Source organism: Apostichopus japonicus, chromosome 15, assembly GCF_037975245.1.
Source record: "Apostichopus japonicus isolate 1M-3 chromosome 15, ASM3797524v1, whole genome shotgun sequence".
Classification (NCBI taxonomy): Eukaryota; Metazoa; Echinodermata; class Holothuroidea; order Aspidochirotida; family Stichopodidae; genus Apostichopus; species Apostichopus japonicus.
The window spans coordinates 29,035,091-29,153,698 of record NC_092575.1 but is presented as its reverse complement, the minus strand read 5'-3'; the positions used below and the strand labels follow the sequence as shown (position 1 = coordinate 29,153,698).

At 38.5% G+C, this 118,608-nt stretch overlaps 4 protein-coding genes and 1 long non-coding RNA gene across 8 annotated transcripts; 1 reads left to right on the top strand and 4 right to left on the bottom strand.

The window, feature by feature from the left end:
• The first annotated feature begins 5,071 nt into the window (after positions 1 to 5,071).
• On the top strand, positions 5,072 to 63,963 carry LOC139981003 (argininosuccinate lyase-like). 2 transcript variants are annotated; one of them, XM_071993095.1, is made up of 14 exons: positions 5,072 to 5,232; positions 11,020 to 11,217; positions 32,410 to 32,550; positions 35,530 to 35,627; positions 36,320 to 36,359; positions 40,291 to 40,328; positions 41,781 to 41,858; positions 43,099 to 43,151; positions 44,396 to 44,573; positions 46,617 to 46,701; positions 49,596 to 49,698; positions 51,885 to 52,006; positions 54,195 to 54,301; positions 63,172 to 63,958. In XM_071993095.1, the coding sequence occupies exons 1-14, from the start codon at positions 5,218 to 5,220 to the stop codon at positions 63,308 to 63,310; spliced, it is 1,395 nt and encodes a 464-aa protein (XP_071849196.1). In that variant the 5' UTR covers positions 5,072 to 5,217; the 3' UTR covers positions 63,311 to 63,958. The 2 variants fall into 2 exon arrangements, with proteins under 2 accessions (XP_071849196.1, XP_071849197.1); XM_071993096.1 differs by lacking the exon at positions 11,020 to 11,217 and having other exon boundaries at positions 5,080 to 5,232; positions 63,172 to 63,963.
• On the bottom strand, positions 17,911 to 32,392 carry LOC139981014 (uncharacterized). The gene is made up of 3 exons (XR_011797762.1): positions 28,875 to 32,392; positions 25,335 to 27,428; positions 17,911 to 21,351 (listed from the first exon to the last, which is right to left on the bottom strand). It is a non-coding gene; the product is annotated as an uncharacterized lncRNA (long non-coding RNA).
• Positions 63,964 to 70,760: 6,797 nt separating the features above from the next.
• Positions 70,761 to 104,211, bottom strand: LOC139981431 (zinc finger CCHC domain-containing protein 8-like). The gene is made up of 13 exons (XM_071993802.1): positions 104,020 to 104,211; positions 98,944 to 98,986; positions 98,296 to 98,367; positions 91,769 to 91,868; positions 90,699 to 90,844; positions 89,544 to 89,612; positions 87,292 to 87,349; positions 86,804 to 86,940; positions 85,080 to 85,225; positions 79,739 to 79,849; positions 77,929 to 78,086; positions 76,985 to 77,198; positions 70,761 to 73,381 (listed from the first exon to the last, which is right to left on the bottom strand). The coding sequence occupies exons 1-13, from the start codon at positions 104,174 to 104,176 to the stop codon at positions 72,588 to 72,590; spliced, it is 2,205 nt and encodes a 734-aa protein (XP_071849903.1). The 5' UTR covers positions 104,177 to 104,211; the 3' UTR covers positions 70,761 to 72,587.
• Positions 73,391 to 76,974, bottom strand: LOC139981006 (uncharacterized). Its single transcript, XM_071993102.1, has 3 exons — positions 76,092 to 76,974; positions 75,601 to 75,897; positions 73,391 to 75,503 (listed from the first exon to the last, which is right to left on the bottom strand). The coding sequence occupies exons 1-3, from the start codon at positions 76,888 to 76,890 to the stop codon at positions 75,250 to 75,252; spliced, it is 1,350 nt and encodes a 449-aa protein (XP_071849203.1). The 5' UTR covers positions 76,891 to 76,974; the 3' UTR covers positions 73,391 to 75,249.
• A 3,054-nt stretch (positions 104,212 to 107,265) lies between the features above and the next one.
• Positions 107,266 to 118,295, bottom strand: LOC139981148 (uncharacterized). Of its 3 annotated transcripts, XR_011797792.1 has the most exons (3): positions 118,140 to 118,295; positions 111,577 to 117,479; positions 109,344 to 109,487 (listed from the first exon to the last, which is right to left on the bottom strand). XR_011797792.1 is itself a non-coding variant. In XM_071993340.1 (2 exons), the coding sequence occupies exon 2, from the start codon at positions 109,483 to 109,485 to the stop codon at positions 108,559 to 108,561; it is 927 nt and encodes a 308-aa protein (XP_071849441.1). In that variant the 5' UTR covers positions 109,486 to 109,487; positions 111,577 to 112,291; the 3' UTR covers positions 107,266 to 108,558. The 3 variants fall into 3 exon arrangements, 1 of the variants encoding a protein (XP_071849441.1); XM_071993340.1 differs by lacking the exon at positions 118,140 to 118,295 and having other exon boundaries at positions 107,266 to 109,487; positions 111,577 to 112,291; XR_011797791.1 differs by having other exon boundaries at positions 111,577 to 118,275.
• Positions 118,296 to 118,608: the final 313 nt, after the last annotated feature.

Sequence of the window (118,608 nt, the reverse complement as noted above, 5' to 3'; positions counted from 1 at the left end):
TGGAACCGGGGGGGGGGGGGGCTGGGGGCGCCACCCCCAGTGAAAAATATGGGGGGCGGAAGTATCATTCCCCACCCCCGCTTCGCAAGTCAGAAAACCCCCTTTTCATTTCCAAATGACTCATTTGGAGCACCAAATTGCATCTAAGGGCAGGTGAAAATGCAAAATTACTTGCAAAATGGAGTGGGTGTTGAAGTGTGCTATATTGCACCAAATTGCATCTGAGGCCACCTGGATATGCAAACAATTTCCAAAGGGGGACACCCCCTCCCCTTAGACCCCTCCCCAGGCCGGCAATCAGTCTTCAGCCCCCCCCCCCCCCCACTCAAAAGTACCTTCCTACGCGACTGAATCACATTCATTAAAGTACACCTTTCCTGAGTGGTTATGTATTTGTTACTCGTTCAAGTTCATTTTCTGATAGGTCGTTATCTGAGGGGCAGGAATGTAGTATCTTTAAACCTAACATATACGAATAAACCAGCAGCATATGATATAAAGCTCTCTCCGAATCCTCCTTGATCCTGGATCATCCGAAGCCTAAAGAAAGGTTCTCCAGGAGAGAACAGGGAGGGGACCCCCAAGAGCCAAAAATTCGACTGACGTCATTCTTCCCAACTCAGGTGGTATGTTACCAGATCTATTAGCATTTTTGTCAAGGTTACTCAACGCAGAAGGGTGTGTCATCCAGGTATATTCAAGTCACTATAGTGACCTTGGGTGTTATTTTTGCGACCCATAGCAGATGTACGTGTACTGGTTTTAATCTTTCAACAGAATCTGGACACCCTACCCAACTTTCAGTACCCTAGCCCGTAGCGGTCTCGGACGGTGGTTTCCGTCAAAGGCTTCATTTTCATGTTATAGGTGTAGAGAAAGAGCTCTTCCTATTTGACAGAGTTAAGGTACTAGATCCATAGAAATGAAATGCCGGGAATGGCACTTCGCTTTCCTTTCCTCTCACTAGGCCGGTTAGGGCTAGGGATAAACCTGTTTTGACTCTGCTAGCAATTTTGCAGCACAGTGATACATACCTAAATAACGAACTAATCTGATGTCATCTCTCTACATGTAACATTATATATGGAGATATAGCATATCGTAACATAACATAACTTTACAGGTTAAAGGGCCACGAAAGGCACAAGCCCCATGGTAAGCCAAACCACAGAAAACCCCAGCACAGGAATACACACAATGACGGATATATTAACTTTACCCCACATCAGAAATGTGAGGAAGTGTGTGAGTGAGCAAAAAATGTCAAAGGTCGATTGAAATCACAGGTCATTTGGGCTGGTAAATTGTCCGAAAATTGTGTCGGGATCTTCTCCTTGACCGTTGAACTTGTGCGCAAAAGTGTATCTCGAACTTGAACACTATATAAGTAGGCCTACGTCCGTTCAAGTTCACACTATACTGTGTGAATAAATGGCATACACTGATCTACACTAACTGGATAGGCTGCGCGTACGGTGATTGTATAGCGAGCCGTGAAGTCACCGGAAGTTGTTCAGCGGCCATGTTGGGATATTCAAAACATCACCGCGCATATGACAACGACACGTCCATATATTACTATATGTATGTACTAGGGCATTACTTACATGTATGTCACTGTGGGAACCAACCTGTAAAAAGCTGAGGAATATGAAGATTTTAACTGAAATTGTGGAGAAATGCTAAATAAAATTGCTGTTGCAGCAAAGATATAACTGTGCATATGAACTATAACTAGTTGTCTGTCTGCATTTACTTAAAAAAAAACAAAAAAAAACTGAATACATGTACAAAAATAATGACCTGTAGACGGGTTCTAGGACAAAATCCCCCCAAGCCAAAATCCCCCCAGGACAAAATCCCCCTGGCCAAAATCCCTCAAAGCCAAAATCCCCCCATGACAAAATCCCCCTGGACAAGATCCCCCCCCCCCCGACAATATCCCTGTGACCCATACAAAGCCTGCCTGCAACAACCAGGGATGGCCCAGGTGTGACAGTCAAGGCATGGGTCATTGCACTGGTCAAGGCACCGGTCAGGGGACTGGTCAGGGTACCATTCAGGGTACCAGTGAGGTTACTGGCGAGTGTAACTATGAGGGCTCCTGTTAGGGTACCGGTCAAGGTACTGTTCATGTGACCGGTCAAGGTACTTGTTAAAGTACTGGTCATTGTACCAATACTAGTAAGAGTACCTGTCAGGGTACGTGTCAGGGTGCCTTTCAGTATACCAGTTGGGATACTGGTCGGGGTACCGGTCGAGGTACGGGTTGAGGTACCGGCCAGGGTACGGGCCGGGGTACTGGTCGGGGTACTGGTCAGGGAGCCATTGAGAGTACCAGTGGGGTACCACTGAGAGTACCAGTGGGGGTGCCGGTGGGGGGTACCGGTGGGTGTAACTGTCAGGCTAATTATTAGGGTACCGGTTGCGGTATGGTCGGGGTTCTGGTCTGGGTACTGGTCCAGGAACCACTGAGAGTACCAGTGGGGGTACCGGTGGGGGTAACTGGTGGTGGTACCGGATGACGGTACCAGATGACGGTACCGGGGACCGGGGATGCCAGGGGGACCGGGGACACAGGGGGACCGGGATGACGCATTTTTGTAGAGAATTGATGGGATTTTTTATAGCATGGGCGGATTTTGTCCGGGGGATTTTGGCTCGGGGGGATTTTGTCCGAGGGGATTTTGTCCTTGGGGATTATGTCCAGGGGATGATTGTGTTAATTCCATATCCCCAAACTGGACACTAAGGTTTCCTGAAAGGAATTCCACATCTGGACACTGCCTTAAGACCCTGGCCTCCTGCAAAAACCCTACGTGACAAGTTTTTCCTGAGAACACATGGAATTTTTCCCTCCTAATTTTTTTTTATTTATCATGGAACTCGCGTTTTTAGTTCCTAGATGGAATTAACTCAATTTTTGTAACCCTGCGAGCCACCTCTCCAATACTAGATACCGATACATGTAGTTTGTTGCATGGATGGTGTAGCCTCGTCCAGTTATGAAATTCTTCCCCCCAATTTGTGAATTTAGAAGAAATGCTTAACGTTTTTCTTGAAATTAAAAGACCCTAACCATGGAGGAAGGGATGCCCTCAAGTTCCTAGTCCGATGTATCCCATAGACTTTGTATTGCATTGCAGTTGCAGCGTCTGTCTCTGTACAGACGACCCATTCCATATCTTTTCCTGCACGGAAAATAGGCATATTTACTATTTTAGTCTGGCATAACACATATTTCTTAGGGGTTCAAATGTTCAACTTCACTTCCTTGATCAATAAGGATTGTTTCTGCGACATTCACTTCCTTTCCCAGTTCCTTGGCCTCTCTTCGCATCACCTTCTCGGCCACCGACCGACATAGCAACGTACAGTATTGCACTGTATGTGCGCGCGGTGATGTTTTGAATATCCCAACATGGCCGCTGAGTCGGTTACATCTCTATGTTCCGACGTCTCTATGTTCCGACGTCTCTATGTTCCGACAAATTTTTTCGGACCCATTGTTTTGTGACCCAATTTTTTTCGGAACCCATTCTTTTTGGATCAAATTTTTTCGGACCCATTTTTTTTCGGGCCCATATCTTTTGGACCAAATTTTTTTTGGACCAAATTTTTTGAGACCAAAATGTTTTCGGACCCAATTTTTTTCTGGCCCAATTTTTGTTCACCCAAATTTTTTTTGTGGACCCAATTTTTTTTGGACCTAATTTTTGTGGACCAATTTGTGGGGACCCATTTTTTCGGACTTAATTTTTTGGGACCTAATTAGGGGTCAGGGAAAACATTGGTCAGAAATCATGTTGGTCCAAAAGTTGGGTCCCAACAAAATTTGGGTCCGAAAAATTTTGGTCCAAAATAATTGGGGTCCCAAAAAACATTGGTCAGAAAAAAAATTGGTCCGAAAACATGTTGGTAAAAATTTTGCACCCAAAAATATGGGTCCCAAAAAAGTTTGGTCCAAAAAAATGGGGTCCGAAAAAAATTGGGTCACTAAAGAATGGGCTCAGAAAAAAATTGGGTCCCAAAAAAATGGGGTCCGAAAAAACTTGTCACAAAAGAATGGGGTCAGAAAAAAATTGGGTCCCAAAAAAATGGGGTCCGAAAAAAATGGGGTCACAAATGGGGTCCGAATAAAATTTGGTCAAAAAAATTTAGAGTCCAAACAGTTTGTCGGAACATAGAGACGTCGGAACATAGAGACGTCGGAACATAGAGACGTCGGAACATAGAGACGTCACCGCTGAGTCACTTCCGGCTGCTTCACACACGGAGCCGCGCGGCCTATCCAGTTAGTGTAGATCAGTGATGGCATACCATTTAGCAAGCTTAGGATGTCAAGATATGTTTTGAAGGAGATGAGATCTGCAACTCCATGGAAAGGTTGCCCTCTAATTAAGAGTGAAACAATAGTTTTACTCTGTGGAATATATCTCAGAGTCCTAGTAGGTTCAAGGTGAAGAGTCTCTCGGAAACAGCAGAGTATTTCTGAGACTTCTCTGTCTTTGAAATGTGCCTGCTCGCAATTGGTAAGGTATATAAATGAAGTTGATGAAACATTCTACTGCAGTATGAATGCTAACGGGAGAAAATTTAAATGATGACGAGAATGACGATAACGATGACGATCATATTGACCAGCCGCCCCTTGTACGTGGTAGTCGGCTTCAACGATCAACGATCCCATTTCGTACTTCTTTCAAAAAAATTTATGGGCTCCTCCAAAGACGCATTTGTACATATTTTTATATTTTTTATTAGAAAATGGATTCAATGTAGAAAGATCTATGTAGTGTTTGGTGGTTAGGTTGTAGTTGTAATTTACCGAAAAAGATCCATCTTCGGTCGGCTCTTCCTCTATTACATGTCTATTGCAACTTGCCAGCGTTTTCTTCTTCATAAATTGAACTACTTCCATTTCTATGGTTTTACCCACTGATCTGTTAGTGTACAAATCAGTGCTTTTAACAGACGATTAATGGATTCCTTCCTCATGTACATCCAGAGCCAATATACGGCTCTGTGTACATCTAGTTCCACTGATCTGTCACTTCTTTCCTGGTGTTGATCTTTGCTAAAGGTAGAAAAAACTGTTATGCTGGGCTTATTTGATTAGCGTCGGCACATAACCGATTTTTTATTTTGCCCTTTTTGCGTTCCATACACTGGAAGAATCACTACACTATCACGAACAATATACAGCAGCTTTTCAAGATGTCGCAGATGGAGGTGAGATATTTTTCAGTCCAACTTTCACTGCAGACAGATGCCGCGTTAAAAATAGGCCTGGTTAAACTACTAAGACTCACCTGAACACCTTACATTATTTCACTAGCCTACCAGTACATACCAATGCTGGCATTACATTTACTGTAGCCTAAGTTACTAAATTGCATCAGATGACCTGGTGCCAACCACTGATCTACAGTACACAGTGGTGCCAACCGAAAGCCAGGTTCATGAAGTTTCGGTACACAAATTTGTAAGGCTAAGTGAGTGGTACCTGTTCAGTTTTATAGTAATATGAATAATGATATCAAATTTGATGATAAATTAATGGACAAGGGTTTGGTTAACGTTTAATAACAATGGGGTCAGGGCATTCCTGTTTAAACATTCCAAAGTAGTGCTCAGTTAGTCCGCAGCGGCTGGAAAATTGCCTTTGTGAGGTCATACTTCATGAGGTCATACAGCAAAAAATACTCATTTAGGGCATTAAATACTAATGTCTAATGAGCTAGAAATGATGATTTTCGGGAGCTGTTATATCAATGCTTAGGCATAAATATATTATCTGAACTATCAAAAATGGTTAAGAAACACTAGAATTTCATTTTGTTAATGAAGAAACGAAATAAATGTAAACAGTTAATTTCAGGCAATTTTCCATCAACCTAAATGAAGTTTTTCAATGCTTCATGCTTCAGGCACTGCAATAAACTAGAAACTGATTAAAACCATTTGGTTTTCACATCAAATTTAAGAAAATGTTGTCATTTATCTAAGTATTGGTATCAGTCTTATACCAAAAGAACCCGTCAATGAGTCAGGCCCAAGGCATTTCCACCACAAATTCATTTAGGAGGTGTTACTAAACTTAGCACTGTCTGTAGTGTAAGCCAGTACAACCTACAGTATAGTCCATACGTGGTCATGAATGCAAAATTTTACCACGTACTCTATGTGTGCGATAAAAGTTGTGTAGCCTAAGTCTATATAGTATAGAACCTTGACTGCACGTACAGTAGTCCGTGCTTCATTGGGTTTGCCTAATATATGTTTCTCTTCCATCACCAGGATCTTTACAATACGTTTCTCTTATATAGCACCAGCATGTTTACAATATGTTTCTCTGATATCACCAGGATCTTTTCAATATATGTTTCTCTTATATAGCACCAGGATGTTTACAATATGTTTCTCTGATATCACCAGGATCTTTACAATATGTTTCTCTTATATAGCACCAGGATGTTTACAATATGTTTCTCTGATATCACCAGGATCTTTACAATATATGTTTCTCTTATATAGCACCAGGATGTTTACAATATGTTTCTCTTCCATCATCAGGATCTTTGCAATATATGTTTCTCTTATATAGCACCAGGATCTTAACAATATATGTTTCTCTTATATAGCACCAGGATCTTTACAATATATGTTTCTCTCATATAGCACCAGAATCTTTACAATGTTTCTCTTATATAGCACCAGGATCTTTACAATACGTTTCTCTTATATAGCACCAGGATCTTTACAATGTTTCTCTTATATAGCACCAGGATCTTTACAATGTTTCTCTTATATAGCACCAGGATCTTTACAATATGTTTCTCTTATATAGCACCAGGATCTTTACAATGTTTCTCTTATATAGCACCAGGATCTTTACAATATATGTTTCTCTTATATAGCACCAGGATCTTTACAATATATGTTTCTCTCATATAGCACCAGGATCTTTACAATGTTTCTCTTATATAGCACCAGGATCTTTACAATATGTTTCTCTTATATAGCACCAGGATCTTTACAATGTTTCTCTTATATAGCACCAGGATCTTTACAATATGTTTCTCTTATATAGCACCAGGATCTTTACAATGTTTCTCTTATATAGCACCAGGATCTTTACAATATATGTTTCTCTCATATAGCACCATGATCTTTACAATGTTTCTCTTATATAGCACCAGGATCTTTACAATATATGTTTCTCTTATATATCACCAGGATCTTTACAATATGTTTCTCTTATATACACCAGGATCTTTACAATGTTTCTCTTATATAGCACCAGGATCTTTACAATGTTTCTCTTATATAGCACCAGGATCTTTACAATATATGTTTCTCTCATATAGCACCATGATCTTTACAATGTTTCTCTTATATAGCACCAGGATCTTTACAATATATGTTTCTCTTATATAGCACCAGGATCTTTACAATATATGTTTCTCTCATATAGCACCAGGATCTTAACAATATATGTTTCTCTTATATAGCACCAGGATGTTTACAATATGTTTCTCTTATATAGCACCAGGATCTTTACAATATATGTTTCTCTGATATCACCAGGATCTTTACAATATATTTTTCTCTTATATAGCACCAGGATCTTTACAATATATGTTTCTCTTATATAGCACCAGGATGTTTACAATATATGTTTCTCTGATATCACCAGGATCTTTACAATATGTTTCTCTTATATACACCAGGATCTTTACAATATGTTTCTCTGATATCACCAGAATCTTTACAATAAATGTTTCTCTTATATAGCACCAGGATGTTTACAATATGTTTCTCTGATATCACCAGGATGTTTACAATATGTTTCTCGTATATTAGTCAAAATATATTTTTACTTAGACTTATCCTTTATAACATATGCAATATCAATTTCTCATATTTCACTTATCAGCAAAAAAAGGTATAAAATGTGGACTTTGAATCTTTACCAGAATATGCAGCCATACTGTAAGTTACTTCAGGGGCGTCAATCGGATAAGAAACTTGGGGGGGGACCTAATCGTTTGAGTATTCCGGCCGTAAGAACTATCAAATTTATCAGAGCGCCACCATCGGTTGGCTCACAGAGTACCAAGAAAATTTCAGATTTCAATACCTGCCAGATTGCTGGAGATGGCAGTTCCCATGCTGGATAGCGGCCATCTTGTTGCATGATTTCGGGAGAAAATTACAAATTCGTCACTCAGGAAATCTGCAATAAAGTTCATGTGGCCTTCATTTTTGGTGGATTATTTCTTTTATTAGTGATGCCAATTGACATGAACATTAGAACCCAGGGCAAGGTGACAAATGATGCGGCGAACTGGAACCCCAGCCCCATTTTGCCCTACTGTATGTTTTAGGATAGAATACCACTCATATGTTCGGACCCATGACAACTAACAATTTGTGAATAAATTTACTTCGAAATGGGCACATTTAATTGCACCAAGGAATGACCCCAGGGCCTCAGATATATTAGGCCTATAGTAACGATGTCCCAAAATGTCCCCGGACATATACTGTAGGCGAGGGAAAATATCAGCCCCGACTGCATGTGAGTTTCTCGACTTGGCATACTGGGGGTCATACCACAAAATGGTGCATTTCCTCATACGCCAAGTACTAATTAAAGAACTAACTAATTAGGCACAGTCCACATCCGAGTTTGAATAGTCAGCTTAGTGCAAATTTGGCCAAAAGTCATCATACACCAGCATGTTAAACCACCAATGACTTGTAATGCCACCCGTGACACACTTCCAATGGGACTGTGCTAGTTTAAATGTTTTGCTAGGTCTACGAGAATACATTTCTATGAAATTTGAAACAAGGATGGCAAGACAAACCACTTTAATTATATTTTCAGGACCTCACACATGCGCATGTATTGTCAGACTTAGAATAGGTCCCATGGGAGGGGTGGCTAGTGATGAAGGCATCAAAATAAATCAGTGGTTGTTCGTTGGAGTCCTCACGCAAGTTACCTCAGTTGCTAGGTGGATCTGCATCTGGTAATCGGATGAATTCTGGTCGGAGCGTACTGTGTAAGGTCCACTGTGTACCCAGTGTTCTCACTGGGTTCTCACTCCAGTATCACTTATCAACAAGTTAACATGGGATGCGCTGCCATGGAATATGCTCCCTATTTTATTTCCCCAACTTTAGGGAATGGGCACCGTCTTTGAAACACCATCTACAACTAAACAACAAATATGTACAGGCTTTGGCTGCAGCTATAAAGTGCTATCTCTTATGATAATGACGGAGCGCAGTAGTTTTCTACTGGAATCGCCTGAAGATGCGGCCTCTGTAATCCGAGGAACTAAAAAACTTCTCTGCTAACTCCTCAGGCTTCAATTTGGCTAGAGGCTCGCGGTGAATATGGCACACCATCACATGGTTCAGCCTATGTTGAGTCATGGTGCTCCGTAGCCATGTCTCCAAATGCCTCAAAGCACTAAAAGATCTCTCGGCTTCCGTGGAACTGGCAGGGAAGACTAGGAGCAAATAAGAGAGCTTTGACTTCACCAAACATAGCCTGTACCGTTGGATTCATCCACTTGAATATTTGTCAATACCCTTCAACCGACTATGACTGGAACTGGCCTCGAAAGAAAGGCAGACTAAGGAGCTTTGCAGAGCTCTGTTAAATTTTTTTTAGGCATTGGTTGATTGGCAGAGCAGCCAGCAATCCGAGAATGCAACTGACAGATGAAGACACACTTCATCATTCTTGTGGCTCTGGATGCTACGTTGGTGCCGAACGCATCTGATGCTGTACCTAATGCGTCTATGACATCTTTGTAATTGTCCAGAAAGGCTCTAATAGAAGCTGAGCGCGTTAGCCACCGGGTTGGACAGATGGGTTAAGGGTTAGAGTCCCGCTCTTGTAAGGACTCCATAAATAACATTATAAAAACCTTTCTCGAAGACCTTTCTTTAATGTACTGAAATGCATTGTTTTCGCTAAAGTCTCTCAGACGGTCTGGGCTTACAATATGACCTACGATTATGAGGGACTGAATGTTCGGGGAACAAGTATGCTACTGTACTTAGAAAGCAGACCGATTCGACATAGCTCATGTTTCATGCTGTTTGTTGTTACAGTCGCGTCGAATAACACAATACCTATTCAGTACCCGCAAAACACCTAAGAATTCAAGGCCTATTTTCAAGAATCTTACAGGTAACAACAGATAATACTTAAAAACTACCTACCTTTCTAATATCATATTCTGTGGTCGTACTGGTTGTGATAATGTGGTCACACGGTCATTTACAGGTTGCAACACTCAAAAGTTCCCTTTTTCGTGGTTCTTCAAAAAGAGAGCATACTTCTTGCACTAGTTGTAGGCGCTGGCTCTGCAAAGTTATCCGCACACAGCCTGAGGTTTCAATCTCAATTTCACTCGATGCGACAAACAGACAAAGTTGCAGGTCTACCGATGTGAAAAATCTTGGTCACTTTTCATAGAACTGAACTTGTAATGTATTCGATGATATTAAACCTGCTTTGTGTTAGCCCTAGCCAAATAGAGCCACGACACTACTCTTTTTCCAAATGTGTGGGGGGACAATTAATAGTGTGTCCCCCCACCCATCGAAATGTGGGGGACGTGTCCCCTGTCCCCGCAGGATTGACGCCCATGAGTTACGTACATACTGCACTACAGCATGTGCTATCATTACTGAAACCAACCATTTAACTTTAACATTTAACTTTTTTGCCACATGTATGTGTTTCAAGTACTCATTAATCATACTGAGGCAAAAGCATACTCGGTTTATCATGTATACTATGCAAACTATCCTCTCAGTTTTGTACAAGGAACAGTTTCCTAATTAGAGGGCAAATACATTCAACCTAGAACCTACACTTTGCTGTTTTGGTTGGCCATCTGAATTGTACAACATGTCTATAAATTTACTTGAGATGAATATTGATCTAACTTTAAATTTGGTTCCTTTTGATTTCTTGTTATGATTCAGAAATCAGGAAAATTGTGGGGTGGCCGATTTTCTGGAGCTACTGATCCTTTGATGGAGAAGTTCAATGCTTCTATATCTTTTGATAAACGTATGTGGAGAGCCGATTTGGAAGGCAGTAAAGCATACTCCAAAGCTTTGCATAGAGTTGGTATCCTAGCCACATGTGAAATGCACTCAATCTTGGAGGGTCTGGACAAGGTAAGGAATCAAAGGTACAATATGTCTGCAGGGCAAATTTTACAGGACTTAAATTGTGGTTGTCCCTCGGACAACCATGTTTTAATTTTTGGTTGTCATAACAGTAAAGTTGGTTGTCCAAAATATATAGAAAAGATGTGTACAGTAAGTAGGATTGGTGAATAGAGCAACAGCTCTGGGCCAGTATTTTCTTCTTTAAGGGATCATATGCATACCATTATATTTGTTTATTTCAGTATCTTCAAATTGATGGTGGGTGAAACCAACTAATCATTTTAACTATATTTGGAGATATTTAGTTACAATGCAATCTGAATAAGATGGCAAGAACTAGTCGTCCACCTGACAAAGTCCAGATATGGTTGTCTTGGATTCACCATTAAGAAGTTGCCCTGGTATGTATATGTAAGTGAAGAATCATGTAGTGGTTTGGAAAGCTCTGAATTTCTTCTTTTATGAATACTGGTTCCTGTGTACAAAAAGTGCTAGATCTATTCATCTTTGTGATTGTAATAGCAATTTCACCATTTAACCGTTTGCTGTGTGATACCACATGACTTATTTTTATCAAAATAACTAGTTTTGCACCAGCTTTTGCACCTTTAGGTAGTAACTGGGAGTACCTGACCACAAGAGTCTGAAATCTTCCATTATGTTTGTCCGCAAGTCATAAAGAGCAACACTCGCGGATAAGAGCAATCAAGGTGCAGTTAACTGCAGTACACTACTGTATGTATTGTACAATATACAGTATGTAACTTGCATCATGGTTTCAAGTTTGGGAGCAAAATAGAGAGATTTTAATCTTGAAAGCAAATGTAATGGATTAAAATATTTTATTCCTCCATTTTGGTTCCATGCTGGAAGCAAAGGAACCTACAGTATGCAGTCAGGTTGGCATGTTTGTGTTAGAGAGAGGTAGAGAATGGATGCATGAGACAGCTGAGTATATTATAGCCTGTTGTTGCACACAACTTGTTCTCTCTACAAGAGTATAACAGAGACTGAGGGAAAACTCAAAACTGTACCCAGTACATATACAGAAAACAAGATTACTGAAAGGTAACACGCACTAACAACACAACTTGATTAACCAAACAATAGTCTGAAGCAGAGCTGTAACAAAAGACACTTAAAGAGGTTATGAAATGAAAATTTTCATGTCTTGGAATTAATACAACACCACCCATGCACAACTTTCCGTAAATACGGCTTCAAACGCCAGAAATTCTCTGTCAAAGTATCCCCTAGAGACCTCTTGAGCTGCCACTCGTAAAAAAAAAAGCAAAGCTGCCCACTGCAGTTCCCTGACGTCATCAAAGGAACCATTTCAGCCAAAGCCGACTCCCCGCTGTTTACCGATACTGCGTTATACAGTTTACTACATGTAACCACAACACTCTTCTCATCAATTGTCTTCTCCCGAATCTTCCGATCCCGAGGAAATAGGACTTCACCTCTCAGGACATTCGTAAGCTTTGACGAAAATTATTTTCTTGAGGAAGAAGAGGAGGAAATAGTTTTGAGGGTGATGAAGATAATATCGGTGTTTTTCCCTATCAATTGAGCCCCTTGCAGAAGAATTGTAAAACGATCCCGATGGCCGAGATCGCCAAGCAGAATGGTTGGACGACCATGAACCGAAACTGGTTGGTTGAGCATAAACAAAACCACCGTTATTAAGACCTTCATATGATTTAAATTATCTGTCGATGAATGTCGATGATCCTGCTACTTAACTTTGTAGCGAAGCTTCTAGAATTTTGTATCTTACAGTGCAAGGAAAATGTGACATTCTGTACAGTGCAACCCTATAGTAGAAATGGTAACATCGCACTAGACCTAACTAATAGACATTGTATAACAGGCTAGCCCGTGTAATTGTATCATCAAACTGTTATGAAAAATCACAACACAACGCCAGATTTACCACAAAAAGAACTTGCAGATCTAGTAGTGATTGTTCTAAAACCAACTGGCTTTAAGTTTTGTGCAAAACTAACCAAACAAAAATCGTCATTTGCTGTATCAAGGAGGCCTAGGCTATGGTCATAACAAGTAATTTGGCAACAGTAAAGGCCTACAGGCACTCGTAACGGTGTGTATGTGTAGTGTTTTGAGCGAGTCGTGTTCAAATTCTGCGATTTCTGTCATCCGTTGGAAAAGCGTGCAATAGAAATCCGTCTTTACTTGTGGTGGAGCAACCTACTTGTGGTGGAGCAACCTGATACCACATATCGGCTCGGCATATTTAACAGTAACAAGATAAATTTACGTAAAAACAAAACTCCAAACACCAAATCTCAATTACTACGGAGAGCTGCAATAGTGTAATGTTGTGTGTTCTCCGACGGGAATGTAAACATAGCGTCTCGGAAGTGAGCTGAGTTCCTCGACTGACGTCACGCCGCATTACCGTAAATACAACAATTTTTCGAAAGTTTTAATTACCCTCAAATTTTTTATCGTTTATTCCTCGAGGATGCAAGCTTCATTTGACACAAATTGGGTATCATTGGAAAGCTATGAGTATACAGAATACGATGATAAAGAATTTTTTATCCATTCATAACCTCTTTAACTGATCCACAAACTACATTCCTTCTTACTATATAACACTTTCCTCTGTGAGTAGAGCCAGCCAGCCGACTCATGGTTCTTGGCCTTAGATGTAGTATTGTAATTGGCCAGATGATGAAAATGAACACAACATAATTCCAGAGAGGTGATTGTACATTTAACACAGATATTGAAAAGAAAACTTCTTACAGTAAGGTTGAGTGTGTTGTACTGGATGTGTTGTACAAACTTGAGGCTACATGGCCCTGAATCCTACCATCAAGAATGTTTCTTCCAACAGCAACTAGAGTAGACTGTCCTGTCCCTCCCTGGTAATGCCTTTTATATAAATCCCTTAACAATACATGGAAATACCAGATGTATACAAATGATAAACTTTATCCTACAACTTAGCTCAACATAATACACAAGTACTACAGTGCATTCCTACCATCCCCAAACAATTGTACTCCTTTACAGAGATGAATGTGATCACATGAGTATCCCTAGAAAATATCACATGTATTACTGTACTGTACATCACAATCCCAGGATAAGCCTGATACCACATGCCTATCCACAGGAGCAGCCTCAAAAGCCATAATCTGCCAACAATTACAACTGGTCTAATTAATGCAAGGAGAGATAATCCCTATATAATTCCAAAGAGGTTTAACTACTGCTATGGTTCCACACAGACCTCTCATAGCTCCACAACTTTACAGTAACAGCTTTACAATATATATATAGAGCTCGTCCATTTGGCTAAGATCATGTGTAGTATCTGTTCCCTTTCGAGGGGAATGGTGATGCACACCCGACGATGATTACACAGTGTAATGTTATTGAATATGCATTCATATGTACGTGTGCAAACGATGCACTACGTTATATAATCTGCACCTGTATGCTAATGAGCTGTGTATTTGCATATTGATATATAAGTTAAAGCATGCCGTCTGCTTGTCCTTGTTCACCCTATCTCTCCATCTGTCAACAAGTAACCTTGGACATGTCGTCCTATATATCTGTCCTGTACAGCATGATGTAACGCAATAAACGATAACATGTTATTTGTTAATACTCTACGTCGACTGTGTTCTGCTTGATTGTTTGAAAGAACTCATATACCTAAACAAGGAAACATGACACACAGTCACAGGCCTGATGCAAGGGGACTGGGGCTGAGAGCGGATCAGTCGTTCGGTAGTTTGGTTTTTTGTGCCCAGGTTCTTTCCTGGGTGACTTTTGCTTAAAAAGTATAATAGAACTAGGAACTTACTGTAAAGGTTTAACAGAAAGTGAGACAATTATCAACAGTTTTCGTTTGGGTCTGTTTGCGGCTGTGACACTTGTTGGGTCAGCGATAACTCAACAACTGAATGATGGATATTTGTCACACATGTTAGTTAGATGTATTTAGTGAAAAGATGTGACCTATCTCTGTTGGTGCTGACTTTATGAATTCATATTAAAGAGGTCATGAGGATGAATTCATATTAAAGAGGTTATGGGGATGAATTCATATCAAAGAGGTTATGGGGATGAATTCATATTAAAGCGGTTATTGGGTCAAATGTGAGACCAGGCAAGTGGTGACCCTTGTAATCTAGCCTTTCTGGGAAATCTAGCCTTTCTGGGAATATCTCTAAATGTTTGTAATGGTAACAAGCTCCCCTCAGCAACTGTGTCCACTTTTGCTCTCAACTTACATTGATTTGTTGTATTTGGCATCTCAATATTAAGGTTAACTACCACTTCAGCTCTACCAGTCTTGTGATCAATTCTGTCAATTAGGCTGTAAACTGTCATTGGTAGCTGGGCTAACTTGTGCAGAATTTTGGGATACTTGATTTACGCATTTACTATCCTTTTGATCATTGTTTCCTCCGGTAGTGTAACTCCTATGGGCTCGGACAGTGCTGAGCCAGGGGCCCAGACCAAAAGGGGGCTCCCACTAAACTGATGCACAGGAAAAGGGTACCTCTTAGGATAGGGAGGGCCCGTTTTTACTGGGAAAGAAAAACTGTTGCAAGACTGAGTGTTGTTTCCAACTCATGAATACAACTTGTGAGATGTATTCAAAAGTCAAATTCCTCAATCCTCATTCCATGGTATATAGTTACAAAGAATTTTTATAGCTATGTTGATAGTATTGTTCTGTCATTTCTCTTGATGCATTTTAGCATTAAAACATATTTGTCAGCTGGAAACAATGTGTAAATGCTGAATGGTAATTCAAATGTTCTAAACCAAGACCCTCTGCATTGATCCTGCATAAATCCTTAGACATTGGACCCATGGGCGTCCGCAGGGAGGGGCAAACGGACCCATAATGCATTACTGAAAATATTGAAAGTCAAAATCCTAAGACATGAGATCTCAAACTAAAATATGTAAATGCAACTTGAACGCTCGAGAAGTGTCTTTTCAGACCATTTAGGAGTGTTGGTATAACGTGGTACGCTCCGCGCCAACTGATGGCGGTGCTCCGCTTACATAGTATCAAGTAATGTGTTACACCTACATGACCTACTCATTCCCCCACCCCCTTGTGAACATTTCTGCTGACGCCCTTACTTGGACCTCCTGATAGGGGCCCCTTTTAGCCAGGGGCCGGGGCCCCCAGGCCCATCGTTACACCACTGGTTTCCTTGTGAATCCCTTTGGTCTAAAAAGTCTCCTGGATTTTGACCTTGATCTCTGCTTATGTTTGTTTTAACAGTATGATTGGGTTTGCCACATGCTCTACAAGTGGTACCATGGGCAGGACACTGTCGCTACGCCTACTGTATGGTGCAACCCACATTTTCCACACTTTCATGATTTGGCCCTGTTATGGTTGCCTCATATGTGTGGGCTATGTCTATGGCCCCATCTAAGGTTAGGGGCTTTGTCTATGGCCCCATCTAAGGTTAGGGGACTATGTCTATGGCCCCATCTAAGGTTAGGGAGCTATGTCTATGGCCCCATCTAAGGTTAGGGGGCTATGTCTATGGCTCCATCTAAGGTTAGTGTAATGTCCTTTGCTAGGAGAATGTCTTGCACAAGTTTGTGCTTTGTCCCTATGATCAGTTGTTCTATCACTTTCTCATTTAATATATCAGTTGAGTATTTACATTTCTTGGCCTGAATTTTGCATTGGGTGATAAAATCATCTGTTGACTCAGTTGATTGTTGCCTTTATCATTACAAATGACCAGTATCAATTCAGTCGGAAATTTGTTTTTGGTTCAAAATGTTTGGTAAATTTCTCAAACACTTTTTTGGGGCTTCCCTTTTGCTTCATCCTGGAGATCCCATGAATTGATAATTTGAATGCCACAAGAGAATGAATGTAACCTTTTCCTTTTCAGACATTGCCCCTAATGGGCCTGCAAAGATCAGTCCACAATAATGCTTAAAGGCACACTCTCAGCTAGGAAATTGCTTAAATCAAAAATCTTGTCTCAACGTATTCCCCGATTAAAAAATAAAACCAATGCTGCCCTCTTCTCACAGCGGCAACATATTCATTTCTTTAATATGGCATTCTCATCCTTAGCTTTAAACAGCATACGCAAATGGGTACCGTTACCGCGAAGGTATCAGAGTTCAGAGATTCTAATCTGCCTCTCAGTGTTGCGTAACCTATAGGCATACTGTGTAATTGTACTGTGCGCTATGCGAGTGACGCAATTTTTCGATTGGCTGTATGAACAGTGCATATTGTACTGCTGGGAAAACGCTATACCAGCTTATGAGCAGGTAGTTGTTATGGGAGGAGTCATATGGGCCGTATGATCTTGTGCTGCCTATTTTTGTTGGAGAAATTGCTGAAGAAATAAAATGCGAATAGTTTCGTCGTGTACATGTGACTGAATGTGTGCACATAATACAGACAGGATAATGAGCATGATGAACACAAAGAGATAGATGTAAGGGGATTAGTAGACAAGGGATGGAGAGAATGAAAGATAAAAACCAACAGGGGAGAGGAGAGGTAGGAGATAAACAGTGGAGGGACAAAGAGAGGATTGAGAGAAAGGGTAGGAATAAACTGGAGAAGGACAAAGACAAAAGTGTGAAGAAAAAAATGGGTGGAAAAAGCTATGAGAAGAGGAGTAATGGGGGGGGGGCCAGGGGAGGAGGGGGAATGAAGAAAAGTTAGTCATGTCCTTCCTGAATGTTGAGCCCATGAGGTTGAATGGTGCAAAGGCGTAGCATTCACAACCTCTCTCTGCTGATTCGCACTAGCTCAGGACGGCTACCTAAGGATTCAATCCCCTATAGAGACATGTCGTTAATGGTATGGTTGCATAGCTCCCAACTCTTGAGAAGGCAAATGCTGGTCCATGCCACGAATTGCCGTCCTGGGGGAGGGGTATATGGGGGGGTGTCTCCCTCCCCTTTTTGGAATCCTGGTGATGCCTACAAGGCCCTACATGTAAAATGGTGGCACCTAGAAAGGCTTTTGTCACCCAAAATTTTCTGAGAAATATGCATTTTTTTTTGTGTAACATCAATAAATTGAATAGTAGGTGATAATTGATTCTTACCTGTGGCATGAAAATGTTCGCTGCTCGCCCCAATGAAATGAAATATATATAGCCTAATTTGAGGTTCAAATGATGATGTAAAGGAGGTTTTATACTCTATTATGCTAAATGCTAAAGAAATGATGGTTGCTAAGTAAAAACTTGATGCAATTTTTTTATGTATACTTGTCAATTACAATGCAGGTTTTTGGGACGCTTGCGTGGGTCAGGGGGTTTGGGTGTTAGAATGCAGGTCCAACCTGCGAATTGCGGGTCAGTTGGGGCTCTGTGGTTGGGAAGGTTAAAGTGTTCTCCCAAAAAATCCAAAAGATGAATAACCTTCGGCACAGGGGTAAACTGGACTCCTCCAGCTGCCTTTACTTCATTTTACTGCATTACTACAAACATATGGTGGCTTCCACGCCAACTTTCGACCAGAGTATGCCGTATTGGCCCCAAATAAACCAGATATTCAAATATGGTTACCTTTGGTCAAAGTTTTGAAACTGGTTTATTACCACCTTCCAGGAAATTTACCTCACTGGGACATTCAGGCATCTTATGCTTTCAATTAGAATGCCTTAGAACATTTTGGAAAGTAAAGACCTCTAGGAACATATTAAATATTCTAGCAATTATAGCATGCTAAATTGGGGCCAATACTACATGGCCCACCTTGAAAATATCCTGTAACCTACTCTGGATAAACACTATCTAATATGGAAGAAATGCTTTGGTTAGAGTATGAATATGGTCACTTGAACATTAAGAAATGCAAGTTAAATAGTGGTAAGTTTTCCCTGCTCATGGTTATTGTAGTTGAACTCAATGTATAGAACTGTACAGATGCAATCAATGTGTTAAAAATAAAAACATGTTACAATACTGACTTACCTAACTTTAGAATTAGCAATACAAACAATAGTAGGGCCGTGTTCCAAATACGGAATGCAAGGACATATACCCAAATAAGGCTAGGAGACGCCATGCCTCCATTGTGGAACTTCTCCATGATTGCAGCTTTACATGCAAAAAAAACTTTGCCAAAACTTCAAAAGACCCTATAATGTCCCCTGCATTTCAAACATCTCCATCTGCCACTATCTCCATCTGCCACTGGGGTTATCATGAGAGCACTGAATGAACTGTTTTATCACTACTAGCTGCAAGTTCGAGTACCTCTTCAACACTCTATGACATCACAATATATGCTATGTTAAATTGATCTCACACAATACAAAATAGAGACAAGTTATTCTGTACCAACAATAAATAACCCAAGATAAATGTCACATTAGAACTACTGGTATGACTGAACAAACTACAGTAATTAACAGATCAGATATTGCTATCATGGAAAGCCAAATAGTGTACAATCAAGTATGTAGTGAAACCAATATTCAATCATTTAGTTAATTAATATGACACAGTTGTAACTTTGATGACATCAATTATGTAGTTTACTTACACTATGAATGAACATGCAAATCAGTGCTAAATACTACAGAAAGGAGAAGGATACATTACACACTGAATGCAACAATCAATGTTTGACACCATGAAGAAGATAAATTCTTATGATACATTGCACTAACTTAGTAACTTCATTTTACTGAGACACCATGTTTGTTGTTGTCTGTTATGGTACAGTTTGTTCAATTGTCTTGAAGCCTTGTGATATCTACATTCTGGATACTTGTTACTCCCATTGTCCACTCTTGTGTCCTTGATGTATGGTATTTAAATATAGTCAAGTGGGGTAAAAAAACAAAACAATTTACCTAAAGTTTGCTCTAAAAATTGATGATTAAGAGGTATTGTTTCGGTTCCAATGTTCAAGTGTGTGGAGTGGGATTCTTTTAGAGAAAATCTAATAAAAATAACTTTTTTGTAAATGGAAAGTGTCGTTTTTTGCGAAAAATGTTTTTTTTTTTTTACCCCCAAAATTTGCTTAATTCTAGGTAAAAAAAACAATGCCAGGGTAAAAAAAAAACAATGCTAGAAAACAGATATTTTCTACATGAATGTATCTTAAAATCATGTTTGCATATAATTACATCTAAGTATGAGCTACGACCTTTACATGACAAAGGAAAAAAATTGTGAAATTGTCTTAATTCGTAATTATGGATGGCTTGTGTCATATGTCATGCTCAGCCATATTCATACTGTACAGTGTGTATATGATGCTACACAAATGTGGTGTCATATAGTAGAAGCATTAGAGTTGAGCCAATTTCAGTTACTTCAGCCCAATTATTTAACATTTTTGACACATGACAGACATGAAAACTATTTGCCTAACCTCAAAAATCAGCATTATGGAAAAATGTATCCATTTGGGCAAAATAGGGAGTACATTGGAGCCGGAAAGTACTTGTTTTTTTTATCCCATTCGCATCATTTTTTGGGGGTAAAAAAAAACAAGGGCCCCCCATGAAGCATGAATGAAGTTGGAGTAATTCTACCATGGGGGAGTGTAATATCACTAACTGCTATGCTGTAACTGCTGGAATAATCTCCACATCATATAAGCTGGGTATGCAGGAGAAAGTTTCGAATATGTGGTACAAACTTCAAATTTCGCTATTTAAGCATTCGCTTGATTCGATGAAGCGGTGATTGGCAGCGAAGTGACATAGAGTTCCAGAAATTATATAATAATAAACTAGACATATAGGACTATCACCCAAAATAAATTGGAACTTTAGCTAAATATTCCCCTTCTATAAAAAGGGGTTGTTTTTTTTTACCCCAACTACCCCCTTGTTTTTTTTTACCCCAACTGACTATAAGCTGAGAAACTGCTTTGACATCAGCTATTTCAAAATTGTCCGTATCCATGTTAACAACGTTCACTATGCAAATCCATAGCTTTCACTGGAGAACAAGAAATATGACAATCATCTTACGTAAAGTAGAGAAGCACACATTTATTAATGAAACAATCCAAACACAAATACTTCCAGTTCCAACCCTTTTATCTGCTTGCAAAACATCCATCATGCCATAACTCTATGCTGTTCTGTACTGTTCCTCTAAAGGATGTTCTGTACATCTGTAATGTGAAATGAAAATGGAAAAAAGACATATTTATGGCATTGTGTGAGGACAGAAATGTCACAAAGATGTTCCTGTTCAAATGGTTTTTCCAAGATATGATTTATTTGATTTTAATTGCAAAAGAGACATTCAGGCTCATAGCCAATGAAGCGAACCGCGGATGGCGGGGGAAATTACCAGATTTAGGGTCCTACGCTTCGAACTCATAAGCGATCAATGAGGAGGCAAGAGTTTTCTTGCGTTGAAACAACGACTGACTTTTATTACAAACTCTATGAAATATGAAAATATACAAATGAAGAATACGTCATGACACATGACAATATAAAATGGCTTTGTATGATAAATGGCTTAAGGGTCTCTTTACTCTTATTTAACTATCTTAACTCGGGGAAAAACCTATACTCAACCTATGAAAAGTGCACAGATACAAATAAATACTCAATAATATCACCCTGCAATACGACATTGCACTTGTACAATACAGTATAAAAATGTATAAAGTGTATCAAGAATAATGTAAAATGAACATTATGAAATAAACTGCATAAATAATAATAAACGTTGCGAATTTTTTCCTCCGAATCCACAACCTCAAGAGACTTGGCACTCCATAGCTATCCATAAAGGCTAAGATTAGAAGGACAAGCTCTTGAGACAACTCTGTAGTGACAACAGTAAACAATATGTTCAAGATACAAAATATGAATACGTACACTCTTTACACTGCGAGCAGTACAATACTGAAATACAGGTACAATAAAATAATAATCAATACAACTCAACTGTCAATACAGTACAATACACTAAATAAACTTTCAATTACTTTCTGTATACTTCACGTGACTGTATATAAACTCTCTGTATATAAACTCAACCTAACCGATACTGTCACTCTACAGTATAAAGGTACACAATACTACTAGCACCCATGTGCTTAACGATACACAACCACTGATCTACACAGTGTACACAACGCACTAAAACCCATAAGATCAAGGTCCAAAACACAACCTAACATACGTACTCTGTACGGTGAAGTACAACCTAGCCAGAGGGGCAACAATTACAACTACGATTCAATTTAAATAATAAGGTTACGTACGGCAGTATAAAACAATAATAATATGTATGACTTAATCCCTTACTATACTGGAGTCAGCTCGCTCGCGGATAACAAGAATTCTCCACGCTCGCGGACATCAAGAAACTCCATCTCTCGCCAGCTCGCTATATACTATAGTAGGTCCGCCATCTTGGTAACCAGCGACTTCGAGCCAGAAGTCAAACCATCCAAAAACCTGAGGCATCCTGTCTCTGAGAAGGGTGACATCTCCTTCCTGACTCAAGATAGTAAAGATACAGGTAAATCTGGGCTATTGACGACCCAAGATTATGTGAAATATGACCAAAATATGAAAGGGATAACGAGGCGATGCCCCGGAGCTCTGCAGGGACGATGCTCGCCATACAACACCGTATCCAGAACTGAAGAAACACGTGTATACAACTAACGCTACAAACTGACTATTACGGCATATTACATAATACATGCAAATACTAAACGGGTGTACACAACAAAATTTCACTTCACTACAAGTTCCCCGCAATTAATGACATATGACCTCACTGTCATTAATGAAAACAAAATACAAGAAATTTTGTAAAACAGTAAAATACAATATGGGATAAACCTGAACAGTTCCCCGCTGTACCGGCAGTACAGAAACAACTACAAACATGAAAACAATGAATGAGAATGCAACAAAAAGTCAAGCCGTCATCCCACTTCTGACACCATTGAAGCGAACCGCGGATGGCGGGGGAAATTACCAGATTTAGGGTCCTACGCTTCGAACTCATAAGCGATCAATGAGGAGGCAAGAGTTTTCTTGCGTTGAAACAACGACTGACTTTTATTACAAACTCTATGAAATATGAAAATATACAAATGAAGAATACGTCATGACACATGACAATATAAAATGGCTTTGTATGATAAATGGCTTAAGGGTCTCTTTACTCTTATTTAACTATCTTAACTCGGGGAAAAACCTATACTCAACCTATGAAAAGTGCACAGATACAAATAAATACTCAATAATATCACCCTGCAATACGACATTGCACTTGTACAATACAGTATAAAAATGTATAAAGTGTATCAAGAATAATGTAAAATGAACATTATGAAATAAACTGCATAAATAATAATAAACGTTGCGAATTTTTTCCTCCGAATCCACAACCTCAAGAGACTTGGCACTCCATAGCTATCCATAAAGGCTAAGATTAGAAGGACAAGCTCTTGAGACAACTCTGTAGTGACAACAGTAAACAATATGTTCAAGATACAAAATATGAATACGTACACTCTTTACACTGCGAGCAGTACAATACTGAAATACAGGTACAATAAAATAATAATCAATACAACTCAACTGTCAATACAGTACAATACACTAAATAAACTTTCAATTACTTTCTGTATACTTCACGTGACTGTATATAAACTCTCTGTATATAAACTCAACCTAACCGATACTGTCACTCTACAGTATAAAGGTACACAATACTACTAGCACCCATGTGCTTAACGATACACAACCACTGATCTACACAGTGTACACAACGCACTAAAACCCATAAGATCAAGGTCCAAAACACAACCTAACATACGTACTCTGTACGGTGAAGTACAACCTAGCCAGAGGGGCAACAATTACAACTACGATTCAATTTAAATAATAAGGTTACGTACGGCAGTATAAAACAATAATAATATGTATGACTTAATCCCTTACTATACTGGAGTCAGCTCGCTCGCGGATAACAAGAATTCTCCACGCTCGCGGACATCAAGAAACTCCATCTCTCGCCAGCTCGCTATATACTATAGTAGGTCCGCCATCTTGGTAACCAGCGACTTCGAGCCAGAAGTCAAACCATCCAAAAACCTGAGGCATCCTGTCTCTGAGAAGGGTGACATCTCCTTCCTGACTCAAGATAGTAAAGATACAGGTAAATCTGGGCTATTGACGACCCAAGATTATGTGAAATATGACCAAAATATGAAAGGGATAACGAGGCGATGCCCCGGAGCTCTGCAGGGACGATGCTCGCCATACAACACCGTATCCAGAACTGAAGAAACACGTGTATACAACTAACGCTACAAACTGACTATTACGGCATATTACATAATACATGCAAATACTAAACGGGTGTACACAACAAAATTTCACTTCACTACACCAAGGTAACTGGGTTGGAGGCAGCATAAATGTTATGTTTGTTTATTCACTGAGATTGTAACTTGCACTCATTGTAATAACTAAAAATTATTGTTCAAATCTGGGTGAAAGTAGACCCCTTAATGATGCCCCTAACATGTTAAACTAGAAATATAGCTCACACTCAAAATTTGCCAAAAATTTCAATGTCTTTGCTGATATGAAACTATATGCACATGACAACCTGATCAGATGACAACTACAGTATAGGCAGTTAAGAGTAACTATCTTTAAGCAGTGCAAGTACTGTACTGTATGTACAAATGATGCCACATCATCATGAAACATAAAAAGAAAACATAAAAAGAAAAGAATAAATGTGCAATTTTTGAACACAAACTGCTTCAGACAGGTAGGTAGCACATTCTACAAGATTGGTAAATGTCTTTATTTTTCAGAGATAAGGAAAAATACTACAGGTACTGTTATCATTGACTTGTGGGGCTTGAACATTTTTGGGTCCCTCACATTTACAGACATCCAGTGGCTGTATTAGCACCATATTTAGCACTACATGTCTATGTCATTAATATAACATAATACAATAAATGAATAAATGTGTCCAATGTCCTAAATCTGGTTAGTCATGTACAGCCCTACAGTAGTAGACTGCAGACCTACAGTAGTTCAAATGTAGACTTATTTACAGCATGGAATGGTTACAGTATGTACATCAAAAAATTACCAGTCTCCACTGGGGTATAGCTGCTGGAGTGCATTGCTGCATCAGCCACTGTTGGGCATAGCCTTTTGTTGAGGAACTGGTGTTATCTTTTCTGGTTGATCAGTTTGGATACCAACCTCTAGAGTTTCTTAATTGGGCACACACCTTCAACTGAAAAAGACAAATAATACAGGGATGTGCAAAGTTAATAATATATCAGAATGCATACTTTACACATAGCAGGGAAGTGCTCATGAAAATTTGAGTGCCAGACAGATTGGGCAGTAGTGTGATCCACACCCTGGGAGAGGGATTTCATGGGTGGGGTATCTCCCCCCCCCCCCAAATGGACAAATTTTGCACATGAAGTATGCTTAGGTGGTGCTATATTCCTATTCTGTGCCATATATTCTCCCAGATTTTAGTTATGGTAAAACTTATTAAATTATCATCAAAAAATGCTGGGAGAAAAAGGTTAAATACAGTACTGTTTGTGCAGGGCGGCATTCAGAACAGCTGCCCAGTGTGAGCAAATCCCTGACATAGTGAATTATATAACTTCCAACATAAATTACTGAATACCACAGTTTGCCCTTCACTAAATAGTCAACAATTCAAATCAATTTTGCAAACACAGAACAGTAATTACACTACTAGTTACAGAACTTTGCTATTGGCAGCATAAATTCATCACATCTGCTTTATGATTTACAGTATGTATAGTGTCAACTCTGCAAGTATATATTCAAGAATGGTTGATTTACTAATCTAGTGCAAACCTAAACTAGTGATGTGCAACAATTTCTATGATATTTCTTATTTCTATGTTAGTAGTATACACCTGCAGTATTATAACTCATCTACTAATACCTTACATACACTAAATGTCATAACGTTTGAATGTTTGATGTTACAATGGCAATGTCCCAGTAGGCTTGCTCATACACTAATATGTCACCAAATATCATCATGTTCAGGGATGCATAATTGCTTTCAAAAATATAGCTAGGCTTGCTTATTTCCAAGACTAAAAATTACGGAATATTCTACAGGTGTGCCCTAAACAATGAAGTGTTTAAAAGATACTATAGAAACATGATATGGTATATTATGAGCACCACTCTAGTGCTCTCACAAATCAGTAGTATCATTTTCATTTTGTATAATTTTTAGAACTGCATGATCAGATTATGTGTAGAGCTATGAAGCCTATGATGTTGTTATATTTTGGTAAATGTCTTAAATTTCTATATTGATGATGAAATTATCAATTATTGTAAGACGGACTCATTGACCCCCCGGAATGGTGCGTCATGTCCGATGAAGCGCATATTTGGTGTGTTATTACAACTACAATATGTGCGTCAATGTGCCATGCATGGTGTATCCTTTAAATTAAATGTGATAAATTTTGTCGAACATAAAATGGTGGCATTCACAATTATTGGTGACATTGATTTGTTTATGTTGTCCTTGATTTTATGATTAAACAACGATGATAGCAAACTATCATGTTATGAATGCATAAATATGTGAACAATATCTACTATCCTTCACTAATTCAACAAAGGAGCCTGTAGAGCTAGTGTAGCTTCTTACTGAGAAGGTTTTTGAGTTTTGAATTAATTTGGAAAACTTAGTTATATCACTTTACACTACAGTTACCAGGAAAAGCTGCTACCGTTTTTTTTAAGTTACTTCTGCAAAGTTGGGAGTATTATAGGCAATACTCTAATTTGGGATAGAAAGAGTTTAAATTTATGCGTACATTTTTTCTTTGCAAGTGGAGAATCATCCACAGCTAAAGTGGCTATGTGGATTGACAAACAAGTGAAGCAAAGTAAATACCCAAGCCTATGCATATTAGACTTAAAAAAAAGTAAAAGAACCCAATGCCAGTAACTTAATTCATCTTGGAGTTGCTCAGCAGATTTGAGGTTATTTCACCACTTAAGAACCCATTCTCAGACAAAAAAAAAGACAAAATTTTCTTGTGGGGAGATCTCCCTACCAAATCCATGTTACACTAATGTAGGCTAAGTCGTATTCATATTTGCAGAGCTACCAAAATCATAAACCAAACACATGATACCGCAAACTTCCATACTGATCATGCTTAGTGTAAGAGTTGCGGGATATGGGGTTCTTGTCAGCAGCTAGCTGTACAACAAGATTATTGGGAATCCCCCTAGTGGTCACGATGTGTGAGGACAACTGACCACTGTATAACAAATACAACAGGCTAAAAACAAGAGTAAGACTGGCTGTTAGGTATAGAAAATAGTTATATTGCTCGGTCACACATGTGTGCAACATAAAGAATCTTGGGAAAGTACTCTTTACTGTTACACAATTATTAACAATGAAAACTAGAGATATTGATATAAACAACTAGGGGTGTCAAGTGGCCACAAGACTAATACATGTATGTGCACATTAATAAAAAAAAGAGATAGAGCTTATCTGGCGGGCGGGTCTGTATAGTCCAGCAGCACGGCACAGCAATGTAGTAGAATAACTGGTAGGCACGGTGATGCAAGGTTTAATAAATGATGAATGTCCGATAACAGGAAATTACGAAATAGAAGGTGAGTAGTAAGAGTTCCGTGAATATACTTGGACAGTGAAAATAGATAGGAGTGAGAGGTCCAGGAATACTCCAATAAAATATATATATCCAAAGAAATGTTCTTCCCAAGGAGAGCAGGTAAAGTCCAGGTAAAAGATAGGTAGAAGAGTAGGTGACGTCCACGTAAAAGAGTAGGTGAAGTCCAGGTAAAAGATATGTTAAAGAGTAGGTGAAGTCCCGGTAAAAGATAAGTTAAAGAGTAGGCGAAGTCCCGGTAAAAGATAAGTTAAAGAGTAGGCGACGTCCCAGTAAAAGATATGCAAATACAAAATGGCAACTAGCAGGACACAGCTCTCAGTTCCATATAATCCATTAAATAAACGATGGAATAATGTTCACAAACGTACAGCAAATCACTAATTAACAATTAAATCCTCCAGTAAAGTTATATTTATGTAGATATATATGTATTCTTTAAGCACAAGATAGACAGCTTCTCTAACTATTTATATATATGTATACTGTAGTGTACAGACTATGATATCAAGGGTGGCTAATATACAAACAGGCCCTGTTGACTGGCTGATAACCAAACTGCCTCTCCCTCCTAAAACACCTTGGAGGAAGCTCCTAAACCACAGGGTAACAACATGTGACCCTTTTAACACCTCTGATTGGCTATACACACCCTAGATACCAAGAGTAACACTTAGAACCAATCAGAGCTAAACATACAGACTAAATCTGCATACAAATGCTTACACTAAAACTGAAACAACCAAGACAAGGCATCCCTTATCTAAGAAAAGAAAGTAAGAAGAGAAGATGTTTACTAAAACCAGCAACTTGGCAGAACAAAGAAAGTACTGTTGCCACTGGCTCACTACTAATTATACAAGGGAAAATGAGCACAGGTTGTGGAAGAGTATAGGCATACCTATTACATAACCACTTGGAAGGAGAGAACAAGAAACAGAAATAGAGCTATTTACATTAGTAGGCGAATATAAGTAGAAAAGCATAAATAACACTTCATGAAATGTTCGGCCTAGGCTAGGCTACAGTTTGTACAGCAGCCTGCACTGCAGTAGCATGGACACTGCGGAGTTCGAACACCTAAGCTTTAGAACACTCCAAAACTATATCTCACAGTATAAATCACCTGAAACTATACTTGATATGGTTGGGTCATTTTGGAGAGAAAATAACTGTAGCTTCGTAGTTTTTCGTGCAATTGGCTCTTGCTGTAGGTTGTCTCATCGTGAAATCATGTATTTCTTAGGGGTGTCCAAACTTCGCAGTGTTCCAAACTTCGCAAAACTGACTAAACTACTTCTGTACTAGCCTATGTTTCTCGGTGTATGAGTTGCCTTAGTTTGTAGTACAAGTAGGCCTAGCTAGCATGATCTATTGAACAATATAACAAGGAAGCCTACGGTAGATCAAACACTTCGGCCGGAAAACAGTATGCAGTAGCCTAAATAGTAAATATATAACATTAGTCTTTAGCATAATTTACTGCCTACCTTCTCGTATGATCTGCCATGCCAGTAAATGCTCCGCGAAGGTAGCATTGGTCATTTTGTCGATCCCCGATCTCTGTTCCATTATATCGTTTTTGGAGACCCAGTCCACGTACGTAGCACCAGCTCAAGTACACTTTTCATTTCATGCCCGTTTTGTCGCTCATCGTTTTGGAATCGGGACCCACAATAAAGCAACCTGTGCCTTCCACCTCAACAGCGCGGCAACGCGGCCGTAATATACACGTTACGTGTGTTATGTTACCACTGCATGAAACTGTGCTATATATTACGTATATTTACATACAGGTTTTAAACTGTACACTGGCAGTATATTACAAATACCGTGTCACGTGAGTAACGGTGAATCGTCGAAACCTATGAAATTGGCCCGCCCTCTAAAAATTTCCTAGCTGAGAGTGTGCTTTTAAAATTTTGAAAAGCACTCGGAAGGTCACTGGATGCTCAATCCAGAAAAGGGTTTGCAATTTCTGTTAATTCCTCCATTTAAATAGATTTCCAACACCTACTTGCCCCAAAATAGTTTGACTAGCAATAATAAATGAATATAACGCAAGTAACCAAAAACCTTTGCTTCTGGCTATTGGTTGGCTTATGCTGGCCTCATGCAGCTAGTAGTAGAACTGCCTGTTTCTCTTCTCTAGAATATCTAGTTACTTGATACTTTTTAGGAAGAATTTGTGTGCTTACTGTCTTTTACATCAATGCTCTAATGTATAGAACACATAAATGTTAACACAAGATTAAACATTGAGATATGAAAATAGTAGGGCTTTTAAGCCAGTTTTTCGATATTTAATTACGTTAGGATATCATTTCTGAACCACTCAGTATTTTTTTCGCTTGTTTATCCTGGTTGTTGTTGTTCTAAGACATTCCTTTCCATAGGCTATGGAGTTTCCCTCTTGTTTATCTCAGCATAGAAATAGGTTCCAGCATCTGAGCGTTGTTTCTCCACGCAGCGTTTGCAGTGCAAGGAGTCAATGGCCTCCGCTAATAACAAAACTTCTCACCAACGGTAGAGACAGGCACTGTCTCAATGCAATGTACTCTGATTTAAGTTTCAGTGTCAGTAAAATGAAGCATTTATGTTCAGTCCTCATTGGGGACATACAGTAGATGGTATAAGGGCTCTCTTACATGGATTCCTTCGCATTGGAACAATATCCGAAAGGCCTTAAGACATTTTTTGTTTTCATTTTTGCACCCGGTGGTGTACAGTATGTACTTCGTAAATGTCCAATTATCACAATTGGGTGTGCAGTTACTGCCTCGACGCCCAGTCTAACTTAGAGAGCCAGTCAAGAGTTCTGTTAATTTTAGCAAATGTAGTTATGATGGACGAAGCTCTATCCCACCACTGCTACCATGTAATGTTATCGATCCACCCAAGATAGCCAAGAATTCAAATAAGATTAAACACTTCTTTTGTGGTACAGTGGATATGGTATCTTTATTTTATGATGTACTCTCTAGGAGGGCAAGGCCATAAGAGGAAGAGTAACAAAGGCAGAAGCCGCATATATGAACAACAGGTAAGTATCATATTACAGTGTATCAGTGTGCAGAGGGAGGTATATCTATTACAAGCACCAGCTGCAAGTAGGTTAATATCACACAACCCGGACTGACTGCAGTACATTAACTATACAGTACTTGGACATTACCATGCCAGCACATACTGAATGTAGAGCTGGGTAATACAGAAGGCTTTATATGTCACACTACTGTACTAGGCCTGCTTTACTTACTGTACATGAGCATGTTATCTGAACTGTCATGTTTGCTTGGCAGCAGTGCAGAACTGTACAGCATGGTACACAACATGCCAGCACATATTGCAGTACACATCACACAGAATGAATGACCTAATCAATCTGATCAATCTAATCATGAATGTATAGTTCCAGTATAATTTGCATACTGAACACAGTGCATTGTGTATATGACAAACTTGTGCATGCACCATTGAATATACTATAGTAAATACACTGGTTACATGATGACTTAATTGTTATTGTCACTTTACGCCTTCTTTGATTACTTCATTCACAGCTTCTTTGATTACTTCATTCACGCCTTCTTTGATTACTTCATTCACAGCTTTGAGCTCCTTAATCCCTTGCAAAGGAAAGGAAATAAATCACATCTTTTGATATGACATGTTGGAACAACTGTAATATATACTGGCTATAAACTTCACCCAACACCTGAAATAAATATTCTGCATAATTCAAACATTTGCCTTGGCCATATTGAAGTTAATCTTTTAAGCACTGGTTGTGAGCTAAAAAATTGTTCTGCCTTGTAATTGTCATTGTGTCATACATTTATTACAGAGTTCTACTCTATTGTGCCAGTGTGCCTACTGTAAAAATTGACTTGTTGTGCCTGGTTTTTGTGTAAAGAAAAACCTGGTGGTTTCATTAAAAGAGCTTTACTATTTAAAATGCTCCTTACAATATTAAACTGTAGCAATCTAGTCTATACTATCTGAACTATTTAGCTATTAAAGTAAGCAGTGGATTGTTGAAAAGAATATGAAATAATGTACATGTACAGTATGAAGAAAAATCAAGATAACCAGTGGGAATTGGCATGATAACATACTATCTCTTTAATTTGTAATAGCTGTAATACAATACTCTCAGATCAGTTTGTGGTTGAAGGCTCAACTTTTTGCAAAGTTGAAATCTTTGTTGTTTAAAAACATTAGCGTAACTATGAAGTGAGTATGAACATGGTTAAAATATTAAAACTAAGTAATTTTAGCACTTTGAATTAGAAGGAAATAGTTTACGTCTCTATGAATATCTAGTTTCAACCACCACTCCACTCAAAAAAGAATTCTTTCAATTACAGTCAAACCTGGCAAATGGGGATAATTTTGCTGAAAACTAAATGTTTGAGACCATTCCACAGGTTAATTCCTCTGAATCTCTTGATCTGGAAATAATGTATCTCTTTCCTCTCTGTCTGCTAGGTTTCTGAAGAGTGGATGAGTGGCACTTTTCAAATCCAAGCTGGGGACGAAGACATCCATACAGCCAACGAGAGACGACTGAAAGAAATCATTGGTACTGTAGCTGGGAAATTACACACTGGCCGAAGCAGAAATGACCAGGTAAATTAGCTGTATAGTCCCCAATGGATCACACCCTCACTCAAAGGAATTGTAGAGCTTTCCTAAACTTAAAACTTAAAAGAAGATTACATTACATGTACATCAAAGAGACCACCGATCGATATCAGATTCCTAGTTTTATGGGGAAAAAAGGTCCACAACATTCATATCAAGTTTTTTTCCTATTGAACTTGTGTAATTGGTGACTTACAGTAAGTTGGATTTGGATCAGAGCAAATTACATACCACACACAAATGATAGCACATAAACTTATCCGAAATTTGTTGTTTTTTAGCAAACAGGTTACCTGGGGCAGGAGGATCTAATGAAAATATTTTCTTTCCAAAACCTAGGTGGATATATATATTTGTTTCCAAATAGAAACAGGTTGGGTGAAAGAGATATTGTGGTTGACTATGATGTTGGAAATATTGTGTGGTGTATAACATTGCAGTGAATGGTTCCAGAAAGGAACAAGTCATGCCCAGATGGTATCTCCAAACTAGCTTAGTGGTTCAAAGGTCACTTGAGTGCAATAGCAGTTAACTCAACATTAAAAGATGTGATGATTCCATATGATACTAAGATTTACTAGCAATGTAGATTGACTTGTTACATTCCATTCTCTTTTATGAAGAATTTTTAAAAGTTCCCTGTTTGTATACAGTGGTATTTCGTCGAGGCTGACAACATGCGACGTTTTGTGACGAAACCCAATGCTTTCCGACAGTTTCACGTTTGACTCCTGAAAAAGCGTTGGGTAATCCCCTATAATCCCTGACGATACTGACCATTCACAAAGGATTTTATTGAATTTAGTTCCCTAAATGCTTCAAAAGCTTTAGTAATCCTGTCGCTTAAACTGAAATAAAAATAATAAATTAAAACTGTTAGCAAACTGCTTATCCACTATCTGAGAGCATGTGTAGGAGAATATGTAAAATTAAGTTGGCCTGACGTTTCGATACTAGCAGGATCTTCTTCAAAGGCTGAATGACAAGTAACAGTAACAGAAGGGGCAAAAACACGCACAGAATACAGACAGGTTAATGAGCATGGTGAACACAAAGAGATGGATGTAAGGGGATTAGTAGGCAAGGGATGGAGAGAAGAAAGAAATGAACCAACATGGGAAGATGAGAGGTAGGAGACAAACAGTGGAGGGACGAAGAGAGGATTAGGGAATGGGGTAGGGAATAAACTGGAGAAGGACAAAGACAGAAAGATGTGGAGAGAAAGGGTAGAAGAGAGCTATGAGAAGAGGAGTGATGGGGTGGGGGGAACAAGGGCAGAAGGAGGGGAGAGGGGGACAGAAGAAAACAGTCTGCTTTATAAACTAACAGGGATGTAAGTCTTCCGTATTTTTACGGAAATCCGGTTTTTTAAATTCCATTAAAGTTTCCACAAAATTGTACAAATATCAAAGACACAACGCGGCAAAAATGCCTGGCCCGTGGCAGCAAGCTGACTTCAATTTTCACTCATCGATCAACCAAAATGCCATTTCCTGTTACACATCGCATTGCAATGTACAACATTGTGCCATGTGAAGATCGTTGCATACGTGCGAACTGCAAATCGCCATAGCTCATTTGTGTCGTTGAAAAACCTTGCCTAATTCACATCTTCTTAACTGCTGATGCTCGACGTAAGTTTCGGAATTAAAGCTTGTGATATTTGTGAGCCGCGGAAATCTACGGGATACGCATATGATAGTTGATATTCGTGATCGCATTCAAATGTGAGACTGTTTTTTATTTCAGAGTTCGCTGCGACGTATTCGTAACTTTGGGCTAGCCTAACATAATGATAGTGTGTAAGTAGTCAGAACTAGGAGTAGGATGTGTTAGCACTAATACTTTTGAGCTAGCCTAACATAACGATAGTGTGTAAGTAGTCAGAGCTAGGAGTAGGATGTGTGAGGACAGCATTCACCCGGGGTCTCCGAATAGTTTTCCGTATTTTTTGGGGGGCTGCACTTACATCCCTGAAACTAAACAGACTGGAGAAAAATTAAGCCCAGTTAATTGGCAAGCTTTGAACACTCACTCCATGGGCTCCCTATTAACTCCCTATACAACAGTACAATGTACAACTGTTAATACAGTAGTAATTCTGACCAAAGACATGTCGTTCTCAAAACAGTCATTTGAAGGGTGTTGCTAATTTGGCTCATACTGTAGTTAGACTTGGAACGACCACTGTTCTACAAAGATAATTTACTTTCTCTCTTACCCGATGAACAGGAAGTTTGAAGTCAGCTGAACTTCAATGCTTTGACTGTATTGAACATGTTTAGCTATGTCTGTACAATAAACTACCATTGGTCAAACACAATAAACAGATTAGGCCATTGTATCACACTTTGGACAGTAGAAATATACGAATGAGCGTGGACATAAAATAGAAGCAACTTTCATAACCAACGTTAACCATCGCTTTCAGTACAAATGTTGTTAATGTAAACTATCTTGTGTTTTTTTTTTTGGAGGTGTGCTGGTACTGACAAGTACTGACTTAAAAGCGTTTGTACTACTACATTCACTCACTCCATGTTTATGGACATGTGTTCACTTTCAATCCACTCATATTTGACCCTCAGTGTGCTAATCAATGTACACAACAAGGTTTTAGTTTTAGTTTTATATAGGATGATAGAACATTTATAATGTGGAAGCTAGGATGTGAGTTCATGCTTTATTATAATCTGAGGTTTGTTCTTTTATTCTTCATTCCATTATGACACATGTTTTGGAGGTGTGACTTGTGTGAGAGATAACAGTGATCTTGCACATTTGCCAGATAGGAGGAGTACTCTTCCATGCCATGTTGGCCTATTCATCAGTTTTTTAGTATTGTAATTTCTTCACTCTTCTCATTAGAATTGACCTCTCAACATTTCTGCCTAGCATTTGTCACTTAAGTGTCCTCTCAAGTTCAAATATTTTGAACAGTTTAGCATTTTTGTTTTGCTTCAGAATGCCACTGATATCCGAATCTGGGTTCGAGAGTCCTTGAAGGAACTGCGAAAGCATGTTTTGGAATTTCTGCAGGTGACAGTCGACAGAGCAGAAAGGTAAATATTAAATAACTAATTTTAAATTGATATGTATTGAGTAACAATATGGGTAGAACATGAATGGTGTAGCTTTTATTTTAAGTTTCTATGGTAATTGAAGGAGAAAAATGTCAATATTCAGTACTGTTACTAGAGCCAAAAAGTATGAGTCCCAGGGACGTAAGTCCCAAGAAAGTTTGCGCCCCATGAAAAAAGCTTGCGACCCAATCGAACACCAATTGTGTTTATTTTATGACTTACTGTACTGGTGTAGTTGTAAACATGCAATCATATTAACTGCCTATACAGTGTGAATGTTCTACACAATATATAGGGCAGATGGCCCAGTGCCCAAGCTTTGCAGTTTACATGAGGCCACGCCCCTCTTTTCGCCAAAACTGCCCTGCAATTTCAATCAATTTCCACCGCCCAGCCCCTCTTTCATCCACCATTGCACTTCCCTACTTGCCAACTCTGTAGTAGCTCCATGCTTTGACTAGCGATTCCAACAACCATTCAAACATCCCCTACCTATAGTGTGCACTAATTCCAGAATGAAATCCTCAATATGATACAAGAGGATCTACCTAATCGTAACAGCACAGCAGGTTATTAATGGAGTTCATCATGATCTCTACTAATTAAAGATTTAGTGATTAGTGATAACTTTGCAATTGATGTTGGCTTCCCTTCCTTTATTTTGTTATTAGGGAGATTGATGTTCTGATGCCAGGCTATACACATATGCAGGTCAGTACCTCTTCATTCTGTTTCCACCTAAAGTTAACATGTTGTTGTGTTGATAATTTATGTGCTTCATTGGTGTATAGAGGCACCTGAGACCAGACCTAGAGCTGTTAAATCATGTTTAGTTATAATTACTTGCCACCAGTGATTGATCTGTTCACTCTTTCAAAGCTTCGTACTGCCTAAGTTCTTACAAACAGTTCTAGAAATTGGAATGAGAAGTAGAGCTTAAAATTCCACCACTCTTTTTTCTGATTTCTGCTTTAAATCCAAAAAATCTGATAAGAGAATAGCAAGTTATTTTGCTGCTTTCTCCTGAAACCAACTTAATCTGAAGGCCTCAGTTGATTTTATTACAGTAATTTTAACTATATTCAGAGGTATTTTTTGGCAACTACAAAAATGATAATGTGTAAAAGTAAGTGGGCCTGATTTTTTCAAACTTAGCAGGATCTGCTTCAGAGGCTAAATGACAAGTTAAGGAATACATTGATTTTTGTCCCAAAACACATTTGAAACACATCAAATTTTCATTTCTTATCTAAATATTTAGATATTGTATGAGCTTACATATTTAAAGATTCATTGAGTGAAAATCTCTGCACAAATATGCAACAACAAAATAAACTTTTATATATTTATACAGCAATATAATCCTATATATTCCCTAAGAGATGTCTTGAATTATCACCTCACCCTCCAGGACAAATGGTACGGTAACTTACCTTACCCTCCTTTCTACAATCCCATGGAAAATGTGACACAAACCTCTCTTCCCGTCTTTCCATTTCTAAACTTAGTAAAAATAGAGTTTCCCACAAAATTGAGGAGAACAATTTTTGGTTACTAGCCATATGGTAGGCAAGTAACCTATGCAGTCAAGTTGGCGTGTGTGTGTGTACATGTGATGCCCTAGCTTGTAAATATGATATCTCAAGATAGGTAACCTCTGCAGTTCTCATATGTGGAATGTTGCCCCCATTATTAGTATAAGACCCCTATTGTTTTGGGTGGAGGTCATTGGGGTCAGCAGAGGGGAAAAAATGTGAATATCTAAAAAATGCTGTATCTCTAGAACCTGGAAATCAGAGGAGTTTATATATAATTACTTGGCTCCTCGCTAACCTGTCTCCTCACAACCTTAGAATGAGAAGGCAGGTTGTGAGTAGACAGGTATGCTCATCACTTGTAAATATCTAAACCAGTAAGATGTATGATATGCATGGTTGAATTCATGTAAGGTCACCAGTCAAAACTTGATATCCTTGTAAACCCAGTATCTCCAGATAGGAAGCTTTATTGGCTCTCATATTTTGCATTTGGCTTGCTTCATTGTAATTTGTACAAGAACCTTATTGGTTTTGGTTGAAGTCAAATGTCCTTTAAGGGCATCATAGGTCAGACTCTAAAGCCTTATAAACAAAATATCCCAAGCTAGGTTACAAATAGCTCATATTTGGCATGTGTTTTCTTATAGTGAGTACTAGAACCCTATTATTTTGGGTGGAGGTCAAATGTCATTTTGGGTCATCAGAGGTCCAAATGTCAAAATACCAATAGTAATTAATCTTAAGAACCTTCAAAAGAGATGACAGTATATATGCATGGTAGATGTAATTGCTCCACCATTTGGTATCGGTGGAAAGGGTTGCAGATCTATTTCAAACCCTGTGATGGTCAGGTCTCAATATAGATGTGAAACCTATGCTGATATAACTGCCCCATATCTAATAGAACTTCCTTGCTGCTTTGGGTGGAGATCAAATGTCGGCTTAGGTACGTGCAGTATGAACTACTCTTTTGCTGCATATTTAAAGGCAAGTAACTGCTGAGAGGGGTTTCCCGCTGGTCTTTACTTCTGCTAGTGTTTCCCCACAGCTATGCTCAAACCCAAGTGGACTTTCCCTGGTAATCTAGGTTACTAGCATTGTTTTATCTGCCATGGTTCAACCCCTCCCTCCCCCCCCCCCCCTCATCTTCTGTGGCCATCAAACATGTTTTGTGGCTTGTTCAATCATAGAAGCCCATATCATGTCTACGAACTGCTTATTATTGTAGTGTGTGGTGCATAGGGGTCCATGTATCCAGTTGGAATCTTTGATTGTTGGCAGATTACCAAAAGATTTTTTAACATGACCAAGTTTCAAACTTGGCGTCCTCTGAAGGTGTTGCCTGTATCTAAAATTGCATTCCTTTGCTTTTCATATAAATAAAATTACCTTGTGAGCTATAGCCATGGTTTGATTGTTTTGTCTGAAAGAAGTGGGTGGGGCAGTGTGGGGGAAATATGGGACAGTGTGGGGAATGTGTATTTTATCATTTATTTATGAGACATCAGTGAGTGTAGTTTGAGTTAAAAGGCCAAGAAGCCCAGCAACACTAGCACCTGTGAAGTTAAATAGTATGCTAATTTACAGACAGTGGTAGGCATCAAGTAGACCTACTTATGATTGGTCTAGCCAATTATAATAGCTCATGTAATGTTAGGTGGCTGCCATATTACTGTGACATCCAGGTCAGCTTGTGAAAAGACTTCTAGCATACAAGTATACTGTATACACTACTGCAGAACTACCAATGCAGCCAATGAGCCCTGTCAGTGAAGCTAGCTTACCAATGCAGTGTATTTGCATTTGCACATAATTTCAGCTGTGGTAAACTGAATGCAGTGGTACTTGTGTATTAATTATAACACAGTTATCAACTTATCAACCAATATTTCAAGGCTTGTTACTTTAGTAAAGAAACTTTCACTGTACTAGTATAGGAATTGGTGGATGCAGGAACTTGGAAGGTATTATTTTATGCTGAAATGGTAGCAGTCAATATAGGTACTGTACAGTACTGTACAATAATACAGGGTGATTGGCAGAACTCTGCCACCTTTATGGAATAATATGATTATGTTCTCAGATGTTTATTGATAGTTATATCGATACCCGTGCCCTTGAACCTTCCTTATGCCACTGCGGCAGCTTCTTCCTACTTTGAAATTCATAATTCACCAGATTTCTTTCATTTGGTTCAAACTAGACAATTTTAATCCTTAAAGTTTATATTAACCATTGCATTTTTTTCCTGCATAGTATGCAAGGTCTGTAGTATGAACATTAAAGAGAAAAATATCAAAAGAAAGCCTGCTTAAGAAGCAATTCAGTACCGCCGGGTGTAATATCCACCGTTTTTTCTGACATAAAAAGACAATGTTACCTTTTTCCTATTTTGATTACAGTTAGACAAGAAATGTCAGGATTAACAGACACTTTCCAAGGCTTTCTGATTGCAGTTGTTATTGGTTTATGGTGAACTGAGTGATATAATCTCTTGCTAAAAAGAGGTTGATAAACCACATGTTGCGTTGGGAGTATCAGGTTGTTTTGGGAGGAAAATTGTCACAAACTGTCGAAGTGCAGACTTTTGTCAGAAATGTGGCAAAGTGTCATAAGTCGTCACCAAATATCCAGATGTTTCAGCTATGTCAAACTCGACGTGGTGGCAGTGTAATCTATAGAAAGACATCCAGACCTTTTGGCCTTAACTTGTTGAAGATGTACTGTATCATAAATTTGATGAATACAAATTTGGGTTGACTTGGGTGCTATGTTGTTAATGCAAAGCCCATGATTAATAATATTAACTATTAGGTCCAGATGGAGGATCCATCACCATCACTTTTGGCCTTTAAAGAATCATATTTAAGATGGAAACATCTTAAGAAGTTTTTTAGAACTTCAAATCAAGAACCAAATTGAATGCTCTTACAATATCTGAGCATTATTCACCTATACTGCATGACTGTAGCCAGATAATAAGGTTTAGCCATGATGCACCTGATTAATTATTCCATGGCTTTGCAAAATAGAACACAGTAATTGAGATGATAAATTCACATGTTCAAGATTATTTAGTTTCTAACCCTACTTATATTCAACAGAGAGCTCAGCCAATCAGATGGAGCCACTGGATATTAAGGTAAGTACAAGGATTCATTGAAAGTTTCGGTTAAGAGATTACCTGGAGAATAGGGTTATTCATTGTGTTTTGTCTGTATGTTTGTTTGTCACTACATACTTTACAAATTGCTGGATCCTCATGAGTTTTAGGTCACATCATGTCTCTGTGGTGACAGCTTAAACTTTGATGGAGATTCACAGGTATCTATGGTTCCTTCCTCTCATAGTATAGCAATACAATGGTAAGGATAACTTTGTTACCTGGAAGGTGCCAGTGGTTGTTAAAGTGATTATTAAGAACAGTGGGAATACAGTTCTTTGGATCATTTCATATCCTGAACAGTACCTGTGGCTCTTTTCCACTGTTTTTGGTGATTGTCGAGTACAGTGGGATTATCATGATCATTTCATATCCTGTAAGGTCCCTTTAATTTTATTCTGCAGTTGTTATAGGGATTGTAAAGAATAGTTGGAATACAGTTCTTAGGATCTTATCATATCTAGTAAGGCAACTGCAGTACCTTTCTGTATTTGTTATAGTGATTGTTAAGTCAGCCTATAGTAGGAATATGGTTCTTAGGATCTAATCATATCCAGTAAGGCAACTGTGGTACCTTTCTGTATTTGTTATAGTGATTGTTAAGTCAGCCTATAGTAGGAATATGGTTCTTAGGATCTTATCATATCTAGTAAGGCAACTGTAGTACCTTTCTGTATTTGTTATAGTGATTGTTAAGTCAGCCTATAGTAGGAATATGGTTCTTAGGATCTAATCATATCCAGTAAGGCAACTGTGGTACCTTTCTGTATTTGTTATAGTGATTGTTAAGTCAGCCTATAGTAGGAATATGGTCCTTAGGATCTTATCATATCCAGTAAGGCAACTGTAGTACCTTTCTGTATTTGTTATAGTGATTGTTAAGTCAGCCTATAGTAGGAATATGGTTCTTAGGATCTTATCATATCTAGTAAGGCAACTGTAGTACCTTTCTGTATTTGTTATAGTGATTGTTAAGTCAGCCTGTAGTAGGAATATTGTTCTTAGGATCTTATCATATCCAGTAAGGCAACTGTAGTACCTTTCTGTATTTGTTATATTGATTGTTAAGTCAGCCTATAGTAGGAATATGGTTCTTAGGATCTTTTGATATCCTGTAAGACACCTTTATTTCTTTTCCATTGTTTTTATGGTTATTGTTAGGTACAGTTGGAATACAGTCATAAGGATCATTCTACATCTTGTAAGGTACCTGTGGCACTTTTATACTGTTGTTATGGTGATTGATAATCACAGTGTGAGGACTGTTACTAGGATGATTTCATATCACCATAAGTATCACTTAGGGTGTGGTAATAGCTGCAGCACTTGTAAATATAGCAGTTTGCAATAAGTTAACTGAAAGAGTGCTCTCTCATGATTTTCTTATCCTTTCATTACTCAACTTGTTTTGCACTAATTTCTCACTTTCAGTCATTCTTGGCCTTTGCAAAGGGATTTACAAAAGTTGGATGAGTTATCGAAGAGAGTAAATGTGCTTCCTCTTGGCTGGTGAGGTTTTTATACACAAGATAATACATTCTAAGTGAGCAAAGTGCTTAAAGGTTAATGTGTATAGCTTCATGTTTTACTCATTGGTTTAGCTCTGATGATAATGAAAATAACTAATGAATGCATTTAAAGAAGTAGCTGTAGTTTTAATGTATTACATTCCAATGTTAGTGTATATTACCGTCCAATGTAAGTTATATTACCGTCCAATGTAAGTTATATTATGGTACAATTTGTAAGTGTATATTATGGCCCAATGTAAGTGTATATTATGGTCCAATGTAAGTGTATATTATGGTCCAATGTAAGTGTATATTATGGTCCAATGTAAGTGTATATTATGGGCCAATTATAAGTGTATACTACGGTCCAATATATGACGGTCCAATGCAAGTGTGTATTACCAATTTTAAGGTTCTGCAAGTAATGCTTATCAATGTTTACATACATCTTTGATAACATATGTGTCCCTTTCACAACTGCATTTATTACTATGAGACAAAACGACATGTGTTTATATGTCTTGCTTGTAAACATGTCACTATTGCATTGATTTACTATAAGACAAATGTTTGCCATGTGTTTATGACATATATCTAGTTTTTAAACATGTCACTGTAGCATTGATTTACTATAAGACAAATGTTTGCCATGTGTTTATGTCATATATCTAGATTGTAAACATGTCACTACCTTGGTTTAATATCATGCCTGGCATTTAGCTGTGTATTAGTTGAAAAAGGATGCTCATGGTGTACGTTCAATTGTGATTTACCTAGAAATTCACTTTGATTCTACAATCCTTAATAGACTGCACAAACTAGTACCCTGATGGGCTATTAAAGCATCTCTTGTCAGAGTTGTTCCCTACCGTACAATCACTGTGTTATCCCCAGATGTTAACCTTCTCATAAAGAATCAAAAAGTGAAGCTTAGAATGTACTACGGTATCAAATGAAGCATACACAACTTTGTTTTGTATATGCAGTATTAAATTTGGAAGGTACTACTTTGTTTACATGTTTCATTAGCTTGATTAGCTTGATATTTATGAGAGTGATTTTTCAACTACACATCAGAACCACCAAAGACAATAGACCATCAAGATAGGTATTAATGTAGTCAAGTATGGAATGGATTCAAGCTATTTGTTACTACCCCATGACCAATATAACATTATTCTGGTTTCATTGCATCAGTTGGTTATTTGTCACTTTTCCTTTTCCTTTCTCTCTCGCAGTGGGGCTTTGGCTGGCAATCCCTTTGCAATTGACCGAGAATTTCTTGCCAGAGGTACATCATGTCATAATATGTGGCAACAAACCTCTCAGATCAACACTTTATAGTTTCTGTGATAATAATTAAGATTGTCAGAAAACAATTGGTTTCACTAGAAATTGTTTTGTCTAATAGTTTTTCAGCTGCTTTGAATCTTTAACATGTTATGACTACAAAACATTTCTATAACCCATCCATTGCCTTGCTGTGTGGATGTGTACTGTACAAGCACAAACTATTAAAGACACCATGCAATTCATGTCAAAGGTGGCATAAAGGTGTGTATTGGATCATTTTAAAAATATTCAAAATTAGGCAAGTTTTAAAGCGCCACTGACTTGAAATTTTTGTAATGAAACTTTTTAGCACATCAGACAGTCTATGTAAAAAATTAGAATATATTCTTGGTTTTTCACCTTGATGACCTTTCTTCAATGTACTTGTTCTTTAAAAGTCTGCAATGTTTATGATTTATTGATCCAACCCTGTTCAACTTAAGGTTGATCTGAGAATAAACAAGATTATGATAATTCAGTGGAGCTTATGATTATTAGAACTCAAAGACCTTACAACAATTAGTTTTCAAACAGCTTTGATGAATATACAGTTAATTACAATATAATCGTATGGCCCTTGCACAAGGCGGCAAATGCATTATCGATTGGGAAATGGTAATAGAATTGGTATTCCTAATCAGAACTGTAAATTGATAACAAGGAAATTATTCTCAAAATTGCCACTTACCTGTTAACTAACATAGGTCAGTTCTTAGGTACTCATTCAATAGTTATGCAACTCCAAAGCCAACTGTTCCATACATGTAGACAACCAAATCTGAGCTATGTAATCCAATAAAATGTGTATGTTTCAAACTGGGTTGGTCTGCAAGGCACACATCTGTGATTGCCCTCAAAACTTATATGTAGTGATGTTTTCATGCCAGTGTTGTTTCTTGTTACATATGAAGAAAGTGTTGTAACATTCAACTATGTGTCTCCACACAATTACACCCTATCAGTGAAATGCACCTTTAGAGGAATGACTTATGAAGACATTCTTTCAGTGGTTCCAGAGTACTGTAAAAAGTAGCAAGTCCTGGACAAAAGGTCCAGGATTTGCTGAGGTAATCAAATATACAGTATTCAGCTGCATAAACCTGCAAACTCTTACCTGAATGACAGTAATTGTTAGTGAGATGTTCACCTGGCCTATAGTAATTATTAAGGTACTCACTGTTTGCATATTTCTTTTCTCTGTAGAGCTCCATTTTGACAGCGTTTCTCACAATTCTTTAGATGGTACGGCTGGAAGGGACTTTGTGGCTGAATTTCTCTTTTGGGCAACCTTAACAACTGTACACCTGAGTAAATTTGCTGAAGATTTGATAATATACAGTTCCAATGAATTTAACTTTGTGAGTCTTGCAGATGCATACAGGTATGAATCCTGCTGCTAGGATGTCTGCAATGCCAAGCTTTCTTAATTTACATTTACTGTCACACCATTCATTAAACATTGATGAAGTCACACTACCAGCTTTACATTCACTGTCACACCATTCATTAAACATTGATGAAGTCACACTACCAGCTATACATTCACTGTCACACCATTCATTAAACATTGATGAAGTCACACTACCAGCTTTACATTCACTGTCACACCATTCAGTAAACATTGATGAAGTCACACTACCAGCTTTACATTCACTGTCACACCATTCATTAAACATTGATGAAGTCGCACTACCAGCTATACATTCACTGTCACACTATCATTAAACATTGATGAAGTCACACTACCAGCTTTACATTCACTGTCACACCATTCATTGAGCTTTGATGAAGTCACACTACCAGCTTTACATTCACTGTCACACCATTCATTAAACATTGATGAAGTCACACTACCAGCTATACATTCACTGTCACACTATCATTAAACATTGATGAAGTCACACTACCAGCTTTACATTCACTGTCACACCATTCATTGAGCTTTGATGAAGTCACACTACCAGCTATACATTCACTGTCACACCATTCATTAAACATTGATGAAGTCACACTACCAGCTTAACATTCACTGTAACACCATTCATTAAACATTGATGAAGTCACACTACCAGCTTTACATTCACTGTCACACCATTCATTAAACATTGATGAAGTCGCACTACCAGCTATACATTCACTGTCACACCATTCATTATACATTGATGAAGTCACACTACCAGCTATACATTCACTGTCACACCATTCATTAAACATTGATGAAGTCACACTACCAGCTTAACATTCACTGTAACACCATTCATTAAGCATTGATGAAGTCACACTTCCAGCTCATACTGGGTAAGTTCTGTGATCATTTAACACCTATAGCATGTAAGGTCAAACTTGTCTAGTTTTGAAACCAAAAATAACAAAATCTGGTGAATGAGAAATTCAAGTTAGTTACCACAGCGTAAAGAACAGTTCATAAGCGCATGTGTACTTCATAGCAGCAACAACACACAAATTGAATTAAAACATACAGGCAACCTGTATCAAAGAACTATTTCCTGAACTTCCCCAAAGTTAAACATAAAATGATCAGAGTATTGTCTCTTCCATTCATTGTTTTAAGCATTGATTTTAATCAAGCTATACAAGATCAATGTTGTTTTAGCCTACCATTCTCATACATGTAGTTTCAGTCACCGAGTGAAAAGAAAATAAGGTCTTGCACATGAACAAAGAATTGACATTGGAGAAGCTCACCAAACTGACAATTCACACCGCATGACGTTTGAAAACATCAGAGAGTATAAATCAATTATACAAAATATTTGTCAGAGTTTTGCCAAATATCTCTGCTATTGTGCAGTACCTATAATATTTGCCACCATTCCAGAACAAAATCATCCCTTCCTTCATCCATCAATTCCTATACTAGTACAGTGAAAGGTTGTTTATTAGTAGCCAACCTTGAAATATAGATTAATAAGTTGATGACTTAGTTATGATACACAGAAATCTCCAAAGTACAGAACACCGCTGCTATCACAGACAGGGCTCATTGGCTGCATTGGTAGTTCTGCAGTAGTGTATACAGTATACTTGTATGCTAGAAGTCTTTTCACAAGCTGACCTGGATGTCACAGTAATATGGCAGCCACCTAACATTACATGACCTATTATAATTGGCTAGACCAATCATAAGTAGGTCTACTTGATGCCTACCACTGTCTGTAAGTTAGCATACTATTTAACTTCACAGGTGCTAGTGCTGCAGGGCTTCTTGGGGCTTTCGCAATTTGCAAAGCAGGTGGCTAAAAAGCATTCTTCCCACCCCACCCCCCCCCACCCCACCTGGTTAATAAATCTGTTAGTATTTTCCAACTTAACATGGAAACATCAGTGATTTAGGCAACTATTGGTAATCATCTTATATGTTTTACAAACCGCATCTCACTAATTTAACATTATTACTCAACAGTACAGGGAGCAGTTTGATGCCTCAGAAGAAAAATCCAGACAGTTTGGAGTTGGTGCGTGGAAAATGTGGCAGGGTGTTTGGCAGGGTAAGAATTTAATAAGGCAAGTGTATCATAAAAATAAAGGATGTACCCACATTAAATCTATGAAGTATATCAGACAATATGTCTATCTGACAGACTAGGTTTGCTATGTAGTTTGTCAGACTGCTTGTCCTATATCATACGATGGACTAAATCATCCCACCTGTTTGTCCTATGTGATATTAACAGACTTGCTGTCCTGTGTACAGTGTACATTACATAGTACACAGCATATATGTAGTCTTAAAAGTAAACTGCTGCAGTATCTTTTTGTTAATACACATGTGATATGAAACATGAATTTTCCATTGTGAAATGACAAGATGCATTTTACCACTTGACATGAAGACTAATTGTCACATGATATATGAAAGACTAATTGTCACATGTGGTATAAACGACTAAATTGTCACATGTGGTATAAACGACTAAATTGTCACATGTGGTATAAACGACTAAATTGTCACATGTGGTATAAACGACTAAATTGTCACATGTGGTATGAAATACTAAATTGTCACATGTGGTATAAACGACTAAATTGTCACATGTGGTATGAAATACTAAATTGTCACATGTGATAGGAAGACTAATTGTCACATGTGATATGAATGACTAATTGTCACATGTTATGTGAAGGACTAATTGTCACATACAGTATCATAGGAAAGACTAATTGTCATATGTTATATGAAAGAATAATTGTCACATGTTATGTGAAGGACTAATTGTCACATGTGATAGGAAGACTAATTGTCACATGTGATATGAATGACTAATTGTCACATGTTATGTGAAGGACTAATTGTCACATGTTATATGAATGACTTGTTGTCACATGTTATATGAAAGACTAATTGTCACATGTGGTATGAACGACTAAATTGTCACATGGGATAGGAAGACTAATTGTCACATGTGATATGAATGACTAATTGTCACAGGTTATATGTAATACTAATTGTCACATGATATATGAAAGACTTATTGTCACATGTGGTATGAACGACTAATTGTCACATGTGATATGAATGACTGCTTGCCCCATGTTATAGGAAAGACTAATTGTCACATGCTATATGAAAGACTAATTGTCCCGTGTGATATGCAAGACTAATTGTCACATGTGGTATGAAGGACTAATTGTCACATGTTATATGAAAGACTAATTGTCCCGTGTGATATGCAAGACTAATTATCACTTGTTATATGAAAGACTAATTGTCACATGTGATATGTAATACTAGTAGCTGTCAAGATCTATTAACAGACTAGGCTGATACAACAGAAGTTGTGCACATGACATACCACATGCAATCAACAGCATAAATGAAGTATTCAGTTGTTAGTAGCTGTCAAGATCTATTGACAGACTAGGCTGATACAACAGTAGTTGTGCACATGACATACCACATGCAATCAACAGCATAAATGTATTGAAATGTACAGTTGTTAGTAGCTGTCAAGATCTATTGACAGACTAGGCTGATACAACAGTAGTTGTGCACATGACATACCACATGCAATCAACAGCATAAATGTATTGAAATGTACAGTTGTTAGTAGCTGTCAAGATCTATTGACAGACTAGGCTGTTACAACAGTAGTTGTGCACATGACATACCACATGCAATCGACAGCATAAATGTATTGAAATATACAGTTGTTAGTAGCTGTCAAGATCTATTAACAGACTAGGCTGATACAGCAGTATTTGTGCACATGACATACCACATGCAATCAACAGCATAAATGAAGTATACAGTTGTTAGTAGCTGTCAAGATCTATTGACATACTAGGCTGATACAACAGTAGTTGTGCACATGACATACCACATGCAATCAACAGCATAAATGTATTGAAATGTACAGTTGTTAGTAGCTGTCAAGATCTATTGACAGACTAGGCTGATACAACAGTAGTTGTGCACGTGACATACCACATGCAATCAACAGCATAAATGAAGTATACAGTTGTTAGTAGCTGTCAAGATCTATTGACAGACTAGGCTGATACAACAGTAGTTGTGCACATGACATACCACATGCAATCAACAGCATAAATGAAGTATTCAGTTGTTAGTAGCTGTCAAGATCTATTGACATACTAGGCTGATACAACAGTAGTTGTGCACATGACATACCACATGCAATCAACAGCATAAATGAAGTAAACAGTTGTTAGTCTGTCAAGATCTATTGACAGACTAGGCTGATACAGCAGTATTTGTGCACATGACATACCACATGCAATCAACAGCATAAATGAAGTATACAGTTGTGAGTTGCTGTCAAGATCCACAACTGAAAGTCAGAATTCATTCATACTTGGTTTTAATGTGTTGGTAGATAGTGGGTACATGGTAATATATGTTCAAGTTGATATTTATATTATGCATTTTCTTTAGGGGGCGGCGTTAAGTTTATTTTCACTAAATTAGCTTGTAAACACGGTAACTGAACAACGACAAGTTGGATTGAAGTCATACTTGGTACATATATGCGCCATAGTGAGTAGAAGAGCCCTATTGATTTTGGTACTCATCACATATTAATGAAGTCACAGGGTCAAATGTAAACATTTTCAGAATTGAATCATACTTTGTGTGAAGGTGTTAGTAGTTAGCCGGTACATGATAATGTATGTTCAATGTGATATTATGCATATTTATTAGGGGGCAGGGCTTGAGATGATTTTTGCTAAAAATAGCTTGTAAACATGGTAAGTTAACATATTTAGTAGGTACATCCACAGCCAGCGAAAGATCCTTACTGATCAATTTAATCAACAATGACGAAAGCTTGGGATTATAATCTCAATTGGCAAGGAATCACAATAAGCCTACTTGCAATCTGGTTAAGCTATGTGAATAACTCAAAATAAAATTTTCTTACAGTGTTCTGGTTTCTTAATGACACTAAAGGGTCTACCAAGCACCTACAACAAAGACCTGCAGGAGGATAAGGAGGCACTCTTTGAAGCATATGACACTGTCTCTGGTAGGTAGTCATGGCAATAGGGAGGCACTCTTTGAAGTATATGACACTCTCACTAGTAGGTAGTCATGGCAATAGGGAGGCACTCTTTGAAGTATATGACACTGTCTCTGGTAGGTAGTCATGGCAATAGGGAGGCACTCTTTGAAGTATATGACACTCTCACTAGTAGGTAGTCATGGCAATAGGGAGGCACTCTTTGAAGTATATGACACTGTCTCTGGTAGGTAGTCATGGCAATAGGGAGGCACTCTTTGAAGTATATGACACTGTCTCTGGTATGTAGATATGGCAATAGGGAGGCACTCTTTGAAGCATATGACACTGTCTCTGGTAGGTAGTCATAGCAATAGGGAGGCACTCTTTGAAGTATATGACACTGTCTCTGGTATGTAGATATGGCAATAGGGAGGCACTCTTTGAAGTATATGACACTTCTCTGGTATGTAGATATGGCAATAGGGAGGCACTCTTTGAAGTATATGACACTCTCTGGTATGTAGATATGGCAATAGGGAGGCACTCTTTGAAGTATATGACACTCTCTGGTATGTAGATATGGCAATAAGGAGGCACTTTTTGAAGCATATGACACTCTCACTAGTAGGTAGTCATGGCAATAAGGAGGCACTTTTGAAGCATTTGACACTGTCTCTGGTAGGTAGTCATGGCAATAGGGCAGCACTCTTTGAAGTATATGACACTGTCACTTGTAGGTAGTCATGGCAATAGGGAGGCACTCTTTGAAGTATATGACACTGTCTCTGGTAGGTAGTCATAGCAATAGGGAGGCACTCTTTGAAGTATATGACACTGTCTCTGGTATGTAGATATGGCAATAGGGAGGCACTCTTTGAAGTATATGACACTTCTCTGGTATGTAGATATGGCAATAGGGAGGCACTCTTTGAAGTATATGACACTCTCTGGTATGTAGATATGGCAATAGGGAGGCACTCTTTGAAGTATATGACACTCTCTGGTATGTAGATATGGCAATAAGGAGGCACTTTTTGAAGCATATGACACTCTCACTAGTAGGTAGTCATGGCAATAAGGAGGCACTTTTGAAGCATTTGACACTGTCTCTGGTAGGTAGTCATGGCAATAGGGCAGCACTCTTTGAAGTATATGACACTGTCACTTGTAGGTAGTCATGGCAATAGGGAGGCACTCTTTGAAGTATATGACACTCTCACTAGTAGGTAGTCATGGCAATAAGGAGGCACTCTTTGAAGCAAATGACACCGTCTGGTAGGTAGTCATGGCAATAGAGAGGCACTTTTTGAAGCATATGACACTGTCTCTGGTACATAGTCATGGCAATAAGGAGGCACTCTTTGAAGCATTTGACACTGTCTCTGGTAGGTAGTCATGGCAATAGGGAGGCACTTTTGAAGCATTTGACACTGTCTCTGGTAGGTAGTCATGGCAATAGGGCAGCACTCTTTGAAGTAAATGACACTGTCACTTGTAGGTAGTCATGGCAATAGGGAGGCACTCTTTGAAGTATATGAGACTCTCACTAGTAGGTAGTCATGGCAATAAGGAGGCACTCTTTGAAGCAAATGACACTCTCTGGTATGTAGTGATGGCAATAGGGAGGCACTTTTTGAAGCATATGACACTGTCTCTGGTAGGTAGTCATGGCAATAAGGAGGCACTCTTTGAAGCATATGACACTGTCTCTGGTAGGTAGTCATGGCAATAGGGAGGCACTCTTTGAAGTATATGACACTCTCTGGTATGTAGCGATGGCAATAGGGAGGCACTCTTTGAAGTATATGACACTGTCACTAGTCAGTTTGTAGGTGACTGAATTCAATTGGATATATATTAAGTGGCTAAAGTTAATGGCAATGTGAGGCACTTTTTGAAGCAAAAGATGCCGTCTCTGGTTTGTAGGTGACTGATTTTGATTGGATATATATTTAAGTGCTAAAACATATCCGTAGGGTACTCACATGATTGATGCTCTTAAAGTCAATGACATAAAGTTTGATGTTTTCTGTGACTGATATATTAAAGTCTCTGAAAGTAATTCAATATCATGTATAGATATACGACATTAAAGGGGGTGAAAGGTTATTCTAAAGGTTTTCCATGAAGCTAGGCCACAGCACTAGAATCAAGTTAGAATTCAAACAAATGTATAGCTTACTTTCATCCTTATCTTATTATTGGATCAGATATGCTTCAAATCTCTGCTGGGGTCCTGGCAACATTGACTATCAATGCAGACAACATGAAGGCTGCCCTCAGTACTACGATGCTTGCTACAGATGTTGCATACTATCTTGTCAGAAAGGGAGTAAGTATTAACTCAGTGCTGTGTGATCTTTTGTGGGTGGACTAGCAAACTAATAGATTCAATTACATCTGCATGTACACAGTACTGCTAGCCTAGGACACTTACGTCATGTTAAAACTAACAGGATATCTGTTAGCTTAAAGGGAAAACTCCACACTTTCTCGAAACTCCCCACTTAATATCTTGTCTCTGTTGTGACATATGCCTAGCTAACTAAGCTTTTCATTATACAAAGCTTACTATCCAACAATTCGGATGAGAGAAAAATATTCACAGCCATAACAACTGAGTTGGAAATGACTAAAAAGAATAATTAGTTGGAAATGTTTAAGTTGGCCTCCTACAGATACAGCAGGTTGTGGCGAGGTCTCCAGACTGGATATAGCTGAGACCTGTAGAGCAAGTAGGTTGAGACAGGAACCTAGGCGAGGACTCCAGACTGGATATAGCTGAGACCTATAGAGCAAGCAGGTTGAGACAGAAACTTAGGTGAGGTCCCCAGACTGGATATAGCTGAGACCTGTAGAGCAAGTAGGCTGATGCAGGAACCTAGGCGAGGACTCCAGACTGGATATAGCTGAGACCTATAGAGCAAGCAGGTTGAGACAGAAACTTAGGTGAGGTCCCCAGACTGGATATAGCTGAGACCTGTAGAGCAAGTAGGCTGATGCAGGAACCTAGGCGAGGACTCCAGACTGGATATAGCTGAGACCTGTAAAGCAAGCAGGTTGAGACAGAAACCTAGGCGAGGACTCCAGACTGGATATGGCTTAGACCTATAGAGCAAGCAAGTTGAGACAGAAACCTAGGTGAGGTCCCCAGACTGGATATAGCTGAGACCTGTAGAGCAAGTAGGTTGAGACAGGAACCAAGGCAAGGACTCCAGACTGGATATAGCTTAGACCTATTGAGCAAGCAAGTTGAGACAGAAACCTAGGTGAGGTCCCCAAACTGGATATAGCTGAGACCTGTAGAGCAAGTAGGTTGAGACAGGAACCTAGGCGAGGGCTCCAGACTGGATATAGCTTAGACCTATAGAGCAAGTAGGCTGATGCAGGAACCTAGGCGAGGACTCCAGACTGGATATAGCTTAGACCTATAGAGCAAGCAGGCTGATGCAGGAACCTAGGCAAGGACTCCAGACTGGATATAGCTAAAACCTGTAGAGCAAGTAGGTTGAGACAGAAACGTAGGCGAGGACTCCAGACTGGATATAGCTGAGACCTGTAGAGCAAGTAGGTTCAGACAGGAACCTAGGCGAGGACTCCAGACTGGATATAGCTTAGACCTATAGAGCAAGCAGGTTGAGACAGAAACCTAGGTGAGGTCTCCAGACTGGATAGAGCTGAGACCTGTAGAGCAAGCAGGCTGATGCAGGAACCTAGACGAGGACTCCAGACTGGATATAGCTTAGACCTCTGAGCTACATGGGGTCAACAGGTTATCTCAAATGGCTCTTATCAGTTTGCACACTCTGAGTTCCATGGGGTCAACAGGTTATCTCAAATGGCTCTTATCAGTTTGCACACTCTGAGTTCCATGGGGTCAACAGGTTATCTCAAACGGTGAAAACATTTGCCATTTTCTCTGTGATTTTTACTAGATAAAATTTTTTGCTTAGGCAGTAGCTTTGTAAAACTATTTTACAGTGTGTAAACAATGTCATGTAACTCTCATTCATTAATAACAATTATTAAAGGGGTGGTTCGTAGCAGAGCTGATTTGCTAGCTGAAATTGGTAGAAGAAAATGTCCTTTTATTCATACATCTAATGGGTCTATATTTCACACAGGAAGACTTTTCTTTCTGGATATTTAAACATTTTGGAATAAAAAATTCTATAATGTTAAATCCTTACCAGTGAATTAAATGGTAGATGCCCCACAAGGGAGTGCTACAAATAAGAGATTTAAATCTCTGATCTTTCCTGGTTAACAAACTTGCACTACATTAGTCAGATAGTTATTCGGAATTTTGGGCAAATTGTATGACAATGAATCACAAAGCTGATTGTATTTCGGGTTGTCTATGATATCTTTCTTTCTTTTTTGTTCTTGCAGGCTTATTTCCTTCCTTGTTTTTTCTTTTTCTGTCCCTCTTCTTCGGTTTATTTTATTGTTATTTCATTCCTGCTGCTGTTGCTGGTTGTTATAGATGTTGTTTATCATAGGTTTCTTTTCTATTGTAGGTTCCTTTCAGGGATGCTCATGGTAAATCAGGGGAAGTAGTTGCTCTAGCAGAGAAAAAGAATTGCAAGATGCAAGAACTGACAATGCAAGATCTTAAGTCAATCCAGTAAGTAAAGTCAGCTGTTAAGAAGAAACAGCTGGTTGTAGCTAACTTTAATGTACAAATAGTAAGAAGAGTTAGCTGTAAAGAAAAAACATCTGGTTGTAGCTAACATGCGAATATAAAGTCAATCGAGTAAGTAGAGTCAGCTGTTAAGAAGAAACAGCTGGTCGAAGATGTAGAAATGTAAGTAGAGTCAGCTGTTAAGAAAAAACATCTGGTTGTAGCTAACTTAAACATACAAATATTAAGTCAATCCAGTAAGTAGAGTCAGCTGTTTAGAAGGAACAACTGGTTATTGCTAACTTTAACATACAAATATTAAGTCAATCCAGTAAGTAGGGTCAGCTGTTAAGAAGGAACAACTGGTTATAGCTAACTTTAACATACAAATATTAAGTCAATCCAGTAAGTAGAGTCAGCTGTTAAGAAGGAACAACTGGTTATAGCTGACTTTAACATACAAATATTAAGTCAATCCAGTAAGTAGGGTCAGCTGTTAAGAAGAAACAACTGGTTATAGCTGACTTTAACATACAAATATTAAGTCAATCCAGTAAGTAGGGTCAGCTGTTAAGAAGAAACAACTGGTTATTGCTAACTTTAACATACAAATATTAAGTCAATCCAGTAAGTAGGGTCAGCTGTTAAGAAGGAACAACTGGTTATAGCTAACTTTAACATACAAATATTAAGTCAATCCAGTAAGTAGAGTCAGCTGTTAAGAAGGAACAACTGGTTATAGCTAACTTTAACATACAAATATTAAGTCAATCCAGTAAGTAGGGTCAGCTGTTAAGAAGAAACAACTGGTTATAGCTGACTTTAACATACAAATATTAAGTCAATCCAGTAAGTAGGGTCAGCTGTTAAGGAGAAACAACTGGTTATAGCTGACTTTAACATACAAATATTAAGTCAATCCAGTAAGTAGGGTCAGCTGTTAAGAAGAAACAACTGGTTATAGCTGACTTTAACATACAAATATTAAGTCAATCCAGTAAGTAGGGTCAGCTGTTAAGAAGGAACAACTGGTTATAGCTGAGTTTAACATACAAATATTAAGTCAATCCAGTAAGTAGGGTCAGCTGTTAAGAAGAAACAACTGGTTATAGCTGACTTTAACATACAAATATTAAGTCAATCCAGTAAGTAGGGTCAGCTGTTAAGAAGAAACAACTGGTTATAGCTGACTTTAACATACAAATATTAAGTCAATCCAGTAAGTAGGGTCAGCTGTTAAGAAGGAACAACTGGTTATAGCTGACTTTAACATACAAATATTAAGTCAATCCAGTAAGTAGGGTCAGCTGTTAAGAAGAAACAACTGGTTATAGCTGACTTTAACATACAAATATTAAGTCAATCCAGTAAGTAGAGTCAGCTGTTAAGAAGAAACAACTGGTTATAGCTGACTTTAACATACAAATATTAAGTCAATCCAGTAAGTAGAGTCAGCTGTTAAGAAGAAACAACTGGTTATAGCTGACTTTAACATACAAATATTAAGTCAATCCAGTAAGTAGGGTCAGCTGTTAAGAAGAAACAACTGGTTATAGCTGACTTTAACATACAAATATTAAGTCAATCCAGTAAGTAGAGTCAGCTGTTAAAAAAAAAATGATTATAGCTTATAGCTTACTTTTTTTTACCTGTGTTGATAAATGGATAGTGCTACTTGGTTAAATTAGTCTCTTCATTGATGGTTACTTACCAATATAGATAAATGGATAGTGCTACTTGGTTACATTAGTTTCTTTATGGATGGTCATTTACCCATATAGATAAATGGATAGTGCTACTTGGTTAAATTAGTCTCTTCATTGATGGTTACTTACCAAGATAGATAAATGGATAGTGCTACTTGGTTACATTAGTTTCTTCATGGATGGTTAGTTACCCATATAGAAAAATGGATAGTGCTACTTGGTTAAATTAGTCTCTTCATTGATGGTTACTTACCAATATAGATAAATGGATAGTGCTACTTGGTTACATTAGTTTCTTCATGGATGATCATTTACCAATATAGATAAATTGATAGTGCTACTTGGTTACATTAGTTTCTTCATGGATGATCATTTACCCATATAGATAAATGGATAGTGCTACTTGGTTACAGTAGTTTCTTTATGGATGGTTATTTACCTGTGTAGATAAATGGATAGTGCTACTTGGTTACATTAGTTTCTTCATGGATGATCATTTACCCATATAGATAAATGGATAGTGCTGCTTGGTTACATTAGTTTCTTTATGGATGGTTATTTACCTGTGCAGATAAATGGATAGTGATACTTGGTTACATTAGTTTCTTAAAGGATGATCATTTACCTGTGTAGATAAATTGATAGTGCTACTTGGTTACATTAGTTTCTTCATGGATGATCATTTACCAATATAGATAAATTGATAGTGCTACTTGGTTACATTAGTTTCTTCATGGATGATCATTTACCCATGTAGATAAATTGATAGTGCTACTTGGTTACATTAGTTTCTTCATGGATGATCATTTACCCATGTAGATAAATGGATAGTGCTACTTGGTTACATTAGTTTCTTCATGGATGATCATTTACCCATATAGATAAATGGATAGTGCTACTTGGTTACATTAGTTTCTTTATGGATGGTTATTTACCTGTGCAGATAAATGGATAGTGATACTTGGTTACATTAGTTTCTTAAAGGATGATCATTTACTTGTGTAGATAAATTGATAGTGCTACTTGGTTACATTAGTTTCTTCATGGATGATCATTTACCAATATAGATAAATTTATAGTGCTACTTGGTTACATTAGTTTCTTCATGGATGATCATTTACCCATGTAGATAAATGGATAGTACTACTTGGTTACATTAGTTTCTTCATGGATGATCATTTACCAATATAGATAAATTGATAGTGCTACTTGGTTACATTAGTTTCTTCATGGATGATCATTTACCCATATAGATAAATGGATAGTGCTACTTGGTTACAGTAGTTTCTTTATGGATGGTTATTTACCTGTGTAGATAAATAGATAGTGCTACTTGGTTACATTAGTTTCTTCATGGATGATCATTTACCCATATAGATAAATGGATAGTGATACTTGGTTACATTAGTTTCTTCATGGATGATCATTTACCCATATAGATAAATGGATAGTGCTACTTGGTTACATTAGTTTCTTCATGGATGATCATTTACCAATATAGATAAATTGATAGTGCTACTTGGTTACATTAGTTTCTTCATGGATGATCATTTACCCATATAGATAAATGGATAGTGATACTTGGTTACATTAGTTTCTTCATGGATGATCATTTACCCATATAGATAAATGGATAGTGATACTTGGTTACATTAGTTTCTTTATGGATGATCATTTACCAATATAGATAAATTGATAGTGCTACTTGGTTACATTAGTTTCTTCATGGATGATCATTTACCCATATAGATAAATGGATAGTGATACTTGGTTACATTAGTTTCTTTATGGATGATCATTTACCAATATAGATAAATTGATGGTGCTACTTGGTTACATTAGTTTCTTCATGGATGATCATTTACCCATATAGATAAATGGATAGTGATACTTGGTTACATTAGTTTCTTCATGGATGATCATTTACCAATATAGATAAATTGATAGTGATACTTGGTTACAGTAGTTTCTTTATGGATGGTTACTTACCAATATAGATAAATGGATAGTGCTACTTGGTTACATTAGTTTCTTCATGAATGATCATTTACCCATATAGATAAATGGATAGTGATACTTGGTTACATTAGTTTCTTTATGGATGATCATTTACCAATATAGATAAATTGATAGTGCTACTTGGTTACATTAGTTTCTTCATGGATGATCATTTACCCATGTAGATAAGTGGATAGTGCTACTTGGTTACATTAGTTTCTTCATGGATGATCATTTACCAATATAGATAAATGGATAGTGCTACTTGGTTACATTAGTTTCTTCATGGATGATCATTTACCAATATAGATAAATGGATAGTGATACTTGGTTACATTAGTTTCTTCATGGATGATCATTTACCAATATAGATAAATGGATAGTGCTACTTGGTTACATTAGTTTCTTCATGGATGATCATTTACCAATATAGATAAATTGATAGTGCTACTTGGTTACATTAGTTTCTTCATGGATGATCATTTACCCATATAGATAAATGGATAGTGCTACTTGGTTACATTAGTTTCTTCATGGATGATCATTTACCAATATAGATAAATTGATAGTGCTACTTGGTTACATTAGTTTCTTCATGGATGATCATTTACCCATATAGATAAATGGATAGTGCTACTTGGTTACAGTAGTTTCTTTATGGATGGTTATTTACCTGTGTAGATAAATAGATAGTGCTACTTGGTTACATTAGTTTCTTCATGGATGATCATTTACCCATATAGATAAATGGATAGTGATACTTGGTTACATTAGTTTCTTCATGGATGATCATTTACCCATGTAGATAAATGGATAGTGCTACTTGGTTACATTAGTTTCTTCATGGATGATCATTTACCAATATAGATAAATGGATAGTGCTACTTGGTTACATTAGTTTCTTCATGGATGATCATTTACCAATATAGATAAATTGATAGTGCTACTTGGTTACAGTAGTTTCTTCATGGATGATCATTTACCCATATAGATAAATGGATAGTGCTACTTGGTTACATTAGTTTCTTAAAGGATGATCATTTACCCATATAGATAAATGGATAGTGCTACTTGGTTACATTAGTTTCTTCATGGATGATCATTTACCAATATAGATAAATGGATAGTGCTACTTGGTTACATTAGTTTCTTCATGGATGATCATTTACCAATATAGATAAATGGATAGTGCTACTTGGTTACATTAGTTTCTTCATGGATGATCATTTACCCATGTAGATAAATGGATAGTGCTACTTGGTTACATTAGTTTCTTCATGGATGATCATTTACCCATATTGATAAATGGATAGTGCTACTTGGTTACATTAGTTTCTTTATGGATGGTTATTTACCTGTGCAGATAAATGGATAGTGATACTTGGTTACATTAGTTTCTTAAAGGATGATCATTTACCTGTGTAGATAAATTGAAAGTGCAACTTGGTTACAGTAGTTTCTTCATGGATGATCATTTACCAATATAGATAAATGGATAGTGCTACTTGGTTACATTAGTTTCTTCATGGATGATCATTTACCCATATAGATAAATGGATAGTGCTACTTGGTTACATTAGTTTCTTCATGGATGATCATTTACCCATATAGATAAATGGATAGTGCTACTTTGTTACATTAGTTTCTTCATGGATGATCATTTACCAATATAGATAAATTGATAGTGCTACTTGGTTACATTAGTTTCTTTATGGATGGTTATTTACCAATATAGATAAATGGATAGTGCTACTTGGTTACATTAGTTTCTTTATGGATGGTTATTTACCTGTGCAGATAAAATGGATAGTGATACTTGGTTACATTAGTTTCTTAAAGGATGATCATTTACCAATATAGATAAATAGATAGTGCTACTTGGTTACATTAGTTTCTTCATGGATTTACCCATATAGATAAATGGATAGTGCTACTTGGTTACATTAGTTTCTTCATGGATGATCATTTTCCTGTGTAGATAAATGGATAGTGCTACTTGGTTACATTAGTTTCTTCATGGATGATCATTTACCCATATAGATAAATGGATAGTGCTACTTGGTTACAGTAGTTTCTTTATGGATGGTTATTTACCTGTGTAGATAAATAGATAGTGCTACTTGGTTACATTAGTTTCTTTATGGATGGTTATTTTAATACCAATATAGATAAATGGATAGTGATACTTGGTTACATTAGTTTCTTCATGGATGATCATTTACCCATATAGATAAATGGATAGTGCTACTTGGTTACATTAGTTTCTTTATGGATGGTTATTTACAAATATAGATAAATGGATAGTGCTACTTGGTTACATTAGTTTCTTCATGGATGATCATTTACCAATATAGATAAATTGATAGTGATACTTGGTTACAGTAGTTTCTTTATGGATGGTTATTTACAAATATAGATAAATGGATAGTGCTACTTGGTTACATTAGTTTCTTCATGGATGATCATTTACCAAGATAGATAAATGGATAGTGCTACTTGGTTACATTAGTTTCTTCATGGATGGTTATTTACCTGTGCAGATAAATGGATAGTGATACTTGGTTACATTAGTTTCTTAAAGGATGATCATTTACCTGTGTAGATAAATTGATAGTGCTACTTGGTTACATTAGTTTCTTCATGGATGATCATTTACCAATATAGATAAATTGATAGTGCTACTTGGTTACATTAGTTTCTTTATGGATGGTTATTTACAAATATAGATAAATGGATAGTGCTACTTGGTTACATTAGTTTCTTCATGGATGATCATTTACCAATATAGATAAATGGATAGTGCTACTTTGTTACAGTAGTTTCTTTATGGATGGTTATTTACCTGTGTAGATAAATAGATAGTGCTACTTGGTTACATGAGTTTCTTCATGGATTTACCCATATAGATAAATGGATAGTGCTACTTGGTTACATTTGTTTCTTCATGGATGATCATTTACCCATATAGATAAATGGATAGTGCTTCTTGGTTACAGTAGTTTCTTTATGGATGGTTATTTACCTGTGTAGATAAATAGATAGTGCTACTTGGTTACATTAGTTTCTTCATGGATTTACCCATATAGATAAATGGATAGTGCTACTTGGTTACATTTGTTTCTTCATGGATGATCATTTACCCATATAGATAAATGGATAGTGCTACTTGGTTACAGTAGTTTCTTTATGGATGGTTATTTACCTGTGTAGATAAATGGATAGTGCTACTTGGTTACATTAGTTTCTTCATGGATGATCATTTTCCTGTGTAGATAAATGGATAGTGCTACTTGGTTACATTAGTTTCTTCATGGATGATCATTTACCCATATAGATAAATGGATAGTGCTACTTGGTTACATTAGTTTCTTCATGGATGGTTATTTACCTGTGCAGATAAATGGATAGTGATACTTGGTTACATTTGTTTCTTCATGGATGATCATTTACCCATATAGATAAATGGATAGTGCTACTTTGTTACATTAGTTTCTTCATGGATGATCATTTACCCATATAGATAAATGGATAGTGATACTTGGTTACATTAGTTTCTTCATGGATGATCATTTACCAATATAGATAAATGGATAGTGCTACTTGGTTACATTAGTTTCTTTATGGATGGTTACTTACCAATATAGATAAATGGATAGTGCTACTTGGTTACATTAGTTTCTTCATGAATGATCATTTACCCATATAGATAAATGGATAGTGATACTTGGTTACATTAGTTTCTTTATGGATGGTTATTTACCAATATAGATAAATGGATAGTGCTACTTGGTTACATTAGTTTCTTCATGGATGATCATTTACCCATATAGATAAATGGATAGTGCTACTTAGTTACATTAGTTTCTTTATGGATGGTTACTTACCAATATAGATAAATGGATAGTGCTACTTGGTTACATTAGTTTCTTCATGAATGATCATTTACCCATATAGATAAATGGATAGTGATACTTGGTTACATTAGTTTCTTTATGGATGGTTATTTACCAATATAGATAAATAGATAGTGCTACTTGGTTACATTAGTTTCTTCATGGATTTACCCATATAGATAAATGGATAGTGATACTTGGTTACATTAGTTTCTTTATGGATGGTTATTTACCAATATAGATAAATGGATAGTGCTACTTGGTTACATTAGTTTCTTAAAGGATGATCATTTACCCATATAGATAAATGGATAGTGCTACTTGGTTACATTAGTTTCTTTGTGGATGGTTATTTACCTGTGCAGATAAATGGATAGTGATACTTGGTTACATTAGTTTCTTAAAGGATGATCATTTACCAATATAGATAAATGGATAGTGCTACTTGGTTACATTAGTTTCTTTATGGATGGTTATTTACCCATATAGATAAATGGATAGTGATACTTGGTTACATTAGTTTCTTCATGGATGATCATTTACCCATATTGATAAATGGATAGTGCTACTTGGTTACATTAGTTTCTTTATGGATGGTTATTTACCTGTGCAGATAAATGGATAGTGATACTTGGTTACATTAGTTTCTTAAAGGATGATCATTTACCAATATAGATAAATGGATAGTGATACTTGGTTACATTAGTTTCTTTATGGATGGTTATTTACCAATATAGATAAATGGATAGTGCTACTTGGTTACATTAGTTTCTTCATGGATGATCATTTACCAATATAGATAAATGGATAGTGCTACTTGGTTACATTAGTTTCTTTATGGATGGTTATTTTAATACCAATATAGATAAATGGATAGTGATACTTGGTTACATTAGTTTCTTCATGGATGATCATTTACCAATATAGATAAATGGATAGTGCTACTTGGTTACATTAGTTTCTTTATGGATGGTTATTTACCTGTGCAGATAAATGGATAGTGATACTTGGTTACATTAGTTTCTTAAAGGATGATCATTTACCTGTGCAGATAAATGGGTAGTGCTACTTGGTTACATTAGTTTCTTTATGGATGGTTATTTACCTGTGTAGATAAATAGATGCTGCTACTTGGTTGTAGTTTCTTCATGGATGATCATTTTCATTAAATAGATAAAGAATTGTATGTTCTTAACTATACCAGATTCTGCTGCCCTATTATGTCCATTTACTACTTTTCAAGCTTTTGTTTACTTTTATTTCTATTTTATCTTAGTTCCCAGTTCGATGAAGACGTTGCAAAGCTTTGGGACTATGAGACCAGCGTGGAACAGTACTCAAGTCTAGGTGGAACAGCTAAATCAGCAGTATCCAAACAAATCAAGGAACTTAAAGCTAGCATTGGCAAAGAGTGAAATGTCTTCATGATGATGGAGCAGCAAGATGTTTGTGTTTAACTTAAATCAACCCCTGACATTTTGTGTTACCTGTTAAGGAAATAAAAAAATTAATAATTATTAAACAATTTTTGGACTTCATCATGAAATTAAATCTGAAAGTTATTGCTGGGAGTGTTAGCTCAGTGGTTAACTCTGGTGCCTTCCAATCATAAGGTCCCCAGTTAATGTATGTCGTCCAGTTACAGGGTTGTTGACAATTCATATTCATGGATGTTTAATATGAACCTAAGAGACTGATTCCAGTCGGTTTGTGTCTTTGATAAGCCAATGAGGCTTCTTCGCGAGTTCTTGCTTGCAGGAGGATCTAAAATACATACATACAGTTGGTTAACTTCTCAATGAATGAATGCCAATGTATAATGCTTGGGCATGAACTATATGACCAGATGTACTTTGTCCCACATCAAATAAGCTTTAAAGAATTGTTTCAGTGTTCAGGCTAACTTGCATTGTCTGTTTCTGGGGTAAATCTACTAGACACATGGTCATTGATGCTTCCAGTTATAGTTTCTGTCTGTTTCTGGGGTAAATCTACTAGACACATGGTCATTGATGCTTCCAGTTATAGTTTCTGTCTGTTTCTGGGGTAAATCTACTAGACACATGGTCATTGATGCTTCCAGTTATAGTTTCTGTCTGTTTCTGGGGTAAATCTACTAGACACATGGTCATTGATGCTTCCAGTTATAGTTTCTGTCTGTTTCTGGGGTAAATCTACTAGACACATGGTCATTGTTGCTTCCAGTTATAGTTTCTGTCTGTTTCTGGGGTAAATCTACTAGACACATGGTCATTGTTGCTTCCAGTTATAGTTTCTGTCTGTTTCTGGGGTAAATCTACTAGACACATGGTCATTGATGCTTCCAGTTATAGTTTCTGTCTGTTTCTGGGGTAAATCTACTAGACACATGGTCATTGATGCTTCCAGTTATAGTTTCTGTCTGTTTCTGGGGTAAATCTACTAGACACATGGTCATTGTTGCTTCCAGTTATAGTTTCTGTCTGTTTCTGGGGTAAATCTACTAGACACATGGTCATTGATGCTTCCAGTTATAGTTTCCGTCTGTTTCTGGGGTAAATCTACTAGACACATGGTCATTGATGCTTCCAGTTATAGTTTCCGTCTGTTTCTGGGGTAAATCTACTAGACACATGGTCATTGTTGCTTCCAGTTATAGTTTCCGTCTGTTTCTGGGGTAAATCTACTAGACACATGGTCATTGATGCTTCCAGTTATAGTTTCCGTCTGTTTCTGGGGTAAATCTACTAGACACATGGTCATTGATGCTTCCAGTTATAGTTTCCGTCTGTTTCTGGGGTAAATCTACTAGACACATGGTCATTGATGCTTCCAGTTATAGTTTCCGTCTGTTTCTGGGGTAAATCTACTAGACACATGGTCATTGATGCTTCCAGTTATAGTTTCCGTCTGTTTCTGGGGTAAATCTACTAGACACATGGTCATTGATGCTTCCAGTTATAGTTTCCGTCTGTTTCTGGGGTAAATCTACTAGACACATGGTCATTGTTGCTTCCAGTTATAGTTTCCGTCTGTTTCTGGGGTAAATGTACTAGACACATGGTCATTGATGCTTCCAGTTATAGTTTCCGTCTGTTTCTGGGGTAAATCTACTAGACACATGGTCATTGATGCTTCCAGTTATAGTTTCCGTCTGTTTCTGGGGTAAATCTACTAGACACATGGTCATTGATGCTTCCAGTTATAGTTTCCGTCTGTTTCTGGGGTAAATGTACTAGACACATGGTCATTGATGCTTCCAGTTATAGTTTCCGTCTGTTTCTGGGGTAAATCTACTAGACACATGGTCATTGATGCTTCCAGTTATAGTTTCCGTCTGTTTCTGGGGTAAATCTACTAGACACATGGTCATTGATGCTTCCAGTTATAGTTTCCGTCTGTTTCTGGGGTAAATCTACTAGACACATGGTCATTGATGCTTCCAGTTATAGTTTCTGTCTGTTTCTGGGGTAAATGTACTAGACACATGGTCATTGATGCTTCCAGTTATAGTTTCCGTCTGTTTCTGGGGTAAATCTACTAGACACATGGTCATTGATGCTTCCAGTTATAGTTTCCGTCTGTTTCTGGGGTAAATCTACTAGACACATGGTCATTGATGCTTCCAGTTATAGTTTCCGTCTGTTTCTGGGGTAAATCTACTAGACACATGGTCATTGATGCTTCCAGTTATAGTTTCCGTCTGTTTCTGGGGTAAATCTACTAGACACATGGTCATTGATGCTTCCAGTTATAGTTTCCGTCTGTTTCTGGGGTAAATCTACTAGACACATGGTCATTGATGCTTCCAGTTATAGTTTCCGTCTGTTTCTGGGGTAAATCTACTAGACACATGGTCATTGATGCTTCCAGTTATAGTTTCCGTCTGTTTCTGGGGTAAATGTACTAGACACATGGTCATTGATGCTTCCAGTTATAGTTTCCGTCTGTTTCTGGGGTAAATGTACTAGACACATGGTCATTGATGCTTCCAGTTATAGTTTCTGTCTGTTTCTGGGGTAAATCTACTAGACACATGGTCATTGATGCTTCCAGTTATAGTTTCTGTCTGTTTCTGGGGTAAATCTACTAGACACATGGTCATTGATGCTTCCAGTTATAGTTTCTTCCCTTCTAAATTTATTGGTGCTATCAAAGTATACCAACTTACTCATGTGACATGCAAAGAAAGAAAACAAATTATCTTTCAGGTGCATTTAGGAATTTTAGCTTTAATACAATTTGTCAGTTTGCCAAAAGAAGAGTTGATATTTTGAAGCATTTCTTAAATATTATTTGGCTTACAGTTGCTTCACATGATGAATTCACATGTTCACTTGCAGTGTTGAAATATGTTGTTATTTGTAATTATCATTGATTTCATGCTTTCATGAAGGGTTTGTTTTACACATTGAATTGCCAATAACAAACACTAAAATGTTTCTCTAGCATAGCAAGAGCAAGAGTTATAGGCTGGTTAGCTGTATGCGCTGGGCTATATCTGCTGTTAGTATGCAATGGTCAGTCGACTATCTGCTGTAAGAACGCACTAGGTCAGTCGACTATCTGCTGTAAGAACGCACTGGGTCAGTTGACTATCTGCTGTAAGAATGCACTGGGTCAGTCAACTATCGGCTGTAAGTAGGCACTGGGTCAGTCGACTATCTGCTGTAAGTAGCCACTGGGTCAGTCTACTATCTGCTGTAAGTAGGCACTGAGTCAGTCGACTATCTGCTGTAAGAACGCACTGGGTAAGTTGACTATCTGCTGTAAGTAGGCACTAGGTCAGTCGACTATCTGCTGTAAGTAGGCACTGGGTCAGTCGACTATCTGCTGTAAGAATACACTGGGTAAGTCGACTATCTGCTGTAAGAACGCACTGGGTCAGTTGACTATCTGCTGTTAGTATGCAATGGTCAGTCGACTATCTGCTGTAAGAATGCACTGGGTCAGTCAACTATCGGCTGTAAGTAGGCACTGGGTCAGTCAACTATCTGCTGTAAGTAGGCAATGGGTCAATCGACTATCTGCTGTAAGTAGGCACTGGGTCAGTCGACTATCGGCTGTAAGAACGCACTGGGTAAGTTGACTATCTGCTGTAAGTAGGCACTGGGTCAGTCGACTATCTGCTGTAAGAACGCACTGGGTAAGTTGGCTATGCTATAAGTAGGCACTAGGTCAGTTGACTATCTGCTGTAAGTAGGCACTGGGTCAGTCAACTATGCTGTAAGTAGGCTCTGGGTCAGTCGACTATCTGCTGTAAGAATGCACTGGGTCAGTCGACTATCTGCTGTAAGAACGCACTGGGTCAGTCGACTATCTGCTGTAAGTAGGCACTGGGTCAGTCGACTATCTGCTGTATGCACTGGTCAGTCGACTATCGGCTGTAAGTAAGCACTGGGTCAGTCGACTATCTGCTGTAAGAATGCACTGGGTCAGTCGACTATCGGCTGTAAGTAGGCACTGGGTCAGTCGACTATCTGCTGTAAGAACGCACTGGGTCAGTCGACTATCTGCTGTAAGAACGCACTGGGTCAGTCGACTATCGGCTGTAAGTAGGCACTGGTCAGTCGACTATGCTATAAGTAGGCACTGGGTCAGTCGACTATCTGCTGTAAGAACGCACTGGGTCAGTCGACTATCGGCTGTAAGTAGGCACTGGTCAGTCGACTATGCTATAAGTAGGCACTGGGTCAGTTGACTATCTGCTGTCAGAATGCACTGGGTCAGTTGACTGTCAGCTGTAAGTAGGCACTGGGTCAGTCGACTATCTGCTGTAAGAACACACTGGGTCAGTCGACTATGCTATAAGTAGGCTCTGGGTCAGTCGACTATCTGCTATAAGTAGGCACTGGGTCAGTCGACTATCGGCTGTAAGAATGCACTGGGTCAGTCGACTATCGACTGTAAGTAGGCACTGGGTCAGTCGACTATCGGCTGTAAGAACGCACTGGGTCAGTCGACTATCGGCTGTAAGAACGCACTGGGTCAGTCGACTATCGGCTGTAAGAACACACTGGGTCAGTCGACTATGCTATAAGTAGGCTCTGGGTCAGTCGACTATCGGCTGTAAGAACACACTGGGTCAGTCGACTATGCTTTAAGTAGGCTCTGGGTCAGTCGACTATCTGCTGTAAGTATGCATTGGGTTGTTTGACTATCAGCTATCACTATGCTCTGGGACAGTTCACTATTGGCTGTTAAAATGTAGGTATGCATTGGGTGGGCTTGACTGTTTGAATGCTTTGTATAAAGGCTGCATAATATTAATTGTATGGTATATCATTTTTTTAAAAAGGCTGCATTATATTAATTGTATGGTATATCATTTTCATGTATGGTACATCGTATTGACTGTATGGTACATCGTATTGATTGTATAGTTCATCATATGCATTGTATGGTACATCATAGTCGTATGGTACATCTTATTGATTGTATGGTACATCGTATTGATTGTATGGTACATCATATTGACTGTATGGTACATCATATTCATTGTATGGTACATCATATTGACTGTATGGTACATCATAGCCATTGTATGGTACATCGTATTGACTGTATGGTACATCATTGTATGGTACATTGTATTGACTGTATGGTACATCATAGTCATTGTATGGTACATCGTATTGATTGTATGGTACATCATATTGTATGGTACATCGAATTGATTGTATGGTACATTGTATTGACTGTATGGTACATCATATTCATTGTATGGTACATTGTATTGACTGTATGGTACATCATATTCATTGTATGGTACATCGTATTGATTGTATGATATATCATATTCATTGTATGGTACATCGTATTGATTGTATGGTACATCATATTCATTGTATGGTACATCGAATTGATTGTATGGTACATTGTATTGACTGTATGGTACATCATATTCATTGTATGGTACATCATATTCATTGTATGGTACATTGTACTGATTGTATGGTACATCATATGCAGTTGTATGGTACATCATTGTCATTGTATGGTACATCGTATTGACTGTATGGTACATCATATTCATTGTATGGTACATCATATTCATTGAAGCTAACTAGTTGGTGCAGAAGCAAAACCTGCCATGCAGTAGTTCTAATGTATTAAGCATATTAAATTGTCATGGTATCTAATATCTACCAAATTGAGACAATGGTAATTAAAATGTCACACTTGTGGTTATGTAACTTCAAGCAGGTACATGTTTGCAGAGTAGCATTGTTAACAGAGTAAGCTTGTACAAGACTTGTGTCTGTAGTAAGCACTTGGCTAGCATGGCAAAGTTTTATCACTTCTAGCAGTTACATTTAAAACCTATGAGCTTAGTGCTTAAGTGAGACTAAAGTAAGAAAAGGATTCAACTAAGGATTGAAAGGGGCAAGGTAAGTTTTTAGGACAACTAAGAAATCAGAAGTAGCCTTATATTTCAATTGAAAAGCACACCATGGCAATGTTTCACTTCAAAATTGCACAAACACAATTTTCAACTAGATCACTAAGGCATTTTGCTTTGAAGAAATATCAGATAAAACTTGAATGTATGAACTTGATTTCAGGGGTTCAGCATTGTTACTGCTGGTTATACACGGTTTAAGGGTATTACAGCAAGTCATAGTGCAAAAACTAACTGAAAATTGCAAGGGCACTGATATTAACCAGGTTTCCCAACAATTGTGCCCAAAATTATGCTTAGGTTGACCGTAGTTTACCTGCACTACCAGCTGTAGCAATCAAACCAGACAGCTATTACTGAGATAAAATTTACATCTTTTACGATCAAAATTCCATTCTTATTGTGTGCAGTAAACTATGAGCTTCATGGTGTGTTGTTTTATGTACATACCCATTATGGTAATATTTTATTTATGTACATGCCCATTAAGGTGTGCTGTTTGTCCATTATGGTGTGTTGTTTTATGTAGATGCCCATTATGGTGCTGTTTTATGTACATACCCATTATGGTATTTTATTTATGTACATGTCCATTATGGTGTGTTGTTTTATGAAATGCCCATTATGGTGTGTTGTTTTATGTACTTACCCAATATGGTGCTGTTTTATGTAGATACCCATTATGGTATCTTATTTATGTACATGCCCATTAAGGTGTGCTGTTTTATGTACATGTCCATTGTGGTGTGTTGTTTTATGTAGATGCCCATTATGGTGTTGTTTTATGTACATGCCCAATATGGTATTTTATTTCATGTACATGCCCATTAAGGTGTGCTGTTTATGTACATGCCCATTGTGATGTGTTGTTTTATGTACATGCCCATGTAGATACTCAAATTACTGAGAACATTTGAATATGAATATTTGTATTAACAGTAAATAGTTGTTCATTGTAAGTGAATATTTGTATTACTAGTAAATAGTTGTTCATTGTATACTTGCAGTATCTTTGTTTTCCAAATAAATTTTCAATGACTTTGAAGCTGTCATGGGCTTTATCCTGATTCATAAGTGTACTGGTAATGTTTATAGTTTCAATCTATGGAGGGGGGGGGGGGGGGGTCAATCTATGGGGGTCAATCTATAGGGGAGGGGGTCAATCTATGGGGGGTCTATCTATGGGGGGTTAATCTATAGGGGAGGGGGTCAATCTATGGGGGCGGGAATAACAGGACTAAGGGAAATCTACTCCCCTTCCTGTATCTTCCATTGCTTACATCAAATTAAACCCTAGTAATAGAAAATAATTGGATTCTTGCCATAATGCCAATCACATATATTCTTTTTGAATCAGAAGTGAAGTTACATACAACTGCTAGCTAGGTTTGTATTTAATTTATGTATAATGCAGAGGTGTTTAGTTCTGGTTCTTTTTACATTCACTATATGCAGATGCACATGTTTTTCAAGTATTCATCATGATCGGTTTTTACTGCACCAGTTTTATTGGCTCTAAAAGAAATCGCAATTCAATATTACATAGTTTAATAAAAGACTTACTTACATGGTACAATATCATAAGCACAAAATAATTTCACAATCCTGAATGTACAATATCCTACAAAATAAAAATCTGGAGAATAGCAAGAGTTCCGGTCATCTCACACATCTAACAATTGTCTTTACAAGCCCATGTTGTAGCTTGGGGCAAAATTAAATCAGTTTAATTCATTTGCTAATATAGAAACCTTACAAATGTATTTCTTTTGAATTCTTCTAACAAATATAACATGAGGCTAAAAACATTTCTACATGAACAATAACAGAGAACAGCCTACTACATAACTGTGTGGTGGCTTGTGAAGGGCAGTCACTCCTACTGGAAGCTTTGTCTTATTTCCATTGTATGAAATGCACCTTAAAACATTTATAAAACAAGTGGATCCTCAATTTGATAATTCTTCATGTCAGTTTACAGGATACCAATCAAAATTACTGTAACCAATAGGAGATAATACATGATTAGAATATTTTAATGTTAGCAAACAGAACTAACTATCAACTAACTACAATGTAGTGTGCCTGAAGAGAACTAACTATCAACTAACTACAATGTAGTGTGCCTTCAGAGAACTAACTATCAACTAACTACAATGTAGTGTGCCTTCAGAGAAATAACTATCTACAATGTAGTGTGCCTTCAGAGAAATAACTATCAACTATCTACAATGTAGTGTGCCTTCAGAGAAATAACTATCTACAATGTAGTGTGCCTTCAGAGAAATAACTATCAACTTGTTACAATTCTAAAGTAACACCATACATGAGAATAAGAACATTTCCCTTGTAAACTTGACAGCATCCTCCTCAGAAGAGACTCCAGGCCAAATCAAAATACACTCTTGGCATATATACTTCCTGTTTGATTTCTGTGGCTGCTTGTTACTTCCTGTTTGATTTCTGTGGCTGCTTGTTACTTCCTGTTTGATTTCTGTGGTTGCTTGCAGACATCCATGTATTACTGTGGTTGCTTGCAGACATCCATGTATTACTGTGGTTGCTTGCAGACATCCATGTATTTCTGTGGTTGCTTGCAGACATCCACGTATTACTGCGGTTGCTTGCAGACATCCACGTATTACTGCGGTTGCTTGCAGACATCCACGTATTACTGCGGTTGCTTGCAGACATCCACGCATTTCTGCGGTTGCTTGCAGACATCCACGTATTACTGCGGTTGCTTGCAGACATCCACGTATTACTGCGGTTGCTTGCAGACATCCACGTATTACTGCGGTTGCTTGCAGACATCCACGTATTACTGCGGTTGCTTGCAGACATCCACGTATTACTGCGGTTGCTTGCAGACATCCACGTATTACTGCGATTGCTTGCAGACATCCACGTATTACTGTGGTTGCTTGCAGACATCCATGTATTACTGTGGTTGCTTGCAGACATCCATGCATTCCTGTGGTTGCTTGCAGACATCCACGCATTACTGTGGTTGCTTGCAGACATCCATGTATTACTGTGGTTGCTTGCAGACATCCATGTATTACTGTGGTTGCTTGCAGACATCCACGTATTACTGTGGTTGCTTGCAGACATCCATGTATTACTGTGGTTGCTTGCAGACATCCATGTATTACTGTGATTGCTTGCAGACATCCATGTATTACTGTGATTGCTTGCAGACATCCATGTATTGCTGAGGTTGCTTACAGATATCCACGTGAATGATGCAACAGGTACACCTCACATTCTCTACCTGACCTAAAAGTTAACATATCTTGGTTTTTCATGACTTAATCTTTAGATGTCTTCAAAAGTCCAAGTATCTTCTTGAAGACACCTTTTGAGGAGGAAACATTTTCGTCCACGTGGGGGGTGATGCCCTCTGCAAAATTCTGTCGGTGGGGCACACCAGATTTATTGGGTAGCAAGGTATCAGTCACTATTTTTCCATTTTCCTCTGATACTTGACTTGTAGATATTTCTTGCTCCTGCTCCTCCTCCTCTGTCAATGTTTGACTTCCTTCATGCTGTCCCTCTTTGCTTGTAGCTATACCTCTATCTTCATCCTCTGTCATCTCACCACCATCATCATCATCATTATCCATCTCTTGACATCCAATGTCTTCATTGGAGGCTTCATCCACAATTATAAAGTCATTATCAATATTCTCTCTGTCCACTGCTTCCCTCTCTGCAGTGTCATTAATCTCTAGTTCCTTCCCTTCCAAGGCTCCAGTGTCTGTGTCTGAGGAGGTGCTGGTGTAATCTCCTTCCAATTTGGTCATCAGTTCCACCTGCTGGCTAACCAAATCTTCTAAACTTGGAGAGACTCTGCTCTGAGAGTTCTTCTCTGGATAGATACCATCAGTACTACAAACACTAGGGCTAGGGACGGGAGTGTTCTCCATTGAGCCCACAGGTGTGCCCCTTGGTGTGTGGGTAGGGGTTCGCTTTGGTGTCTCTGGTGGGGTAGAAACTGGCAAGGGAGGTTGTTCAAACACTGCTGGAGAAGGTGGAAGGGGAGGTCTGAAAGGAGACTTCTGACTATCATCTTCATCCAACCCAACGCCTCTACTTTCAGCATCTGTAACAAGAAAACAAAAACGTTTAGTGGTTCTCATGACCAAACGTATTCATGGGGTAGTAAGCAATATGTTTAAATTCAGAACTTGTTCACACCAATATGAAGAGAGACTATGTTTTGACTAATAATAATAACAACTACTGTATGGTGATTTATAACATGGCTCATCTTGTGTTTGTTGAGATCGTGTTAATAAGCTGTTCTTGACAATTTCCCAGTAAGCCTCATCCACTCATGAATATTAATGAAGTAAAATTGTTGTTGCACAGGACATTTACTTACTACATAGTTACATCACCATACCCAGTATGAACTAAATGGGACATGTACAGTTGTACAGATACTAACATTTTCATAAATTTACATCAAGCCCTGCCCACTCAATAAAATGCAATAAAGCCCTACCAAAAACAATAGAGATCATCTACTGACCAAGACCAACATATATACCAAGTTTGACATCACACATTTCTTCTTGCTTACAAGCTAGGGCGTCACATACACGCATACATACACGCACCCACCCACGCATATGCAAACTTGACTGCATAGGTCAATGGACGCCAAAGCATCAGAACCAAAATATGAAAGCTGATAATATTGTGAAAGTATCATAAACTAAAAAATGGAAGTACATGTGGTGAGAAAATTGGGTCAATTGAGGCAATTTAGACCACTTTAGGCCTCCCAGGGGCAGCGAAGGAAAATTGTTTACCACTGAGTGAAGAGGTTTGATTACAAGTGACAAAAACTTCCAGCTCGGATGGCAAAAAATCTGCATGGTCATGGTACAGAAAATTGATGGTGCCATGAAAGACCAACTTGTCAGCTATCTGGTGATGGGTAGCATTTAGCTAATGAAAACTTCTATCTAGACTTAGAGATCATATTACTTTTGTGATTTATTGCGTAAGTCAATGGGGCTTTTAATGGGGGTATGCTACCTTAAGACATCAGACTTTAAAATATTACAAATAAAAAGGTTTGTTCTTGTCTTAAATGATGTAAAAAGTAAAGCCAATTTATTTAGCCACATTAAACGCAAAAGGCATAAATTTGTTTGACACGTAAATGGCATTACTCAAATGTGACACAGAATTCTGGCTCAGAGCCCAGATGCCTGCATGAATCTTACATTACTTACAATGGTGAAACATTGAAGGGGTGAAAGCCTCACAAACTAGATACCAGTACAGATTTCATTGTGAACAAGGTCCAGCTGACATGTGTAAATGATACCCACATGTTTCCTCAATCACTGTTTTATAGTGTAGCATTGAGGTTTCCATTTAACAATCCAAAACTAATCCATATCAAATAGTTTGCTGAATTGGCACAATCAATGGCAGTTTTATTTGTAATTTAACTAAAGATTGCCATGCTAACAGAGTCACAAATCTGGTGTGATGTTGTGTACCATGTTAGTTTTTAAGGTAACCTTTTTGTTACATTCAAAGCATATGTTCCAGGAAACAAAACTAGTTTGTGTACACGTTAATAATAATAATGATTACATAAGGAGGTTGTTGTTTTGCTGTCTACCTTGATCATTAGAATGGACCAGGACTTGTACTGAAGTTCACAATATAATAAATAGAGGAATGCAAAAGTATTTCTTGGAATGCTAACCATCTCAAACAGCAGAAATAGCTAAAACTGAACTTGCAACAAGAACTTTTGTCCATTGAGAATATCTCGCATCCATTCTTGCGCATACAATTTGCCATAAACGAAGTTTCAAAACTTCCACCAAACACACATTCTAAAGCTGTAATGAACCTTTCTGACAAACTGTCTTGTGTAAGTTCTCAACAGAAATTTCATGTCTGGTAAAAATGTGCAGGAAAATGTTTCACACATAGATACAACTAAACCACAGTAACAAACATACCAAGTAATGACTCTCCTTGATCTAAACCCTGACCTAACATCATGAGAGACCCTTCATGACTACAGAGGGAAGCAGAACACAGGGTGATTACATTTGTGGATTTGAAAGCCTCTCCTTGATCTAAACCCTGACCTAACATCATGAGAGACCCTTCATGACTACAGAGGGAAGCAGAACACAGGGTGATTACATTTGAGGATTTGAAAGCCTCTCCTTGATCTAAACCCTGACCTAACATCATGAGAGACCCTTCATGACTACAGAGGGAAGCAGAACACAGGGTGATTACATTTGAGGATTTGAAAGCCTCTCCTTGATCTACCCTGACCTAACATCATGAGAGACCCTTCATGACTACAGAGGGAAGCAGCACACAGGGTGATTACATTTGAGGATTTGAAAGCCTCTCCTTGATCTAAACCCTGACCTAACATCATGAGAGACCCTTCATGACTACAGAGGGAAGCAGCACACAGGGTGATTACATTTGAGGATTTGAAAGCCTCTCCTTGATCTAAACCCTGACCTAACATCATGAGAGACCCTTCATGACTACAGAGGGAAGCAGCACACAGGGTGATTACATTTGAGGATTTGAAAGCCTCTCCTTGATCTAAACCCTGACCTAACATCATGAGAGACCCTTCATGACTACAGAGGGAAGCAGAACACAGGGTGATTACATTTGAGGATTTGAAAGCCTCTCCTTGATCTACCCTGACCTAACATCATGAGAGACCCTTCATGACTACAGAGGGAAGCAGAACACAGGGTGATTACATTTGTGGATTTGAAAGCCTCTCCTTGATCTACCCTGACCTAACATCATGAGAGACCCTTCATGACTACAGAGGGAAGCAGCACACAGGGTGATTACATTTGAGGATTTGAAAGCCTCTCCTTGATCTAAACCCTGACCTAACATCATGAGAGACCCTTCATGACTACAGAGGGAAGCAGCACACAGGGTGATTACATTTGAGGATTTGAAAGCCTCTCCTTGATCTAAACCCTGACCTAACATCATGAGAGACCCTTCATGACTACAGAGGGAAGCAGAACACAGGGTGATTACATTTGTGGATTTGAAAGCCTCTCCTTGATCTAAGCCCTGACCTAACATCATGAGAGACCCTTCATGACTACAGAGGGAAGCAGAACACAGGGTGATTACATTTGTGGATTTGAAAGCCTCTCCTTGATCTAAACCCTGACCTAACATCATGAGAGACCCTTCATGACTACAGAGGGAAGCAGCACACAGGGTGATTACATCTGTGGATTTGAAAGCCTCTCCTTGATCTAAGCCCTGACCTAACATCATGAGAGACCCTTCATGACTACAGAGGGAAGCAGAACACAGGGTGATTACATTTGTGGATTTGAAAGCCTCTCCTTGATCTAAGCCCTGACCTAACATCATGAGAGACCCTTCATGACTACAGAGGGAAGCAGAACACAGGGTGATTACATTTGAGGATTTGAAAGCCTCTCCTTGATCTAAACCCTGACCTAACATCGTGAGAGACCCTTCATGACTACAGAGGGAAGCAGCACACAGGGTGATTACATTTGTGGATTTGAAAGCCTCTCCTTGATCTAAACCCTGACCTAACATCGTGAGAGACCCTTCATGACTACAGAGGGAAGCAGCACACAGGGTGATTACATCAATGAGGATTTGAAATCCTCTCCTTGATCTAAGAACTGACCTGAGAAAGATGGAGATACAGGACTACCAATGTCCATCTCTTTGACCTCTTGAATACGGCCTTTCTTTCTATTTCTTCTCTCTTCACTTTCGCTGAATTCTCCTTTCCTCTTTTTACTTTCTCCCTCACTGGATGACTTTGAGGCCATGAATGATTGAAATATGTCATATGAGTGGTATTCCTGCATCGGAGGCATGTTTCTATACTGGCAGTCCTGATTGGAAGATAACAATATTAGCAGACTAATTAAGCAGACAATGTGCCATATGGTTACAAATGAGTTTATATGTTTCTTTGATATGTGTATCCATGCTATAACCTGTTGGTATATGTTACTGTTTCCCTACTTTAGACTCATGTATTATTCCTAGTACAAACAATGTCATTCTGCAGATCTTTCCAAGGTTCACATGAGTTGTATTACTTCTTGATTAAAGAGTGTCAGTCTTCTCTATAAAACTGTCACGTAATTTGTTACATTATATCATCGTGAAGGCATCTGTCTCATTTCAACACCAAAATTCTATACACCTGACTAAACAGTATCCAGCATTATTATTTCACTTTTGAAATGCAACTGCCATTTCCTACCTAAATATATACCTTACTTAAATTGAGCATACATCACTGATCAAGTCACATCTGTACTTTGGGGATCTTATTCTCCCATACTGCAGATGTGGTGGCATAAAAGACTTTTCACAGGTAAACAAAATCTACATTGCTCAACCAAATTTGATCTACATAAACCTACATAAGAGTACTAATGGTTATCACCATGTGCCCAGCTTCTAACACTAAGTAACAACAGCCCCCTCAGCCCTCCCCTCCCCGCCCCTTCACCCAACCCAAACAATAATCTAGAGCACTTGCTACTGTCATATGGCCAGCCATACAAATGTTTATGCTGACCTAACAGTAGTACTTATGTAAACAAAACTCACGTCTATAAAACCATCACCGAGTGTGACGTTAAAGCCTACAAAACTCACGTCTATAAAACCATCACCGAGTGTAACGTTAAAGCCTGGATATTTAATCAGTTTCAATGAATTATACTTCAGAGGCTGGTCATGTGCCTCCTTTACCTCTCCTTCCTCATCTGCTGGCAAAAAAGAGACAAATAAGTAAGTGAAAGAAAACTAAACATCAAAACTATATATATTGATCCTGGGATTGGTATTGCATAGTGTACCTAGATCATTGCAGTAGTATAGAGTAATGTCCATGAATCCTCCACGCAAGACTTGTTACTTGCTAGTTCAAAAGTTTCACCAGCACATATGTAAGTATACACTGTTTATATGAACTGCATAATAGAAATAGCTACCTTTGTTTATTTGAGAAAAACTGCAACTGTACTTTACATCATGCCAAGGGCATATGAACTGGGGGGGCTGGGGGGGGGGGGCACCAGACCCCCCCCAGTGAAAAATATGGTGGGCGGAAGTATCATTCCGCCCCCCCCCCCCCCCCTCCGGCTTCTGAAGTCAGAAAACCCCTTTTTCATTTCCAAATGAGAAAAAAATCTCATTTGGAGCACCAAATTGCATCTAAGGCCAGGTGAAAATGCAAAATAATTTACAAACTGGAGTGGGTTTTGAAGTGTGCTATATTGCACTAAATTGCATCTGAGGCCAACTGGAAATGCAAAAAAAAAAAACCAAAGGGGAGGTGAACACCCCCTTCCCTTAGACCCCTACCCAAGGCCGGCCATCAGTCTTCAGCCCCCCCACTCAAAAGTACCTTCCTACATCACTGCTTTAATGCAGTACGTTTTGGAGGCCTTACATGTGCTGCACTCTGTGGGCTACCCTGTGGTTACAAACGTAAGCCAGGCCGACTGCATTCACGATGGATTGACAATTTAACCAAATGGTCCGGCCGTTCTGCAGCCCAGCTACTCAAAGATGGCAGGCACCGGATTAACATTATAAAAGGTTACAAACCTAAGACTGTTTATAAACTTCGGGGAGGTCAACGGGCCAATTTGGCTTATGACTATTGATTGTTGTACTTTACTAACTGTGAACTGTCTGTTCTATTTCTTTTATTTTTTATATTTCCTTTCTTTACTCCTAAGCTTCCTATTTATAAGTTTTTAAATTTATATTACATAGCCTATACAGTTTTTACTGACATCACAAATCAGCACCATATTGAAATATTGCAATCAGGGTAGACATAAAAGTAAAGCCAGAAATGAATAATTCAAAGATTTCTTTCACAAGCACAGTTGTTAGGAATAATTTTGTAATTTGAATGCTATCATATCAAGCTTATATGTAATAATTTAACAATGCAATGTAGAAATTGACAGTGTCCTGCTGTAATCTTTAGGTCTAGGGTGTCCTCATCCAGGATGATCTTCATACTGTTCAGCCACAAGATAATAGTCCTTACTCAAGCTAAATAATCAATCTTTATGAACTTGAAGATGTTTAAAACAGCCCCTATATTTCATTCCTGAATATAGTCTCCCCTTTAACAAAATAAAATCCTGCCCCTGCCTGAATTTAATACCCTATCACTTCCATAATCAAGTCTCTCTCTGCCTATTCATATACAATTGTAAACAGTTCTAAATTCAAATATGCTATGTGTTGTTATCATAGACTACTGTTTCTTAATTGATTATTTTCTACCTGTCAGCTTATCATAACCAGAAAGACCAGATGCTGTTATAGGTTTCTCCAGTAGGTAGCCAGGAGGATAACCCAGCATTCTCATGGTGTAAATATAATGAGAAATTACCTCTTAGCTTATCATATACTGCAAGTCCAGATGATGTTATCTCTGCCTCCAGTAGGTAGCCAGGAGGATAACCCAGCATTCTCATGGTGTAAATATAATGAGAAATTACCTCTTAGCTTATCATATACTGCAAGTCCAGATGATGTTATCTCTGCCTCCAGTAGGTAGCCAGGAGGATAACCCAGCATTCTCATGGTGTAAATATAATGAGAAATTACCTCTTAGCTTATCATATACTGCAAGTCCAGATGATGTTATCTCTGCCTCCAGTAGGTAGCCAGGAGGATAACCCAGCATTCTCATGGTGTAAATATAATGAGAAATTACCTCTTAGCTTATCATATACTGCAAGTCCAGATGATGTTATCTCTGCCTCCAGTAGATAGCCAGGAGGATAACCCAGCATTCTCATGGTGTAAATATAATGAGAAATTACCTCTTAGCTTATCATATACTGCAAGTCCAGATGATGTTATCTCTGCCTCCAGTAGGTAGCCAGGAGGATAACCCAGCATTCTCATGGTGTAAATATAATGAGAAATTACCTCTTAGCTTATCATATACTGCAAGTCCAGATGATGTTATCTCTGCCTCCAGTAGGTAGCCAGGAGGATAACCCAGCATTCTCATGGTGTAAATATAATGAGAAATTACCTCTTAGCTTATCATATACTGCAAGTCCAGATGATGTTATCTCTGCCTCCAGTAGGTAGCCAGGAGGATAACCCAGCATTCTCATGGTGTAAATATAATGAGAAATTACCTCTTAGCTTATCATATACTGCAAGTCCAGATGATGTTATCTCTGCCTCCAGTAGGTAGCCAGGAGGATAACCCAGCATTCTCATGGTGTAAATATAATGAGAAATTACCTCTTAGCTTATCATATACTGCAAGTCCAGATGATGTTATCTCTGCCTCCAGTAGGTAGCCAGGAGGATAACCCAGCATTCTCATGGTGTAAATATAATGAGAAATTACCTCTTAGCTTATCATATACTGCAAGTCCAGATGATGTTATCTCTGCCTCCAGTAGGTAGCCAGGAGGATAACCCAGCATTCTCATGGTGTAAATATAATGAGAAATTACCTCTTAGCTTATCATATACTGCAAGTCCAGATGTTGTTATCTCTGCCTCCAGGGGGTAGCCAGGAGGATAACCCAGCATTCTCATGGTGTAAATATAATGAGAAATTACCTCTTAGCTTATCATATACTGCAAGTCCAGATGATGTTATCTCTGCCTCCAGTAGGTAGCCAGGAGGATAACCCAGCATTCTCATGGTGTAAATATAATGAGAAATTACCTCTTAGCTTATCATATACTGCAAGTCCAGATGATGTTATCTCTGCCTCCAGTAGGTAGCCAGGAGGATAACCCAGCATTCTCATGGTGTAAATATAATGAGAAATTACCTCTTAGCTTATCATATACTGCAAGTCCAGATGATGTTATCTCTGCCTCCAGTAGGTAGCCAGGAGGATAACCCAGCATTCTCATGGTGTAAATATAATGAGAAATTACCTCTTAGCTTATCATATACTGCAAGTCCAGATGATGTTATCTCTGCCTCCAGTAGGTAGCCAGGAGGATAACCCAGCATTCTCATGGTGTAAATATAATGAGAAATTACCTCTTAGCTTATCATATACTGCAAGTCCAGATGATGTTATCTCTGCCTCCAGTAGGTAGCCAGGAGGATAACCCAGCATTCTCATGGTGTAAATATAATGAGAAATTACCTCTTAGCTTATCATATACTGCAAGTCCAGATGATGTTATCTCTGCCTCCAGTAGGTAGCCAGGAGGATAACCCAGCATTCTCATGGTGTAAATATAATGAGAAATTACCTCTTAGCTTATCATATACTGCAAGTCCAGATGATGTTATCTCTGCCTCCAGTAGGTAGCCAGGAGGATAACCCAGCATTCTCATGGTGTAAATATAATGAGAAATTACCTCTTAGCTTATCATATACTGCAAGTCCAGATGATGTTATCTCTGCCTCCAGTAGATAGCCAGGAGGATAACCCAGCATTCTCATGGTGTAAATATAATGAGAAATTACCTCTTAGCTTATCATATACTGCAAGTCCAGATGATGTTATCTCTGCCTCCAGTAGGTAGCCAGGAGGATAACCCAGCATTCTCATGGTGTAAATATAATGAGAAATTACCTCTTAGCTTATCATATACTGCAAGTCCAGATGATGTTATCTCTGCCTCCAGTAGGTAGCCAGGAGGATAACCCAGCATTCTCATGGTGTAAATATAATGAGAAATTACCTCTTAGCTTATCATATACTGCAAGTCCAGATGATGTTATCTCTGCCTCCAGTAGGTAGCCAGGAGGATAACCCAGCATTCTCATGGTGTAAATATAATGAGAAATTACCTCTTAGCTTATCATATACTGCAAGTCCAGATGATGTTATCTCTGCCTCCAGTAGGTAGCCAGGAGGATAACCCAGCATTCTCATGGTGTAAATATAATGAGAAATTACCTCTTAGCTTATCATATACTGCAAGTCCAGATGATGTTATCTCTGCCTCCAGTAGGTAGCCAGGAGGATAACCCAGCATTCTCATGGTGTAAATATAATGAGAAATTACCTCTTAGCTTATCATATACTGCAAGTCCAGATGATGTTATCTCTGCCTCCAGTAGGTAGCCAGGAGGATAACCCAGCATTCTCATGGTGTAAATATAATAGGAAATTACCTCTTAGCTTATCATATACTGCAAGTCCAGATGTTGTTATCTCTGCCTCCAGTAGGTAGCCAGGAGGATAACCCAGCATTCTCATGGTGTAAATATAATGAGAAATTACCTCTTAGCTTATCATATACTGCAAGTCCAGATGATGTTATCTCTGCCTCCAGTAGGTAGCCAGGAGGATAACCCAGCATTCTCATGGTGTAAATATAATGAGAAATTACCTCTTAGCTTATCATATACTGCAAGTCCAGATGATGTTATCTCTGCCTCCAGTAGGTAGCCAGGAGGATAACCCAGCATTCTCATGGTGTAAATATAATGAGAAATTACCTCTTAGCTTATCATATACTGCAAGTCCAGATGATGTTATCTCTGCCTCCAGTAGGTAGCCAGGAGGATAACCCAGCATTCTCATGGTGTAAATATAATGAGAAATTACCTCTTAGCTTATCATATACTGCAAGACCAGATGATGTTATCTCTGCCTCCAGTAGGTAGCCAGGAGGATAACCCAGCATTCTCATGGTGTAAATATAATGAGAAATTACCTCTTAGCTTATCATATACTGCAAGTCCAGATGATGTTATCTCTGCCTCCAGTAGGTAGCCAGGAGGATAACCCAGCATTCTCATGGTGTAAATATAATGAGAAATTACCTCTTAGCTTATCATATACTGCAAGTCCAGATGATGTTATCTCTGCCTCCAGTAGGTAGCCAGGAGGATAACCCAGCATTCTCATGGTGTAAATATAATGAGAAATTACCTCTTAGCTTATCATATACTGCAAGTCCAGATGATGTTATCTCTGCCTCCAGTAGGTAGCCAGGAGGATAACCCAGCATTCTCATGGTGTAAATATAATGAGAAATTACCTCTTAGCTTATCATATACTGCAAGTCCAGATGTTGTTATCTCTGCCTCCAGTAGGTAGCCAGGAGGATAACCCAGCATTCTCATGGTGTAAATATAATGAGAAATTACCTCTTAGCTTATCATATACTGCAAGTCCAGATGATGTTATCTCTGCCTCCAGTAGGTAGCCAGGAGGATAACCCAGCATTCTCATGGTGTAAATATAATGAGAAATTACCTCTTAGCTTATCATATACTGCAAGTCCAGATGATGTTATCTCTGCCTCCAGTAGGTAGCCAGGAGGATAACCCAGCATTCTCATGGTGTAAATATAATGAGAAATTACCTCTTAGCTTATCATATACTGCAAGTCCAGATGATGTTATCTCTGCCTCCAGTAGGTAGCCAGGAGGATAACCCAGCATTCTCATGGTGTAAATATAATGAGAAATTACCTCTTAGCTTATCATATACTGCAAGTCCAGATGATGTTATCTCTGCCTCCAGTAGGTAGCCAGGAGGATAACCCAGCATTCTCATGGTGTAAATATAATGAGAAATTACCTCTTAGCTTATCATATACTGCAAGTCCAGATGATGTTATCTCTGCCTCCAGTAGGTAGCCAGGAGGATAACCCAGCATTCTCATGGTGTAAATATAATGAGAAATTACCTCTTAGCTTATCATATACTGCAAGTCCAGATGATGTTATCTCTGCCTCCAGTAGGTAGCCAGGAGGATAACCCAGCATTCTCATGGTGTAAATATAATGAGAAATTACCTCTTAGCTTATCATATACTGCAAGTCCAGATGATGTTATCTCTGCCTCCAGTAGGTAGCCAGGAGGATAACCCAGCATTCTCATGGTGTAAATATAATGAGAAATTACCTCTTAGCTTATCATATACTGCAAGTCCAGATGTTGTTATCTCTGCCTCCAGGGGGTAGCCAGGAGGATAACCCAGCATTCTCATGGTGTAAATATAATGAGAAATTACCTCTTAGCTTATCATATACTGCAAGTCCAGATGTTGTTATCTCTGCCTCCAGGGGGTAGCCAGGAGGATAACCCAGCATTCTCATGGTGTAAATATAATGAGAAATTACCTCTTAGCTTATCATATACTGCAAGTCCAGATGATGTTATCTCTGCCTCCAGTAGGTAGCCAGGAGGATAACCCAGCATTCTCATGGTGTAAATATAATGAGAAATTACCTCTTAGCTTATCATATACTGCAAGTCCAGATGATGTTATCTCTGCCTCCAGTAGGTAGCCAGGAGGATAACCCAGCATTCTCATGGTGTAAATATAATGAGAAATTACCTCTTAGCTTATCATATACTGCAAGTCCAGATGATGTTATCTCTGCCTCCAGTAGGTAGCCAGGAGGATAACCCAGCATTCTCATGGTGTAAATATAATGAGAAATTACCTCTTAGCTTATCATATACTGCAAGTCCAGATGATGTTATCTCTGCCTCCAGTAGGTAGCCAGGAGGATAACCCAGCATTCTCATGGTGTAAATATAATGAGAAATTACCTCTTAGCTTATCATATACTGCAAGTCCAGATGATGTTATCTCTGCCTCCAGTAGGTAGCCAGGAGGATAACCCAGCATTCTCATGGTGTAAATATAATGAGAAATTACCTCTTAGCTTATCATATACTGCAAGTCCAGATGATGTTATCTCTGCCTCCAGTAGGTAGCCAGGAGGATAACCCAGCATTCTCATGGTGTAAATATAATGAGAAATTACCTCTTAGCTTATCATATACTGCAAGTCCAGATGATGTTATCTCTGCCTCCAGTAGGTAGCCAGGAGGATAACCCAGCATTCTCATGGTGTAAATATAACTAGGAATTTCTTGCTCTCTCAAACCCATTGCCTTTCTCAACTCATCACTGAAACAAAAACAGAAAGTTAAAACTAAAAATAAAATCATAAACAAAAGAAAGCTTATTGCCTTTGTTCAGCTCTTTACTTCAAATGGAAACTGTTTGAAAAGGACATCCTCAGTTAAGTGACATTGACTTCAGAATTTATCAAATATTTACCACAATGAAAGAAGGAAATTCATACTACTAACAAGCGGTACCATGTATCAACAGTGCACTAGGTATGTAGTTAAAAGAGTGGCTTTGAGAAGGTATGGTGAGTTAAGTGGAGTACCACACAGCCTGTAACAATTAGTAACCAAGTTTGTCAAATATCTCACTGATTAAATGTATCTAACCTATTCAAATAACTTAACTTGTTCCACATAACTAAAATAGTGAAATACCCCTGGCAAAGTTACAAATAACTTAGTCAAATGCCACACTGGTTATACACTTTTAAGTTGACAGCGACAACAAATATCTCAGTGGTTACACATTACTAACCAAGTCAAATAACTCACTGGTTACACAGTACTGAGTCAAATACCACACTGGTTACAGAAATGTATGTAAACATTGATGAAAATACCTCACTGGTTACACATAACTGGGTCAAATATCACACTGGTTATAGTAGTTTAAATTAACAGGGACAACAAATACCTCAGTGGTTTCACATAACTGGGTCAAATACCACACTGGTTACACATGTATGTCTAAATTAACAGGGACAGCAAATACCTCTGTGGTTTCACATAACTGGGTCAAATACCACACTGGTTACACATGTTTAAATTAACAGCGACAACAAATACCTCAGTGGTTACACATAACTGGGTCAAATACCACACTGGTTACACATGTTTAAATTAACAGGGACAGCAAATACCTCAGTGGTTACACATAACTGGGCCAAATACCACACTGGTTACACATGTTTAAATTAACAGCGACAACAAATACCTCAGTGGTTACACATAACTGGGTCAAATACCACACTGGTTACACATGTTTAAATTAACAGGGACAACAAATACCTCACTGGTTACACATAACTGGGTCAAATACCACACTGGTTACACATACATGTTTAAATTAACAGGGACAGCAAATACCTCTGTGGTTTCACATAACTGGGTCAAATACCGCACTGGTTACACATGTATCTTTAAATTAACAGGGACAGCAAATACCTCAGTGGTTACACATAATTATGTCAAATACCACACTGGTTACACATGTTTAAATTAACAGGAACAACAAATACCTCAATGGTTACACATAAGTGGGTCAAATACCACACTGGTTACACATGTTTAAATTAACAGGGACAACAAATACCTCAGTGGTTACACATAATTAAACAACCAAGACATATACCTCACTGGTAAGTAAACAGTGTGACAAATACCTCAATGGTCACACAGCATGAAAATAAATGTATTACTATTAGGTAATGCAGACAAGATTCTGTTTCTGGCATCACACTCCTTACCAATTCCCTTTGGAGTTAGTAAGGAGCTTGACAATGCTTGCTAGCTAAAAATTATTCTCTTAGCGAGAATTTCAGTTTTGGTAACTGCATAATGTAACTTTTCTCACCTTACAACTCCTGGTTTCAGCTCTGCAAACTTTTGGTCACCATCAGAATCTTTGTGATAACGCTTAGAATTCAACCCTGGAGAGGAGAGATTCCTAAACTCCTGTTTCTTGGCATTGATCCGCGCAAAGTCTTTTTCCTGATAAGCAATATGAGTATAAGATAAACAGACTTTGGTGTATAAAGTCATTCACAAAGAGGAGTTCTTGTATAGATGGACAAACCAGTAATCCTTCATAAAGGTGTGCTGCATTAATACATTGATTCTGACCAACTCAACCACTGACTTGAAGTGTTCTTAAATAATACAGGTATTCCAGTGACCACTGATGAGCCTCTGATGTATAAAGTATCATTTCTCAAATAATGAGTATGGTCTTAACATACAAAATGTATGTGTAAATGGTTGATTTTAATTGTTACACTAATAGCTACAGACAATGATACAAGAGTAAGCAGTCTAGTTAACCTCATCACATCTAATACTTACAACTGGACAGTCTGACAAGCCATGACCTTCGTCTCCACAATTGAAACAAGTTTTCTTCCTTTTAAGGAAACATAACAAACGATTTAATCACTTTCATATCAAGGTGTTCTCACCATTACTATTAACAACATCATCCATATAGAGTCACCAAACAGAGTCTACAAGAGTCACCTATGGAGTCAACTACTATAGTAATTGACTCACCCAACTTATCAGAGTAATGATTGATTATCTCATAGTCACACAACATAGTCACATTACAGTCACAAATAGAGTCACCAAACAGAGTCTACAAGAGTCACATATGGAGTCAACTACTATAGTAATTGACTCACCCAACTTATCAGAGTAATGATTGATTATCTCATAGTCACACAACATAGTCACATTACAGTCACAAATAGAGTCACCAAACAGAGTCTATAAGAGTCACCTATGGAGTCAACTACTATAGTAATTGACTCACCCAACTTATCAGAGTAATGATTGATTATCTCATAGTCACACAACATAGTCACATTACAGTCACAAATAGAGTCACCAAACAGAGTCTACAAGAGTCACCTATGGAGTCAACTACTATAGTAATTGACTCACCCAACTTATCAGAGTAATGATTGATTATCTCATAGTCACACAACATAGTCACATTACAGTCACAAATAGAGTCACCAAACAGAGTCTACAAGAGTCACCTATGGAGTCAACTACAATAGTAATTGACTCACCCAACTTATCAGAGTGATTATCTCATAGTCACACAACAGAGTCACATGATAGTCACACAATAGTATCAACCAACTGTACAGTTACCTAAATGACTCACCTAACAGTTACTTAAAAGTCGCATGTGAATAAATCATATAATAGTCACCCAACATAGTCACATTATATAGTCACGCAATAGTATCAACCAACTGTACAGTTACCTAAATGACTCACCTAACAGTTACTTAATAGTCACATGATTGAAATATCTAACAGTCACACAACATAGTCACTTTATATAGTCACACAATAATATCAACCAACAGTTACCTTAATGACTCACCCAACAGTTACTTTATGGTCACATGATTAAATCATCTAATAGTCACATAACTGAGACACATTATATAGTCACACAATAATATCAACCAACAGTTACCTAAATGACTCACTCAACAGTTACGTTATGGTCACATGATTAAATCATCTAATGGTCACATAACTGAGACACATTATATAGTCACACAATAATATCAACCAACAGTTACCTAAATGACTCACTCAACAGTTACGTTATGGTCACATGATTAAATCATCTAATGGTCACATAACTGAGACACATTATATAGTCACACAATAATATCAACCAACAGTTACCTAAATGACTCACTCAACAGTTACGTTATGGTCACATGATTAAATCATCTAATGGTCACATAACTGAGACACATTATATAGTCACACAATAATATCAACCAACAGTTACCTAAATGACTCACTCAACAGTTACGTTATGGTCACATGATTAAATCATCTAATGGTCACATAACTGAGACACATTATATAGTCACACAATAATATCAACCAACAGTTACCTAAATGACTCACCCAACAGTTACTTAATAGTCACATGATTGATTTATCTCATAGTCACCTAACAGAGCAAGAAGTACAAAGCGACAAACTCTTTTTTTAAGCAAAAGAGGAGTTCAATAGTGGTTTAAATTACTTCCAATCTAAGAAAATTCCTTCTTCAAATTGAGCTGTATGGTCTTGCTATACAAGCTCTTCTAGTACAACACATTCAATAGATCCTTCTATGATTTGGATACTGTGCAGCAGCCATATTTTGATTCTTTGGTTAACACTGGAAATACCTCTGTCATCAGGGCATATAAGTCTTGAGGATCTGAGCACCACTCAAACAGAAGAAAATCATGATTGGATATCTCATGATTGGTTATCTCATGATTGGTTATCTCATGATTGGTTATCTCATGATTGGTTATCTCATGATTGGTTATCTCATGATTGGTTATCTCATGATTGGTTATCTCATGATTGGTTATCTCATGATTGGTTATCTCATGATTGGTTATCTCATGATTGGTTATCTCATGATTGGTTATCTCATGATTGGTTATCTCATGATTGGTTATCTCATGATTGGTTATCTCATGATTGGTTATCTCATGATTGGTTATCTCATGATTGGTTATCTCATGATTGGTTATCTCATGATTGGTTATCTCATGTGTTATTACCTGGCCACTCTTCCCTTCTTAGAGGCATTCTCATCAATTGGCAAAGGATCTGGAAAACCTCGCTGAAATCTAAAGCAAAAAACACATTAAGACATAATCTCTATTTACTACACACAGTACACTCTGTGGACAGTTTTTATTGCATTTTATGTTAACCTACGTTCCACATCTGTGTGCAAACAAGGACACTAAAAGTGTTCACAAATCAGCGACTGAAACACATCAATAGAATGTATCATATCTCTGTGCAACCAAAGAAACCAAACTGTGTTGACACAGCTGTCACTGGCATACACTTTCAGTATGTTCTAACTCTATACAGCTAGGAAAACAAACAGTGTTCACACATCAGTCACTATAATTCACTTTTAGTCTGTTCGAACTCAATACAGCTAGGAAACTAAATTATTCACACATCAGTCAATGGAATAAACTTTTAGCATGGTCCAACTATGTACAGCTAGGAAACTAAACAGTGTTCAAACACCAATCACTAGAAAACATGTTTTGGCTGTTTCAGCTCTATACAGCCACAAAACTAAACAGTGCTCACACATCAGTCAAAGGAATACACTTTTAGTATGTTCCAACTTTAAACAGCTAGGAAACTAAACTGTTCACACATCAGTCAAAGGAATACACCTTTAGTCTGTTCCAACTCTATACAGCTAGGAAACTAAACAGTGGTCAAACATCAATCACTAGAATACACGTTTTGGCTGTTTCAGCTCTATACAGCCACAAAACTAAACAGTGCTCACACATCAGTCAATGGAATACATTTTTAGTCTGTTCCAGCGCTATAAAGCTAGGAAACTAATTAGTGCTTACATCAGTCACTACAATACACTTTAAGTACGTTCCAGTTCTATTCAGCTAGGAAACTAAATAGTGCTTACATCAGTCACTACAATACACTTTAAGTATGTTCCAGCTCTATAAAGCTAGGAAACAAATTAGTGCTTACATCAGTCACTGCAATACACTTTAAGTATGTTCCAGTTCTATAAAGCTAGGAAACTAAATAGTGCTTACATCAGTCACTTTAAATATGTTCCAGCTCAATACAGCCAGAAAGCTAAAATAAAGTAACAACATCAGCAACAATTAAAATTAGCTGGAAGAAAGGTGAAGGAAAATGAAGAGGGATCTCACATGGGAATTGTCCAGTCATCTGTCATGGAAATATCACCATCAATTAAAGGTCTGCCCAGTATATCCAAACAAAACATGTCATAGTATTGCACGCTACCTGTGGCAAGGAATGTAACATTGGTGCCTTTAATCCTCAGTGCTGATCTCTGTAAATGTTAAAAAGATAACAGCTTTCTAGCAAAGTGACAAAGAGCATGTTCAACAATTCGGAAAAAGGTTAAGTAAAAAACAAAGAGGTTCAGAAAGATGATGTTGTCAACCTGCATCCTGCAGGCAAAATACGGCCCACAGGTTTGTCCTGTGGAACGTGCCATATCGATAGGCAAAATATGGCCCACAGGTTTGTCCCGTGGGTACCATATCGATAGGCAAAATATGGCCCACAGGTTTGTCCTGTGGGTGCCATATCGATACAACTCTATGTGTTCCATCAAAGATAACCGGCATTACATCATGTGGGAGTTCCTTGCCAAATGGTGTATGAATCTGTTTAACATCAGGTTAAGAAACATTAACCTTTGCAGTCAAACTTAAGTTTAGAGGACTTTCTCTTCATGCCACACATATATGCAGAGCAGATGTATGCATTTTCACTTGTGATAAGTTCCTTTCTGGTACTTTTGAGATGTGTGACTATAAACACATCATGAATAATCCTGTAATTGTATTTTCCTCTAGTTTTCAGGGGGTGGTTTTTGCAATCGCTAGACCCTTTATTTGTCAGATTGAAAGTGTTGCTTAAATCAGAATGATACCATATTCATCTTGTTCAATACTGCCACAGAATCATATTAGAATGTGATCAAGCTGTAACCACACTTCTAACCCTGGATACAGTTCGTATTGACTTGAGAGAAGAAAGAAAGAATAATTCAATGAGATTGACTTTATCTTGAACTAATCAATTTCTTCAAGTCCTGAATCTGTGTTTTCCAAACGTCATAGCATAATACTTAATTAACTTGCACAGTGAGTTCCGCTACCCTCTACTACCAGGAAGTCCTGCCACAATATGACACTATATGAGCACTTATCATAGTGTTTGATTTTTTTATGGTTTTCTAGCTTACCTGTGGTAATAGCTGCTCATATGGAGAACATGAAGTCCTTGCACCATCATTACTAGTGATCAAATTTTGAACAAAGTCTTCTAATTGTTGTCTCTTATTGCTGTCAGTAGAAATAAGGAACAAGTTAAAACAATGTTACATCTTCAGAATACAAGAGTATAGCCTCTACCTTTACAACTTCAAAACATCTAGTAGAGTATGAAGCATAAATAGAACCAGGCTGTGAAATGTTACTTACACTAGTTATGTTAATTACACTAGACTACTGCTTGTTCACCACAAATACCCAAGATTGTAATATAAATGTCCTGCAACACTTTTTTGATGTACAGTTATATTATGACATGATAAACACAGGTCAGTCTACTGTACGTGGCAATACACACCTCCACCAAAAGCAGTAGTGATCTTGAACTCAATGTGATACACCAAGTATGACAAGTATCCATGATTCGTACCTTGAGATATCATGTTTAAGAATTTTCAGAGTTTGATCTCTGGTGACCTCAAAGGACCTTTGACCTATGCAAACAACATGATTCTTGTGCTCAATATGGCAAATCCATATCATATGTATGAAAAGTATCCATGATTTCTACCATGAGATATGTTTAAAAGGTTTTCAGAGTTTGAATGCTGGTGACCCAGATAACCTTTAACCTACACCAAATCAATGAGTTGTTCTTATCAATAAAATACATCCACAAGCAAGTATGGAAAGTATCCAGATTCCTAACTTGAGATATCGTGTTTACTATGTTTCAATATTTGATCACTGAAGACCTCAAATGACCTTTGACCTTCAACAAAATATCATTATTCTTACCCCCTACATGCAAAGTTTTAGATTTGTTACAGTTCCAATCTGGAGATATTGTGTTTATAAGCTTCTCAGTTTGACCTCTGGTGCACAAATGGATCACTGACACAACACACTCTGAGTGTCTCTAGGTCATCCAGCTCACTGCACAAATGGATCACTGACATAACACACTCTGAGTGTCCCTAGGTCATCCAGCTCACTGCACAAATGGATCACCATCACAACACACTCTGAGTGTCCCTAGGTCATCCAGCTCACTGCACAAATGGATCACTGACACAACACACTCTGATTGTCTCTAGGTCATCCAGCTCACTGCACAAATGGATTGATCACAGCACACTCTGAGTGTCTCTATGTCATCCAGCTCACTGCACAAATGGATCACCATCACAACACACTCTGAGTGTCTCTAGGTCATCCAGCTCACTGCACAAATGGATCACTGACACAACACATTCTGATTGTCTCTAGGTCATCCAGCTCACTGCACAAATGGATTGATCACAGCACACTCTGAGTGTCTCTAGGTCATCCAGCTAACTGCACAAATGGATCACTGACACAACACACTCTGATTGTCTCTAGGTCATCCAGCTCACTGCACAAATGGATCACCATCACAGCACACTCAGAGTGTCTCTAGGTCATCCAGCTCACTGCACAAATGGATCACTGACACAACACACTCTGAGTGTCCCTAGGTCATCCAGCTCACTGCACAAATGGATCACTGACACAACACACTCTGAGTGTCCCTATTTCATCCAGCTCACTGCACAAATGGATCACTGACACAACACACTCTGAGTGTCCATAGGTCATCCAGCTCACTGCACAAATGGATCACCATCACAACACACTCTGAGTGTCCCTATTTCATCCAGCTCACTGCACAAATGGATCACTGACACAACACACTCTGAGTGTCTCTAGGTCATCCAGCTCACTGCACAAATGGATCACTGACACAACACACTCTGAGTGTCCTTAGGTCATCCAGCTCACTGCACAAATGGATCACTGACACAACACACTCTGAGTGTCCCTAGGTCATCCAGCTCACTGCACAAATGGATCACTGACACAACACACTCTGAGTGTCCATAGGTCATCCAGCTCACCACACAAATGGATCACTGACACAACACACTTTGAGTGTCCCTAGGTCATCCAGCTCACTGCACAAATGGATCACTGACACAACACACTCTGAGTGTCCATAGGTCATCCAGCTCACTGCACAAATGGATCACCATCACAGCACACTCAGCGTGTCTCTAAGTCATCCAGCTCACTGCACAAATGGATCACTGACACAACACACTCTGAGTGTCCCTAGGTCATCCAGCTCACTGCACAAATGGATCACTGACACAACACACTCAGCGTGTCTCTAAGTCATCCAGCTCACTGCACAAATGGATCACTGACACAACACACTCTGAGTGTCCCTAGGTCATCCAGCTCACTGCACAAATGGATCACTGACACAACACACTCTGAGTGTCCATAGGTCATCCAGCTCACTGCACAAATGGATCACCATCACAGCACACTCAGCGTGTCTCTAAGTCATCCAGCTCACTGCACAAATGGATCACTGACACAACACACTCTGAGTGTCTCTAGGTCATCCAGCTCACTGCACAAATGGATCACTGACACAACACACTCTGAGTGTCCCTATGTCATCCAGCTCACTGCACAAATGGATCACCATCACAGCACACTCAGAGTGTTTCTAGGTCATCCAGCTCACTGCACAAATGGATCACCATCACAGCACACTCTGAGTGTCCCTAGGTCATCCAGCTCACTGCACAAATGGATCACTGACACAGCACACTCTGAGTGTCCCTAGGTCATCCAGCTCACTGCACAAATGGATCACTGACACAACACACTCTGAGTGTCTCTATGTCATCCAGCTCACTGCACAAATGGATCACCATCACAGCACACTCAGAGTGTCTCTAGGTCATCCAGCTCACTGCACAAATGGATCACTGACACAGCACACTCTGAGTGTCCCTAGGTCATCCAGCTCACTGCACAAATGGATCACTGACACAACACACTCTGAGTGTCCCTATTTCATCCAGCTCAATGCACAAATGGATCACCATCACAGCACACTCAGAGTGTCCCTAGGTCATCCAGCTCACTGCACAAATGGATCACTGACACAACACACTCTGAGTGTCTCTATGTCATCCAGCTCACTGCACAAATGGATCACTGACACAACACACTCTGAGTGTCCCTATTTCATCCAGCTCAATGCACAAATGGATCACTGACACAACACACTCTGAGTGTCCCTATTTCATCCAGCTCACTGCACAAATGGATCTCTGACACAACACACTCTGAGTGTCCCTAGGTCATCCAGCTCACTGCACAAATGGATCACTGACACAACACACTCTGAGTGTCCCTAGGTCATCCAGCTCACTGCACAAATGGATCACTGACACAACACACTCTGAGTGTCCCTATTTCATCCAGCTCACTGCACAAATGGATCACTGACACAACACACTCTGAGTGTCCCTAGGTCATCCAGCTCACTGCACAAATGGATCACCATCACAACACACTCTGAGTGTCCCTATTTCATCCAGCTCACTGCACAAATGGATCACTGACACAACACACTCTGAGTGTCTCTAGGTCATCCAGCTCACTGCACAAATGGATCACTGACACAACACACTCTGAGTGTCCCTATTTCATCCAGCTCACCGCACAAATGGATCACTGACACAACACACTCTGAGTGTCCCTAGGTCATCCAGCTCACCACACAAATGGATCACTGACACAACACACTTTGAGTGTCCCTAGGTCATCCAGCTCACTGCACAAATGGATCACTGACACAACACACTCTGAGTGTCCATAGGTCATCCAGCTCACTGCACAAATGGATCACCATCACAGCACACTCAGCGTGTCTCTAAGTCATCCAGCTCACTGCACAAATGGATCACTGACACAACACACTCTGAGTGTCCCTAGGTCATCCAGCTCACTGCACAAATGGATCACTGACACAACACACTCAGCGTGTCTCTAAGTCATCCAGCTCACTGCACAAATGGATCACTGACACAACACACTCTGAGTGTCCATAGGTCATCCAGCTCACTGCACAAATGGATCACTGACACAACACACTCTGAGTGTCCATAGGTCATCCAGCTCACTGCACAAATGGATCACCATCACAGCACACTCAGCGTGTCTCTAAGTCATCCAGCTCACTGCACAAATGGATCACTGACACAACACACTCTGAGTGTCTCTAGGTCATCCAGCTCACTGCACAAATGGATCACTGACACAACACACTCTGAGTGTCCCTATGTCATCCAGCTCACTGCACAAATGGATCACCATCACAGCACACTCAGAGTGTTTCTAGGTCATCCAGCTCACTGCACAAATGGATCACCATCACAGCACACTCTGAGTGTCCCTAGGTCATCCAGCTCACTGCACAAATGGATCACTGACACAGCACACTCTGAGTGTCCCTAGGTCATCCAGCTCACTGCACAAATGGATCACTGACACAACACACTCTGAGTGTCTCTATGTCATCCAGCTCACTGCACAAATGGATCACTGACACAACACACTCTGAGTGTCCCTATTTCATCCAGCTCAATGCACAAATGGATCACCATCACAGCACTCAGAGTGTCCCTAGGTCATCCAGCTCACTGCACAAATGGATCACTGACACAACACACTCTGAGTGTCTCTATGTCATCCAGCTCACTGCACAAATGGATCACTGACACAACACACTCTGAGTGTCCCTATTTCATCCAGCTCAATGCACAAATGGATCACTGACACAACACACTCTGAGTGTCCCTATTTCATCCAGCTCACTGCACAAATGGATCTCTGACACAACACACTCTGAGTGTCCCTAGGTCATCCAGCTCACTGCACAAATGGATCACTGACACAACACACTCTGAGTGTCCCTAGGTCATCCAGCTCACTGCACAAATGGATCACTGACACAACACACTCTGAGTGTCCCTATTTCATCCAGCTCACTGCACAAATGGATCACTGACACAACACACTCTGAGTGTCCCTAGGTCATCCAGCTCACTGCACAAATGGATCACCATCACAACACACTCTGAGTGTCCCTATTTCATCCAGCTCACTGCACAAATGGATCACTGACACAACACACTCTGAGTGTCTCTAGGTCATCCAGCTCACTGCACAAATGGATCACTGACACAACACACTCTGAGTGTCCCTATTTCATCCAGCTCACCGCACAAATGGATCACTGACACAACACACTCTGAGTGTCCCTAGGTCATCCAGCTCAATGCACAAATGGATCACTGACACAACACACTCTGAGTGTCCATAGGTCATCCAGCTCACCACACAAATGGATCACTGACACAACACACTTTGAGTGTCCCTAGGTCATCCAGCTCACTGCACAAATGGATCACTGACACAACACACTCTGAGTGTCCATAGGTCATCCAGCTCACTGCACAAATGGATCACCATCACAGCACACTCAGCGTGTCTCTAAGTCATCCAGCTCACTGCACAAATGGATCACTGACACAACACACTCTGAGTGTCCCTAGGTCATCCAGCTCACTGCACAAATGGATCACTGACACAACGCACTCAGCGTGTCTCTAAGTCATCCAGCTCACTGCACAAATGGATCACTGACACAACACACTCTGAGTGTCCCTAGGTCATCCAGCTCACTGCACAAATGGATCACTGACACAACACACTCTGATTGTCCATAGGTCATCCAGCTCACTGCACAAATGGATCACCATCACAGCACACTCAGCGTGTCTCTAAGTCATCCAGCTCACTGCACAAATGGATCACTGACACAACACACTCTGAGTGTCTCTAGGTCATCCAGCTCACTGCACAAATGGATCACTGACACAACACACTCTGAGTGTCCCTATGTCATCCAGCTCACTGCACAAATGGATCACCATCACAGCACACTCAGAGTGTCTCTAGGTCATCCAGCTCACTGCACAAATGGATCACCATCACAGCACACTCTGAGTGTCCCTAGGTCATCCAGCTCACTGCACAAATGGATCACTGACACAGCACACTCTGAGTGTCCCTAGGTCATCCAGCTCACTGCACAAATGGATCACTGACACAACACACTCTGAGTGTCTCTATGTCATCCAGCTCACTGCACAAATGGATCACCATCACAGCACACTCAGAGTGTCTCTAGGTCATCCAGCTCACTGCACAAATGGATCACTGACACAGCACACTCTGAGTGTCCCTAGGTCATCCAGCTCACTGCACAAATGGATCACTGACACAACACACTCTGAGTGTCCCTATTTCATCCAGCTCAATGCACAAATGGATCACTGACACAACACACTCTGAGTGTCCCTATTTCATCCAGCTCACTGCACAAATGGATCTCTGACACAACACACTCTGAGTGTCCCTAGGTCATCCAGCTCACTGCACAAATGGATCACCATCACAGCACACTCTGGATATCCATACTGTAGGTGATCAAACTAAGAAAAGTTTTCATTGGTGCACAAATGGATCACCAACACAGCTCATTGTCTGGATGCTGTACCTAGGTCATCCAACTAAAATAAAGCTATCATCACCCAAGTGGTGTACATACCTTATGCTATCATGGTGCATAAAGATAACTTGAACCACAGGACTGTCTTCAGCAGAAGTAAATTTACCCTCTCTGTAATGGAAAAAAAACAGGACTTGAAAAAGTATACTTAATTCACAAAGGTGACAGCTAAAATGGAAAGACCCAGGAAGGCAAACAAAGTTTACAAGTCAGGTGTAAAGGGAGCTGTTAGTAGCTGAAAGCTTACAAGTTGAGTGGTTCTGACATAATAAGGACATTGTATAAAGCAGCATATAATGACTGGACATTGGCATCATGTGACACCAATGTTCTTTTACCAAATGTATATGTGTCTGAGTTAGTACAATATTTCAGCTTCTGAATTCTGTTCACCATATCTAACTACATGTCTTCATGGATAAATCAGTATAGAAATTGACTTTGACTTGTTGACCACACATTACCTTCAAACTCCCACTAAAACAATAGGTTTCTTCCAATCACTAATGTGCATACCATGTGTGAACTTCAGATAAGAGTTACCCTCTAAAGTTATCACCTTTACTAAAACTTTGATCTTTATTGACTTTAATATTTCTAAGTATTTTGTTTACTTCCAAGAAGAGTCCCATATAAATGAAGCACATGTTTATGAAACACTTGAAAACTTTTTTTGGGTGTATTCACCTTGGTGGCTCAAGGAGTCTGAGACGTCGCCTGAGTTCTTCATCTGGTGTTTCGTTAAGGTATAAAATCATAAGAATTAGAGAGTACAGCACATATTGAAATAAGTCAAATAACAACTACAGTCCAGATAAAGATAAAGATAAAGATACCTTTGTAGGTCAAAAACTAATTCCAGTTGGTGAATATCAGGCATATTAGCACTAAGAATGTAAAGCCATCACTTTGATTTAAATATCTTCTTTAAAGCGAATTCAAGTCAGACATGTTGCACTTTCTGATGAATTGTGGCTAATTGTAGCTGGCTACAGAAAGGAATGGATTCAATGGCATCACCCAAATACTCAATACCTGTGGCAGTCTTAATACTGACTGCATGCTCTGAATGTTATCTTGTACACAGTATTATAGCTAGCTACAGAAGTACTGTGGAACTAGCTTTGAATAGGGATACTCATCACCAGTCTAAATATTGACTATACAATCACTGTATCCAGGAGACCTCATCATAGCTAGCTGCAAAAAGGAAAAGATGAACTGGCAACAACTGACATAATCAATTCCAGTCTCAATATTAACTATAGCACACAATGTTGCAAATGCTGAATGTTGCAAAAGCTGTTACCTGTCAGGTATCCAGATACCCGGGAAAAATTTGTTTACCCTTGCAGGGTTTTCGTTAGTAGCCGGGACCCGGGTCAAATGACCCGCTTACTGCACGTACATGACCCGGCTACTTTGCGACGCTCAGTAAAAAAAATATTAAAAAAATATATAAATTAAAATTTTAAAAAAAAAATTAAAATTAAAAAATAAAAGAAATGACGAAAAAAATCGAGAGGAATAAATGCCCACAACCAGGTCAGGTGTGATTGAAACTGTCACAGCAGTTAACTGTTGGTAAAAACTACAAGAAGTTGAACATTAGTAGTATGGTCGAGGAGATGAGGCCGAGGGGTGGGTGAGAGTAGAGGTAGGCGAAGGGCTTCTCTTGACATACAAATTGTTGCTCAACAGATATAAAAGCTGAATAAAAAGCAGAAGGTTCTATCACAGACCTAGTTGGGTATTTTTTGGCAGTAAAATCCTACTCACTTTGTAGGTACCGTAGACCTATTATCATTTTGTTATGATCGCACTTCATTTAATGCAGCAAGTGCGTCACACCCTTGCTAAGTTCGGTTCAGTGGCTTAGCTACCTCCCTAGGCTCCATGACCCGAGTGTTAATAAAAAAATTCAGGAGAAAAAAAGAAAAATAGGACAGAAGAAAGGGGTGATTGGGAGGGGGCAATATCATTGACCAAGCAACTGTATATTGCACCATTTTGCATCTAGAGACTTTTTAAATTGCAATTTTCCGGCAAAGGGGAGGGGAAACCCCCTCCCCTTAGACCCCTCCGCCATGTCCGCGTTCAGACAGTCCCGCCTACTTTTCAACTTGACCCACCTACTTCATTTCTTAACAAAAACCCTGCCTTGTCTACGCCATTTTCAAGAAATTACATATTTGATGCTACAAAAAGTGACTTATTTTCTCCACTGACAATGTTCTTCATGTTCAAATACGTTGGTGTAAGATATGGCATAAAACTCAGTAAGTTCTATTTGCTTTTGTTGCTTCAATTAACTTGTTAATAACTTCATATAATTAACATCACTACTAACATCGCACTGCCACCTCTGTTTATGTTTGCTCTCCACCTCTATTGGATCAGACCCATATAAAAATCCACTTTAGCTCCTAAACAGATTTTACTACTACTATTATCAATTATGCAGGCCCAAGGTTCGCATTAGCCGTGGGATTCAATATTCACTATAGCACACAATATAGGCATTATTGTAGCTACAGTAGTTGCATACCATTTGCAACACTATGTTAGGCTAGTTGACCAGTGTTACTAAGTGCCATCAGTAGGCTACCAACTTTCCTATGCCTTCGCAAAGGTATATCATTCATAAATTTACTAATGGCAGGATTAATTGAAATGGTGATGAAAACATGAAAATTCAATGAACTGCAAGTCAGCTTCACACATCTTACCAGTAACAATATTAATATTGGCAATGCGAATTTAAAGAACAAATTGAAGGTATGTCCATGCATTCTCCTTTTGCTAGGAAGCAATGTTTGTTGAATAGATTTAGCCAAGTAATAACTGCCAAACTAGGCTAGGCCTAGCTGTACTTATCTCCAAATAATTAGTTGGTCTTCAGGGGCCAAGGCTAGGCCAAGTCATATTGTTAACATTAATAATCGGTCATACTAATTAGCGTCAACAGGCCCATTTCATAACAACTCAAGACAACTCAAGACAACAAGTGTAAAATACCATCAAATACTGTACAATGGTTGTAATCAAAGTGTATCTGGAAACACGTTTAAAACTGACTGAAAGTATCGTGCATATACATAGTTTTTCATGGGAAAAAATGTGTTTATCGTAAAAATAGTCAACTTTCTCCATCTGTAGAATTGGACAACGTGATGCTACTGCGCCTGCGCAAAGACTTTGGACCGCACCATTATGATATGGGTTTGTTTGTGTTAGGGTTTGCGAACTACCTTTGTGTACAGTGTTGGTAAGGTGCAGAGGTGTAGAATATACGGCTCTGGTAAGGCGGGTTGACGTAGTAAGAAGCACCAAAGTAGTATGATGAATGAACTCCACATCATATCTTTGAATGCTTTTAAAATAATGAATATTTCTTATTGTTTTTCCCTTGTACTTTACATATGTTTTTATTAATTTTTACACAGTCTTGCTAACTATTATTTTGTCTGGTTTCATTATTCTGGCCATGCATTTTATTCTGTACATGTCTTTGCTTATTTTACTTTTGACGTCTTGTAAAGACATTGACACAAGTGTTTGAGCACCATTCTCGACTTAAAAATTGCACATATCTGTAGTGTAATGGTGCGGCCCAATGTCATTGCGCAAGCGCAATAGCATCACGTCGACCAATGCTACGGACAGGGTTCGCAGGTTTCTTCCGGGGGTGGAAAAACCGCGGAATAAACCACGGTTTTTTCCACTCGGAAGAAATAGGTTTCTTCCAGTTTCTTCTGGACAAAATGGAAGAAACTCATTTTTTGGGGAAAAACTGTTGATAAAGTTTCATAACAACCTGCAATGATTTCTAACTATGTAATAAATGGACAAGAAGCACTATAGTGTCATCTAGGTAGTCTATATCTAGGTTTGGAGCACATGACCTGCTTCCGGCATATACTGTACACAATATAGTACTAGGCTACTAGCATCGGACAATTCAGGGAACAACTATGGGCAAGCAATATTTTGCAGACCAGAATGGTCCTGATTATAGCCCAGTTCTTAGTTAAAAACTAGTTTCTGAGTGGAGGGGCAAGTGTTCCCTGGAAACTAGTGTACAGTAGGCCTACTAAAATGCACACTCATTACTACTGTACGATTACATTGACCACTATGGCCATATTTTGTGGAGATTGAACTCAAGACATGAGGGTTACAGATTCGACTGGAAGTTGTAGTGTGAAATGAGGGCTGGCTTGTGGCCAGCTGTGTTTAAAGGGTGTGAAGACTCGCCCAAAAAAAACGTCTGATGCCGGTAATCTGACCTAGTTTCGAATGAGGTGTAACAGAAGTGTTAGACACCACCATCGATCGCAGAAAATACACACACAGCTTGCTACCATCAGTAATTACACACTAGTATAGTCAGTACATGCAGCTGCGGTCAATACCCACAGCACAGTGTATACAAACAATGCAGCGATGGACATCTCAGGTCCAGCTAAAAATAAAAAGGTATCACGTTTCATTACTGTACTGTCTGCATTTTGTAGCGACACGAACAAAACGTCACTTGCAAGCAACCGAAAGTTAACTTTTTCAGAGGGCCCTTTGGGGCGAGTCTTCCATGCCTTTAATTGTGGATGTTTGTTCTTTTTGCTGTTGGGATGACAAGTCCTCCTGTTAACTACAAGTTGTAATTTAGGGAGTTGCAGAAATTAAACTGTTGCCTAAATCTAACAGATATTGTTCGGCTATTTTCTTGGTGTTCATTGTATTAAATCCTCAGTTCATGGGCCAATCCAGGTTAATCATTCATACAGTATGGCCAGTTATGCAATTCTGGTTGATGGGGGGATCGCGAGATGATAAGTAGTCCTTCAATAAATGTGATTTATAAGCAAACATCTTTTGGTGTAGAAAAACAACCCAAAATTATAATGAAAACAAAAATATCATATTTTGATGGTTTCAATGGTATGCATTGATGGTAAACTATTTGTCTCTTTATCATGTGTGTGGGCTGTGTTGCATTTATGCCAATTTTCACAGTTTCTACCGGTTTCTTCCAGTTTCTTCCGGAAGAAACTGGAAGAAACCTGGAAGAAACAGGTTTCTTCCAGTTTCTTCCACGTCCCCGGAAGAAATAGGTTTCTTCCGGAAGAAACCGAACACTGGCTACGGACAGAGAAACTTGACGATTTTTACAACAAAAACATTTTTTTCCTGTGAAAAATATGTATGCACGCTGGTTCCAGTCAGGTTTAAATGTGTTTCTATATATACTCTGATTACATCTATTGTATTTGATGGTATTTTAAACTTGTTGTCTTGAGTTGTCTTGAGTTGTCGTGAAATCGGCCTGTTGACGCTAATTAGTATGACCCTTAATAACAGGTCTGGTCAATTTGCTGAATAATTTGGTTAAGCTGACTTGACCTCTTCTTTCCTTAGCTTTTTTTTTTTTTTTTTGGGGGGGGGGGGGGTAAAATCTGGTCACCAAACTTTGCCATTACATATTAAAGGCCAAACTTTCACTGTGCGACTTGCCATATTTTTTATACGTATAGACCTTTATCAATACTGTAAGGCAAACATTTGGGCTCTTTAATTTGTGGAGCGCCAATGAGCCTACATGTAGCCTAACATTACAACTTAATGTAACGGAAGCGAGTTGGAAACTGGGGGGGGGGGGGGGGGTTAGGCCTAGGCTATAGCAGTATAGGCCTAGGCCTAATCCCTCAGTTTCCAACTCTAACGTTAGGACTAACTATTATCCTACATGTAATAAAAGGATACTCTCTTTCTTCAAGTCAGCTAGTAACTTTTCATTATCGATTACTTGTTCTTTAGCACGATTATCTAATTTTGAATGGATGTTCGTTTCGTCGAACTGCTGAAATAACGAAACATCTCCAAATGGATTAGTACGTTGCTGTTCATCGGAGGCCGCCATATTTTTGTTGACCGGAAGATAGCTGCCAACAAGAAGGCAAGAACGTGATATATTCTATGGAACGCCAAAAGGATATACGTGACATCACCACAGACCTAAGGTGTCAAACTCGTATTACAGTTGATATTAATCAATAATCATAATAAGTAAAACAACAGAAGAACATCTTTTTCGATATGACATCAAAAAACATCAATGCGAGGTGTTTTGCTCTGGGACTCTGGGAGTCTTCTAGGAGACCTTCAGCACCATCTGAACATCGCCATATTGCTCACAAACTTCCTATAAATTGATACCAACATTGAGCAACACAAAGGGTTCTTCCAAACAAACTAATAAATCGTCCTCAAGGGGAGAGAAGAAGGTCAAAAAAATATGGACAAGTACCGTACATGAAGTATAAGTACCGTACATGTCTCCCATATTGTTGCCCTAATTTTTCTCCCCTACCCAATTCCACTTCCAAATGTTTGACGACGCGACTGATTCAGATATTCAATTTATTCTCAATTTCTTAACAGATTGAAGCATGAACTTTCCGTACCTATGACACATAAATTGGTTTTGAAAAGTTTCGTTCATAAAAACTGTTTAATTATTGTGACAACCGCACTGGTAAAAGCCTATACCTTCGTATTTTAAATCTTATTTTGGTCTTTCCAATGCCAGTCCAATGCTGTGCTAGGGCAGTGGCACAGGAAACAATCAGGAGGCAGTAAGGTATAACGGAACACCCGTGGGGGTTGGGAGTATTCCCCAAGAAGAATAACGGAACACCCGTGGGGGTTGGGAGTATTCCCCAAGAAGAATTTGGTTTTGTTAGATATTACGGTTGCCTAAATGGGATGTTGGAAATTTCAACTCTGATATATAGATCTCCACTTAATTATCTCAGAATTTTTTATTATCTTGTATTTTGAATATTTACTCACAATTTGGTGTTTATTTTTCGGAAATTTCAAATGTTAAATTTTATTTCCCAATTTGTTTACGAATTTTTGGCTTTTTATAAGGAAATTTCACTAAAGGGCTTCCTTACAGTAACAAAAGATACACTTCTTGTGTTTCTTTTCTTTTTCTTTTCCTTTTTTTTTTCTTTTTGTTATTTTTACAAAACTGGGAAGGACCACGTTTTAATGTGATAATATTTTTACAAATTTATCTTTTTACGCAACTCAATGTGTATAAGGATCATAATACTTTAATAACTGAGAAAAATACAAAGCTGAAGTCATTGAACACATGTACAGTGCACATTATAATCACAATTTCAGTATGATGATGCACTTTTCCTTACAAAAATATCATTTTAAAAATATGCGTAATAATTGTCAAGGGGAAAAGCCTCTGAATGTTGTACAGCTCTAAAAGCAGCTTTCAAAGTTACTCAACGTCTATAGGATATATATATATATATATATATATATATATATTTATATATATATATATATATATATATATATATATATATATATTAGGAAACACACGCGTGACAATAATCCCATTGCCCTTTCCTCAATAATTTCCCTCTTTGTATCAATTTTGTTTTCCATCTTTAGAAAGCGATGAGCTTTTAGTTAAGGTGACTTGCCATGACTAATTGACTATAAACATATACTCGTGAGGAGGAGGAGGTCTGTTTTCAATCAATTTGAGTTATTGACATAACTACAGCGGACGCTACCAGGATTTTGTTTAATAAAAGACGTTTAAAAGGCATGCATGGCGAGATCGAAAATTCAAATATTTAGTTTCTTTTGTTCGTAATATCACTTAGCCTTCTTTCCACTTAAAAGGTTTCACATCTTTTTCATGATCGTTTAAGCATATTTCTGATGTATTCAGTTTGTAATTAACTATAATGTACATGATATATGACGTCAACAATTAAATGGCGATGAGAAAATAAGCTGTGAAGTAGACGATGTTGCCTCATTATTATGTTAATATTACGATATTCCATATTGCCTTGCCTGAATATATCTTGATGTTTCGCTGACTGGTTTTTAATTTGCTTTACTGTTTACGGGGCATGGCGTATTCCTTATATCTACAGAGCATGTGATATGCTGAGTTATAGGTATTCTTTGTACGTTGATAAATCGATGTACATGGTGGTGTATAAATTTAGGTCAGGTGATCCATCTTGTCTCTCTCTCTCTCCCTGCCCTAATGTTACAAGATTGTCAGAGAGTACACTGCTATAGTCAGTCAAGAATATAGTTATTATATAGTATATCTCAGTACCTTTGTTATTATTAACGCTCAGAGACTATTCTAACATTAACTCGGCTGATAGCGTTGCAGCTGGCGCTGACTGATTCTTGTCATCCAACATGATCTGTATCACTTCAAGAACAGTGCCTTATTCAATCTCAGTGTAGCCGTTGACTGTCGTGTTGTTTATATAGTAGTATGACTGTTTTTAACTTTGGATTTGTGACTTAAATTACAATAAAATTAAATGACTTGCGACTTGACTTTGACAGTATTTAAATCAAATGTCTTGATAGAGGCCGGTTTGTGGCTAGCCCTCTCTTTTCGATGAGTGTTCAGAGAATAACGAGGTAGGTTTGTATTGCGCCGACGTTTAACGTCTAGGGCAAGAGAACGTGGTCTGATTCTTCCCCAACTGAATATAAGCCAGGCCCCGACTGAACCATTTCCCCGACTGATGATGGAGGTGGGACGTGTCCCCGTGCCCCCCACCCCCCCCTCCCCTCCCCCTTGTGCAGGCCACCGGGCTCGTTCGAATTGATTTATGACAATAAGCCGGCCTATTGTATTATACGTCCTGCTTTATGTTGTGTTTTGTGTTCACGTACCTGGGTTCATGTCATAGGTTAGTACTCAGAACGCCAACAGTTGAAGCCAATACGGACTGGGAAAAATTATAAGTTGTTAAAAATTATGTGTTGCATGTTCGCTTTGTAATGGCTTAGTACGGTACTATCAATACATTTATGCATTCCCCACTGTGAACCAGACTACAGCTGGATTTCGTCTGTTTTGGTGGATCACAACTTTTATCGTAGATATGGCCTTCCCCTCTTATGTTGAAACAGAAGAATCCTATACACATGTATATATAAATTCACATGTAGGCGCTTGGCAATGTATAATATTATCAATGTATATTATTATCAATGTATAATACTCGAGACGGCATTTAAACTCATACAATTTTAATGAAAAACACAATAGAGTTTATCATTCTGACAAATCTCTTTACGTTTTCAAATTGCAATAACTAAGATCTCCAATTTAGTCGAGTTCTTTTATTACGTGATTGTTTGGGAGTGTTACCAATACATAGTACCCTCGGGATGATGTTTCTGTCAACTTATGCCAAAGTAGTTAAACTGCTTTGATTCCTTATGAGACCAATAATCTTCATTAAATAAGAGGAATTCTCGTTAAATTCAGTCCATAAAACCTAAAATTATTGATGAGTGTACCGATGAGCTCTGAACCTAGTGTTATATTAATGGTCATATAGTCCCACCGAACAGAGACATTCATTGAATCCGACGTGTGTAAATAAGGGGTTGATCAACGGTCTAGGGTGCGTTTCTCACAGGATTAATGCACGATCGGGGGATAATGCAAGCGATGCACGAGGGCGAGCCCGAGTGCATCCAGCGATAGCATTAACACCCGGAGTGCATTTATCATGTGAGTAACGCACTCTAGACCGTTGATTAACCCCGTTCATTCATACACTACCATTTGTGTGGGGGAAAAATCATAACACAAAACATTTTTGGTTACATATAACCAAAGATTTATTAAAGTGATGCCCCGTAATTTTACCGTGCGTTACTCACAGGATTCACCACGGTCAGCTGACCTGAATGGACCAATAGGATTTAGGAATCTTTACTAAGTATGAATGAACTTTATATAATGCGTCGACTGACCAGCACTGAGGTGTCAGACTAGGTCTCTCCCAATTATCTACATCTTAACTCGCAAATACCCATAGGAAATATTCTTCTTTGTGAAAGATATATGCGAAGTTAATGCTTCCTTTCCTTTACGACAAATATTTTATTAAAGCGATACCTAATTGTAATAATAAGGTGGGTCACTTCATTTTTCATAACAAGTAGACCGACTAGCTATAAAGTGTGATATTCAAATCTTTAAGGAATCGACTGATTAGCTCTAAAGTGTGCTATTAACTAACGAGTCGACTGACCAGCTCTAAGTGTGCTATTTACATTTTAACAAGTCGACTGACTAGCTCTAAAGTGTGCTATTTACATTCGCAGCAAGTCTACTAACCAGTTCTAAGGTGTGATATTCACATTTTTAACGAGACAACTGGCCAGCTCTAAAGTGCGATATTCATATATTATAAACGAGTCGACCTACCCTAGCTACGATGCAATATTCATTTTCATAACTCCCTGAAGTACATTTTGAACATCCGGGTCACTCATCTCATTATAGATATCTACGTCACAATTTAATATGTCTGGTCGGGAAAACCTATCAGCCCTTACACGGAAACTTGCATCACGTTCTTGTTTTGAGAGCTCATAAAGACCTTCGGTGTCTGTAGACACTGTCTTCTGAACTATGGGTTTCTGCTGATGCACCCACCTTTCCAAATAATGTGACAATTTTTCTAATTTCGTATTTTCCTTTCCCATTGATTCGAACTCGTCGTCTGTAGATAGAGCCGAATGTACTGTATGCTGGTTATCTATACTACTTCCAACTGATTCCGTGTTTGAATCAGATTCTCTCCTGTCTCCATCACCTGACACCCTTGGACCCTCAGCAAGCCGTCTCTTAACTTCTTGTTTTTTAACATCTTTCTGCCATAACAGGTAAGCTTGTTTGAAAGCCCTAAGTAAGTATACGACCATTGCTCTAGTAGTGGCCTGAGTCTCGCAACGGAACACGTAGCAGTAAAATGGCACAAAATCCCTGTCTTTGCATTTCGTTTCCATTGGATCTTCAAAGTTTGTGACAAATGTGAACACTTTTGTGTATTTCTTATCAGCTGATCCATAGCTGATGTTATGAATAGGTACAAAGGTCTCTCTTCGAGGCGGGTTAAACTTAGGCCCTTCTTGCACCCAAAGACCCCGAGTTGTTATCGTGATCCGGACCGGTTTAAGTGGTTCGTTGCGTGTTTTTTCGACTAAGTGTTGTACAATAACCCTGGTACAATCCCGGTCCAACTTAGCCTCGGTTTCAATTCGACCCATGAATAAGACTTGGAAGTACGGAAGATCATCATTCATATCCACTGAGATACTTTTACGTTTCTTCCGCAGAATTTTAGCCATGTTCATATCTGCATGGTGAGAAAGAAAGAAAGTTAGCTCAGAAATACAAAAGATACAAAGATGTGACCTTGGGAATGGGATCCTATTGTTGTACCCAGAGCACCGATCCCCTCCACCTCCGGCCTCTTAAAGAACATTTTAAATATTCCGGTATATATATATATATATATATATATATATAGATGATATTAATAACCATAATTGCCGTTCTGTTGCTACTGGCGGCAGAATCCTGGAAGAAGTGTGACGAAGGAACCCATCAATTGTATTTTGAGATGGATGTTTCCTTAGCCGTGTACCCCTTGTATGTGCACACTATACAACCATTACATTAAAAGGAGGGGCGGACGACGGTATAGAATCTGCTGTATGTGTTTTATTGCGAACTTCGTTCCTCCATTCACTGTATGGTTACCTCTATCATCCTTAGGACAATACTCTCCCCCCCCCCCCCTGTAAAAACAAGGCATGCATGTAGTGGACAGTCAGAATCTTAGTAAATGGAGATCTATATAAAACAACGTATTTACGGCGGGAGGTGTTGGGTGGAAGTTGGTAAGTCAAAGTTCCCAACAGCCTATCAATTTTTGTTGCATGATGCATTTAAAGACCCCCTTCCCCCTCAACCTACCTCTCCCTCCCCCTCCCCTCCCCCTCCCCCGCCCCTCACCCTCCCTCAATATCGTTTTCGTGTGAATTAGTGGAGCAATTTAAACTAGCGTTTCTTCACATGTAATTCTTCAGGTAACATACACCCATTAATAGCCACATTGACTTACACACTAAATCACAGAAGTAATGTGGCTTCTAATTTTAGATAGTTCTCACTAGCTAAACGCTACCCATCACTGGATAGCTGAAAAGTTGGCCATTCATGGCACCATCAATTTTTCCGTACCATGACCATATCGATTTTTTTGCTATCAGAGCCTGAAGTTTACGTCACTTGTAAACAAACCTCTTCACTCAGTATAGTAAAAATATCTTAAACAAAATCAATTGACAAAATTTTTGCACCTCATGTACTCATTCGTGCTCTTCAACATGCAAGCCATAAAATACCAGATCCTAATTGATAATATATTAAAAAAGATGTTCTCCTGCTGCTTTTATGGACAATCCCTGAACGAGAACATCCGGGCAGATTGACTCTAACAGGAGTATGCCACCGTCAGTGTTAAAATAGAAGTCAAAATAAATGATTCGCAAATGGCGCCTGGCCTTCGTCATTGTTCTTGTGGTTACGAAACAGACAAAAGCTTCAAGTGTTGATTTCAGGGTCATCATTTTGTTCGCTGGCATACGGACACGTCACCAATTGCATAAAAGTTGGCAAGTCTATATACCAGTCCCTCAATGCTATGGTTTGCTACTCAAATGTATGTATACAATTAATATTCGCTGTGATGGATGGATGGAGAAGGGCAGTCAGTTACGGTGCAGAGATGAATGATAAAACTTAATGATTCAAATATTTATTATCAAGAGTTTGGAAATGTTGGGCAGTTGCCCTTTCCTTCCATACTCATACTAGCTGGCCCCCCCCCCTTTCCCCCCATGCGACACTAAAGGTGCCGAAAGCTGCCTGTATTGTTTGTGGCTCTGAAAATGCTCCTGCAGCGCCGCAGGTTTCATCACTGAGCCGGTCGTAACTTATGCCCGTCTTTGAACTCATCCACACATCACACGTACGCAAACAGACATAGCCGCCTCCATCTGAACGGAAATGGCGGTGTATTATCACTGTGACCCTGTCAATAAAGGTCTTCAGTAAGGTTGAGCATCCTAACATTTTAGAAAGTTTTCTGCCTCCAGCTTTATATTCGCACACGTTCAATGTAGCGAATGAGGTCAAATGCATCGAAAAGTGTTACAACCAATTGTCATGTAAGTAGCATTTGAAACCGATATCAAATCAATAACGTTACATCATTAAATTGATTTCAGTTGGATGTGTGTTTACGACGGTCATGTTAAACTGTAATAACTTTTTGACATTGTAAAATTTGAAAAAAAAATATAATAACATTAAAGTCGTAATTCGTTTATGACGGTCGCATGCTTCCATATAAATGAGACCATAATCATTTCACTCACCTGTAGATATGGTAGCGTCAGTTGGTGTCTCCCTACAACAGTATGATACTATTTTATCGCTTCCTCAAAGTAGTATGATCATGCTTCTGTACAGAGTGTAGCTGATAACTTTTGAGTTTTCAAGTTCCAGGCAAAGATTAAACTACACGGACAGTAATTTAGTTTCTTCCATGTTCCGAATAACCATTCTAAATTGAGAATACATTGAATGACTGAGACGAAATACCGGTTGGTATTACTGTACTGTATATAACTTCAATTGAGACTCCCTACAGGATGTGACATACTGAACAGTCAATGATCTGCTGCTAACTGTTAAGTGTCATCGATTTATTGAAGGATCCATGCCTGCCAACCTTCTCTTCTGTTACGGCTTTCAGTAAAGGCAGTGATCTGTATGAAAGTAACTCTAAGCTTTGTCGGATCACCAGAGGAGCGGTTATCTATCCAAACAATTATGGGAATCGTTGGCTCCTTGGCATATACGTGCTTGTATAGTTGGTCGTGTTTATTTTGAGTAAACATGGGAAATATGTGAGAAAAATAACAGCTTGGTAATATTTGGTTTGATAAATGCGAACCCTCAAAGGTATTTTGACGAAATTCCTTCCTTCTGGAATGACGAAGAAGCCTTAGATTAGAACCTTGGTTTCAATGCGTCCTGCTATTTATGTCGTGTGTCGTCTCTTCACAGGCTTTATCTTTTTTTTCTGCTTTCATTCTTTTTCTTTCAGTTTGATACCAGGAATACAGGTCACCTAGAATGGTGATTAGCACATGACACAAAAGCTGGAAAGGACGGGGAATTCCCCTTATTTGTTACCTGTTTTAGTATATGATGTTAGTGTATACATGTTTCGCAACCTGCAATATATGTTCAGTTTCGGCACAGTATATATGTGTTTGATTAGTTGAAAATGCTACTCAGGTCCTTCCAAGCACATAAGAATTTAGACTTTTGTGTTTCTGCGAGTGTTATGAAGAATTAAAGTATAGAGAGACGTTGATCGAATAATTGGCAAAACTTGAGGAATATTGATTCCCATATCTCCCTCCATCCATTCATACCACAACAGTTTGTTGCATTTTGTCGAGATGTTAACTAAGCAGTTCGATATTTTACAGGATATTACTAATTAAATTAAATGAATACCGATAGCAACCCAATGTTTCCAAAGATTCTTAACCAAATATTCCTGTTCGTAAGATACTACTGCTGTCTGATTTAATCTCTCTCAGCTCCACCCCTCTCTCACCCCACCTCTTTCCACCTACGTCCCTCTCTCTCTCACTCTTACTTTTTCTTCTTGAGAATGCGGAACAACTCCGATGCTATCTGACATCTGCTATCTTAAAGAAGTTGTGAAATTTAAAAGAAAAACCAACTTTTGCAAATTATACTATTGGAAGATTTTATGTTATATGAAAGCATTGTTTGAATGCTATAGCTTTAAGGTCTAAGGTCTGTTTCACACAAACACTATATGTAACATACTGTGATTTTACTGTAGTGTACGACTATACTAAATAATTGATAATATACAACTAAAAGAGGAAAATAATCAACATTTTCCAAACTTTTTACCTATAGATTGGGTATGATGGCCCAGGGAGAAAGAGGACGCGTGGCACCAGCGCTGACCTAGCGGGTGCACCCCACACAAATTTGCATAGGTATATTTATATACCCTTAGTACCGGTATATGCTTCAGAATGCACCATATCACGTAGACCCCTCCCCCGGACCCCTCTACATGACAGTCGGCTTCAGTGGTCCCATGCCACCTCCTCCTATGTACAACTTGGATTTGCCCCAATGTAAGGGAGGGGTAGACATTGATGTGCGATGACTTCCGAGATTAACACACGGTGTTGAATAATCACATGAGAGTGTATGCATATATGTAATTACTGAAGTATATGTAGTCATAAATTCAATCACATCACTAATGGAGTTCAGTCCCCGTCATTTGGAAATACTTTCAAACTGCAGCATAATCCTCAAGTACTTTCATTGTCAGCGTTCCTTATTTTATTTGATGAATGATTACATATAGTATACAAACACAAAAACCATAGCAAACTGTTCGATTGGTAACTTCTTTCACATCTTTTAGGAGTAAAATATTTCAATACGCAAAGTTGTAAGAAGTGACAAAATGTTGAAAAGGAGTCTCTAGAACAATAAAGATTGAAACTCTCCGATGTCACACATGCAACTGTAATAGAAAACGTCGCAATTCCAATAAAGAGCCGAGATGAAAATATCGATATTTCAAGTTATAAATCTCCAACTTTGACCTTCCTGTCGCAATGTCTACACAAACGGTTTCATGTTTTTAGAAATGAGTCGAAGTTCTGACCAACAAGCCGAAATCCCCAAAATGTCACTTTTGATAGGCCTTAATATAGTCGAGCTAGTGGGATAATAAGTTGAGATATATTATATGTAGGCTAAGAAGCAAGTCCAATTGGCGAGGGAAACAAAAGGAGAATTTCCTAGGTCATTTTTTGAAATAATGAAATTTGAGAATGACGCTGTCAAAAGTTCAGTTCAGATGAAGCAGTTGAAAGTTTACTGCAAAATATCGCAATTTCATCTTGTTTTTCGAAATTTCAACTAACATTTATTACAAATAAAACATTCCATCTGTAAATGTCATATTCAGGCTAAAACGTCAAAATCATGAGACTATAATCACCAATTTAATCACCAATTATTTGATGATATCAGCAAATCATTTGATGATATCAGCAATTCATTTGCTGATATCACCAATTCAATTGCTGATATCACCAATTCAATTGCTGATATCACCAATTCAATTGCTGATATCACCAATTATTTGATGATATCAGCAATCAATTGATGATATCAGCAATTGAATTGGTGATATCATCAAATGAATTGCTGATATGTACATATCAACAAATGATTTGGTGATATCAGCAAATGAATTGCTGATATCAGCAATTATGTGCATTTACTGATATCAGCAAATCATTTGATGATGTTAGCAAATGATTTGATGATATCAGTAAATCATTTACTGATATCACCAAATCAAAAAATGCCTCTCAGATTGCCGGAAATGACACTTCTGAGGCCTTGCAAGTTGCATCTAAACATTCTTTATTTCATAATCTCACGTTTAGAAATTTACACTTCCCACAAAATTTACACAAATTAGAAGAAGAAAAAATGGTAACATCACTTTGAAGGGAAAAATTGGACAGTATATTTTTTAAGCTCCTATTTAGTTACCGTATTTAACACAGTACTCAGCTACCTCCAGAAAAACATACATTGTTCAACCATCCATGAAAAAGAAAATGTTTCTTATATATACATACATCTACACTCATATTCGGGGATGTCCAGGTATACAGTTGACTAGTTAGAAAAAATGTTTACTGCGGTTTTTTCTGTGGCCAAAGATGTCGATGATCTTTTTCATCTCGTGTGATAAGACATGTGTTGGTGGTTTGCCTTTCTATGATTAGTATTGCTAATTTTGAAAGGCGCGTCTGTTCCATAGTGTTTCTTAAATATGTGGCGACGTAGAGTACTTCCGGTGCTGTGTGTACTGTTAATATACACTGCAAAGCAATTCTGCGTACGCATATGTTGCTATCGTACATGTAAGTTCAGAAAAAATATAGTATCGCTACATAACAGCGTAAAAACCTTTTTGTTCTCCATTCATAAATAAGATACGCAAACTATTTCAGCTCCAATCAATGTTGTATAATTTAATACACTCAATAACTGAATGATGTCTAAATCGAAATTACTATCCGAGTAGTAGCATACTGAGATCGTTTTAGACTTGGTAGTCATTCACTTCAGAGACTGCTAATCTCCATGTATGCATGTCACGGAAGCAGGACACTTCGCCCAACAACCATTTCGCCCAACTGCCATTTCGCCCAACCTTACCATTTCGCCCAACCAGCCTGGTCATTTCGCCCAACCAGTCTGGTCATTTCGCCCAACCAGCCTGGTCATTTCGCCCAACCAGCCTGGTCATTTCGCCCAACCAGCCTGGTCATTTCGCCCAACCTTGACTAAATATGAAACGTTCGGGAATTGTTAACGTTACGGGATATGCAGTTGGCAGTTGGGCGAAATGGTTGTTGGGCGAAGTGACTAGAAAGCCTATGCAGTATGTGTATCTAACATTTAATGTTAAATTTAGCTACAATTATGTCTTCTTAATTCAATCGTTATACTTATCATTTACCAACTTTTTCGATATAAATAATTTAATGGGTCACTGCCTTTAATGTCATAGTCTATATTTGCGTATATTTTTATGGTCCCAATCCAATGAACATTTTAAAAGATATTATCTATAATCAACAGGCCGTTTACACATGCATTTACTAGTGGGAATAAGAACGTTGTCTTGCACTATGCAGTGATATGAGTTAAATTTTAAATGTAATATCGGAACATTTTATTACTTAAATTTGCACTTTGAAATTAAAATGAATCTGTTCCTAAATTTCATACTCATGACTGCATAAATAAAAGGATTGATTGCTGAATTAGAAGCCAATATTAATGCGCCTATGTAGAACGCCCAGGGATTGAGATCGGACTTTATTAACGATAAGAAAGACACTACATAGAAAGGAATCCAGCAGGCAATATAAATTAGTGTAAAAACGATCAAGGCCTTAACAACCTTCAACAACTTTTTGCGTTCTCGCAATGCCTCCTTAGGAATATCTTCCTTCTTCTCAAGGTTTTGTATATTTTCTTTACTCCCATTTAATGTAGTATTCCGTACTGTGGATTTCATGTTATGTGAAAGTCGCAGCTCAGACTTACTTTCACAGAGACTGTCTGCTCGGTTAGTAACATTGTCCTTTGTCGCAGATGAAGAGTCTTCGTGGTTTTGGGTACTAATCTCCGTAATTGAATTACCAGCCGTTTTGTTCACCGTTGATCTGTTTTCTACCGAATTTTGGATCTCGAATCCTTCTGTGTCAAACAGCGTTTCGTTGCTGATCCTTAGTTCACCTTGTATGTTTGCGTTTCCATTGACTTGGCCCCTCGAAGATTCAGAGTTGCTTGTACCAGACTTCACAGCATCATTCGTTGAGTAACCCATTGATCTTCGAGCCTTATGATGCCCTATTTGTTCTTCTATTCTAGCCAATGTTCTTCTCCTTAAGGCTAAAAGAACGCTTACATTTAACACCACAGTAATAGACAATGGAATCAGAAAATCTGGAAAGAAAGAAACTAAGATAACCTTCCTTGGAATTTTACTTTGTATGCAACCAGCGCCCAGAGAAGCACTAAAAATGATTCCCATAGTGTGGACTACGGTGACGTAGAGAATGACGAAGAACCAGGCGATGAGAGATCTGACCATTGCTTTCTTTGGAGTTTGGTCACGTATGTAAATAAGAGCGTCAGAGACGAGTTTGTACCGGTCCCAGCTAAGAAATGCAACAGCTATCGCAGAAAAGAGCGTCATTGCATGTTGAAGGCAACCCCACAAAAAGCAGGGAATAAATACAGGGCTTAGGGAACCACCAGAAACAGCCCATATGAATGTTGCGAGTAAGTCAAAGACACCGACGAAAAAGTCTGCGACTGCTAAATTAAAGATGTAAGCATTAGCAGTGCTTCGGCGGATCGAGCGGTCTATTACGTAACTTATGATGACCAGAGCGTTGCCAAATATCGTGACGACTGCAAGTATGAAGTACGTACCTAAGAGTACAGGAGGCAACGTGATGTATTCTGTAGATGAATCACGAGTACTTGATGCCACTGACGGAAGTGATGACGTCATTTTAAATTCTTAATGGCCTACGTAAAACCAGACAGTTCTAGCCAATACTCTCGTCTTCAATGAACGTATGGTGACTGAAGAGGCTGAAATCTGGAATCAATAAGATGGCCCATGAAATGCTGCTGTGACGGACAATGGTGTCTACGGTTACTCGCCTCTAGTTAAACGGGTGTCAATTTCACATATATAGCTACAGTCTATGTATGAAGATATGATAACATTAATTGAGCGAGGCCTACTATTACGGCATGAGCAGCCGTGTTAACACACATATTCAATAAGTATTAAGAAGGATATTGTGTTTTTCGATGTATAAATCATTTAAACATCTATAGTGAACTCGGTACTTCTGTAACGCCTGTTAAGTTTTTTTGTGACCGCACTTCAAATCATCAGATCTCGAAAATTCACTTAGTATTTCTTTACATCTGCGCTTCTTGTTGTAATCAGAGTCAACATCATGCTAATCATATAGCGTCATAAAGTTTCTCAGAGCTAAATAAAATCCACAAGTTTTGCTGCCGATCAAGTGCGTTACAAGAACAAATAAATTTCATAAATGTTATGTTTATCAACCGGCATTACCAGTGCGAGTATTACAGTGAGCGTCGGCAGTCTAAAGTGACATATAGATTCTTAAACTCCATAGACCATACATCAGTAGGCGTAAGTACATTCAATGTAAGATACATTCCTCCGACAGTAAAGCCAATGGTTGCCACCGTGTTAACGAACTTACTAATTACTTACTTTAAAGTTGTGACGCACATATCCTTTACATATTCTATCGTCTCCAGTTGTTATATCACAGTACCAAATGCGCATATATAACGTCTGCACCGAAACACAAGTACTCCATAGTGTGATTTAAGTACCGCAACTTTAGGTGGTTATATATATCTTACCAACACGATTTTAATCAAGTCTGTTTACCAACCTATATAGCTGTTCAACGGTCGAGTGAACACGAAATGAAGTTAATAACAAACAGACGCATTTGTACTGTATACAGAATATGAGATCATCAGGCTCTGACATTATCCCCTGTACTTCGGATCTCAATCTAGGGACACGGATTTTGTGACTTCACGACTATTATGATTATAATTATAACTATAATTATTACTAATATAATAAGAATTATTATTATTTGAATAATTATAATAATTAATATTATTATGATTATTATTTCTATTATCATGATATAAATATTGTTATG

Bases quoted from the DNA above. Each gene is read 5' to 3' on its own strand.
- LOC139981003 (XM_071993095.1), top strand. The intron at 11,218-32,409 runs GTAAGGAATCAA...TCTGTCTGCTAG, and splicing joins TCTTGGAGGGTCTGGACAAG to GTTTCTGAAGAGTGGATGAG. The intron at 35,628-36,319 runs GTAAATATTAAA...TTTTGTTATTAG, and splicing joins ACAGTCGACAGAGCAGAAAG to GGAGATTGATGTTCTGATGC.
- LOC139981006 (XM_071993102.1), bottom strand. From the start codon at position 76,890: ATGTTAGGTCAGGGTTTAGATCAAGGAGAGGCTTTCAAATCCACAAAT. The intron at 75,898-76,091 runs GTCAGGGTAGAT...TCATGATGTTAG, and splicing joins AGGGTCTCTCATGATGTTAG to GTCAGGGTTTAGATCAAGGA. The intron at 75,504-75,600 runs GTCAGGGTAGAT...TCATGATGTTAG, and splicing joins AGGGTCTCTCATGATGTTAG to GTCAGGGTTTAGATCAAGGA.
- LOC139981431 (XM_071993802.1), bottom strand. From the start codon at position 104,176: ATGGCGGCCTCCGATGAACAGCAACGTACTAATCCATTTGGAGATGTT. The intron at 98,368-98,943 runs GTGAATACACCC...TTTCCATTACAG, and splicing joins AGACTCCTTGAGCCACCAAG to AGAGGGTAAATTTACTTCTG. The intron at 85,226-86,803 runs GTGAGAAAAGTT...TTTTTGTTTCAG, and splicing joins CTGAAACCAGGAGTTGTAAG to TGATGAGTTGAGAAAGGCAA.
- LOC139981148 (XM_071993340.1), bottom strand. From the start codon at position 109,485: ATGAACATGGCTAAAATTCTGCGGAAGAAACGTAAAAGTATCTCAGTG.